Genomic DNA, 125,596 nt, shown 5'->3' on the forward strand with positions numbered 1-125,596 from the left:
CTCCAATAGACACTATAAAACTTAGGACAATAGGATGCAGCCGTGCGACATCCTATTGTCTCATTCTTGCTTTGGACAACCTGGCAGGCTACCGAATATAACCTGCCCACATGGCAGAGTCTGGCAAACTCCCCGTGGCGTACCATTCTCCTAACCCTGAAATAGCCTTGAATGTGGCACTTTAGAATCTCGGGGCTAGGACGAAGGAGATATTACTGGTGCCTGCTCGAGGCGATCGATGAACAACAGGATGATTGTGATTGTGATCATGATCGGTAATGACCTTGGGCTTCGTGCTTACTGGCAAACACTGAACCATCTTTCTCATAGGATTGTTTTGAAAATTAAACATTAGAGTAAAGCACTTAGCTGAGAGGCAGGCAGGTATGACTTTCACATTTTTAATTATTAATTCATAACAATTGCTTTCTCCTGTCCTTTACCTGAGGCCAGTGACCCTCAATATGAACTGCATTTTAGAATCATATGAGTTTATTTGCAGGGGGCAAGGGATGAGACTTCCGGGTGCTACACCTGGTAGTGCTCAGGAGTCACTCCTGGTGGCATTTAGGGCATATATACGGTGCCAGGGATAAAAACTAGGTGGGCCAAATGCAACGCAGGTGCCTGAACCCCTGTATTAACCCTCCAGCCTGCATATGAGAAATTGGGGGTAGAGAGAGGCAAAGAAATGTGGTGCCTCTTTTGCAAACCACAGCACCCAAAAGGAGAGAGAGAACAAAGGGGAATGCCCTGCCACAGAGGCAGGGTGGGATCGGGGCACGGGGGTGGGAGGGATACTGGGATCAGTGGTGGTGGAGAATGGGCCCTGCTGGAGGGATGGGTACTCAATTATTGTATAACTGAAACCCAAGCACAAAAATTTGTAAGTCTACAACTGTGCCTCATGGTGTTTCATTAATAAAAATCTAAAAAAAAAAAAAGAAATGTGGTACCACATCCTAAACCAAATTACCTTATCTCTGGGCTGGGGCTGGGGTGTAGTTTTTGTTTTGTTTTAAAAATTTTAGTCACACCCAGGGCTGGAGCGATAGTACAGCAGGTAGGATGCTAGCCTTGCGTGCAGCCGACCTAGGTTAGATCCCTGATATCCCATAAGTTCCCCTCGAGCCCTGCCAGGAATGATCCCTGAGTGCAGGGCCAGGAGTAAAGCCCTGAGGGCTGGAGCAATAGCACAGCGGATAGGGCGTCTGCCTTGCACGCGGCCAACCTGGGTTCAATCCCCGAGCACCACCAGGAGTAATTGCTGAGTGAAGAGTCAGGAGTAACCCCTGTGCATCGCTGGGTGTGACCAAAAAAAAAAAAAGGAGTAAAACCCTGGGTACCAATGGGAGTGATCTTCAGACAAAAACAAACATTTTAGCCACACCCAGTAGTCCTCAGGGGACCATATGTGGGGCCAAGAACCGAACCATTAGTCATGGCCACAGCCACATGGATGGCAAGTGCCTTAACCACTGTATGATTTCTCCAGCACCATGAGCTGTAGTTGTTTTTTTTTTTTTTTAACTTGCCAGGAGACAGAGTTGGAGACACAGTTTGAAGGGCTGAGCAATATGGTGTGTGTGGGGGAGGCCTGGGTTTGATCAACCAACCACTGCCAGGAGTGACTCGTGAGCATAGAGCTTGTAGTAGCCCCCGGGCACTGAAAGGTGTAGTGCCCAAACCAAAAATAAATATGTAAAAAAAATAAAATAAAATAGGGGCTGGAGTGATAGCACAACGGGTAGGGCGTTTGCCTTGCACACGTCGACCCGAGTTCGATTCCCAGCATCCCATATGGTCCCCCGAGCTCTGCTAGGAGGAATTCCTGAGTGCAGAGCTAGGAGTAACCCCTGAGCATCACCGGGTGTGACCCAAAAAGCAAAAAATAAAATAAAAAGGGCCAGAAATGGTACAGCAAGTAGGGCACTTGCGCTCTCCTTACCCAGGTTTGATCCCCAACATCATACATAGTTCTTCAAGCCAAGCCTACCAGGTGTGATCCTTGACCACTGAGCCAAGAGTAAGTCCTGATCATGACCAGATATGACCCAAAAGGCAAAAACAAACAAACAACAACAACAACAACAACAAAAAACACCAAACATCAAATAAGGGGACTGGGGAGATGGCACAAGTAGCTGAGCACCTGCCTTGCAAAGGCCTTCATTTGACCCCTGATCTCGGAGGGCCCCCTTGAGCTCAGCTGGAGTAACCTGATGACTCTGGAGTACTCAGATTTGAACACAAAATCACCAGATCCAGACGGCACCAGGTTAAGCATCACTCGGACTGCCCTGAGGCCCCTGAGCACACTAGGGGTGGCGCAGGCACAAACCAACCAACCAGGAGAGAGGTCAGGGTGGCGCAGTTGGTCAGGCAAACTTGGGGACTGTATGTGATGCTGGGGATTGAACCTAGGTCAGCCAACTGCAAGGCAAGCATCCTACCTGCTAGACTGTCTCTCCAGCCCCTACGCTTGGAGCTTTGTTTAGATCTGGGGGCCATATCTGGCAGTGCTCAGGGTTTATTCCTGGCTCTGTGTCTTGCCCACTGTGCTATTGCTCAGGCCTCCACACTTGGAGCTTTAAAGCAGGCTTCCTCATTAGTGACTGAGCAAAACCCGCAAGTACTCAGGCATAGAAGGGCATTCTGAGAACAGAAGATAAGCCCAGGAATGGGCACAATGACAAGAGCAGGCTCAGAGATCATGGGCATTGCTTATGGTGATAGCTGTTTTCCTGTTCTTGAGGTATGAATTGTGTCTCCCACAGACTGGAAAAAGAACACAGTGGTTAAAGCACTTGTATGCATGTGACCAACCCTGAGGGTTGAAACCCTCCGCACTTGAGATAATCCTCTAAGTATCACCAAGAGTGATTGTTAAGCACTGGAGCCATCCCTGAGCACAACCAGGTGTATTCTCCCAGAAGGAAACAACTCTACATTAAAGTCCTAACTCAGTATCACAGAATGTGGGTATAGCTGGGGATAGGGTCTTTGTAGAGGGAATTAGGCTAAAACAAGGTGATTAACGTAGCCCCTAATAGGACACAGGTTTGATGGCTGTCCTTATACAGACATCTGAATACAACATATACCTAGGGAAGGTGAAGACACAGGGACATGACCGTCTCCAAGGAGTGGAACTAGGTCCTGCCTCAGAGACCTCAAAGGAACCAACATTGGCCTGCACCAGGCTCTCTGACTTACGCCTCCGAGGCTGTGAGAGAAGCTCCTTTTGTTTACATCTCTACGCTGTGGTACCTTGTTTTGGCAGCTCTGGCAAAGGAATGCTCCTAGGCCACAGCTAGAGTTGATGTTAGGAGGCTTTTGGTGAGTGGGTAGGAAAAGGAGCAGCTCTGCCTCCATTTCATGAAGAAAAGTTCAGAGAGAAGATAGATTTGAAAAAAAAAAATGTTTTATTCTTGTTTTAAGGTTACACCAGCCCATTTTCAGGGCCTGCTCCTGGCTCAGTGTTTGGGGATCACTCCTGATGGGGATCAGGAATTAACTGGGCTGTCCCATGCCAGGTCAGGTGCCTTCACCCCTGCATTATGTCTCTGGCCCACAAAGATGGATTTTTATCAAGTTTTTGAAGTTGAGCTCTTTGACTATATCTGAGAAGATAATTTTAAATATTAGATCATGCTATTTATGTCCAGAAAACATGACTCACTGTGTGGGTTGGCTCACAGCCATCTTCCGAAGGAGTACGCTGGCTCAGACCTTGCTGCCCATGCACAGCTCTCTCTGCGCCCTCCTGCCCTGCAAGATTGGGCCAATCTGACCTTGTAAGAAAAGATATGCTCAACCAATGAGGCGCTCTCTTTAGATTTTAAAAATGAGACACACAGAGCCGGACCATGTAGCTCTAACAATTAGAGTGGAACAGTCATACTGCTAAGTCATATAACACTCTTGGGCTAAGGATACTTTGCAGGGCCAAGTTTAAAGAGGTCTTGTTTTGTTTGTTTGGTTCTGGTTCTGGGCCCACCTCCAGAGGTACTCAGGGCCTACTCCTGACTGTACTCAAGATCACTCCTGGTTGTGCTTGGCGGACCATATCTAGTGTATGTGTGTGTCTGTGGGGGGCGGGGGGGGGCATTGAACTATGTATATGACTGCATGCAAGGCAAGTATCTTAACTAAGGCAAGTCTTAAAAGTGTAGCCAAAAGGGTGCTGAAGAGATAGTCACAGCTGGTAGGGCACTTGCCTTGCACGTTGCCAACTTGGGTTTGGTCCCGGGTTTGGTTCCTGAGTACTTCCAGGAGTAGTAATTCCCGAATGCAGAGCCTGTAGAGCAATACTAGGTGGTAGTGCCCCAAACCCAAATTAAAAAAAAAAAAACCCTACTCAAATGGGTTTCTATACTATAAAATGAGTTTCTATACTATAATCAGAAGAGCCACCATAAGGAAAGCATTAAGAAAAGAGTGAATGAATCAAGACCAAAACCCTGTCCTGAGGGCCTGACAAATGATTTTATTTATCAAACACACAGTATCAGTGTGGAGATGTGTCTCGAAATGGTAAATAACATGTGTTATACTTGCTAAGCCTTGCGTTCCATCCCCTGTCCTACATATCCCCTTTAGCACCACCAGGCCACGGTGGTCTCCTAGTATTTATTGCAGTGGTTTTCCTAGTGGATAAAACAAAGTACTCTGTTAACCTTCACAGAGAGTCAGAAGATCTCCGGGCCAGGCAGACTCTAGGATTGCAGCATCAAGGCTAACATTTTCTGCAAAAATACAGCAAGCCAAGGGAGAAATAGTACAGCAGGTAGGGAACTTGCCTTACATGTGACTGATGCAGATTCGATCCCAGGCATCACAAATGGTCCTTAACCCCTGCCGAGTCACCCCTGAGCTCAGAGCCAGGAGTAAGTCCTGAACACTGCCAGTTGTGGCCCCCAAACAAACAAAAAGACAAAAATAAAACAAGCTAAGCCTTTTGAATGAGCTATCAGTCCTTTGAGATAGGTCCCAGCATCGTTATAGCTTCTTTTTATAAAGCAGTAAAACCAGGTGGGGGTTAAGAATCTGTCTTACAGGGATTTACTCTGGGGGGTGGGAGGGGACCTGAAGATATTGGTGGAGGGAGGGTGACATTGGTGGTGGGATTGCTGTAGAAACATTGTATGCCTTAAACAACTCTATTATGAACAACTCTGTAAATCACTGTGTCTCAATAAACTTTTCTGAAAAGAAAAAAAAGTACAAGAATCTGGCCTGTAAGCAGGGGGTGGTCTTGGGCACTTTGGTGATGGTGGTAAGGAAATGTAACTGTGTACACCAAGACCATAAATGTCAATACCATTGTAAGCACATTACCTTCACGACCATAAATTTTAAAAAAGAATCTGGCCTATAGTCATATAGTTATTGTGATATTTTGCTTACAAAAATTGCCTGCCTTTTATTTATTCTTATACTTTGTGGCATGACTTTGCTCATGTTTTCATCCAAGGAGAAAGCTGGGCTGGTTAGCCATGTGGCAGCAATGACAGGTGTTAGAAGACTTACGAGACACTGAATGAGGGACGGACGAGAGCAATGGTACAATGAGTAGCGCATTTGCCTTGCATGCATCCGACTGAGTTCAGTCCCCAGCATCCCATATGGTGCCCCAAGCTCTGAGCACAACGATGCATTGCCAAATAAAAGGTAAAGGTAAAGGCCCTCCCGTTGATCATCGATTTGCTCGAGCAGGCCCAGTAATGTCTCCATTGGAGACTTTGTTGTTACTGTGTTTGGCATATCGAATACGTCATGGGGAGCTTGCCAGGCTCTGCCGTGCAGGCGAGATACTCTCGGTAGCTTGCCGGGCTCTCCGAGAGGGGCGGAGGAATTGAACTCGGGTCGGCCATGTTGGCCACTTGTAAGGCAAATGCCCTACCGCTGTGCTATCGCTCTAGCCTATTGAAATATAGTAAATATATTTATTCAGCCTGGTCGAGCTGAGGTTGATGCCTCTGCCACTCTCAGAGAGAGCAAAAAAAAAAAAGGCAACCAAAAACAGAGAGAGAGAGGGAAGAAGGAATAGAGGGAGGGAGGGAGGGAGGGAGGGAGGGAGGGAGGGAGGGAGAGGGAAAGAAAATAGAGAGAGGGGAGTAAGAGTGATTTTGATTGTTGCTTCTTGATTTTTTGGAAGCCTATGCATGTGAAAGAGTCCAAACTAGTCTAGAGAATGAGAAGCATACTGTGACCTGGTTATGCTGTGATTAATAGCCAACCAACCAGAGGAGATGTAACTGAAACTGCCCTAGATGAGCAGACCCTAGTCGTCATAGCAGCATAGTATCTTGGGCCCTTGTATTGAACTGCTGGCCCAGTTGGCCAAAAGTCACTAGTGGGGCACCCAACACCACCCCCCTCCTTGCTGCAAATAATAACAATTGCTTAAGAACGGAAGCCACTAGGTTTTGCAACAAAGTGTGTAATAGAATCCAGATAGTGAATGGCAGGGGATCTGGGAAATAAAAGACAATCTGACTTCAACACAAGGAGATCTATTGCTAATGTGAGGCTTTCCTCCTAAACCAGCAGAGGTAGCACCTTTGTTCAGTTTTAGGGTTAGTCATGGTGAGCTGGAAACCAATTTACCAGGCAGGTTACTAGGCACCTGGCTAGGCAGATTAATCTCCCCCTACCTTGAGTGCCTCTTATGCTCACTGCAGACAATGCCAGCTGCCTTACAGAGACACCAAGGCAGTAAAATAAAATCGACTCTCTAAAGGGCCCAGAGTATAGTGAGCTGGAGTTTTCCTGGAAGATTAACAAGTACAATTGAGTCTGAAATTTCTTGGTGATTGACCTAGACTTTTCTTCACTGTGTTGATGTACTTGTAACTAAGTTTTAGGGGGATATGGCTCTTCTCAGAGATATCAGCTTTATTTTTGACCTGCTAGGGATCAAACCTGGGACCTTAGGATTGGAGAGATAGTACAGTGTTTGGGGCATATGCTTTACTGCTGGTGTGACTAATTCAGGTTCAATCCCTGGCATCCCATAGTGAACCCTGAGCAGAGAGCCAGGAGTAAGCACAACCAGGTGTTCCCCCACCTCCCTGCCAGTAAAACAAACAAAAACAAAAAAACAACCCTCAAACAGAAAGACCTTGGGTCTTACAACAGTGTGTTTTCTATCACTGAGTCAAATCCCTAGCCAGAGGTATCTATATATTTTTCTACATCAGCTATTATCAAAGTGAAGTCTGCAAGTCACTTCTATCAGGCTTGTCAGCCTCTCCAAACACTTAATGAATTAGAGTCTTCTGGGCGCAAGATCTGAGACTCTACATCTTAAGTGATTTATTTGGTGGGGGTAAAGGAGACATGGAGCATGTCCTGTGGTACTCAGGAGGTATTCCTGGCTCTCTGCTTAGGAGTGACCCCTGCTGATGCTTGGGGGTGACCACTGGTAATGCTTTGGAGATTAGAGGTGGTGCCAGGGATGGAATCAGGGTCAGAAGGATGCAAAGCAAGTGTCTTAACCCCTGTACTTTTTGGCCCTTGAGAATTCATTATTTTAAGCAGTTCTCCCATCAGTTTCATGCAGATTAAAGCTTGCTCTTGACTCTGGCTATGATCTGAAAAGAGTGAAGCATTCTATTTGTATTTTTGCCTTGCTTTCTGGTTGGTTGTTCCCTCAAGTTATTGTGTATTAAGACTTTTTGGGGGTGGGGGTTGATTTTGTGTGTGTATGTGTATGTGTATGTGTGTGTGTGTGTGTTTGTGTACATATAAGCCAGGGACTTATATATGTGACACGGGCACTGTACAAACCCAAGGACTTACATATGTGACACAGGCACTCTGCTGCTAAGTCACATCTCTGGGCTGAAACTATGATTCAACAAAAGGCATGTAAATATGCTTATCTTCAAATAAATACTGGGAAACCTATTTTTCTTGTTCTGCATCTGTAGTCACACATATATGTTATTTAGAGGGGAAGAGAGGGTTGAGGAAGGCATTTGTCAAGAATATTAACTAGGGGCTGGAGCACTAAATACTACAGCGGGTAGGGCGTTTGCCTTGCACGCTGCTGACCTGGGTTCGATTCCCAGCATCCCATATGGTCCCCGGAGCACTGCCAGGAGTAATTCCTGAGTGCATGAGCCAGGAGTAATTCCTGTCCATCACTGGGTGTAACCCAAAAAGTAAAACAAACAATACAAACAAACAAACTTGATATTACTGTTGCTGTTATTATTATTCTCATACTGCAAGCACTAAAAGCAATAGGAAGTGCCTTGACCCTCCGTTGACTGGAAGTTTGCTCAGTCTGAACAGGCTTTAGCAGGAATGTTTTGGTTCACCTTCTGAAGGAACCATCAGAGAGATTTGTGGGAGTATTTCGCCAGGGCAAAATTCTCTAGTTCACCTCACCAGAGTTAAAAGTTTAACTGTCTTTGATGTCTTTTCAGCTGCTGTGTTACATGATATTATGCTTTTGAGAAGACTTTTCCCCCACCGGGAGTAAGAAAGAGAAAAATAATAGCTGAAAGAAACTACTACAGAAAGTGCTGTTGAAAGCCTTCAGATGACACAGGGCTTCCATCTTAGGATTCACAGTGCTGCCTTTCCTACAAATCTCTTTTCCCACTGTTCCCAGGGTAGGAAAGACTGAAAGACAAAAGTGTTGCAATTTTTCAAACCCACCGGACAACTTCTCATTTCCAATAGCACTCAAGTTTTGTCATCCAGACTGTGTATGACAAACTGTAAAACATATGCATAAAAAAAAAGTCTAGTCTCTTCAAATTGTGCCAATCCATGGGAGGCTGGGTGGGGGGAGGGAGAACTTTCTTCTGGAGCCACACAGCTGTTGAAATCAGTCATATTTACAATTTTTACAAATGAGTTTTATTTTAATAAAAACAAGTTACTATGTGAGCCTGATCCCTTAACAGATTTATGTGGGCTGACACAATCTGCTATGCTAAACATATATTCATATTGCTTAGGTTTGCAGGCAGCTTTTTTGAGTGGTGGTGCTAACAGCCTTGCTTTGTACAGATACCAAATAATTGGCAGCAATTAGGCTAAGGACACAGTTCTCAGAACTGGGCTGTTGAAATTATTTTCCTGGACAGAGCTACCCTCTGGGCATTGCTGTGAACTAGAAGGATTCACGGGTGCTAGCACTGGGCAGAGAAGCAGGCGGGTAGCTTACAGAGAAGGAGGCAAGCCTATAAATTGATATAAGAAGAGGAGGATGGGCAGGAGAAAAGGAAGAAAGGAAAAAAGAGAGAGAGAGGGAATAGAGGACGCAAGAGGGTGAGAGGAAGTGAAATTGATCCTCATTAGCGTAACATTATAGAGGGTGGGTCCCTATATCTCCTTCATTGCTCACCTCTCATCTGGCCAGTCATTGTGCTCATGCTTTTAGCTTGGTTGCAGCTGGATTGTAATCTCCTTGAAGACAGAAATATGGCCTGACTCAGTTTGGCATCTCCCCCAGTGCCTGACATATTTTGCTGTTCAAAAAAACAGAATGATTAAACGCATGAACAAAAGAAATGAATTTCTGTATCTGAAGCGTTTCCTTTCAGACTCAACTGCTAAACCGCGGCTTTCAATGGGCACAGCACCGCCCCCTGGGGGGCATATCGAAATTTTGCGGAGGGAGTTTTGGTGAATTTTTAAATTATTACCCTAGTGTTTATATACTTGGGGGGTGGGGGAGAGAGAGAGGAGACTGTTTTTACTGATACTAGTAAATTTTTTTGAATAAAATTTTCTTTCCCTTTTAAATTTTAGAAACAGTACAATGTTCTCTTAAATTGCTTATGTAGATAATTTGCATTTTCTGTTCGTTTAACTCTAGGAGATAAAGCGCAGCTAAGTTTTTGTTGTGCATGACAGGACTTAGTTCCTTGGTAAGATCATTAAGCTTCGCTTGCTTCTGCATCCACGTATTTTAAGATTCTAAAGCGAAACATGCAAATAAAAGGAAGCTGGGCGGTGGGGGCCATATCGATTTAACAACCTGGCTTTCACTTTAAGCAACTGCATATTTTCGGATGGCCTTGGCTCAGCGGAGTCCTGAAAGCACATTCGGTGCATGATGGGAGGGGGTGGGGAACGAACACAGAGGCCCCAAAGACTTTTCACACGTCCAGATCTGCATATCTGCGTAGCGTGGCTTGGAGGGTGAGTCTCTTCTCTTTCCTTTGGTCTTCCCCCCATCCCCCTAACAACAACAATAGAAAGATTGGTTTGGGGAGATAGGTGGCAGGACCAGAGACCGAGCTCAGGGGTTGAGCGCTTGTGGAGACCGGTGTTCGATCCTCAGCGCCACCGTGTCCCCCGAGCATCACTGGGTGCATGCCGGATCGGGGATGCAGCCTTCCCACCTCGGAGGCCCTGACCCCCGAAAATGACGTTGGGCTTAGAGGGTAGCGGCAGTAGTTAGTGGCATTAGAGACGTCATCCGTTTTTGGGTGCCCCCCACCCCAAGCCTGGGTCCTTAGCGGGTCTTCTCTACCCGGCTGGAGGAGGACCACGGCTTTAAAAGAGGACAGCGTTCCGCAAGAGTGACGGCGGTGAGCAGAGCAGGGTCGGTCTCAGGGGGGCCTCAATGTTGAGCAACGGTTCGCACTGAGGTCCCACTGAACTTTTGGTACCAGTGGTTGGGGCGGCGGGGTGGCGGGGAGCGAGGCTGGCGGCGGTGCAGGGAGTCGGAGGCACGGAGAGGCGGGGCGTCGATTGACAGAACGCCTGTCTCCAGCGCCGAGGAGCGCCGGGCGGTCTCGGGAGGGCCCGGAGTCCACTGACAGTGGGCGGGGCCGCTCCGAAGCGGGAGGGGCCACAAGCGTACTGTCGCTAGGAGACGGGGTTCCAGAGGGCGTGTCTCACCTTCCGGCTTGGCCGGAGGAGGGCGGAGCCACAGCTGACAGTGGGAGGGGCTGCCTTCTGATTGATCTGAAGGGAGACCTGTTGCGAGCGGGCGGAGCTATTGGCAAGGACCCTGGCCAATTAGGGAACTGGGGAAGGCGGGGCTTCTGCCGAGAGTGGGCGGGGCCTCCCGGAGCGGGGCGGGGCTCCTGCTGACAGAGGGCGTGGTCTTCTCGGGGGTGTGGCCTCTGTTGACAGAGGGGCGGGACCGCTCCCCGCCTTCCCTTCTCGCGCGCGTCCTGGTAGTAGCGGCCCCGGCTGAACCCCCGGGAGCGGCAGGGCCGCGGCGTGGAGAGCCGGGCGCGGAGCGGGGTGGGGGCGCTCGGAGGGCGCGCGCGCGCGGGAAGGGAGGGCTCCGCCTCGGCCGGCTCTTCCCCTCCCCGCCCCCCGTCCCTCGGGCGGCTGCTGGGGCGCGCGCTGACCTCGCACCCCCACCCCCTCGGCCGTCCACGCTCCGCGGGGGGCCGACCCCGCCGCCCAAGGCCGGGGTGCGGGTGCGCCGAGCGGTTCCGGGTTTAGGGTTCACAGGTCAGAGTTGACTCCCTGAAAAGTGCAGCCGGTTTGCAATGCAAGATGGCGGCGGCGGCGGGGCGTTGAGAGGCGCGGCGGCCCCTGCAGGTAGCTGCGCGAGGCGGCTCCTCGACGAGCGGGGCACAACCCGCGGCCGAGCGGCCACGACGGGCGGCCCGCGCGCGCTCACGCGGCCCCGCCGCGGCGGCGGCGGCGGCGGCCCCGGGCCACGGACCCCGGGGCGGAGCGCGCTCGCGGGCGCTGCGGGGAGTGGGGCGGACCCAGCGCGGGGCGTCGGAGGCGGAGGGACGCGGCCTGCCCGCCGGCGCGGGGGAGGCGCCGCTCGCACCTCCGAGCCGCTCCGCGCCCCCGGGACGAGCCGCGGGGAACATCCCCCGAGCCTGCCAAGCACCCGAGCGACTCGGGGGCTGCTGGAGCGGGTGCCCCGGGGGAGCGGGCCGAGGCGGGGATGGAGCTGCGGAGCCCCGGCGCTGCGGTGAGGGTCCCGCTCGGGTGGGGGGGCGCAAAGGGAGGCGGCGGGGGGGGGGAGGGCTGTCGGGGAGGGGGGCGGGGACATCCTCCTGCTGGAGCCCCGAGGGAGCCTAAGGGTGGGGGGAGGCAGCGGGCACCCCACTTGCAGGGAAGGACGCCTTCGGGGTCTCGGCGGCCAGACTCGGAGCTGCGTCCCCGAGAAGTAGATTGTGTCGGGATGGAGGCCCGGGGTGAGGGGAGACTTGGGGCGAAGTTAGTTCATGCAAGAGCCTGGAAATGCCCGTTCACTTCGCCAGGAACCGGGGCAGGCGCCCCAAGGAGACCCGGACCTCCCGTGCCAGGCATCGGGGCCGGGATTCGAGGGTGGGGGTACGAGGCGGGAGAGGGGCGGCTTCTGGGTTGCGCCCCCCGCCTTGCACATTTCCATCCAAGTTCTCGGGGGAGGGGTGGGGGGGGGACAGGACTTGGCACTCTTTGTTCCCCGCCGTCTCCCACTTCTCCTCCGCATCTGTGGGGTCACCGGGACGCGCCGGGAAGGGAACGGGAGCGGGTCTCCGTTTGCGCCCCGTAGGCGAGCGCGGCACAGCGCGGTCCGCCAGGGAGACGGCGGGGGCGGCCCGGGCCCGTGGGGTGGGTGGGGGGCGCCGCGCGGTTTCTGCCCCTGCGGGCCGGCGCGGATGGGGGGAGTGCAGAGAGCCTCACCTGGGAGGGGTGCTGGGGAGGGTCCCCACCCCATCCCCCGGGAAGCGATGTAGGGAAAGGCGGCGAGAATGAACTGAGCGTGAGAGGCGTCGAGGCTGGGGCGCCGCCGCGCAACTTGCAGGAACGAACGCGCCCTCTGCGAGACCGAGAGCCGGGAGGTGGGGGGGGGGGTCTCTGTTGGGGAGCGCCCCCTCCCCAGCCGCGTAGTTCCCGCTCCCCGGAAGTGCGGGTGTCCTTTGGGTCCGGGTGTCATCTGTCAAGGGGGCTTCCTAGGGGTGCGCTTCGGGGACCTTGGCGTGGGTCAGTGCTTCCCAGGCATTGTCAGAACGCGCCAACTTGCTCTGTATGGGAGCTGCGTAAAATTGTGTGTGTGTGTGTGTGTGTGTGTGTGTGTGTGTGTGTGTGTGTCTGAAAATTTATCCCGAACACCTCACTTTCATTTCTTGATAAATGCCGCCTGGCAAAGTGAGGATGAAGGGGAAACTGGTTCAGTAACCAAGGGATATTGACCCTCCTATGCCCAGAGATAAATTTCCCACCCCCCTCTTTGATTTCTTAAGTAGCAATTCTGTCTCTTGATTGAAGCAAAAGAAAATGTGAATGCTGCCAAGACAATAATGAGGCAACGGGATTTTTTTCTTTTTTTCAAAGAGCTTTCATGAATATTTTTCCACTAAGGTTTTTTTTTTCCCCCCTCCTTACGCTAACCACTTTAGAGAATAGGAGAAAAAGAATATTCGAATTAAAATGTATCATTTCGGGTCCTGCGACATGGAAATGATAGTATTTCATTTATCAGTTATTTATTTTTTGTAGAACTAACTGTTCAAGGGATTTATTTAATGATTGGGACTAAAACGAGGAAAAAATAAATAAAAGTGAGCATTGGGTAACTGATGACAACCATGATTCGAAAGGCTTTCTTGAGCCATTCCGGTACTTTTGAAGGAACGTGAACCCCTTCAGTGGAAATGTTTTTAAAAACTCATTTCAAGTATAAACTAGTTTGGAGCTGCACATTTGGAATATTATTATACATGTGTGCCGTTCTTTGCTTTTTCCCAAAGTGCACCGTGTAGCTCTAGTTTTATATTCAATTCTGAACAGATTAGGCTGGGCGAACCAGAAAGGCACTGATGCCAGATGGTTTGAAAATATGCTAAGGCTGAAAACATAAATGTGCCGAGCTGATGAGCACTCATTAGTTGGTGCTTTTCCCTTATAGCTGAGCTTATTATTTCACTGCATTTAGAGGCCACCTCATGAATGATGTAGCAGATATCTCACTGAAACAATGCTTGCATTATAAGTTCTCCCCCCCACAAATGTTAATAAAGTGCTACCATTATTTTATTAATGAACCTAATAGCTTAGGCGAAGTGGTTTGTTTTGGTCTATTTTCTCCTATTTGTATTGCATGTAACAGTAAGATGGCAGTAGACACAGTGTACCTATGTTATGAGGTATTATATCTTATACATTTTCTTGTAATGTTAGTTGGACATAAAAAATATGCTATCTTGGACTTGGCTTGCCATAAATTTTGACCTCCTACTTAGTAGAAGTACTCTTAACTGACACGATCATCAATGTAGCTAAATAAGGAAAATAACCTCTTTAGTTACATTGCCACATTTATGAATTTGTGCTCAAAAACCTATTTAAGTACTTGTATTGTTCAAAGTTCAGTGCCTCCTCCAGTATGTGATCCACACCATATTCAGGAAATTCTGGAAGGTGTCTGTGATTTTCTTTTGCATTCTTTATGGCAATAGCCAATAAGCACACTGACTTTTAGATCTCCATTTTCTCTAATTTAAAATCCTATCAAGTAATTCTGTGTAACCTCAGAACTTCACTTACTTTTCTCTGAAGGGGAAAAACTGATACTAGGCTTTGAATATTCTCCAGCGTTATTGGATCTATGTTGCTCTGACATGGACAGACATGGATAAATCAGATCTACATAACTGATTGAGATTACAGACAAGATATTCTCTTGAGATTACATTATGAAGATCTGTATTTTATACAGTTGATTTGGGTATGAAATAACCCAAATTATTAGGGGGTGTAGGGAATGGGGGAGCCCAGGACTGAACCAGATTAAGGTTGCAAGGCAAATGCCTTAATATCTGTACTAAATCTCCGACACAGTTAATATTTCAAAATATGTAAGTTTTCGTGTGATTGCCAGGTTTTGCTCTTAAAGGGTATGTAAGCCTAATAATCATTATTCCATAATGTTTTGATGATGTATAAGGATGGCCTTCCACACCTTTAGACAAATATCACAGTGTACATTGGAAAAGAAATATATATATATATAAGCAGTTAAAGAATGACATTCTAGGAAATCAAAATGGAATAAATACTTTCTCTTCAGGATTTTTATTTTTAATTTTTAGATTAAAATCATATTATCAACGCATATCTTAAAAACTAAAATTTCATTATGATAGCACTTTGTATACTCATGTATCACTTAAAATAAATGATATTGCCATTACATTTGTGTCATTGAATGCCATTAAATTTTACTGCTTTTATTATTTACTGCTTTTTTTAAACTTCTTTGTCTCCCTAAAGTTCTCTCTCTTTCTCTCTCTTCCCCACCCCCCTCCCCCCACCCTTCACTCCCCCCCCCCCCCACACACATCATCCCCAGTACTAGGGATTAAAGCACCTCAACATGCCAGGCAAGTGCTCTATCACTGAACCACGACCCACATCCCTTTTATTTTGCTGTGAGGAATGAGATGGAGGAGCTGATATTTCTGTGGTCATGATTATGCTTTTCTTCAGCACTAATCTGTAATATTTATTCAATGCTAAATCTTCATTATTAAACCTCCCAATATTGTCAAAATGAAATTTGTTGTACCTTTACTGGGCATGAGCTATACTTGGAAGTAGGGGTGCTGAGGGGAAAAAAAACAAGAATCTTTTAATGTCAGAGGTTTGTTAGCTACAGAAAACACCCCTTAAAATGTGTCATGCACTAGTGATCCATCTTGAAACTAAAGAGAAAGAACGTATGTGAGTGTTGGGGTGAATTATGATCTATTAATGTCATCCCTTTATAAAGTCAACCTATTTGACAAGGCTGGAGTGATAGTACAGCAGGTAAGGCATTTGCCTTGCCCATAGCTGACTGGAGTCTGATCTCTGACATCTCATATGGTCCCTCAAGCACCACCAAGAGTAATTACTGACTGAGTCCAGAGCCAAGAGTAAGCCCTGAGCATCATGGGATGTGACCTCCCCCGCAAAAAAAAAAAAAAATTTTTTAAAACTCAACTTAGTCTGGCATTGTTTTACATGTGCAGAGGTATGGAATAGAAAATTAAATATTACCTGAACTTGAAAAGTATTTTATGTTCCAACATTTAGTAAATTTGGGTGCCGCATCTGGAAGTATTTGATGGTCTCTCCCAGCTCTCTGCTCAGGGGCAAGTCTAGGTGCTCAGTGGAACATGTGGTACCGGAAAAACTTGGGCCTCCTGCATACAGAGAGAGAGCTAAAGAGCTCTCTCTTTAGCCCCACATTTAGCAATTTTAAGCAGACCTCTTATTGTCTAACTTACAGTTAATACTTTAGAAGTCTGAAATGTTTAATTATGGACTTAGTAAATATCAGAAAGGCTTACATGTAAAACATGTTAAAGGAAACTTTTATGTGTGGGGGGTCTTTCCCTCCCTCCACCCCATGCAATGCTCAGAGGCCAGTTCTTGAATGATGCTTTGAGGACCATAGGGTACCAAGGATTGAATCTGGGGTTCCTGTGTACAAAGCATGTGCTCCAGTCTTTTTGAGCCATTTTCCATGGCCATGAGTCATTTCTTTTTAATTCTTATAGCAGCCATGTCAAGTAGATACCATTAATCCCAGGTGAAGCTCTGTGTCACAGGCTGAGCCATCTGTCTTAAGACCACACAGCTAGTAAGTGATAGGGCTGTGATTTGAACCCATGTGGTCTGATTCCCAAAACCCTCATTTTTATTTGCGAATCCTCTGCTACTTCCCAAATAGCTCTTATTCAGAATATAATGTATATGGTGAAGATGACTTCTGATCCTAAAATCTTGTTTTTCTGTTTTATCTAAAAATATTTTGGGAAGATTTGCACCACACCTGATGGTGCTCAGGGAACACTCCTGGCAGTGCTGGTGCTGGGGATCAAACCGGGGTCTGCCACATGAAGGCAAGTGCCTTAAACCTGTATTATCTCTCAGACCCTAGTCCTAAATTATCTTCTGTTTTATTTTTTTGATTCTTGGGCCACACCTGGAGGTGCTGAGAACTTACACCTGGTTCTGCTCAGTGATCACTGGCAGTACTTAGGACTGTATGGTGAGAGATATCAATAGCTTGTACAGCAAGTGCCTTACCTGCAGTTCTGTCTCTTTGGTTCTAGTCCTAAAATTTAAAAAGTCACTTTTTTTTCATATAGATGACAGTTTTTTTCTGGGTGGTGATTGGGGGTTGGGGGTTCCCAAGCAATGCTTAGGGAACCCAGGCCCACTCCTGGTGACACGGGCAATGGGACCATACAGTTTATTACTAGGACCTGGAAATGCTCAGGCCCAGTGGTACTGGGGTGAACAGTGATGGAATTTGAACTCGGGGCTCAGTGCATGCAAGGCATGTGTTCCTGACCTCTGGACTATCCCCCAGCCCCATAGGGGGCAGGTTATTTTAATATTTTATTGTCTTTGTTACTGTTTTCTTTATTTGGGGGCTACATCCATGGTCTTAGGGTCTACTTCCTGCTCCATGCACCAGTGTTGCTTCTGGCATTACTTGGAGGACCATGCAGTTCTGGGGATCAAAGCCAAGGCTCCAATGTGCAAAAGGCTTGCCTTAGCCTTTCAAGATATCTCCCCTGCTCTCCTCAGTGGCAGTTTTAATGAATAGGAGTACTTGGAGGCTTTGTCTCAGGAAGCTACAAGAAAAAAGAATTTTCTGCAAGCCACCTTCCCGCACACCAAATCAAAACCTTAATAAGAGACTTTATGGTTCTCAGCCACCTGTGCTGTCCAGATAACGTCAAGACTGTAGTACATATTGCAACACATTTCCTCAAGGGTACATCCTTGGGGGCAGCTTCTGGAATTTGGGAACACATCCCAAGGGGATATATGTGTCTTCAGTTGTCTGCCCAACTTATGTATCTATATTAGGTAGTCTCTGAGTTCTATGAGTGAGTTGTAAGTCCTCAGATACCCCCATTAGTTAAGTAAGATCTTGGACACAGGCTCATTCATTAACTGGGTGTTAAGATTATATCCTCTTTCGAACACTGTCCTGTCACAGGATGAAACACATTCTTTTCATCCACAGGCCCAGCTTAGAAATGGGCATTGCACAGTACCTGCCATGACCCCAGATCCTGTCATTCATGCCACTTTGAGATCTACCTTCAATGTTTGGTACTGGGGGAGAAGCAGTGTATTTTATGACAAGCTGAGGGACAACCTCCTTAAAAGATACTTTGAGAGAGGAGAGTTCTAAAGGAATCAGTCCCAGGATCCCAGAGTGGTACAATAACAGGCAAGTAGGCTGTTTGTCCGCATGTATGGAAGAGCTGGCGTTTTGCTCTCCTAGGTCCCTGTGCCTCTCTACTGATCTCGGCATCTCTTAAGAGACCCCTTTCCAGTAAAAACATCTTGCAATTACTGTGTGATTTAAGAATGGATTCAAGTAGGTTACTAATTTCCTAGACTATTAATAATTCATTTTGGAAAAGAGCTTCCCCTCTTTGGCAGCTGTTTTACATCTTGTAGATGGATGACTGCAGAGTATTAGAACAACCAGAAAATGAAATTCGTGAACTCCAGACTACTGGGAGAACTGGGTGCTTTCCTGAGCCTCCAAGGAAATAGCTTTTTTTGCTGTATTATTATTATTGTTGTTATTATTTGCTTTTCATGAAATGAGTGTAATATTCAGCCCAAGCTTTTTGTTGTTTGGGTTTGTTTTGGGGGCAGTTCGAATTTTAGCTAAACCTCGAAATATTTTACTAGAGGGATGATGTGTTTGTTTCCTGACTTAAGAGGATGTCTGTGTTTATTTCTTGACTTCACAGACTTGAATTTTATAGTAGCAGGAGCCAAGGGATAATATGTTGGGGAAGATCATCTTCCCAAGGAGACATTTGCTGTGGGTTACAAAGTTGCAATATTTCATCATTAAAGAATCACAAACCTTCAAAGCTTCAAACCTTCCAAAGCATTATTTACTATTATTTAATAAAACTATTATAGTTTTATTAAGATTTTCTGATTGGCTTAATATGTGGAGTGACTGCAATGCTTTTTTGACACAAACTTTTTCTTTCTGAGTGATTTTCAAGTTTGCCTGTATAGTTGAATGTTTCACAATGCACTGATTATGAAAAGCCATTTGTTAGGAGCTTTCTAACAAAAACAAAATAATTAAGCACCCTCATCCTATTTATTAGATACCACATGTTTAGGGGTACCACTGGTTTATTTATTAAAGTACCACTGGTTTATTTATTACTCATATTGGGCTGGAGCGATAGCACGCTGGGTAGGGCGTTTGCCTTTCACACAGCCGGCCTGGGTTTGATTCCTCTGTCCCTCTTGGAAAGCCTGGCAAGATACCAAGAGTATCTTGCCCGCAAGGCAGAGCCTGGAAAGCCCCCCATGGGTATTCGATATGCCAAAAACAGTAATAAGAAGTCTCACAATGGAAACGTTACTGGTTCCCGCTCAAGCAAATCAATGAACAGTGGGAATACAGTGCTACAGTGCTCATATTGACCAGTATTAACAATTCAGTCCATTCCAGTTCATACATAGTAAAGTAGGTTATGCTGTATCAGTAGGTTTATGTTGTAGGCTTCTAAACATGTACTTCTTGGGGCCAAAGCGACAGTACTGTGGTAGGGCATTTGCTTTGCACACATCCGACTCAGGTTCAATTCCTAGCACCCTAGGTGGTACCATGAACACTGCCAGAAGTGATCCCTGAGCACTTCTGGGTGTATCCCCAAAACAAAACAAATCAAAAAAGCTCATAGACGTCTTCACAACTCTTAGATAAGTTAACTTTCATAACATTTTATACTAATTTTTCATTCCTAATTTCATTTCAGCATATATATATGTATTCCTATTTGAAATAAATTGTTGGTTGTTTTGTATAATAATAGAATTTTTAAATTATAGCAATTTTTCGATGTGTTTTAATATTGGAGTTGACATTTAGACAATTAAAAAAATTTCTGTGATATAATTAACTTTTTTTCAAGGTGTCATTTCTTAAAAGCCAAGGCATAAGCTTTAATGTTTTCTAAGACCTGATCATACTTAGCATAATAAGGTGATCCTTCTTTTAAAAAATTTTTTGTAGGAGATGGCAGATAGGTACTTTGGACCTTTTGGTGATGATGGCCTGAGCTAAACACCTCCTAATCGAAGGGCCACCCTTCCCTGTCAACGACCATAATGCTGAGGAAGTCGTGGCAAGTATGTGCTTTGTTTTTTTTTCGGTTTGGGGAAACTCAAATATGGGCTGGAACTCAGCAGAGCAGTACATGCTTCACATGTGTGAAACCCTGAATTGAATTCTATGCTCAGCAACACTCCCTGCAGTTCTGATATCAATTGTGCTCACTTTAGCTCCCATGATACTCTGCTTAAGGTGCCGTTGTTGCGGGTTTTATTAAAGTGATTTTATTGTATTCACTGGGGAATGGTCTAGTGCCAGGGTTGGCTGCATGTGAGGCAAGCATCTTGCCTCCTATACTGTCTCTTCAGCCCTATTTGCTTCCGTTTTAAAGGTTTATTTTTAAAATTGGCAGATTGGGGCTGGAGAATTAGTACAGGCGTAAGGCGCTTGCTGTGCATGTGACTGATCCACGTTCAATCTCTGGTACCACGTATGGGTCCCCATGCACTGTCAGGATCCCTGAGCACAGAGCCAGGAGTAAGCCCTGAACACAGCTGGGTGTGGCCATAAAACAAAAGTAAAAACAATGAGTTAAGCAGATATGTAGATATGTGCTTACCACTCTTTTAAAAATTTAAATTTAAACCTTCAAAATATGGACTGCTGGGACTAGAAAGGAAACTGGAAAGGCTGAGCACATGCTTCTCAGGAGGTCTGACTTCCATTGCCAGCACTGCATGGTCCTCAGAGCATTACACAGGACGGATCTCTGAATCATGATCTTGGGAGGAGCCCCTGAACATCCATAAATATGACCCAAACGGGTCATATTCTATAGATGGTCCCCAACATGGATTCAGTTCATGGTTATTTTGACTTCCTGTGTTGGGAAAGTGTCACAAGTTCCGTAGAAAGAGTACTTTGAATTTTGAATTTTGTTCTTCTAGAGCTGAGCAGGGGCTGGGAGCCAGAGTGGCCTGTCGGCCACAATCTCTTGAGTTAATATGTGATCCTCTCCAGAGCACTCCTCACTTCCAGTGTAGTAGTCAGAGATTACGTGAACTGTTCCATCACTTTCTTATGAACTAGATTTGTGTGTAGATGATTTTGCCCAGGCGTAGGCATGTCTGGCTGTTCTGAGCACATATTTTAAGTGTGGTAGGTAAATTAAGGTATTCAGTAGGCTAGGTGCATTTAATACATTTTCATCATGACCTCATTTTCAGTTAGTGAAGGGTTTAAAGAGCCATAACTTTACTGTTAACCAAAGAAGATCTGTACACTGGAATATTTCTGCTTTGTTTCAATTGTTGCTTTAGATGATTCTAGAAAGCAGTCAGGAAGAATTGATAACCGTTAATGTAGTTGGTCACTTGCATGTAAAAGTTAAATGTTCTTACAAGTTGACATTGCCAATACTAAGAACTGTTATTTTTCAGAGTACTTTTTAAATGGTTGTAGGATTTTGCAATAAAATGGAATGCTTATGGAGGCCAGAATGATAATACGCTGGGTATGGTGCTTGCCTCACACATAGCCAACCTTTGATCCCTGGCATCCTATATGGTCCCCCAAGGCCATGAGGAGTGATTGCTGAGCACAGAGCCAGGAGTAAGTCCTGAGAATTGCCATGTGTGGCCAAAATAAAGAAATGGAATGCTTATAGTCTCAGTAAAATAGGTAACAGTTACTTAATTGTATAAATGAGGGAAAAAAAACTGACAGATGAATGGGTTTCAGCCTCTCTTCCAAGTGATACTCTCACTTGGAACCAAGAATAGCATGCTTGTGTTAGACTGTCTGTGAAAATATTTAGCACACCTCCCTGAAGAAAGTTGGGGAAAACTATTTTCAGCAGAAAATTACTTTTGTATGATACTCATAAACTTGATGAGCAAAGGTAGGTGAGTTCATTAGAGTTGTAATTTCCCTCTCACCATTCTACATGCCTCCAGAGGATAGATAACTAGAATGTTGGCGTCCCAAAGAACTTTCAAAGAGATAATTCTCCCCTTGCCCAGAGAAATCTGTTCACGTTGACTTCTTGTTTTAATCTTTAACAGCATGAAGTTGCCTTTCTCTGATGGAAATAAAAAGGTAGAGGATAGAATTTCTAAACCTTTAAGCCTTAATTAGTATTATCGAAAAGATATTCTGAAATTAGATTATCTTCGGCCACAGTGTCTCAGATGCTTTCACTTTTATCCTATTCACTTTTCTCTATATTCACCTTAGAACTTGAATTTTTATTATCTTGAGGACATGATAGATTGTTTCCCCCCCTTAAAATTTCTTATGATTTAAATTACAGAAACTTAAAAATTTCTGTTGTGGGTAAAAATGTGAGTTATTGAATTCCTTATTTAGTTTCTTTGGTGGGTAGGGGTCCCCCCAGGAAATGCTCAGGGAGCTTGAGGCCACTCCTGGCAATTCTCAACCACCTTGACTGGCAGTTTAATGCATTGACCAGCATTAAATGCAACAATGTGCCAGCCTGAAGGTGCTCAGAAGCCTTCAAGAGCTCACCGGGAGATGCTCGGAGAACTACAGTGGTATAGGGGATAAAGCCTGGTCATCCATCCACATGTGAGATGTGCACTGTAACCACTGTACCGCTTCTTTGGCCCTTAATCATTTTTAAAAGAATTTGATCATTGAAACGTTTTGACATTTTATCTTTGGAAAATGCCTCGTGTGGGCTGGACAGAATAGTACAGTGGTAGGGCACTTGCCTTGGCAAACAGCAGACTCAGGTTCAATCCCCGGCATCCCATATGGTCTCCAGGAGTTATTCCTGAGTTCAGAGCCAGGAGTAAATCCTGAGCACTGCTGGTGTGGTCCAAAAAACAAAGACAAAAAAAGAAAGAAAGGAAGAAAAAGGAAAATGCCTCAAGTGGATAAAAGCTAAAAAATTGTTTTAATTAAAAAGTGTCCTCTTGGAAAGACTTTTTAAAAAGCATGGTGGTTAAATCTACAACTGTACCTCATGTCGTTTCACTAAAAAAAAAAAAAAAAAAAAAAAGCATGGTGGACATCTTTTGTTTAAATTTATTCCCGTTATTCTTTGTTCCTACCATTATTTCAGGCATTCTGACTTTGGTGGATTTGTAGCTTTTAGTTTGAATACTAACATGTAATAAGTATTTTCAGCTGGCTAAACAGAACTCTGACTCAGAGTAAGGGAAGTGAAACTAAATAGAATACAGAGTCCTTTGAATTCTCGGTATGAGTATGAATAAACATTTCAAACAATTCGTAATTTGTACACTTTCAACTGTGAAAATTTTGTGTACTCAATAGTAGGTTGAAACCAATATGGTCCTTAAAAATCACACCATGTTCTAAAAAATAAATGATATTATCTTCTAAATGCTTTTACTTAACTCAGAAGTGGTATTAAAAAGTGTGTGTTTTTATGTGCATAAAACTTTACCAAAGTAGCATGGTTTTATGGCTAACTAGGCCAATAGACTTATCTGTTAATCATTTAATTTTGAAGACAAGGATGCCAAAAAGTAGAGGATTGGAAATTTAATAGTTATGACTCTACTTAAAATTAAAATTTTTATGACTTTCCTTAGCGCTAAGCATGGATTATGAAACAGTTCACTAATGTTTTATAGGTTCTTATGTTGAAAGCTAATTTTTAATCTCTTAAAATGAAGTATAATCTTGTTAAAATACATTTTTTTCTCTTGAAACAGAAAAGTAATAATTCAGAATCACATTTACATTTGCTGCCTTTCTGCTGAATTTCACTGCAGGAATAATTTGCTGCATGTTTTCTCCCTTTTTGGGCTTTCTTGCTTTTTGGGTCATACTCGGTGATGCTCAGGTATTATTCCTGGCTCTGCGTTCAGGAGTTATTCCTGGTGTTGCATTCAGGAATTATTCCTGGTGTTGCTTGGGGGAGCCATAGGATGGGAATTGAACCCGGACTGACCGCATGCAAGGCAGAGGCCCTACCCACTGTACTGTCGATCTGGCAGCCCATCACTGCATGTTTTATTTATCCTTATTTACTCTTAGTATAGTCCACAGATGTATATGTGCTCTCTGTATACATAAAGCTAATTTGTTAAAACAGGATTTTAGCTTACTGCAATGTTGTAATGTTTTCCTTAAGGGTGATTTAGTATTCTGACTGAGGATCAGAGAGATGTTTGACTAATTCTTGATCTTGGTTTGACTCTTCAACCAGGAATAGCATATTGTTCCCTGGCCACTCCCAGAGGTAACCCCTGAGTAAAGAGTAGCCCTGAGCACCACCAGTGTGGCCAAACTCCCTCAAGAAAAGGCTGAATGGTGATGATTTTATTTATTTATTTATTTATTTATCTAGTGCTTTTGGGGTCACACCTGCCGTTGCACAGGGGTTACTCCTGGCTCTTCACTCAGGAATTACTCCTGGCCGTGCTTGGGGAACCATATGGGATGCTGGGAATTGAACCTGGGTTGGCTGCGTACAAGGCAAATGCCCTACCCGCTGTACTATTGCTCCAGCCTCGTGATGATGATTTTAATATTCTGATTGAGCGAAATGTTATCAGTAAATATTTTACCATTGAAAGAAATGTACTGTAAAAAATTCCTTAAAGTTCTTTATTGTAAGTATGGGGGCTTGGGGCTGGAGTGATAGTACAGCTGGTAGGGTGTTTGCCTTGCATGCTGCCCACCTGGGTTTGATCCCTGGTATCCCATATGGTCTCCCAAGTTCTGCCAGGAATAATCCCTGAGCACAGAGCCAGGAGTAAGCCCTGAGCACCATGGCTGTGACCCCAAAATAACAAAATGGTGGCTGGAGTAGTACTATTAGCAGGTAAGTACTTACAGGTAAGTGGCTGACTCTGGTTGAATCCTTGGCATTCCTTTTGGTCCCCTGAGCCCTGTAGAGCTAGAAGTAAGTCCTAAGCCCCTGAGCTCCCACAGAGCTAGGAGCCCTAAGCACCACTAATGTTCCCCACCTCCCCCGCAAAAGGACAAATGTATGTTCTACTATATAGTATTCTTTTTGTTGCTGCTTTGTTTTTGGGTGCCACACCTGGTGATGCTCAGGTTTTACTCCTGGCTCAGCCAGCACTAAAGAATCACTCCAGGCCATGCTTGAGGGAACATTTGGGATGCAGGGATTGAATCTAGGTCGTCCACATGCAAGGCAAGTATCTTACCTGCCGTGCTATACAATATTATTTTTGCTTTGTTTTGTTTTTTGGGGCCACACATGGAGATGTTCAAGGGCTAGTTCTGGCTCTGCACTCAGGAATTATTCCTGGCAGTCCTTGGGGGACCATATGGGATGCTGGGGATTGAACCTGGGTTGGCCACATGCAAGGCAAGTGCCCTACCCACTGTACTATTGCTCCATCTCATACTATACCATATTCTTAAAGTATTTCTTTCATCATCTATCATTGGGATTTAATAAGGAAATGCCTGGACCCTGGGATGTAGTGAAGTGTAAATACAGCAGATACAGTCCTGGTTCTAACCTATCGGAACTGACCTCCTTTTTTCCTCTGTGATGAAATAAATTTTTCTTTCACGGAATGCTTCTCTGTAGAGGAACTTTGTTGGCATAATTTTGCTGTGAACCATTAGTTGATTTAGGAGCATCCTAGCTTCTGAGAAGGGCCAGATAACAGTTAGATGCACAGTAATTAGATTGTTCTGTCCTACGCGATTATGGAGGCACAGGGGGGCAGGTCTCCCTTCACAGGCTGGGGGAATGTGCCAGAAAAGCCCGGACTGCACCTCAGTGCTCCACATGGGAAAGATTCCTCTACCCTGACCAAACCGTCAGATAGCACATGTTTTTCCCTTAAAAGCAGAAAATAAACTGTTTTGGCTGGAGAAAATGACCATGGAAAAACTTTAGCCTGTAATTTTATGGCCTTAAAATTATTCTTTGTTGTTTGTTACAATAAACTAGTGTTGCAATAATATTAAAGAATACTTGCGATTGTTACATAATTATTAAACCTCTTATCTTGTGAAAAATCTCCATTTTGACATTGTTTTACTTTATCTGTTTATTGGCTTGGGGGACTCTTGGATCCCACCTGGTGATGCTTCAGGGCCTTGTCTGGCTCCGTGCTCACTGCTGCCCCAGTCCTGCCTACGTTACATGAGTGTGCTGGGGACTGAACTGGGGTCAGCAACAGAAAAATCTCAATGTTTTATACTTTCATCTATACTTTCTCTACAAAGATACATATTTCCTCAGTTATTTTGTAAGTAATATGCAAATTTTGTTCTACTTAAGAATGTAATGGTGAATACATAAATGTTTTCTATACATATTAAGTTTTTTGTTTTGCTTTGGTGCTCAGGGGTCCCTCCCAGTGGGGATTGGGTCTCCATGTGGTATCTGTATTCAGAGAACGGTATGATGCCAGGGTTCAAACCCAGGCCCCTACATGCAGACTCATGTACTCCATCCTTGTGAATTCTTCCTCTGATCCCTTTCTGGATACTTTATGTTCTTTTATAACTTGGCAGTTTAGCAATTAAGTTGGTCAGTTTTAGAAAAAACCATGTTTCCCTTGGGCTGGAGCAGTATTAAAGCAGGTAGGGTGCTTGCTGTATATGTTGCCAACAAAGGTTCAACCCACAGTATCCCATATGGGTTCTTGAGCACCACCAGGAATAACACCACCAGGAGTGCAGAGCCAGAAGTAACCCCTGAGCATCGCTGGATGTTGCCCCCAAACCTAAGCCAGCCAACCAAACAAACACAAACCCCATTTCTCTGTTGAGAATTTAATTGAAAATAGTTTTCAAATATAATCATTTTTGCAGAGCTGGAAGCATTTGGGGCTTTTTTGTTTTTTTTGCTTTTGCTTTTATTGGGAGACTTCACTTTAATTGTGAAGCTGCCTAGCTTTTCAGTTGTGCAACTGAACTCTAACCCTCTTTTACAGGTAAATAGTGCAAGGTTGCCCAGTGGATTTGAGTGCTGGTTTTAGTTTACCTTTAGACAGAGGATGAGTTGCCTGTCAATGAATCGTTGTTCCTGGAGGGCACTTTTCCTGGTCCAGTCCTGTTGCAGTTTATTTTTATTTGTTTTTGTGGGGCTGGGAATCAAACATAGGGCCTTTGGGTTGGGAGAGATAGTGGAGTAGACTGCATGAAGCACAGGCTTTGAATGTGGGCGGCTGTTCAGTTCCCATCGCCACATGCTCTCCCCCCACCCCCCTCAGGCACCACCAAAAGTGATCTTGAGCCTCTCTCTCTCTCTCTCTCTCTCTCTCCCCTCTCTCCCTCTCCCCCTCTCTCCCTCTCCCCCTCTCTCCCTCTCCCCCTCTTCCTCCCCCTCCCTCTCTTGGTGTCACTCACTCTCTTACTCCAAGCTGCACTTGGTATTTCCCCAGAAGTTCTTAGAGCTTCTCAGTATTCTCTCTCACTGTATTTGTCATGTTAGAAAGCCTGTCAGCCTGTTTGACTGCGAGTACCTTACAGACCAGAATCAGCCTTGTCTTGGTAACATTATCTGGTACATGATTGATATTCCAAATAGCTGTCAAGTCAGTTTGATGAACTGAAAAATCTTAGTTTTATAGGTGAGAACTCCGAGGTTGAAATTGAGTAACCTTTCCTTCCTTCCTTCCTTCCTTCCTTCCTTCCTTCCTTCCTTCCTTCCTTCCTTTCCTTCCTTCCTTTCTTTCTCTTTCTTTCTCTCTCTCTCTTTCTTTCTTTCTTTCTTTCTTTCTTTCTTTCTTTCTTTCTTTCTTTCTCTCATTCTCTCTTTCTTGTGTGGGTGGTGTTATGCCACACCTGGTGATACTCAGGTTATTCCTAGGGATCACTCCTGGCTATGCTCAGGGGACCATATGGAATGCCGGGGTTCAAATCCAACTTGGCTAATACAAGACAAATGCCCTACCTGCTGTGCTATCTCTCTGGCCCCCAACTTGAGTAACTTTTGTAATCACCTAACTGGTCGGTGGCAGTGGAGACTTTAAAAAACATATGGTATTAGAGACTCTAAGACCCTCCGCCACAAATGTGTTATTTATTTATTTATTTATTATATGGTAGAATTATGGTACATTATGGTTTAATTGAAATCCTGGCCAAATTCTGAGACTCATTTTGGAAGTTTCCATTTTCCTTTTGGAATATGTCAAATATTGTATTGACTGCTTTTGTTAGCAAAATATAAGCGAGAAGTTTGAGGACTAGATAAAAAAAAAGTATTTCTTAGATTTATATGTCAGGTATCACAGTTAGTCAAGGATGAAGCAATCTGTTATACTTAAGATAATTATAGTGTGTTAGTCTTCTGCATTACTGAAAACTTAAAAATACAATCTTGCAGGCAGTTCTCAGGAGGCCCAGAGAGCCCGCTGGCAGTTCTCGGTGTAGTAAGCCAGAGGGTCAATGCAAGGGTGTGTGGATGTAGTGCTGCTCAAACCCTGAGGTGCTGAGGACCCCTGGACCACACTGGTGGGGCTCAAGGGCCTCCTGGCTCACCTCTACTGCTCTAGGGATCACGTAGTGCAGGGGATCCAACCCAGATCACGTGCACATTGAAACCTCTCTTTTAAGCACTTACTTAAACTACATGACCATGACCAGTGCTTTTGAAGGAAAAGGACAATTTTTTCCCATAGATCATGAAATGGCAGTATAATAGACAGATAAGGTAAAAGGTAAAGGCCTTCCCATTGTTCATCGATTTGCTCGAGCGAGCCCAGTAACGTCTCATTGGAGATTTTTGTTGTTACTATGTTTGACATATCGAATACATCACGGGTGGCTTGCCAGGCTCTGCCGTGCGGGCGAGATACTCTCGGTAGCTTGCCGGGCTCTCTGAGAGGGGCGGAGGAATCGAACTCGGGTCGGCCATGTTGGCTGCGTGCAACGCAAACGCCCTACCGCTGTGCTATCGCTCCAGCCCATAATAGACAGATATTTTGTGCTTTTCATGATTTCAACTCACCAAATTTCAGCTTTTAAAATTTGTTTATGGGGCCAGAGCAGTAGTATAGTGGGTAAGGAGTTTGCCTTATATAAGGCTGAGGCTGAGGGCTCCGTGGTTTGGGGTCCAGACATAGCGCAGGCTTTTTGCTTCCCAGCCATAAAGACACTCCACCTGTATTTTGTTATAGATTGTTTCATGAAATTTGTTGTTGTTGTTATTTTGTTTTGGGGGACCACAACCAGCTCAGGGCTTATTCCCGACTCTATACTCAGGCATCACTCTTAGTAAGGCCTGGGGGATCATCCTTAGTGTCGGGGATTGTACCAAGTGCCCTCCCGGCTGTGCTACTGCTCCAGCCCCCTTATAGAATTGTATTCAAATCAGAGGTTCCCCTGTTGACAATGAAAAATTTGAAAATTGTCACTTTAAGCCATGATAGTTTTATTAAAAAAAGTTTCATTTATATCTATGACTGCTAGCTTTGAGTATGTCATTTCATTTATATCTATGACAGCTAGCTTTTAGCAAATACCAGTTAGTATTTTTGTTTGTTTTGTTTTGGGCTGGAGTGATAGCCCAGTGGGTAGGGCACTTGCTCTCACGTGGATGTTTGCCTTGCATGTAGCTGGCCCAGGTTCGATTCCTCTGCCCCTCTTGGAGGGCCCAGCAAGCTATCGAGAGTATCCTGCACGCACGGCAGAGCCTGGCAAGCTCCCCGTGGCGTATACAATAATGCCAAAAACAGTAACAAGAAGTCTCACAATGGAGACGTTACTGGTGCCCGCTTGAGCAAATCAATGAACAACAGGACGACAGTGCTACAGTGTTCTGTTTTGTTTTGGGTCATACCAGCAGTACTCAAAGGTTACTCCTGACTCTGCACTCAAGAATTACTCCTGGTAGTGCTTCAGATTGAACCTGGGACAGGCACATGCAAGGCAAGTGCCCTACCCACTGTATTATTTATCTGGCCCTAGTGTATCCCCAATTAAATACAATTTCTCTGAGATTTGAGGTGGTTGTCAGTCATAACATCTCTCACTTCCTTTTAGCAGTTCTTACTGAACCTAATTAATGCTCTCCAGCACATTAATATTGGCACTGTAGTTTGTTTCTCACTATCTGGTGGCTTCCTTAATAGTGTTCCACTTTGGAGGGCCAGAGAGATAGTACTGCAGGTAGGAAACTTGCCTGGCATGGGGCCAACCCAGCTTTGACACCTAGCACTCGATATAGTTCCCCAAGCCCACCAGAGTGACCCCTGAGCACAGAGTCAGGAGTAAGCCCTGAGCATTGCTGGGTATGGCACTCACCCCTGTTTTTATCAGGAGGTGCCAGGTTGAAGTGTAATATGAAATTTTGACAACAATAGTCGTTTCTGTTGGTATGGTCTGACTGATGTGGCATCCCACTGAGAGCCACTGGTGGCACGTGCTGGCATCAATGTGGAATCAAGGAACAGAAATGTTCAATCTTAACTTTGCATCTATTGTTTGTATTCATAAATGGTTAGGTAGTGTGTATTTAAATGATCCCAGTGAGGAGGCTTTTATCACCTCTAAAGGCAGGATATTAATTCATGTCTCCTAAAAATGTTTCTTCCTTTACTGAGTCAGTGGGTGTCTCACAGAGAACCTAGTTTTGATTTACAATCCTTGAAGCAAACATTTTCTTTGGGTTTGTTTGTTTGTTTGTTTGCTTGGGGACCACACCCAGCAGTGTTCAGGGCTAACTCCTGGCTCTAAACTCAGGAATCACTCCTGGGGGAACTCAGGAGACCATATGAGGTGTCAGAGATCAAACCCAGGTTACCCTCATTCTATTCTTTTTCATTTCATTTACACTTCAGGAGCAAATCAACAGGTTAGAACACAAATTTTTTTTTAAATATTTGGAGTATAAAAGCATTGAAATATGTTTTCATGAGCAAATTCATTCTTTTTCTTGATAATTTAAGGCCATTCTTATGAATTTCAGCTACTGTTTTCCATGGTGATGCCCCTGGGTTTTGAAGAAGTGCTTTTCTATTCATTCTAGTACAACTTGATAAGTATTTAATGAGTCCCTACTTCCAGGCTTCACATATGTGAAGAGGATGCAGAGTGAATGAGAAATCAGTGAAAATAGTTCAGCTGAAATGTGTTAGATTGAACATATCAAGGTCCTTCATTTTTCCCAGTGTTTGGGGAGCTTTGTTCTGTCTTAGTAAAGTTGTTATCCTAAAAAGAAGGAGGGTTATTCCTATAATAAGAACAGAGGTATGGATAGTTGTGGGCCAGAAGGATAATATTCTTCTGCTATATTGCTGTAGTGCTAGACTAGAAAACAAAGATGAGGCTGGCAGGCCAGGAAGAAGGGAGATGATGATGCATAGGGTAGAAGGTAATCATACAGAGCACAGTGTCCGCAACATAAGGAGAGGAATGTGTAGCATCACTTGAACTGCCTGAGAAGTGACTGTTACTTCCTATTACTGGAACAGCAGTCATATCTGCTCTGCCTCGAGCCTAAAGAAAAGAGAGTCAAGAGGGAAATGGCAGGGAAATGAGACGGAGTTCAGCTTGTGAAGGGCCCTACATGTGCCTGGAGATGCTGGGACTTGATTCTTTCAGGGATGCATTGGGAACTTTAAGTCGAGTGACAGATAAGATTAAGATGGGTTTTATAAAGTCTGGTAATATTCAGAGAGTTGATGATCAGAATCATGTTTTGAAGCACTCATCATTCATATTTCATCTTTGCTACTTTTGCGATACATGGGCATGCTTTGGGGATGCTCAGGCAGATCAATAGGAAAAGGAAGACTTGATAGACTTACTTCTTTTCTTTCTTTTTCATTTTTGAACCACACCTGGTCGTACTCAGGGAGGGTCTTCTCAGGGAGTTACTCCTAGCTTATGGCTTAGGGTCATGCCAGTGCTCAGGGGACCATAACGTGATGGTGATTGAACCTGCGCCTCATGTATACAATAGATGAACTACAGCTGTTTGAACTGTCTTTCCAGTCCTGGATTTTTTATTTACTTGTTTGTATTTGGGCTACACCTTCCTTATGATGCTCAAGGCTTACTCCTGGTTCTGTGTTTAAAAGTCACACCTGGCCGTAATCAGGGGACCAGATGTGGTGCTGAGGATTGAACCTGGGTCAGTCACATGCAAGGCAAGTGCCTTACCTGCTATACTATCTCTCCAGCACCTGGGTCAAATTTCTTGTACAGTTAATGATCTTAGTGTCTAGTACCCCTGATTGCCTTTTCATAGTTTCAAAATTCCTCCCTTGTTTTTATTTTTTCCTCCCTTGTTTTTAGATTATCATTTCATATTGATAAAGTGTGCTTGCCAAGGAATACACTCCTTTTTTTTCTTTTTGGGTCACACCCGGCGATGCACAGGGGTTACTCCTGACTCTGCACTCAGGAGTTACTCCTGGCGGTGCTCAGGGGACCATATGGGATGCTGGAAATTGAACCCGGGTCGGCCGCATGCAAGACAAACACCCTACCCGCTGTGCTATCTTTCCAGCCGCGGAATACACTCCTTTTTATTTCGAATATCTACAATGCTTAAAGATCCAAATGAAAAAGGGGGTGGGGCAAGGGCTAACCAGTGGGAACAGTACATGACTTTCAGTGAGTTGGCATGGAGATATCTTGCTTTTTCATTTTTTTTAAGTTTACAGAACCATGCTTTACAAAGTTATTGATAGTTGAGTCTTATCCGACACCAATTCCACCAACAGTGTGAACTTCCCTCCACCAGTGTGCCCATGCACCTTCCTGCCAACCCCGCCTGAAGCCCCCTCACCATGCCTGCCACCTTGACAGGCACATTACAAAGTTTAGACTTCATGTGTTCAATGTTGTTGAGTCTGTGCTTTGGATATATTAAAAGCCCCTTTTCCTGGTTCTTATCTTTATTATAGATCTTTATGTCTGAGCTCTCCATCAACTCCACATTAGTGAATATAACTGTAATTTAAGAGATCATAATCACACTTTTAAAAATATTTTAAAATTTATTTTAACTTAGGTGATTGGAGTTGTGCTTCAAAAATTTCAACAGTTCATCAGTATTTTATCTGCCAACAATAAGCTCTTTATTTGATTGCATCATGAAAAAGCTGCTAATGAGACTGGTTGAACACAAAGACGAACATGAAGAACCAAAAGCCATCGTTTTCAAGTGAAGAATAATGAACATTAAGCCGCAGAGCTTTTTAATCGCCACTGAGATTTCCCCCATACCATCATAATGGCAAGCAGGCGAAAATCAACAGTACCCTGCATGGTCCTTGCCAGCGAACAGGATCCAGATCTGGAATTAGTATCAGATGTGGATGAGGGCCCTCCTGTGCTCACACCGGTAGAGAACACCAGAGCAGAGAGTATCTCGAGTGACGAAGAAGTTCATGAATCAGTGGATTCTGACAATCAGCAAAATAAAAAAGTTGAAGGTGGCTATGAATGTAAATATTGTACTTTTCAAACTCCAGATCTAAATATGTTTACTTTTCATGTGGATTCAGAACATCCCAATGTCGTGCTAAATTCTTCTTACGTTTGTGTTGAATGCAATTTTCTTACCAAAAGGTATGATGCACTTTCTGAGCATAATCTGAAATACCATCCTGGAGAAGAGAATTTTAAGTTGACAATGGTGAAACGAAACAATCAGACAATCTTTGAACAAACCGTGAATGATCTGACTTTTGACGGCAATTTTGTTAAAGAGGAGAATGCAGAGCAAGCAGAATCTACAGACGTCTCTTCCGGAATATCTATCAGTAAAACTCCCATCATGAAGATGATGAAAAACAAGGCAGAGAACAAACGGATCACTGTCCATCATAACTCTGCTGAGGGTGTTTCCGAAGAGAAAGAGAGTGACGTCAAAGCAGACCGTGAAGAAGCTGCCGAAAACCCAAGCTCTTCAGCCTCTGACTCGAACACGAGTGCTTCTGTTGTCAACAGGATACACCCACATACTGCCAATGCGGTGGTGACACCCGCAGCCGTCCTGCCTGGCCTGGCCCAGGTGATCACGGCTGTCTCGGCACAGCAGAACTCTAACTTGATCCCCAAAGTCTTAATCCCTGTTAATAGCATTCCTGCCTACAATGCTGCACTGGATAACAACCCTCTTTTGCTGAACACCTACAACAAATTCCCTTACCCAACCATGTCAGAAATCACAGTGCTGTCTGCTCAAGCGAAATACACTGAGGAACAGATCAAAATCTGGTTTTCAGCCCAGCGCCTCAAACATGGGGTTAGCTGGACTCCCGAGGAAGTGGAGGAGGCCAGAAGAAAGCAGTTCAATGGAACAGTCCACACGGTACCTCAGACCATCACTGTTATTCCTACTCACATCTCCACTGGGAGCAATGGGTTACCATCCATCCTACAGACATGCCAAATAGTTGGTCAGCCAGGCCTGGTCCTGACGCAAGTCGCTGGGGCCAACACCTTGCCGGTCACAGCACCTATAGCCTTGACAGTGGCGGGGGTTCCGAATCCAACCAGTGTACAGAAAAGTCAGGTGCCCGCTGCCCAGCCTGTGGCCGAGACAAAGCCTGCGACAGCAGCCGTTCCAGCCCCTCAGCTGGTCAAACACGAAACCGCCTTGGCAAACCCGGATTCTTTTGGCATCCGGGCCAAAAAGACAAAGGAGCAACTGGCCGAACTGAAAGTGAGCTACCTTAAGAATCAGTTTCCCCACGACTCCGAAATTATCAGACTCATGAAAATCACGGGCCTGACCAAAGGAGAAATTAAAAAGTGGTTTAGTGACACAAGGTACAACCAGAGAAATTCAAAGAGCAATCAGGGCTCACATCTCAACAGCGATGCCTCCGTCCCGATTGTCATAGACTCCAGCGATGAGACCACTGAGTCTCCCACCACGGTGACTGCCCAGCACAAGCCAACCTGGAATCCTTTGCCTGACTTCACCCCTCCCAGGTTTAAAGAGAAGACCTTAGAGCAGCTTAGCGCCCTGCAGGCCAGCTTTCTCAGCAGCTCCGTCCTCACCGACGAAGAACTCAACAGGCTAAGAGCGCAAACCAAACTCACCCGGAGGGAAATCGATGCATGGTTTACGGAGAAGAAGAAATCCAAAGCTTTAAAAGAGGAGAAAATGGAAATGGATGAAAGTCATGTAGGGAGTTCCAAAGAAGAAGCGGGAGAGACTTCTCCCGGTGATGAATCCAGTGCCCCCAAGCCAGGCAGTGCAGGTAAGATATGTAAAAAAACACCCGAGCAGCTGCACCTGCTTAAAAGCGCCTTTGTCCGAACGCAGTGGCCATCGCCAGAAGAGTATGACAAGCTGGCGGAAGAAAGTGGGCTTGCTCGAACAGACATCGTTAGCTGGTTTGGGGACACCCGATACGCCTGGAAAAATGGGAGCTTAAAATGGTACTACTACTATCAAAGCGCCAGTTCAGGTGGTATGAATGGTCTGTCTTCTCTGAGGAGACGGGGGCGAGGGAGACCTAAAGGAAGGGGTCGGGGGAGACCCCGAGGGCGGCCGAGAGGAAGCAAGAGGTTTAACAACTGGGATCGGGGCCCTTCCCTCATCAAGTTTAAAACTGGAACGGCAATCCTGAAGGATTATTACCTGAAGCACAAATTTCTCAATGAGCAAGACCTGGATGAACTTGTCAACAAATCACACATGGGCTACGAGCAGGTGAGAGAGTGGTTCGCAGAGAGACAGAGAAGATCTGAGCTAGGGCTGGAATTGTTCGAGGAAAATGAGGAGGAAGAGGAAGTTGTCGAGGACCAGGAAGAAGATGAAGAAGAAACGGATGATAGTGACACGTGGGAACCACCAAGGCACGTGAAGCGGAAGCTCTCCAAATCAGATGACTGAAAGGTAGGTGTGACCCTGTGTGCTCACTGCTTGGCCACATACCTGTAGAGCCTTGCCTGCCATCTGTCATCTTCCTCTTGGATCCTTCCCTTCTCAAATCGTTTTTCTTTAACCCAATCAGAGGAGCAGGTGTCATGAGGCTAACCTAAATTTTATGACTCTTCTTTGAAGTTCAGTTCTATTTATTGGATAGGGTTCAGTATTTTTCCTCACTTACTCTCATTTGTTATTGGGCCACACCTGACACTGCTCAAGGCTGCTCCTAGCTCTGTGCTGAGAGGTTGCCCCTCGCAGTTCTCAGGGAACCATGCAGGGACTGAAACCCAGGTTTCCAGTATGCAAGCATGTACTCAGACCATTGGTCGAGCTGTTTTCGGCCCCTCACTTATTTTCCATATGATTTTTTTTCTTTGCCAAGCTCAGCAGTGCTCATGGTTTACTCCTGGCTCTGTGCTCCGGCATCACTCCTGGTGATGCTCTGGGGACCACATGTAGTGCCAGGGATAGAACTCAAGCCTGGTCACTTGCTGTGCTATTTCTCTGGAGATGGCCCAAAATGTTTTTACTTTAAGGGACAGTTACCCATTCTCTATGATGGAATATTGGTTCTAGTGGGGTTTTACAAGTAAACACTAAAGATAACTAAAGTATACTTCTTGTAACCCTCCCTTCATTAAAGGCTTCATTATTTCTTTATTCGTTTGCCATTTAAGGAAAGAATGCAGTGATGAAAACTTTTTAGAAGGGGAAAAAATGTACCGAAAGAAAGACCACAGAGGTGAGGATTGCTCAGTCTTAGGGAAACTAAGAGAAAACGGGTATCTTAGTACAGGGGTTAAGGTGTCTGTATTGCACATAGTGGATTTAGTCCCACAGCCCTGTCAGGAGTAATTCCTGAGTACAGAGCCAAGAGTAAGCCCTGAGCACCACCAGTTCTGCCCATGTGCAAACAAACAAAAAGAAAAAATGGGTATCTTTTCTCTTAATTCTATTACCTTCCATGCAAGCCAACCAATTTTTGACAAGTTTAAGGTAATTTATTTGTTAAAATTAATTTTTCTATTAAAAGTCAAAGGTTTGCTCTAGGACGCAATTATATTTGCTTAGGTGGCATATATATTTACATAACATATGTGTAAATAGATGTTTATTGGGCCACTCCTAGTACAAAGGTACTTCCAGAAGTGCTCAGGGGACCATATGTGGTACAGGTAATCAAACCCAAGTTAGGTACAAGGCAAGCATCCTACAAACTGTACAACCTCTCCAGTCAGACATCTATTAAATTTTGTTTGTAAGTTAAAACTCATATAAAGTGATTCTATTTCATGGGGCCTGAGAGTGTACGGTGAGGAAGGCACTTGCCATGCACCCAGCTGACCTTGGCTCCATCCCTAGCAGCTCGTATGGTTCCCTGAGCCCTCCAGGAGTGATTTCTGAGCACAGAGCCAAAAGTAAGCCCTGAGCACAGCTGGACATGGCCCCAAAAACAAACCCAAAAAAGTGATCCTATTTTAGAAATCAAAAGGTAAGCAACAAATTTGTTATTAATGTCATGGCCTAAAATATCTTCTCATTCTTTGACAGAAAACAGACCGACTACCAGCAGTAACATTCTTTGATTGAAAGTATATCTCTGTAATCATAGAAGTATATGTAAGAGCCTTAAATTGAAAAGATTTGCTATATTCCTTAAGTCTGAAGTCTTTTCATGGATTGAGTAAGATGAAGTAGTTGCAAATCAGATACCAGTTTGGACTTAGGACTTCAGCTCTTCATACTTTTGAAATTCAATAGCATAGTTCTGTTATTTTCTACTTTCTGCTTTAGAGTATTTCAAGATGAAACTATTTTTAAATAAAAACAATACAGCTGCCATGAAATGTTCATGGATGTCTTATAGTAGCCCGAAAGCATCTTGTTATCAGAAATGATCACAGTCTTCTCAAGCAGTAAGGGAAGAAGAGAGATATCGACTTAGACTGTTTTACAAGAGGCCATTTCCTTGTGTCCTGGGCTGTTTGCCCCCCTGGCCCTTCTCTGCTTCCATGGTGTCTTATTTTGTGCAGTATTTTTATGATTCCTCCTTGTCTTCCTCCCCGACTTAATTTGTTTTGTTTCAACAATTATTTATAGAGAGCTTAATATGTACCAGGCATGATTCTTATTGCTTAGCAGTTCTTTTTCAGGGTTTCTTTTCAGTAACTATTTTTTTCAGACAGACAGATGACACTGAAAATGCCCCCATTTCAAGTATAAGTCTCATTCCAGGTTCTAGAATATTCATATGTTGTTTCAAGTCACAAGAAGGTAAACAGTTTCCTTACAGATTTGTCCTGAAGTGCAACCCCTTTTCCCAATGTCAGGAATTCTCAGGACAAGTTTTCTTCTGACCCAGATGCATAAAATATTTTTAACAGGCTTTTTTTATTTTGTATTGCTAAACGCAAGAATGTGTGCTCAGCCAAGATTAAATCAACAAATTTGTTGCTGCAATGAATTGTAGTAACTGTGCAGTGATTTTTCAGGGATTTGCAATCATCTAAAAATACTGTGGACTTTTGGGTCCAGTTTAGTTTGACCTTATTTTAAATTTGTGTGGGTATTCTCATGTTGAGCATTAATATTCTAGTAATTGTAAGTTCACACAAAGTCACAGTTTTTGAAAAATAGTATCTATTTAAATGTTTTTGTATATATATATACACACACATATGCATATATAAGCATATATAGATGCCTTGCTTTATTTTTATTTACATTAAAATATGCTTTTCTTTAAATTTTAGGTTTTTTATTGTATTTTTCTTTTATAGCTACCTAAAACATTGGAAGAGAATCAGTTCTTCAACTCTTGATGTCTGATTTACTGTGAATGGGCCCAATCTTTGATGACACTGAAAACATTTTAGGGGCATATGCATTCTGAAAAAGAATAGGATCCAGTACCCAAAAGAAATGGAATTTAATGTTGTGCCAAAGTTAAACTACTGCAGTTGGCGGAAGTTCTGTAATGTAAATAGAACACTAATGAAAAAACAACTTGTAAAAATTCACATTTTAATACAGTACATTTTTATTCTGATATGATGGAGACATTCTAATTCTTAGATTTTCTGAGGGGTTAAATGACCACTAAAGCTTGTCCTCATATTTTGTCAAGCTTAATACTGTATGTCCAGTAAGATGGGCTTTATTGCCTGTGTTCTTTGATATGTGATTAAGCTTATAACTTTGAGTGACCAAACATTTTACAGAGTTAGAAACAGGAAATAAAGAAGACCTGATTTATTACTGTCATATTTATCAGGTTCTGCACGAAGATTAAAACGTTTTGCCTGGGCTTATACAATTTTAACGTACATGGGAAAGCTAAGTATTGACATACTAGAACAGTAAGATTTTGTGGTATCATTGGACTTTAATTATTGGATATTTTTGCTGAACACATTTGTGGATACTGGTATTGCTACTTGTAATACTTCTGTTAATTTTCTCATTAGTAGCTGAATTTGCTTTTTTTAAAAACTGAAGATAATCAGTACTGAAGAAGGAAAAGTGACATATGAATTTGAATAAGGTGAAACAATGAAATAAACATGAAGCTAATGTGAAAAACAATCTTGTAAGTGAATATGTAGTATTTTCTTACAATCATTTGGAAATCAGAAATGTTTGTACAAGCATCAGATCAGAATTTCTAAGAATTATCTGTCAGTGAAATTCTCCATTACGTAATGGTTTCAATGACAGAGAAAAAATTCTGGACTGACTAAAAACTAAAATGTTAAATTTTTATTTATGAATTATGGGAGTGTTAACTGTTAGCTCTTGCCATGTCAGGAGACTAAAAGGTCTTACTGGTTTACAAACTCTGTAAAGACCGGTGCTGTTCATTCATGTTGAGAAGGACCCTTTCTTTTGTGGCGTATAGGACCATTTTTCAAAATGTGCTTTTCTTCATAGAAGACATGTTCAGTTTAATTAGCTTTGGGTTTTCAGATGTTTTTTCTGAATGACCAGATATAGTGGGCTTGGCCAGTTTATTTTATCTAATTTAATGAATAATAAATATAAAGCTTTTGTTTTTTACCAAAATGTTTGCTGGCTAATGAAGTGTTATGAAAAAGCCTTGACTATGCATGCTGCTTTCATTTTTATAAACTTTTTATTTTTTAACTACAGCTTTATTAGTAATTCCAAAATGCTGCAATCTTGCTGATTTCTTTACTCAGACAGCTGGCTTTGTGGGTGGCTTTTTCATACTACTGTTAACTTTTTTAAAAAGAAGCAATGTAAAGACTGTAACAATTTAATGCACTAAATGGATCTTTCTTTACACTGTTTAAAAACTTCTTAAGACACTCTGTATTATAATGATTAAATTGCTCCCTTTTTTAAAACCATTGCTAATGTGGTCTGAGTTTTGATTGACAATAATTTTTATGTTTTCAAAATTGAAGTATCAGATATTGGAAATGAAGTTTTTGAATACATCTATATTTTGTTTCCCTGGCAATATGTTAACTTTGTATAGCTGTAAATAACTTATTAGTAATTTCCCCCATCTCTTTTATAGGCTTGGCATTTAATTCTGCTCTGATGTTTGCTAGCTTTTAAATATATTTATTTGACAGAGCAAAAGAATTCTCTCGGTTGATTGTGTCTTTGAATACAAAATAAAATTTAGCAATGATTAGTAGTTTTCAGTGATTTTTTTCATCTTTATTAGCTGAGGTTTTAAAAGAATCATGGTGAAATATTCATTAACAAAGTTTGCTGTAATGTCCATTTTTCAGGATTTATATTAGTGTCATTAGTTATAATCACCATGCTGAGCAACGTGGCACTATTATTTCAAAACTTTTTCATCCTCCCACTCAAACTCTGCAACCATTAAGCAATAAGCCCCACTTACTCCCTTCCCCCAGCGGCTGGTAACCTTTAGTCTACTTTTTGTTTCTATGAATTTGCCTATTCTTGAGATTTCAAGTAAGTGAAAATTTTGCAATACTTGTTCTTTTTTATCTGACTTATTTCTCTTAGTACAGTGTTTACAAGGTTTATCCTTGTAGTGTGTATGTGTGTGTATGTATGTATGTGTGTATCCTAATGTGCATTAATATTGTAGTTTTGATTCACATTTTTAAATGAAGATGGTATTGAGCATCTTTTCATATATTTTGGCTCATTCATGTATCTTATTCCCCTTGGGTATTTTTGGTTTTTCTCTCTTTGCTTTTTGGGCCACGCTCAGCAGTGTTCAGGATTACCCGTCTGTGAACTAAGGACTCACTTTTGGCAGGCTCAGGTGACCATATGGGGGACCAGGAATCAAAGATGATTGGCCACAGGTAAAGCAAACACTCAACTAATCACTTCAGCCCTGTCCTGTTTTTTTGGACCACAACCATTGGAGACCATGCCTTCCGTGCTTGGGGTGGTGCCCAGAATCAAAGCCGGGGCTTCCATATACAAAGCATGTATTTCGTTCACCCTTTGATTCCCCAAAAAGTAGATGAAAAAAACTGGATGAGAAGAAAAACACTTAGTTTTACCATTTCTGGAAAAAAAAAGTTGTTGGAAAGTTGAATTATGAATTACATTGAATTTGTTAATTACTGTGAGTATATTGACATTTTAAACTATTAAGTAATCTTATCTGTAATAGAGCATGTTTCTCCATTACTTAGGTTCTATTTAATTTCAGCAATGTTCTGGAGGTTTCAGTGTATATGTCTGTTTCCTCATTGGTTAATTAGTTTATAGGTGTTAAGTGTTTTTAGATGCCATTGTTAATGGAGTTTTTAAATTTTATTTTCAACAAAGTCATCTAGATTTTCTCTTATACTATCTTCTAGGCATTTTATATTTTGAAATTTCCATTTAAATCTCTAATCCATTTGGATTTTTTTGTGTGTGTGAAAGATTTAAGGTCTTAGTCTAGTTTTTTTGTTTTGTTTTGTTTTGCATGTGGCTTCATGCTGAAAAGTATCATTTGTTGAAAAGACCATCTTTGTTCCTTTGTAGTGATTTTGCTCTTTTTTAAAAAAATCAGTTCACTATATTTATGTAGATTTATTTCTAGGATCTCTATTACATTAATTTATCTGGCCAATCTGTGGGCAAATCTGGACTGTTTTAGTTTTGTGATAAATTTTGGAGTTTTAGCAGTACTCTTTAATTTTATGTAGATTGTTCTGGGTCTTTTTCCTCTCCCTGTAAACTTTAGAATCTGTTTTCTATGTGGCTTACAGCTTTTCTGACTTTCATTTCTCCATTACTGTTTTCTCTTATATTCTTAAAATGATAAACCATTTTTATTCAGTTTCACTTTCTTTCATATATGTTCTTTCATTGTTTTCTTTATGGTTACACTGAGATTACACTTAGCTGATAAAATTTATAGCTACAAATTTGGATTGTTAATTTTAAGAGCACATAACAACTCTGCTCCTGTACAGTTCTGATGACTCCCTTTTTTTTGTTTTTTTATTTTTATTTTTTTAATTTTATTTTTTAATGAATCACTGTAAAATAGTTACAGACTTACCAGCTTTTGTGATTACGTTTTAGTCATGCAATCCCATCCCTCCACCAGTGCCCATTCTCCACTACCAATGTTCCCAGTAACCCTCCTGCCAACCCCCGCCCCACCACCCCGGCCCCTCCATCCCCCGCCTCTGAACGGTTTGGGGGCCACACCTGAATGTGCTCAGGAATGACTCCTTGAGGATCTCAGAGGACCTTGTGTGGTAACAGCAATTGAACCCAGCCAGTTGCTTATTAGACAAGAGCCTTACCTGCTATACTATCTCTCAATACCAGATCTTTATATTTTTTGTTTTCGGACCACACCAGGTGATGCTTAGGGGTTACTCCTGGCTCTGCACTCTGGGAATTACTCCTGGTAGTGCTCAGGGGGACCATAAGGGGTTGCTATAGATTGAACCTGTGTTGGTTGTGTGCAAGTCAAATGCCTTACCTGTTGTACTATCATTCTGCCCTGATCTTTATATTTTTATAAAGCTTTTTGTTATTTTCTATCAGGAGCAAAGAAGTTCTTGCTTTATTTCAAGACAAGGGAAGGATTCCCTTTAGCTCTTCTTATATAGCTGATCTCGTGGTACCAAACTCACCCAACTTTTGTTACCCGGGAGTACCTTAATCTGTTCCTCATTTTGAATGATATTTTTCTGAATACAGAATTCTTTGCTGTCATCTTTCTTTTTGGCACCCGGCAGTGTTCAGCTTACTCCTGGCTCTGCTCCAGGATCACTTCTGGAGTGGGTTGGAGGACCATAGGAGGTGTTGGGGATCAAATCCTGCTTGGTCAAGTCCAAGCCCAGCACCTTACTGACTGTTCTCCCATTGCCATGTTTTCCTTTCAACACTTTAAGTAGATGATCCCATTGCCCACTAGCATTGTGGTTTTGGGTGAGAATTGGTTGTTACCATTACAGAGCTGCCTTTTCAGAGCTGAGTCACTTCTCTTGGGTTACTTTCAACATTCTCTTTTTCTTTCACTGAATGATTACAATGGGTCTTGATATCAGTTTCTCCTAAGTTTCTCCTACTTGGAATTGGTTGAGCTGCTTAGATTTTCAGATTATTAATTTCATCAAAATTTGAACTACTTGTATTCATTATTCAAATATTCTTATTGAGAGGGGGGCTACATCCAGCAGTTGAGCAGGGCTTCCTTCTTGTTCTGCACTCAAGGATCACTCCTGTGGGGCTCATGGGGACCCAGAGGGCTCCCAGGGATTGAACCAGGGTCAGCTGCATGAAAGGCAAGCACCCTACCTGCTGTACTTCCAGGAATTTCTATGTTGATCTGCTTAATGGTCTCCCACAAATTTCTTTGGACTGTGTTCACTTTTCTTCATAGGGTTTCTTTCTGCCCTTCAGCCTTGTCTATTTCAGTTGTCCTGTTTTTTAAGTGTCCTACTCGGCTTTCCTTTCTTCTCAGCTCAGCTATTGAATCACCCTTGTATTTTCAAATTTCTCTTTGGCTCTTTTTTATAATCTCTTTATCTTTATTGATATTCTTTATTTCCGTTTAAAAAAAATTTTTTTGCCACACCAGCATGCTCAGGGCTTAGTCTTAGCTCTGTGCTCAGAGATCACTTCTCCAGGGACTCAGGAACCCGTAAAGGGCGCTGATGCTGGAACCCAGGCTTGTGTGCAAGGCAAATACCTTAACAGGGATTAAGACTCGTGCATGTGGCCAATCTGGGTTTGGTCCCCAGCACCTTATATAATGATTCCTGAGCACAGAACCAAGGATAAACCTTGAGCACCACTGGGTGTGGTTCCAAACCGTCCCCCCTCCCCAGGAGTATGGCAGCCTTTTCCTAAGACCGAGGGAATGTGGGGGCCCACATAATTGTGCCCTAGAAAAGGACTTTTTCTGGCTTCCTTCTGCCTCCAAGGTCTGTATTTCTAGATAATCTCAGAGACCTTTGGAAGAAAACCTTCTTCCTACGCTTGATTAAAGTATCTGGCCAGAAAGGATATTGGGTTGGTTTAGGGGAGAAGTTTGAGAGGTCGAGGAAGAGGCTGAGAGAGGCCAAGGGGCCAAGACCAGGAGAGATACATGGGTCAGCAGTTTCTAGCAAGGACCCTGGAAGCACCCCTGGGGCTCTGGAGGGACATGATGTCAGCACGGCTAGACTTTGGATCCTGGAGACCCCAGTCTTAGTGAAGGCTACTCAGCCTGGCCTGGGCCTGCAAACCCTGGACACTACAGAGAGCTGTCTGCGCCAGTCCCTTCATACCTCATTTTACGTCCCCCAACCCACCCCCAGCCCCAGTGGACACGGGAGCCTTCTGCTTTCAGCAATTTCAAATGACAAGGAATGACTCTTGGGCACAATAGAGGCTATTTTTCAGCAACTGGAAAGTGGATGCGCTCTCTCTCTCTCTCTCTCTCTCTCTCTCTCTCTCTCTCTCTCTCTCTCTCTCTCTCTGTTATCTGGGCACTGTAGCTGCCGGGTTTTAGAGGCCAATGTTTGGATGTGTACAGGCAGGGCAGAACTTTCCTTAGAGACCCAAAGACAGGAGAAAAGAGAGCCTCAAGGCTCCAGAATAGGGGGCAATCAGTTTTCTGAGTCTTCCTGAAACAGTGCCATTTACATGGGAGAGGGACTGAGGCCACAGTGGAAGTTGAGAACCCAGACTGATGTCAGATAAAGATGACTTTGAATCTGGCCTTTTCTAACCTGGGATGCTGGCAAGTTCCCTTTCAGATCCTATTTCCTCTCTGAATGTTGAATTCAGAGAGAGGGATTGTAAGAGTAGTTTTTAAAGGGTTTGGGGGTGGGGGTGGGGGTGGGGGGACATTGGGAGAGAGAAAACAGGGCTGGAGTGAGAGCACTGCAGTTAAAAAGCTTGTTTTGCATGTAGCTTACCTGGGCTCAGATGTGTCCAAAAAAACTAAAAACAAAACCCCAGACTGACCTAGGTCACCCACAGAACCCCGTATTACGTAACAGAGACTCAATATGTGTTAGTTCTCCCACTCGCCTACTTGAGGGGAAGATGACTTGGAGCTGAGAGTTTCTTTTTTCTTTTTTTTACTTTTTTTTTTTTGCGGGGGAGGGGGTCACACCCAGCGATGGTCAGTGGTTACTTCTGGCTCTGCACTCAGAAACCACTCCTGGCAGTGCTGGGGGACCATATGGGATGCCGGGGATCAAACCCAGGTCGATCGCCTTACCCGCTATATGATCACACCAGCCCTGGAACTGAAAGTTTCTGATTCCTTCTCTGCCATTTATTTGCACTTCTGTTATTCACTCATTTACCTGTCTGTTCAATGGGCATTTCATTGCCCAGGGTCAACTGGGGACTGAGTTTTCAAGAATGAAGAAGACACTGTCTCGATCTGCCAGCAATTCACAGTGTGACAAATGTTATGATGGATTTATCAAATGAATTTCAGGAAAGAGGACACAGGACTGCCTGGAGGAGGTAGTGTCTACCTTATGGGGAACGAAAAAATGTCCTTCAACTGAAAGTAAGATTGTGGGAGGATTGTTTTGGGACCAAACTCAGTGATGCTCAGGGCTTAGGGATCACTCCTAGCAGTGCTCAAGGGACCGTATGTGCTGCCTCGGTGGAACCTGGCTGGATCACATGCAAGATAAACACCATACCCGCAGTACTATCCCTCCAGTCCCCAAAATCATATGGAAATGTATTTTTATACAAAAAAAATTGGAAACATATTTAAAATCAGTTAAATATGGATACAGTTGCAACTTAGGGTCTATCAGATATTATTACTTCCCAGGAGTTTTATTGCCATTACCTCCGGAGGGGAGCTTCTCTATCTGCCTGGGACAGAAGAATATGGTCTTAGGTAATTTCAAGAATATCAAAGATAGGGGTATGGAGATGAGGTGTGGTTGGTCCATGAGGAAAAATGGCACTGCTGGTGAGGGGAAAAACTATGGATTCCCCTCTTCTTGGCAAGAGGAAATAGAGGCTTCCTCTTTCATGTTGATTGTCAAAGAGGGAGGCATGTGTTTGTTCTACAGGACGAGTGTTGTATTTATGTAAATGTAATTGGGTGTCATCAGGGACAAAATAAAAAGCTTACAAGAAGACCTGGAGATCAGGTGAAAAACTTGGAAAGAAAAATTATTTCCTTTGGACAGGCATGAGTGGATGGATGTCCTACCTGTTGTCTTTAGTGGACCTCTGGATTTATTTTATTATTGTTAATTGGCATGGGTGAGCTGAAGCAATAGCACAGTGGGTAGGGTGTTTGCCTTGCCGACCCAGCCAACACGGGTTCGATTCCTCCACCCCCTCAGAGAGCCTGGCAAGCTACCGAGAGTATCTCGCACGCACGGAAAAGTCTGGCAAGGTACCCGTGATGTATTTGATATGCCAAACACAGTAACAACAAATCTCACATTGGAAATGTTACTGAGCCCACTCGAGCAAATCGATGAACAACAGGAGGACAATACTACAGTACTATTTAAAATCACATGCCTACAGCTTTAGATACTGCAGGATTCTCACTCCCTAACACTAAAATTCCCTTTTCTCTTTTCATTTTCATTTAAATATTATTTGTGATGGCAGAGATAAAACCTAGGGCATTATACATGTAAGAGATATGCTCTAGTGCTGAATTACATCCTCAGCCCCCCTTTTTTTTTATTAAATCACCGTGAGATAGTTGCAAAGCTTTCATGTTTGAGATTCAGCCATACAATGATTGAACACCCATCCCTTCACCAGTGCACATTTTTCCACCACCAATGTCCCCAGTATCCCCACCAACCCCCATCCCAGTCCTCACCCTGCCTCTATGGAGACAATTTCCCCAATACTCTCTTTACTTTTGGGCATTATGGTTTTTTTAAAAAATTTTTATTAGTGAGACATCATGAGGTACAGTTGTAGACTTACAAATTTTTGTGCTTGGGTTTCAATTATACAGTGATCAAATACCCATCCCTCCACCAGTTGGGCATTATGTTATGTGCGAATTTTCACACCACCATTTAAGCCTGCCTGCCAGAGGCGGACGCTAGATAATTTATTATCCATTGCTCATTTTGAGTATCACTTCTGGAATTCAAGATTGAAAATGGTTGGGGTTCCGGAGACATCTCTGTAGGGCACTAATCCATTTTGGGATTCAACTGGGAGTCTCGCCAGGCTGCCAAGTGGGCAGGGATCTACGGAGGGACAGCCCAGCTCCTCTGCCACCATGCAACCTGGAAATTCAGTCCTGGAACCCGCATACCTGGGCCTTGCATATGGAAGTTCTTGGTCACTGGGATTCCATCTGGAGTACGCAGGGAGAGCACACCTGCTCCATCTGGGGTAGCCTGGTGAAATTGGCTCGTATGGGGCCCGGAGAGATCTCCAGTGCTGTGGTGTCTTCCGGGGCTCGCTCCTATATCTCTAGACCAGGGCTGTTGGTGCTCTAAAATGGAGCCTGGAAGCAGATTGTGCTCAGCTCCCATTTTTATTTGAATTTTTTATAATGCCAGGGTTCAGACCTAGGTCTCCTACATGCATGGCATGCATTTTGCCACTATAGTAGCCACAGTCCTATTCTTTCCTTTTAAAATGACAGTACCCGGCTGAAGTGATAGTTCAGGAGTTAAGGCTCTTGTCTTGCATGTGTTGGACCCCAGTTTGAATTGGTTAAGGCACTTGTCTTGTATGCGGTAAACCCTGGTTTGATTTTCTGGCACCACATATGGTCCCCTCAGCACCACCAGAACTGTAATCTCTGAACACAAAGCCAAGAATAAGCCCTGAGCACCACCAGGTGTGGCTCCCTAAAAATAGGGAAAAAAACACAACCCCAAAACCCCAACCCTAAAATGACACAGTAGTTTACAACTTGGGATCGCAGGCCCCAGAACCTCTGCAAAGACAGAAATCTTTGAGCTATTTTCATTATTGTCAAAGACCCATCACTGATCATATTATTAAACGGCTGCTGGCAATAAGTTGGCTTAACTATGGCATGTAAAATGTACCTTGTAAGATGGCTGTCATTTTTTTAAAATGAAGAGTAAGCAGTTATTACCTAATGAGTCCATATGAGTGTACCAAATCCTCTACAACTTTAGAAGAAAATAAAAGGATTCTTGATGGTACAATGACTAGACATCTGACCATAGGAATCCTGTGTTTAAAGTATAATGAACTTTCATCATGAAGCTGGCTTCCTGAGGCTTTCTATTTCAGCAGACATCTCAGTCATTGTGCCAAGAGGAGGCCTGACCCAGGGTTCAGTTGGGGGCCTCAGAAGAGCATAGGATGGAAATTATACAATCAAAAGCCTCCTCAAAAGAAAGAGCTGAACTATTTGCAATGGCCAAAGTCTAGGAACAACCCAAGTAAGTGTCCAAGTGTCCAAGAACAGATAATTGGATAAACTATGATACATATATGCAAGGAATATAACTCGGCTACAAGAAAAAGGTGAAATCATGCAATTTGCCACCATGCGAACGGATCTACGGGTATTATTCTGAGTGATGTCAGAATGACAGGGACAGATAAAGAATGATCTTTCTCATATGTGGGATATGAAGAAACATGGTATGAGAATAACAAATGGTCAAAGACAATAGAGCGTGATAACTGGTCTACATAACTGAGATGAACAAATTCAGGTCTGGGGAATAGGGGACAGTAAATGGACGGGACCCTGAAAAAGTGGGAAAGGGAAGTTAGACACTCTGGTTTAGGATGTGGTGTTAGAATGTTAGAATGCACATGAAATCCTATCCTGAACAGGATTTTGAATGATGACCAAAAATTAAAAAAAAAAAACCACTAAAAGAAACAGCTGAAAATCTCCTGCTGTGCTCTTTGCACATGGCATAGAAATTCTGAATCAACAGGTGTTACTCACTTCCTCTTTGTCAGGCATTTTATGTGAAGTATTTTAATCAGTGCTCGGACCCCACAATTTGAGTCACACAGCTAAATAAATAAGTGAGTCAGGATTGGGGGTCCAGGACACATCGTTGCTTGGGGTCTCGCCACAACTACACAGTACTGCTTTTTTGCCTAGGATGGGATGTTAGGATCAGGGCAAACATTTCCGCCTTCTATAGACCCTACTGCTTCTAGGTGATGGTATTAGGGCTACCTCTTTTACTTCAATTTGTCTATGATATGATTCATATTTGTTCCTAATATCGACTACGACATTGATGATGGGGAATTTTTTTGTTCTTCCTGATTTCTCTGTGAATGAATTCATCATCTACCGATGCCTGAGGGATATTTTGTGGGGTCTTCCACCCAGATCTGAAGACCCCGAGCTGGGAATTTGCCCAGCAGAGAGATGGATTTGAAAACTATGGAGAGTAGATTTGATTGCCCTAGAGTGTCTGTAAGTCGAAGATTGGGTTGAAGAAAGAACCAGTGGGTTATAAGGTGGAAGTGTCAAGAAGAAATAGGAAAATCTCTTTGTTGGTTACCTGCTGTGACCATTGAAAGCAATATTGTGCTGTGCGATATTGGCCAATATTGTAGCAACAGTTTCTACTTCCCAGTCTCAAGGAACGTATAGAAAGTATAGAATTGCAGCATAGGTTAATCTTAGAATTCTGGGATTTGATGTTTTTCTCCAGCTGGGGTTATTGTGCCCTCTAGAGCAAAGCCAAATATCCTCCATTTTACAAAAGTGGAGACTACCACTTGAGTTCTTGTCATTGGTAGTGGTGTCCCTTATCTGGACATCACAGATCACAGATCATCCTGTTATTCGTCGATTGCCTCGAGCAGGCCCCAGTAACGTCTCCTTCATCCTAGCCCTGAGATTATATTCAAGGCTCTTTAGGAGAATGAGACCCATCATTATTACTGGCATTTGGCATATTGGGTACGCCACGGGGAGTTTGCCAGACTCTGTCGTGTGGGCAGGCTACATTCGGTAGCCTGCCAGTTTGTCAAAGTAGGAATGAGATGTCATAATAAGAGCTGGTTTGTATAGTCTCTGAGTCTTGGCCGCTGATGGGATTACATGGCGCCAGGGGGCCAGTTGTTGGGTGTGACCCCCCCTACTGGAATTTGGAGGATCTGGGTGGAGGATGCTCGACTCCAATTCGAGTAGGCTTGGAGATCTCGGGCCCGGAACCCACGTGGCTTTGTCCCTCTGCCGGTACCTTCAGGTGTGCGGAGAGTGGTCTCAGCATGGTGGTGGCTGGTCCTGGAGGTCTTCGGCTGCCAGGGCCCTGGTCAGGGCGGGGAGGAAAGATCAACCCGCTCCCCTCCAAGGGGCCCCGGCGAGGAATAGCCAGGCGCGGGACCAGGAGACTGCACTGTTCTCCCTCCGGGAGCTGGTTTTTTATAGTCTCTGAGACTATCTGGACATAAGAAGAGGAAAACAGAGTCATTTCTCTATTCCCAACTCTAAGCCAATTAATTACTGACCCTGAGCCAATTACTTAGCCTCTGCAAGTCCTAATATCTTCGTTTATGAAATGAGAACCATTGTTCCTGTTATAAACAAATTAATTATAAAGTGGGAAGGGGGGAAAGCGCTTAGCACACCACTTAGTCGTTAGTGTTGGGGAAAAGGTACCGAAAGAGTTTTAAACAGGTGCCCTGTAGTCAAGTACTTTATTTATTTATTTTTTAATGTGAAGGGAGAAAATTTCTCTCTTTGGCTTCTCCAGTTAACGGAGAATTCAAACTCTACTTGGGCTCTGTGACTTGGTGGTGAGTCAGATAAAAATCTCAGTTCCACCCACCACGCCTCCCAACTCACAGCTTGCCAAGTGCCCGCCTGGTGCCCCGCCCCTGCCCCGCAAAAGACTACAAGTCCCAGCGTGCTGCGATTTGGGCCGACTACAAGTCCCAGCATGCCGCGCCCCGCGCGGACTACCCGTCCCAGCATGCCGCGCTCCTTCCGGGTTGGCGCGCCCGTCGGGCGCTCTTGGGCGTCCGCTCGTGTGCGGCCCGGGCCGTGGCGCGCCATGGAGGACGGCGGCTTCGTTCTGGGCGGCGAGTTCGAGGACTCGGTGTTCGAAGAGCGGCCGGAGCGGCCGTGGGGACCGCCCGCGTCCTACCGCGCCAAGCGCTGCGAGCCGCAGGTGAGGGACGGCACCTGGCCCGGCCCGCTGGCGGCCCGCATCTTCCGTGCCTCGGTCGGAATGCCCTCCCGCATGGCTCCGTGCAGTCCACTTAGTTTTTCTTTTTGCCTTTGCCTCCCCCTTTCTCGTCTAGCTGCCATTAAAGCCGTGTCTGTACCCAAAGTTCTTCCAAAGTGGCACGTGGTCACGTGGGATTGGAAACTGAAGCCCGAGACCTCCGCGATGCCAGCAGGTTTTTTTTTTTTTCTTTTTGGGTCACACCCGGGGATGCACAGGGGTTACTTCTGGCTCATGCACTCAGGAATTACTCCTGGCGGTGCTCAGGGGGACCATATGGGATGCTGGGAATCGAACCCAGGTCGGCCGCGTGCAAGGCAAGCGCCGTACACGCTGTGCTATTGCTCCAGCCCCGATGCTAGCAGTTTTTGCTTGTAATAGGGGTTCCCTCAGTGCTCAGTGTTTAGCGGAGTGCGGCTTCTGTTAGTTCACGTGTGTGAGGCCCACCAGTAACTAGGGTTTCTCCAAAAGTGACCACCGGTTCTGGGCTCTTTGACACGGTTTGCTTCGCTTGAGCCTGTTGACAGGTTGGCAGTTATCTGAAAAGTACAATTTGTACGTATCAGCTACTAATTGTGTTTTTGTTTTATTTCCCTTCCATTTTCTCCTCACCACACGCAGTCTTTTCCCTTTCTTCGTTGCTTGATCACAGTTGTAGACTTAACAAAAACGGGCTTGGGGAATCATTCTGAAGAAATGTTTAATCGGGTTTTTTTTTTGGAAGCAGGAGGTTTATTATTATCATCATCATCATCTTTAATTGAATCCCCATGAGACACAGTTTCAAAACTGTTCACGATTAGGTATCAGTCATACAATGTTCCAACACCCATCCCTCCTCCAGTGTACATTTCCCACCACCAATATCCCCAGGTTCCTTCCACCGCCACTTCTCTCTCTCTCTCTCTCTCTCTCTCTCTCTCTCTCTCTCTCTCTCTCTCCTGGAAGGTGGTTTTTAATGAATGAAAAATTACTTAGAAATGAGGGTAGAGAAAGAGGAAGTACATGTTCAAGAACTTGTGTTCATGGGCTTGTAGGTCCAGTCAGTGATATGTGGGAGTTGCTCCCCAGAGTTAGAGGAAGTGGGGAGCATAGCTTCATTCTCTGCCCTTCTCACCGTTTCTAGTGGTTTCTTGAGGAACCAGGGAGTGGTGATGATGCCGATACTCTGACTCTCAAGAAATTCAGAGGGGACCTGGCCTACAGACGGCGGGAGTACCAGGTGGGCTCTGGGGGGAAGCACCAGGTTGGTGGTGTTGGTGGTGGGGGGGGCACCTGGTAGCCTGGAGCACCACCAGGTTGGCTCCAGGGGAGCAATGCGTTGGTTCCAGGAGCACTGGGTAGGCTCTGGGGGAAGCACCATGCAGACTCTGGCTGTGGGCAGTGGCCACTCACAGCCTGTTTGCCTGCTGCACACTGAGGGCTGAGTGCGCCGTTGGTGAAGACCATTTGGTCTCTTGTGACCGTATCTGTCGTCACTGTCCCGTGTGCTGTCGGTACAGTGGATCATCCTTGGTTTTCTGTAGGTCCTGCCTTGCTAGGGTCTTGGAGGCATCTGGGTCCCCAGTTCTTTAATCCCTGTGTCACGGGAGACTGTGTGCACTGGCCCTGCGTGGTGTCCACAAGCAGCACGCCCCAGAGTGACACCAGGCTTGCACACAGCACACCTTCCTTCCCCTCAGGGCTGCGGATACTGTTTCCCATTAGGGAGGAAGACACCCTTCACCAGGTTAGTGGCACAGCCTGGGTGCAAACCCTGGGCTGTTTGGTTCCAGCGTGAACTTCTCGCTCCTTTTCTCGGGGCAAACCCGAGGTCACAGTCTCCAGCCGTGCCTACTCTCTTGTTTTAGGAGAGTAGCCCCAACTGGATGGACGTCTTAGTTCATTGCGGGATCAGTCGTAACAACACGTTGTTAAGTCCCGGGACAGGAGTTTCACTCACACACTGACCAGACCAGACGCGAGGCTGCAAATGCAAGGCCCCTTTATTAGCTAGTTCGAGCTAGGGTCCAAGTCTCATCCAACGCAGTGGAGTCTTGACAAGGACCTGACTCGGAATTCTAAGCAGCTTATATGGGGGTTGGTTACATAACAGCATTTTTTTCTAGGAACTGGCAATGTGTTTCCAATTCAGATCCCTGTTCAGTCCCATGACTCCAGGAACCAACATTATGTTTCCAGTTCTTGGGTCCCTGTCCTGTGACTCCACTCCCGAGGCCCTCTCTGATTGGCTGGGTGTCACTGCCCAGGCCCCCTACTCTGATAGGCTGCTGCCACGGGGGGGGGGGGGGGGGGGTATCTGCCCAGGGGGATATTGTTTTCTGAGAAGTCGGGACTTTCTGATGGAGTTTTGGTCTTAAAGTGGAGCCTGTCAAAGCTCTGCTTCAGCCTCTGATTTGGGGAAACTTAATTCTAGTACTGAATCCTTCTCTGCTGTTTCACACTTCTGTTTCCCTTCTCTTACCCCCCCCCTCCACCACCCCCCCACTTTAACCATGGCCAGAAAGCCCTGCAGGAGTATTCTAGCATCGCAGAGCAGTTGCCACCCACCAATTTCGCCATGAGGAGGGACGTCCAGGAGGGCCAGGCCCGGTGTCTGACTCGGCTGGGACGTCAGGCCGAGGCGCTGGAGATCGCCACGGAGCTGGTGAGCCATTTCGCGTCACTGCCGGGTCCCTGCGTCCTCTGGTATCGTGGGTTGTGGAATTGTTTGTTTTTGAAAAAGCAAAATAACATAAAAAAAGTAAAACAACTGAAAGCCTATTAACCGTAGATTTTGTAGGCTTGGATACGCGGAACAACGTCATAAGTGGTGTAAGAACTTTGTTATGATGACCAATTTAGAACTTTAGACTGATCATTTTTATTTTTGAAACCATACCCAGCAATGCTCAGGGGTTACTCTGGCCTCTGTGTTCAGGAATTACTCCTGGTGGGCTTGGGGGACCCTGTGAGATGCTGGGGATCAAACCGAAGCTTGGCCGTGTGCAAGGAAGCGCTCAACCCACTGTACTCTTATCTCTGCCCCTACACATAATCACTTTCTTTCAAGGGTTTTTTTTTCTCTGTTTATGTTCAGAATTCTTTTTTTTTTTTTTTCATGAAAATCTTACTGCACAGGTTTTACCCGTTAGGAATAAATACTCGTAATAGAAGTATTATGATGCTCTGTTTTCTTTAGATTTTTTAATTTAGATTCTACTTTTCAGATCTTCTACAGTGAACTTACATTATTTCTTTGTCAGGGAGCAGGGGACATCCAGCAATGCTCAGGGCTTACCCTAGCACTGTGCTCAATAAACACTCCTGGTGGTGCTTGGGAGGTCATTTGGGATGCCTGGGATGGAACCCTGGTGGCCGCATGAAAATCAAATGCCTTACCTGCTTTACTACCTTTCCAGCCCGGGCTTGTTGCTTTTGTAAAAAGAAAAAGTGTTACAAAAAAGTGGCGAATATCATACTAAACCAAGTTTGATATTTTATTTTATTTTTATTTTCAAGTGGATTTTCAGGGGCTTGGAATAAATACAGGCAGTTCTTTGCCATTGTGGATGAAGGCATTTATGGTTTACTTCTATGTGCACTCACACAATTTTTTTAATTGGCCAATCCCAGCCTATGCCCAGTTCCAATTTATAGAGGTCAGTGATTTGATGTTGGGTTTTGTGCGGGGCCTGAGGGCAGGGAGGCAGGGACGAGAGACACTCCCCAGTGGTGCTCAGGGCTTAGTCCTAGTTCTGTGCTCAGGGATCTCTCCTGGTGGGCTTGGGAAGTTGCAGCCCTTGACAGCTCATCATTAGGTTTCTAGCACCTTCTGGGCATTGGGGAAAGACGTGGGCAGCATAGGCTAGTGCAGTATTTCCCAGGATGTGCGACACTTAATTTTTCATAGACCCAGGGGTGCCGAGGCTGGGAGCTGTTCCCAGCGACGCTCAGCCTGTGGTGTAAGATAGTACAGGGGTGCAACCTTGCACGACACCTACCTCGGTTTGAACTCTGGCACCAACAGCCCCTGAGCATCACCAGTGGTAGCCTTGAAGACACCCTGCACTCCACCCCACCAAGTCCTGCCAGGTGTGACTCCCGAAACCCCCAGCACTACTACCGGTTGTCCCAGAGGCTCCCAAGCAGGCTGGGGTCACCTGGGTGGTCCCTGGCACGGCAGGGCCCACACACACAGCTTCACATCCACGGGTCGGGTCTCGACACTGGCAGGGCCTCCAGCCTCCTGAGCACCTCTCAGGAAGCCCAAACAAATGACCAGACAAAATCCTGTTTATTTCAGGCCTTCCATGTGCCTGACAGTGGGTTCTAAGCGGAGGGATCAGGGAAGCCATCCCTGGATTGATGGAAATAGGAAAACAGCTTCACAGGCTGCTTAGCTGATATTAGCACTGTAGCACTGTCCTCCCATTGTTCATCCATTTGCTCAAGCGGGCACCAGTAACGTCTCCATTGCGAGACTTGTTACTGTTTTTGGCATATCGAATACACCACAGGGAGCTTGCCAGGCTCTGCCCTGCAGGCGGGATACTCTCGATAGTTTGCCGGGCTCTCCGAGAGGGATGGAAGAATTGAACCAGGGTTCGCTGCGTGCAAGACAAACGCCCTACCCGCTGTGCTATCGCTCCAGCCCTTAGCTGATATAAAACCACTATTTATAATAATAGTTTCACATCCGTATTTTTGTGGACTGGCATCAGATTCCTGGGGACTGGCATTGGTTCCAGGACCCAAAAGAGCATAAAGCGCCATAGACTGGTGGCGGGCGGGAAGGTGATGCTTGTTGTCAGTCCCCTCTGCTTCCCTCTTCCAGAGACGTGAGAACACTTGATTCAGCAGCCATCAGACGGCAGCTGTCCCCGACGTGCTGCCCCGGGGGTCTGGGAAGGAGCGAACATGGCGCAGTGGGTGATGTTAAGCCTCATCCCCTCTGTTCTTGGGGAGCTGCAGTTTGTGTGGCCTTTGGACTCTTCACTCAGTATCCGGGTCTATTTTGAATTCCCCACCAGCTTTTGCTTGCTTCTGCCACCCTCTCGCTCCACCTCACTTTTTTTTTTTTTAACTGCAAAAAAAAAAAAAAAACTGGGTAGTTTGACTCACATTTCTTGCCTGCGTAGTTCCATGCTGTGCCGGAGCTCAATCTGAAGCAGGCTGCGTTTTCTGTAGATGCAAATCGGCTTGTGTTTGCCTTCTGCCCTCCACAGACTTTGGGAAAAGGCTTGTTTCCTGTGTGGCAGATTAGGCAAGAAGAGGCTGCGCTAACTGAAGAGACTTGAAAAGCACTTTCTGATCAGAAGGAAACCAAGCAGCCCCCACGGGCCAGAAATAATTGGCCCCGGTAATAGTTACCAGGAAAGGCATTTGGATTCAATTACGATGCGTCATGAAACAGAACTGTAGGGCTATCCTGTGTAAGATGTCCGAGCCAACAAAAAATTGGAAGTGGAGTACATTTGAATCCTCAAGGAAATTGCCATTTGGATTTTTGAAAGGCTGGAATATTGAAATGGAACCATTAGCCCGGAGTCAAAATGTTGGCTTGGGTCTTTCAGACACTTGGCGGAGGACAGTGAAGATTATAATAAAAATGGAAAATAAGCCGACATTTATGGATTTGGTGCCACATTTGGTCCAACCACTGTAATATGGGTGGCGTTATTGTGACATGAAGACATTTGGGAGTGACTGGTGATTGATTGCTAAGTCATGTGGTTCATTAAGTTGCCAATTTCAGGGGCTGGAGCAGTAGTACAGTGGGTAGGGTGCTTGCCTTGCATGCGGCCACTGGGTTTGATCTCTCGCATCCCATATAGTCCCCGAGCAATAATCTATGAATGTAGAGCAAGGAATATACCCAGAGCATCACCGGGTAGAGCCCCGAAATCTAAAATAATTAGAAAAAGTTTCCAGTTTCAAACTAAGATTCGCTAAAAAAAATGTTGCATTGACTCTGCATAGAACTGCAGGGATCTCCATGTTTATATGGAAAACTTTCTGCAGATTCAAGTTTTGACCTTGCTCTTCCTCCTTAGGAAAGTAAAGCGACCAACACAGACCATTTAACCACTGTGCTCAGCCTCCAGTTTGCTATTTGCTCAAGTTTCCAGAAGGTGGAAAAAGCAATTCTCTGTCTACAGAAACTGATTTCTTTGCATCCTTTTAATTCTTGGAACTGGGGCAAGTTGGCCGAGGCCTACCTGACGCTGAGGCCAGCTCTCTCAGTGTCGGCGTCTCAGAAGCACAGCAAGTTCACCTCAAGTGACCAGGCGACCGAGTCCTCCAGCCCACACTCCACCAGAGCCTGCCTTTCATGCCTGCCTGCAGACGAGTCCGCGCACCCCTTGCTTTCTGTGGAGGCCAGCGGCGGTGGCGGCCAGCTGCCAGTGCCAGCCCTGGAGGGCACACGGGGCAGGCTGGCATCCGAGAGGGTCGCAGTGCCCCTGGAGGCTCGACTGAAAGCAGGTGCCTCCTTTATCCGAACCAGGTAACTGGGCGGGTCAGGTGGTCCCCACGTGGGTGCTAAGCTGATAGGCAGGGTTTTGGGGTTTTTTAGGTTGTTGGGGTTTTTTTTTGGCGGGGGCGGGGGGGCGAAGGAGGGGGATCACACCAGCCGTGCCCAGGGACTGTGCCTGTCTCTGTGCTCAGGAGTGACCCCTGGCGGTGCTCAGGTATTCAGGTACCGTGCCAGCATTTGAACCAGTCATGCGTGACATGAGTTATCCCCTGTGCTATCTCCTCAGTTCCTAGGCAAGGTTTATTTTATTTGGCGTTTGAAAACATTCTAGGCTAGACAGTGGGTCTGTGTTCGGAGATTCTTTCCCCTGTCCCCCTCCAGTCCGTGGTCTAGACAGAATCCTTTGAACTTTTCCTTTTATTTATTTATTATTTTGGCTTTTTGGATCATACCTAGTGATGCTCAAGGGTTATTTCTGGCTCTGCATGCAGTAATTACCCCTGGCAGTGCTCGGGGGACCATATGGGATGCCGGGGATGGAACCCAGGTCGGCCACTTGCAAGGCAAATGCCCTTCTGGTTGTACTATCACTCCGGCCCCAAACTTTTCCTGTTAGTAAGGTCAGCTGAGAACTCTTTACTCAAGTAACGTGTCATTACTGAAAAGGTTAAAATTGGAAAATATTAGAAAGGAAAAAAGAAGATTAAATGTATGAGACATTGGCAGCAGGAAAAGCTTCATTGTTGTTGTTTTTAATTTTAAATTTTGGGGAGTTTGGGGCCACCCAAGGATGCTCATGTATCACTCTGCTCAGGGATCACTCCTGGCGGTGCTTGGGGGATTATGTGGGGTGCGGGATCAAACATGGGTCAGCCGCATGGAAGGCAAGCACCCTGCCCACTGTTCTGTCTGTCACTTCAGCCCCATCTTGTTTAAAAGTGTTTTAAACAAGAATTTTTTCACTCCTGGGGCTGGAGCGATAGAACAGCGGGTAGGGCGTTTGCCTTGCATGCAGCCCACTTGAGTTTGATTCCTTGCAATCATATGGTCCCCTGAGCAACTGCCAGGAGTAATTTCTGAGTGCATGACCTGGGAGTAACCCCTGAGCATCGCAGGGTATGACCCAAAAAGCAAAAAGAATATTTTCACTCCTGTTTCATAGAGATCTGCTAGAGAAAAATTGACTTTTATATTTAAATTATTAATAATATGAATATGAGTGTTTTTCTCTGTTTTTTGGCTGAGATTTTTGTGGGTGAGGTATTAGAGTCACACCCTGCAGTCATCATAGACTATTCCTGGCTCTGTGCTCACGGGCCAGGTCTGGAAGTGCTCAGAGATGTGGTGCCAAGATTAGAATCAGGATCAGCAGTGTGCAAGGCAAGTGTCTTATCCACTGTACAATCTTGTTGGCCCCAGTTGTTTTATTCTTAATTCTACAGAGAATTCGCATGGTTTAAGGGCTCTGATTGCATTGGATCTCTAGAGTTTAAGGAAAAAAGAATTTCCATTTCATAACGTATATGAGCAAATAAGAATGCCCACACTCTTAGGTCTCAATTGGTACCAAAGGGTGTTGGTATTTTAGTTTTGGAGAATGTAGAAAAAGCATTACCCTGAGTCTGACGGAGAAGTCTCTTGCTTAAAACCCATTCGACTTGCAGCTTTACTTGACTGGTGTTTGTTTACTAAGCATTGACTCTGCGCTTTAATTCAGATGGCAGGAGGAGGTACAGGACTGTGTCAGGCACTTGCTGGATGGAACCTGCAGGAATCAACTGTGGGCAAATGAAAAGATATCTTTTGTCTACAAATTGCAGTGGTCCTACAGAAACATGGAGGTCTCTGTCTGACTTAGCACAGCCAGCTAAGCCTGATCGTTCCCCTCCAGACAAGACAAAAAGGGAGGGAGGGAGGGAGAGAGGGAGGGAGGGAGGGGTGGGGAAGGGCGGGGCCAGGCCTTTTCGGGCCTTGCCGTGCTGGGGAGGTACAGGGAGAGTGGGGCTGGCAGCAGGACACTTGGCCGCCATCTCTGCCGAGAGTGGGTGCCGTCAGGGTGCCTCCCAGGCCCTGGCACAGAATACCCCGTGTCCATGAGCCCCTGAGTTTAGTCCTTGGAACTGACTCGGCCCCCACCACAAGCGGTATGGCCCCTATTAAGTAAAAGATTGTGGTGGACCATACGAGCTCGGGCAGCTGAGTTTTCTCCTCCATGGTGTTGGCAAAGCCCTGCCCTGTGGATGGATACCAGCAGAGTTTTCCAGAGTGGGTGGTACCACCCACCTGCCCCCTGGGGCCTGGCTGGAAACGGGAGGGGGGGGGTGTTACCTTAAACAAGGTGGTTTTTCAGAATGCGTTGAGTGGGTTTTATTGCCCTTGAACGGACCACGACAAAACCAGCTCGAGCACTGCCGGGCCCTGGTGGCCAGTCCGCAGGACATGGCTGCCAGAGGGAAGCCTGAGCCTGAAGGATGCTTGTACGGAATGTTCTGGGAGGAGTGGGGTGGATGGAACTGCCCCAGGCTTCCACTTGCTGCTCTCTAGATATGATCTCAGCTCTGGGGGGCCAGAGGGAGAGGGTGACTGTGGAGACCGGGGGTGGGAGGGGGGCAGGGCTTAGTGCTTCGTGGGTCCCCAGGCTCTCAGACCAAGCGCTACTTTCCTGGGTGCCCTCCCGGCTCTGCATCCTGATCCCCAGGGAGCTCAGAGGCCTCCGGGCAAGCAGGGGGAGGTGGAGGGCGGGCAAAGCATCCTGCATTCAATCCCCACTTGCTCCGAGGGGCACTGGTGGGGACCACCGGTGAAGAGGAGGCAAGACTAGGGACCCCTTCTTTGGTTCACTGAGCAGGCGCGTGGCTGCCCACCGGGGCTCTGGGGCTGAAGTGGGTCTCCGGGAATAGGCTTGGGGTAGGCCTGGGTGCCTGCAGTGATGCCAAGAGGGCAGGGTCACTGCAGGCCAGAGCAGACAGGCCTGGCTGAGAGTGTGGGAGGGGACCTGGGGCAGTGCCCACCCCGAGACCCAGGAGGAGCAGGTGAGGTGCAGAGCAGCTGCAGGAGGATGTCAGAGACTCAGGCATCCAGTGGGAACTTTGTGCTAGGACCGGGGCTGAGACAGGGACTGGGAACAGGGTACCCAGGAGAGCTGGGGGGTGGAAGCCTGAAGTCGGGTGTTCTGAGAGAAAGCCGGGCAGGCATCCGTGGCCTCTGAGCAGGTCACTTCTATTTCCTATTTCCACAACGATGGGCTGAGAAGGGGGTGCAGACGGTGGGGCAAGGATGGATGGGAACCTGAAAGAGCAAGTGTCTCACAGACGCCCTGGAGAGAGAGGGAGAGGCCAGAGCTCCAGGGGGCCCCCATTGCTGATGCCACGGGGGGGCCAGCGGGGAAGTGAGGAGAGGTGAGACGGCTGCAGAGTCACATCGTGCTCCGGGAATGCTCACCACGGCTTCCTCTGAGCACCTGGCGCTGCTCGGGGATCATGCCTGGCAGGCTCAGGGGGTGCCGGGGATTGAACCCAAGTTGGCTGCGTGCAAGGCACGTGCCCTGCCCCTGTTCTGGGGCTCCAGTCCCCGTGGAGACTTGCATGCCTTCCTGTGAGGCTTCACTGACTAAGCCTTTCTTTCTGTTGTTTTGTTTGGTGGGTCACACTCAGTGATGCTCAGGGCTTGGCTGTGAGTGAGGCCAGTGCTCTACTCACCGTCCTGTCGCTCCGGCCCCAGACCGGGCCTCTCTTACTCCTTGCATTCATTCACTCCAAGGTTTTCTCCCTGGCTGTGCTCTGGCCACGTGGTCTTCGTGACTTTCACACATCTAACTGATTCTTGCGCTGCGTCTCCTTTCCCCGCGCCCGCCCCACTCCCCCCAGGTACTCCTGCGGACCTGTCCCTCATCAAAGAGGCCTTAGCCTAAGCGAGTAGTTTTGAAAACTTCCTTCACTGCCCGTCAAAGGGGACCCTTCACCCACCTGGTGGTGGATTTTTATAGCGCTCATGGCTAATGCGGTTCTCTTGCTGGGCATGTGGGTCCTCAAGTGATTTGCTTGCAGAATTCCAGAACCAGGGCCAGAGTGATAGATAGCACAGTGGGGAGGACACTAGCATTGCTCATGGCTGACTTGGGTTCGATTTCCGGCATCCCATATGGCCCCATGAGCATTGCCAGGAGTGACCCCTGAGTGCAGAGCCAGGAATGAGCCCTGAGCACTGCTGGGTGTGGTGCTCCCAAACCAGGGAAGGCTGGCCCTGGGCCAGTACCCACCACCGCATGTTGTTGTCTGAGCTCCTGCAGGAATCAGCCCTGCGCACAGCCAGGTGTGCCTCAGAAACCAAAAGAAATGAATAAACATGGGCTGGAGCAATAGCACAGCGGGTAGGGCGTTTGCCTTGCACGCGGCCTACCCGGGTTCGATTCCCAGCATCCCATATGGTCCCCCGAGCACTGCCAGGAGTGATTCCTGAGTGCAGAACCAGGAGTAACCCCTGTGCATCGCCGGGTGTGTGTGACCCAAAAAGGAAAAACAGAAATGAATAAACGACATTTTAAAAGGACTTCCCGTCGGTGTACAGGTGTGAGAAGGTGCAGGAGGAGACCAGGTTATAGTTATTCCAGGGAAGTTGGTGATGTGGCTCCAGTTGGCAGGCTGCCCTGGCAGCTGGAGGTGAGAGACCTGGCCTTGCTCTGGGGAGCACACGTGTTCCCAAGAATCCTGCCAGCCCGCGAGGTCAGGTGCTGACGGCCCAACCGGGATGCAGCGTGGCCTTGGAAACTCTCGCCTGGGTCCAGGCGCCCAGCCGGCGACTGTTCTTCCTCTCAGGTCTGTGCAGACCCGGCTGTGCTCAGCCCCAGGATGGCCCTCCTGGGCATCGATGCTATCCTGGCTGCGGTCTGTGAATCTAGAAGTGACGCTCCAGCAGGGAGAGGGACGGCACCTCCTTAGCCTGCTTCTCTTCAGAGGAAGCCCGAGGGGTTCAAGCGTGCAGGGAGCACTGTCCCGTGATCCTCAGGGCTCGGGACCACCAGCCACACCGTGGTCTCTTCTGTCCTGCAGGCTCTTGCTCCAGCTCACCCAGTCTCAGCAGACATCCTTTGCCTTGGAGAGGAACTTAAGGACTCAGCAGGAAATTGAAGATAAAATGAAAGAATTGGGCCTTGGAGAAGGCCCTTTGCTGTGGATGGAGGAGGTGAGTGGATCCCCGGGTCATGGGAAAAAGGCACCGAGAGGGTTTTTTCCTGGCTCCGAGACTGTCTCTAAAACACGGCCAAGTCTCAGCTGGAGGATTTGTCTCCAGCCTCACCTGCCTTTTGATCGTAATCCCGCCCTGAAGGCTGAAGCAGCTTCTTCCTCCTCCTCGTCCTGCCCCTGCTGGGAGGAGAGGTGAGGTCTCCTTTACTTGCCGGGGCTTGTCACAGCCCAGCAGCTCGCTACCTGGCCTGTTGTTGGGTGCGTGACCCTGAGATGAGGGAATTCGTGTTGACACTCTGGCGCTCTTTGATGTATTGTTCTCCTCAGCTCATCCCTGAGACCAGAGAGGTTGTGACCTGCTGGGCAGTAGGTTTTAAGGGGCGTGATGAGACCAGAGCCTGGGCTTTCCAGTTTGAAATTTTCTTTCTCTTCTCCACCCCTTGACTGCGATGAGACAGTCAAATATCAGGGGGTTTTGTTGTTTGTTTGTTTGAACCTATATTATTTGTAAAGGCTACATTGAAATTCCTTAAGGTGGCCTTTGGAGGGCAGAGATGGGCCAGGGCTGGAGTATGTGTTCTGCCTGTGGGAGCCCCGGATTTGGTTGCTCTCCTGTCTGCTCCCTCTGTACGGGTTTAACCCTTTCTTTGACTTTTTTGTTGTTGTTGTTGTTTTGGGTCACACCCTGCGATGCTCAGGGCTTCCTCCTGGCTCTGCACGCAGGAATCACTCCTGGTGGTGCTTTGGGACCGTATGGGGTTCCAGGAATTGAACCTGGCTTGACAGCATGTGAGGCAAACACCCTCCCCACTAGCACCATCGTGCCGGCCCCTCCTTGGTTCTTTCCTTGCAGCCCGCAGACTCGCACGTGTGCGGTGCCTGCTGCGTCCATGTCCCCCTTCACTGGTGTGGCTGATGCCGGGATGCTGATGGGGTCTGCATTCAAGCCTGGATGGAGCTCCCGAGGTCCACAGCCCTTGCGTGGTGCTCGTACACACCCTCTCACACAGGCCTCGCCGGGTGTGCTGGTGGGGATCACATCTGGGGTCAAGGGGGTCAGGTCCACATCAGGTACATATCGGTGGCACTCGAGACTCACACCTACATGGCATTCCGCCTGGCCCGGGTCCTGGCTCCTGTCAGGGTCCCTTGGCCTCTCCTCAGTCATCCTCCTTTATCTGTCTCTCTTGACTTGTCGACTGGCCCCTCACTCTTGGCCGCCTCTTTCCCTCACTCCTGAGAGGCTGCGCTGCTGGTTTCCTTCTCTGCCGCTCCCTGCCCCTCAGTCTCTTGTCCTCACTAATGACAGCCTCTGAGTTCCTCTCTGCCTCTTGCCCAGGGGAGTCACAGCCAGGCGCACAGTTGCCATGTCACCTCAGGGTTGGTTGCCTTCCTCTGGAGCTCTAGCCCCGTCTCGGGGACACTCGGCAAACAGGAATTCCCGCCCAGCAGTCATTCTGAGGTGATTTATTAATTTTTTTCGCTTTTCGGGTCACACCCAGCGATGCACAGGGGTTACTCTTAGTTCATGCACTCAGGAGCCACTCCTGGCAGTGCTTCGGGCACCATATGGGATGCTGGGAATTGAACCTGGATCAGCCGCATGCAAGGCAAACGCTCTACCCACTGTGCTGTAACTTTAGCCCCCTCTGAGGCGATTCTTGATCATTCTTCTGTCACCTCAAGGACATTCTCCTGTCCAGTGGGAAAGTGCCCAGCAAAACCCTTTCGGTCTCTTGTGCTGTGCGTGGCCGCTCAGACCTGCCCATCAGTGTTTGCAGATGAAGTGAGAACCACTTTTCCTTTTGAGGCTTCCTTTTCCGCTGCTGCTTCCGGTCATTTCCGGTCATCCTTCCACTCAGGCCTGGAACCTTGCTCCCTGTGAGCTTCCTGCCTCTGGGTGCACCTCTCGGCAGGCACCAAGCACCCCCTTCCTTCAGGCAACCACCCGCACTTCTCTCACATCGTCGGCGCCCTACTCTCAGCACCTGTTGTATTCCCGGTGCCCGCAGCTGGCCTCTCCTTGCTTTGTTCTGTCTCAAACGTTGCTGCTGGGTTCAACTCGAAAAGTCCTGTTGACCCAGTCACCTACTTGCTTAAAGGTAACACGCGTCCCCTAATCCCGCGGCCGGTCGAGTGTGGGGCAGGTGCCTTGCCAGCACACCCAGGGCCTTGCAGATACACCCTGCCCATCAGCACCTAATTAGTGCCTACACATAAGCTTTGCTTCCATGTGGCTAATCTGCTCAGGTCAAACGAACTTGTGGATTTTCTGTCGTTGAGGACCCAGCAAGAATTTCTCCTGAACGAATTTCTAGTCTGTTGAAGTTTCTCTCTCCTCTGAGTTCTGATGGTTATGATGCTTCAATAGCTCTCTGAGTGCTTGAAAAAAAAATTATAAGAACATGCCATCTTTTTCACAAAATTTGAGGTTCCTTTGAAGTCCTGCCTTTTGGGGCCAGAAAGATAGTACCATGGGTAAGGCGCTTGCTTGCCTTGCTTGTGGATGACGCGGGTTTTATCCCTGGCACTGTGTATAGTCCCTTGAGCACTGCCAGGAGTGATCCCTGAGCACAGAGCCAGGAGTAAGCTGGGTGTGGCCATGAAGCAAAACCAAGCAAGAAAGAAGCCATACATTCTTACAAGAAGTCTGACGTAGCTTCTACCCCTTCACTGTGCTAATTACATCTACCTGGGATGGGAGTTCTCCAGCTGTACAGCGCACGTGGAATGACCTCGGGAGCCTTTTGTGAAAACAAATATCACTGTATCATTGTCATCCCATTGCTCATCGATTTACTCGGGCAGGCACCAGTAACGTCACCGTTCGTCTCCTTACTCATCTTTCCCAATGATTGGGGGCTCTTTCAGGGTCAGAACTGTGTTACTGTTTTTGGCATATATCAAATACGCCACGGGGAGCTTGCCAGGCTCTGCCATGTGGATGGGATACTCTCGGTAGCTTGCAAGGCTCTCCGAGAGGCATATATATAAATATATATGTAGGATAACATTGGCTTGTCCTTTCTCTCTTGCCACAAGGAGCTTAGGTTTATCTGGTTACACCCATCACAGTGCTCCCGAGTCACTCCCATTCCTCTGTTTATCTGTAAACTCTTCTCTGTGCAATTCTCCCCAGCCAGTCAATCACCTTTTCTCCCTAATCAGATTATGTTAGTTTATAAGATCAGATCAGATCCTTCTAAGGACACTGAACTTGTATTATAAATTATGTCTTTTGCATAGTTTACCTTAAAGCAATGTCCTTTCTGTATGGACATAGGAAGACAGTTAATATTATGCTTTGTAACTTGGGAGTTGATTGACTCTGAATAATATTTATTCCTGGGCATCTGCTTTCTTGAATCAGTTGCCCTTAGTTCCTAGCACCCCAAAAGCAGGGTCCCAGCGAGGGACTGAATGGACCCAGGTCAAGCTGTGAGCTACCCTGGTATCGAAATGGGCCAGGCCAAAGCACCACGATACTCAACTATAAATTGAGGGCATGGTCATAGACAAATTCTATTATGATCGAAAAGTAAGTAATGATGAGACAAGGACCCTGCTGGGACTAGGAAGACTAACCTGAGGACTGATACACACACACACACACACACACACACACACGTCCCTCTATGATTTATTGCCTCCTGTCTGAACCCTATAAAACATGGTGTGGTAATTATGGAAAATGGGTAGGGAGTGTCTTATGATGTGTCCAGGAATATGTTCACTAATACGTGAGGCTCGGCCTGAGCATGTGGAAAGCAGACTGGAGTGTGGTGGTGGTTGGGTAGTGGAGATCACTGCTGGGGCGTGGCTGCTCACCTACGAGATGGTCAGACTTCTTCGTCAAAAACAAATAATGAAGAGACAAACAGGAGTTTGTAGATTTCATGTTAGACTCTTGGTTTTACTCATGGCTCAGTGTTCAGGGATCACTCCTAGTGGTACTCGGGGGACCATGTATGGTGCGAGCAAGTCAAGCCCTTCCCTGGTATACTGGCTCTCCATACTTATCAGTCCAGTCCTCACTAGAGTACTGCTGTGTTTAGTTATTACTGTTACTTAGTTCTCTTCAGTTTTTTGGAAAACAGCTTTTGGTCTTATATATTACCCAGAAGATATCACCTGTAAGATCTTATATATAACCCAGAAGACATTGCTTCAGTGTGACACAAAAAGGAAAAGAAGATGCGAGTCACGTTAAGGCCCCCAGTACCAGATGCTCCTTGATTTGAGAAATTGGTAGAATGCAGAAGCCAGGTCGTATTTTAGGATTTGATAAAACTCCATACTTGAATAAATGTTGTTAATTAGGCTTTCATCTCACTGGCTTTTGCCTCAAATAGTTTATAGTCTTCGCATGTTTAACCCGTCGAAACCATACTCTGGATGTGCTTCCAATCCATTATCCTTGACTATTCTGGAGCAGCATTTTGGCCTCAGGGTCTGCAGGAACCTCAGAGATGATCTAGGCCAAATCCTGTGATTTTCACAATATCCGCATTATGGTGTGAATTATTTGGGGACATTCAGTTTCCTCCACTGTCCTTACCAAAGGCACTGATCTCAGCGGGGACCCTTGCCAGGGATGTCTCTTCGAGTAATGTAGACCCAGGGCCTGATTCCGGCCAGCAGGGAGCAGTATTGCTCCTCCCAAGGGCACACGCTTTGCTGGGAAAAGGTTTCCAGAGAGATCCCATGAGCCCCAGTGGGTCGGGGGCCACCTGCTCGCCTCTTCACTACTTGCTGCCCTCACGTTCCAGAGGCTGTCTGCCCATCAGCCAGCAGCAGTAACAACTGTAACCCTGTCCCTTGGTCACTGTTTTTGAAGAGCAGAGGCCTCTCACCTTGTTCTGTGAGGCCGACACTGAAACTTGACCTGGCACGGCCTCTGGTCCCACCTCTGCACAGGCCTCTTTCTCTTCAAAGGGTAGAGACTGTCCCCTGACTGCCCTAGGCGTCGCCGCCTGTACCGGGAAGGAAGACTTTACACGTGACCTCCACCAGCAGCGTCCCCGAACCCTGCCTTGTGCAAGTCTTCCGACTCTCTGATTGGGACAGTGTTGTTTTTCTCTCATCTCGCTGCAGGTGATGGGAGAAGACATCGTCCCAGAAAAGCTGCGGGATGAAGTTCACGCTGAGGTGAAGTGTGTCGGCCCCGCAGCCCTCGCCGCCCTGGTGATTGCATCTTCGAAAGAATTCGAAGACAAGTGGTTCGGCAAGATCAAAGACCGCTTCTGTTCTTTTGAAAATCCATTCCATACAGAGATATGAATCTTGGCCTTGGAGGCCCTTCAAAATTAAAATCACCTCTTGCCCTGGATTATTTGACCTCGTTTGCTTTCAGACGGGATCTGGTGCTCATCCTGGGATGCAGTGAATTAAAAATGATTATGTTTTATAAAAATGGCTTCTCTCCCAGATATTCCTTTTGTGTTCAGTTTCTTGATTTTTCTTTTTTATCTCCTTGCTGTTCACTTCCAAGTACTGCCTCTGAGGCCTATGTCCCCTTTAGAAGTAAAGAAAGTATGTAAGAGACTCTCAGGGGCTAGAAAGATAGTGCAGTGGACAGACCACTTGCCTTGCGTGGGTCCAACCTGATTCTACCCCTGGCACTCCATGTTATCCCCGAAGTCCTGCCAGGAGTGATCCCTGAGCACAGAGGAGCACGTCCTGAGCACAGCCAGGGGTGACCCCAACTTCTCTCCCCCCAAAAAAAGATGCTTTCAGATTTTATTTTTATTTATTTATTTTTTTGCTTTTTGGGTCATACCCAGCAATGCGCAAGGGGCTACTCCCGGCTCTGCACTCAGGAAGTACTCCTGGCGGTGCTCAGGGGACCATATGGGATGCTGGGAATCAAACCCCGAGTCAGCCGCATGCAAGGCGAACGCCCTTCCCACTGTGCTGTCACTCCAGCCCCGATGCTTTCAAACTTTATAGTTTTGTTTTTCCTTCCAAGATGGTGAGAAAGAGTTTATTCAAGAGGAACTACTACAGTGGACATTTTGAAGGAGAACATGATAGGGTTTGACTTGAGTTTTTTTTTCTTTTTGGGTCACACCCAGTGATACATAGGGGTTACTCCTGGCAGTGCTCGGGACCATATGGGATGCTGGGACTCAAACCCGGGTTGGCTGCGTGAAGGTAAACGCCTTACCCACTGCACTATAGCTCCAGCCCAGCCCCTGTTTTGTTTTTTTTAATCAGGGCCACATTAGTAGTGATGCATTGGGAAGTGGGAGTGGAGAGCCGAAATCACTCCTGGCAGTGGGGTTTAGGGTCAAAGGGTCACGCCTGGTTATGCTCAAGGGCTCTGCTGGGGATCACACTCGGGGCCTTGCCTCTGAGGCAGCACTTTTATTAATCCTTGGGTGGGGAGTTTTTGTATGTGGGGGCCCAGTTTGATTCTGACATCACATGTTCCCCTAGCCCAGTATGGGCCCCAGTACCACTGGGCATGGCCCCAAAATAAGCAATAACTGTAGTATAACCAGCAGTGTAGAAATGCACCTTGTTTGGGTAAACTCACCAGCATTGACAGAATGCTGAAGGATCAAGGGCATGCCCTGGTCCTGGAGGGCTCTGACTTGCGCTGTGTAAGCCTACACGCTAGCCCACCCACTCCCACTGGCCAGGAATGAGGCTGTTGGGTCAAAGAACTTACTCAGGAGCGTCTGCTGCATTATTTGCGTTAGTTGCTTTCACCTCAGTCCAACGGAATTGTGCATGAGAGGCGAGTGACCACAAGCAGCCAGTTGGTAACAGGAGCCTAGGGTTTGGGCAATGCAAGGTCTTTGTAATGGGCAGTGAGCGCACTGGACCTGTGCACTGGAGGGAGATGCCATCTCATAAGGGCATTTAAAGGATGCACAGCAAGAGTCCTTGGGAAGACCTGGAACATAGGGCAGTTGGCGCCCTATTCACAGGAGGTGCAGACACCTGTGGAGCCCAGTCCTCAGGTGGTCCCCGTTCTTCCAGCCACACCTGACAGTGCTCGGGGCTTCTTGGCTGTGCTCACGGCTCCCTCCTGGCTCTGTGTGCTCAGGGATCTCTCTTGGCAGGGTTCCTATCAAACTTGGATAAACCATATGCAAGGCAAGTGCCTTACCTGCTGTACTATTTCTTCAGGTCCTTCTGGATTCTTTTTGCTTGTTTGTTTTGGGTTTTGGTTTACACCCAGTGGTGCTCAGGCCTCACTCCTGGCTCTGTGCACAGGGCTCACCATTTGGGGTGCTAGGGGTCAAATTTGGATGGGCCACATGCAAGGCATGCCTTACCTGCTGTACTATTTCTCAGGTCCTTCAGGGTTTTTTGTTTGTTGGTTTGGTTTTGGGTTCACACCTGGTGGTGTTCAGGGCTTACTCCCGGCTCTGCACTCAGGAATTACTCCTGGGGGTACTCGGGGGACCATATGCAGTGGCCAGGGATTGAATCTGGCTTGGCCTTGTCCAAGCCAAGTGTCCTACCCTCTGTACTCTCTCTTTAGCCCCTGTTGGTTTTATCTTTGATTTTTGGTCACACCACATGATGCCGGGCTTACTCCTGGCCTTTAGCCAGCTGCGGTCACTTTTTCACAAACCAGCAGGAAATTTCTGTGGGGTGGTGCCATATCATCAGCTGGAGGTTGAAAACCACTGATGGAGAATAATTTTAAGAAGCACATTCCCTTATCTGGGATGGACACATTCCCCAGTAATGGAATGTAATAAAATGGAAACATCAAATTTTACATCCTGTCGTTTTTATCCCAGCAGAGGGCAGAGATCTGGCCCTGGGCCAGGAAGGTGAAGTCAGCGTTGCCCTCGCCGGCTCCTCCCGCCCTGTGGCAAACCCTGCCCCACGTCCCACCAGCTCTGCCTCTATGCTGCCTGGTGCTTAGTCCTTGATCTCAGCCACAGAAGTCACGTCTCTCCGACCGCGGGGTGCATGGTGCAGTTGCGGATGGCCCTGCAGGTGGCGCTGTTGCTGCTGGCGCTGAGTCAACGCGGCCGGGCGCTTCTCCCTCCCCCCTTCTTGGCCCTCCGCCTCCAGCCCAAAGCCAGGGGATGAGGATGCAAACGCGCACCTGAGCTCCTCTGTGGTCCTGCCAGCAGTGGGCCATCCGAGCCATTCGCTGCCCGGAGCTGGAGAGAGCGGGGGGGGGGGGGGGGGGGGGGGGGGGGGGAGGGGGGGGGGGGAAGCTGTTTCCAACCCCGCACCTTTCAGGGAGCCCGTTTCTCAGGCTGAGACAAGGCTCTTTGCAGGACAAAGGGAAGTCTGTCCTGATCTCTGCCCCACTCGCTCTCCCAGCTTCATGGTCTGCTCCCACAGAAAATTTTGAAAAGAAACAGTGCAACTCGGACACGGCATTTGCAAGGGGTGTGGAAAGGCAGAAAAACACAGCACAGGACTTAAGAGATACAGCACGCCTTGCATGCAGCTGACCTGGGTTCCATTCCTGGCACCCCGTCTGGTGCCCCACGCCCTGCCACTAGTGATCCCTGAGCACACCCAGCTGTGGCCTCAACCCCCGCAAAAGAAAAAAAAAGACAACATGTGGTGTCTTGGTAAATATAATTGGCCAAGGTCTTACTTTATGCAGAAGACAACCCGCAAGACCTTAACAGGGTCCCCTGGAATTGTCCCCTTTTCTGCAGCCCCTCTGCTCTGGGATCCATCCTCACCCCCTTTCCGCATGACGCAGGCTTCGCATCGTCTGACTTCCCAGTACCACCTGCCTGACGGTCTCCGTGATTCGTCTCCCCCTGCACCGCCCTCACCCACCCCACCTCCCTGTCCAGCCAGGTGTGAGGCATGTATGTGTGGGAACAGCCTTCCCACACTGCTGCCTGGGTGGGAAGATGTGCAGGAGGGTGCAGGTGGGAGGGGGTGCCCCGGAAATTGGGTGCACCGCTGCGTTTCATCACGTCCGACTCATCTCTCTCCTTCCCAGCACGGACGGCAAAGAGTGAGTGTGATGGGTTGAACAGTGACTCGACTCAGAAGTCCCCAGGGAGGCGCCCCCACCCCAGGGCCCATGAGTGAATCACTCCGGAGGAGGCGGGCACATGCCAGCCACAGGGTGGGGAGCCTGGGTGGGTGGGGTGCCACCCAAAGGCGATCCTTGCCCCGTGCTCTGGGAAGGCCCATCTTCGGATTGTTCCCCCAAGAGGGAGTTGTCCTGGTATTTGAGCTGGTATGTCATTAACACCCTTTAAATTTTTTTAAACTTTTTTTTTGGGGGGGGTCCCCTCCCAAGCAGTGCCTTGGGGTCTCCGGCTACACCCGGTGATACAGACTAACCGAGCTGTGTTTCAGTGCTAGGGTCCGAGGTGGTGGTGCTTAGTCCCTGGGGTGCCAGGGACCCTCGGGCACGCTCTATGGTGCCCTGGAGGCTCGGCGGTGGCAGGAATGGAAGCAGGGTTTCCTGCTGTGGCCCCTGGCCTCGGAGCCCCTCCCTGGCCCTCTGCACCTTCCACCCCTGCCATCTTTACACTGGTGCAATGGGGCTCCATAAAAGTGAAGACGGTTCTCAGAGCTTTGCCAAAATCTTAGTGACCCTGTGAGGCCCCTTTCCCTCCCCTCTCTTCTTCTTTGGTTTGTTTTGGGTCCCCACCCGGTGGTGCTCAGGGCTTACTCCTGGCTCACTTTCAGTTGTGCTCTGGAGACTATATGGAGTGCCGGGGACGGATCCCAAACTGTCCGCGTGCAAGGCAAGTGTCGCCCTGCCATGCTATCTCCCGGGTCCTCCCCCTCTGTTCTGTCCTCAGGCTGCCTCAGGTCCTTGAACTCTACAGTTCTGCCCACCCAAACCCTTTGTCCTCCCCAGCTCTCCTGGGAATATCTGCCCACATGGCCCAGCCCTCTTTCCTCTTCCTCTGGCTCAAAAGGCACTTTCGGGGGTGAAGCTCATCACTCCAGCTCTGCTCTGCCCTGTTGACTGTTATCATCGTGCCTGGGACCGAAGATTGGGAGCGAATCGAGCAAGGGCGTCCACTGCCCAGGGTCGGCCCTGTGTGGGCAAGGCTTGACCTCATGATTTCTTTTTTCCTTCCTTCCTTCCTTTCTTTTCCTCCTTTCCTTCCTTCCTTCCTTCCTTCCTTCCTTCCTTTCTTTTCCTCCCTCCCTCCCTTCCTCCCTCCCTCCCTCCCTCCCTCCCTCCCTCCCTTCCTTCCTTCCTTCCTTCCTTCCTTTTCCTCCTTTCCTTCCTTCCTTCCTTCCTTCCTTCCTTCCTTCCTTCCTTCCTTTTCCTCCCTTCCTTCCTTCCTTCCTTCCTTCCTTCCTTCCTTTCTTTTCCTCCCTCCCTCCCTCCCCTTCCTTCCTTCCTTCCTTTTCCTCCCTCCCTCCCTCCCTCCCTTCCTTCCTTCCTTCCTTCCTTCCTTCCTTTCTTTTCCTCCCTCCCTCCCTCCCCTTCCTTCCTTCCTTCCTTCCTTCCTTTTCCTCCCTCCCTCCCTCCCTTCCTTCCTTCCTTCCTTCCTTCCTTTCTTTTCCTCCCTCCCTCCCTCCCTCCCTCCCTCCCTTCCTTCCTTCCTTTTCCTCCTTTCCTTCCTTCCTTCCTTCCTTCCTTCCTTCCTTCCTTCCTTTCTTTCTTTTCCTCCCTCCCTCCCTTCCTTCCTTCCTTCCTTCCTTCCTTCCTTTCTTTTCCTCCTTTCCTTCCTTCCTTCCTTCCTTCCTTCCTTTTCCTCCTTTCCTTCCTTCCTTCCTTCCTTCCTTCCTTTCTTTTCCTCCCTCCCTCCCTCCCTTCCTTCCTTCCTTCCTTCCTTTCTTCCTTCCTTCCTTTTCCTCCCTTCCTTCCTTCCTTCCTTCCTTCCTTCCTTCCTTCCTTCCTTCCTTTCTTTTCCTCCCTCCCTCCCTCCCTCCCTCCCTCCCTCCCTTCCTTCCTTCCTTCCTTCCTTCCTTCCTTCCTTCCTTCCTTCCTTTTCCTCCTTTCCCTTCTTCCTTCCTTTCTTTTGGTTTTTGTCCCACACCCAGGTGTGCTCAGGGCTATTTCCTGGCTCTCTGCTCAGGGTTCTCCCCTGGTGGTGCTCAAGGAATCATATGGGATGCCGGGGATCAAACCTGTGTGCAAGGCAAGTGCCCTCCCAGCTGTCCTACTGCTCTGACCCCATGTCACTGTTTTTTAAAGGACTGTTGGAAATGTGACTCAGTGTAAAGTACATGCTGGGTAGACAAGCGACCAGGGTTCGGTCCCTAGTACAGAAGGGAAAAAATAGTCTAGGAGAAAGCAGGGCAGCAAGCACTGGTCTACTTGGGGTTCACCCTTCCTCACCCTGCCCTCCCCCGCAGCACAGAGGGGCTGTGTCACCTCAAGTGTGTGTCTGATCAGCCTCTGAGCGAACAGCCACCTTCCCCTTCTTTGACTTGATCTTTCCAGGGGAAGGGGTGGGTAGGGAAGAAGGGGCCACACCTGAGGTCGCTCAGTGGCTATCCCTGGCTCGGGGCTCTGGAGTGACCCCTGATGGTGCTTGGGGGACCATGTGTCGTACTGTGGGGTTGAGCAGGGGGATGGTCATGTGCAGGGAAGAGCCTCCCCCTTCTTATCCACCTAGGAGGCGGGGGGCTAACTGATCCCACAGAGGAAGGAGCTTTATCTAAACTGGGCCAGACTCTCCCCTTGAGACTCAGGAAGGGGAGATTCTGCTCCAATGTTGGAAGCTAACGGGGTCCAGCCCAGTGGCTGGGTCAGGAGACCCAGGGTTGGGGGGGGGGCGGTCCTGTTCTGCCAACTGCAGTGGGAACTGGCTCCCTGCTACAGAATAGTAAACTATGGAACGATTGTGTCCGTGGCCGTATGAGAGCAGCCCCAGGAGACTGATACAGAAGGTCGCCTCGTCAGAGGCCAGAGAGCCGGCCTGCCCGCAAAGCACGTGCCTTCCTCTCCCTTCCCCTTCCGAGGCCCTAATTACTCACAGCAGCAGGGCTGGGGCCTCAGCACTAGTTCCCCAGGCCCAGGAGTACCCACAAAGTCTTCCCCAAGGTGGAGGGATTTCTGAACTTCTAGAAATATCCAATACGTCCCCAGACCTTCCACAGCAGCATTCCTGGGCCCCGGGAAACAGAAGCACCTGGGTCACTCAGTGCCTCAGTTTACCCCTATGTAGAACTTGGGCTGTCTCTGCTCCTTCTGACACTGGAGATTCAGGGAACATTCATATTAAAATGATTACTAATGGGGCCGAAGAGATAGTATTAGCAGGTAGGGCACTTGCCTTGCATGAGGTCAACCTTAATTCTATCCTCAGCACCCCAGACGGTCCCCTAAACTCCCACCAGGAGGGACCCCTGAATGCAGAGCCTAACCTCTGAACATAGCCAGGCATGCCCCCCAAATCAAAATAACAATAATAAATGGGATTCCGGTTGCTCTTTGGAAGAAAGTGTCTCTATTTTCACAATTGCATCCTCGACCTCTCTATAACCCTCTTCCCCATTTCCTGCTTGGAACTGTCTGGAATGTGGTGCCCAGGTCAGCCTTGAGCTGGAGACCTAGAAGGAACGGTCTCCAGAACGTCCAGACACAGGCAGCGACTCTGTCCAAGTTCCTTCCTTCCGTTTGGGGGAAGCAGCATGTTCGCAGAGGCTGGTCGCTGGGTGGGGCTGGCAGTGCCCAGCGTGTCCCAGGAGGACGGGTCCCTTCAGAAGTACGGGGAAGCCTGGAGAAAGGGCCTCCAGGTGTGGGCCGCCCTGGGCACCAGGCCCAGCTGCTCCAGTTGCAGCCGCGTGGGCCTGTAGGCGTCGAAGTTGTTATAAGGGGCAGCTGGGCCTTTGTAGGCCCGCGGGGAAACCTGGACGAGTGGGGTCCCGGACCCCAGAGGGCTGTGCAGGGCCTGGGGCCGGGGGGTGGGAGGCGGGTTGGGACTGAGTGGGCTGCTGGGTCCCGACGACACCGACAGGCTGTGGTTCTGGGGGTGGTCGCCCGACGAGGGGCTGCTGAAGGGGTTGGAGGATGTGTGGTCACTGATGGAGCTGCTGGTGCCACTGAGGCCGCCGGCCGGGGCGCTGGGTCCCACCCGGGGTGGGATGGTGGCCACTGGTGCAGGAAACTTGGGGCCCATGAGGGGCTTGGAGGAGGCGTAGAGGTGGCGGAACTCCTCGTCGAACAGCTCCACCGCCTGGCCCGTGAACTTGGACAGGATGTTCCGGTGCACATGTCCGCAGAGCCAGGTGAAGCTGCCGGAGAGAGAGGGACGGGTGTGGGCCGGGAAGGGTGGACACAAGCCCCCAGTACGCTGGGCCTGTTCATCCTGGTGGGAGCCCGGGAGCGAGGCAATCGCACCCCCTTGGGGCTACACCCAGCGGTGCTCAGGGATCCCTCCTGGCTCTGTGCTTAGGGGTCCCTGCTGGCAGGGCTCCAGGAACCCTATGGGGTGCCGGGGACGGAGCCCGGGTTAACCGCTTGCAAGGCAAACTCCCCGCTATACTTTCGCTCCAGCCTCATGGTCCCCCCCACCTCCCTGTCACTGAGGACACAATTGAAGCTCAGGGCTGGAGGAAAGTGAGGGGCAGAGGGCACCAAGTTCCCCTGAGCACAGCCAGGAGCGAGTCCCCAGCACAGAACCGGGTGAAGCTCGTGCCGTGGCTCAAACCCCAAACCTAAAGCCGGGGCCAGAGCCGGAGCGATAGCACAGGAGACCCAGGCTCAATCCCAAACACTGCCTGGTCCCTGAGCATGGGAAGGGCCACTCCTGAACACTGTGAGGACCCCAAATAAAAACACACCCCTTTGGAGCTGGAGCAATAGCACAGTGGGTAGGGCATTTGTCTTTCACGTGGCCAACCTGGGTTCAATCCCTGGCATCCATATGGTCCCCCAAGCACTAACAGGAGTAATTCCTGAGTGCAGAGCCAGGGGTAATCCCTGAGCATCAGCATTGCTGGGTGTGATCCAAATAGCGATGATAATAATAATAATAATAAAAACACGGGGCTGGAGTGATAGCACAGTGGGTAGGGCATTTGCCTTGCATGCGGCTGACCCAGGTTCGATTCCCAGCATCCCATATGGTCCCCTGAGCACTACCAGGGGTAACTCCTGAGTGCAGAGCCAGGAGGAATCCCTGTCCATTGCTGGGTGTTACCCAAAAAGCAAAACAAGCAAACAAAAAACACCCCTTCTTTTCCCCCACCCCAGTTCAGAGCACAGCTGGTGTCCAGACTGGATTCTGCCCTTCCCGGGCTCCACTGGGCCCCCCAGGAGAGCCCCACAGAGGCCGCAGGGGCTGCCCGCCCACCCAGGGAGTGCCACCCACTCCACTCATTTGAATCACCTGCCCATGGGGACCTCAGGGTTTCCCCTGTGAAATGTGGGGACACTGGCCTCCACCCTGAGTGGGGTGGCAGCCCGAGCCTCACACTCGGGGCACGCGCCCTCCTGCCCAGCCGCACCCCGTCCACAGTGAGCAGGGAGGGGTCTGTGGAGTGGCTGCAAAGAAGTGGGTGTCCCCCACGAAGGTGGAAGCGACTCTATTTTCCTAAAAAGCGACAGGGCTCAGCCCATGGGTCTAGACGGGCGGGCGGGGAGGGAGAATCACTCACTTCTCGGAGATGAACCAGATGGGCACGTCCTAGGGAGCTGGGATGGGGGCGCCTTGTGGGCCTATCCCAGAGACCCCTGGTCCTCGCTCCATGCCCAGGTTAGAGTGGCAAACAGTATGCCTTGAGCATTTTATATTGCTGTGGTTTTCTGAATTTTTTGTGTGTGTGGCTTTTGGGGTCACACCCAGCGATGCTCAGAGGTTACTCCTAGCTCTGCACTCAGGAATTACTCCTGGTGATGCTTGGGGGACCATACGAAATGCTGGGAATCGAACCTGGGTAGCCTTGTGCGAGGCAAACGCCCTACCTGCTGTACTATAGCTCCAGCCCCAGTTTTCTGAATTTAACCAAATACCTGTCTGGGGTAAAACATGGTTGATCCGCACCCCCCCAAAAAAAGAGCACTTAGTGGGGCTGGAAAGATATCACAGCAGGTAGGGCACTTGCCTGGCATGCAGCTGACCAGGGTTCGATCCCCAACATCCCATATGGTCCCCCAAGCAATGGCAGGAGTGATTCTTGAGTGCAGAGCCAGGAGTAACCCCTGAGCATTGTCAGGTTTGACTCCAAAACAAACAAATAAAAATGCTCAGTGATGCAGTCACAAGGAAAGACAAAATCACACAGTTCATGGCAACTTGGATGGATGCGGAGGGGATCAAGCTGAAAGAAACGAGCCAGAGGCAGAAGACAAGTGACCTCACTCAGAGGGAGAGAAACAAATCAAGGGTACAATCTCACCAGATGCTAAATCCCACCAGACACAGGGTACAGACTCCAGAGTGCCAGGTTGGGGGAACAGTGAGGTTGACAGGGAACACAGGACGAGGGTCTGGGCACATGGATGGTGGCTCAGGGAGGTCACAGGGCGCACCCAAACTGTAAGTGCCAGTCAGCAAACAGGAGGGTGGAGGAAGGTCCCGAGTGTCAGGTGCTGCTCAGAAACACTGTGAGTCCCACCCCCCGACCCCCTGCCTGCAGGAATGCCCCTCATAGAGGCCCTGGGCATGGGAGGGGGCTTCTGGGGGCCCCGAGACTGGCTTGGATTTGAGATGCAAACGTGCCCTGGCTTGGCCTCACCCAGCCCGACTCCTCCAGGCGACACCGAGGACACAGACTGCGGGACCCCTGCTTGCCCTCACAGCTGGTGGGTTGCCGCCGCCCTGCCCTCCCCACTCGACGCCAACAGCCGCAGAGTCTGTCTCAGCCGTTGACGCGAGGGCGAGGGTGGGGGTGGCAGGCGCAGGCAGGGTGGAGACAGAACCTCACTGTTGCTCCGGGACTGCCCACCGGGCACAGCAGCACCCACGTCTCGGTACCCAGCCAGGCTCGCTGAAGCACTCCGTGGCACCCTTTCTGATCAGCCCAGGGGGACGCCAAAACCCGGCTCTCTGGACCCACAATGTCTTTGAGCACCGCCGGGGGAAGAAATCTACTCTCAGGGGCTGCAGATTTCCTGTCTCGAATAAGTGTTTGGCACACAGGAGGCCCGGGTTTGATCTCCAGTATCGCATGTGGTACCCCGATCGGGAGCAAGCACAGAGCACAGAGCCGAAGTAACCCCAAAACAAACACACACACTCACACACATGCATACACACAAAAATACACACTCACATATACACTCACAGACATTCACACACTTACACACACATACTCACACATAGACACATTCACACACACTTACACACATGCATACACACACTCACATACACACACATTCACACACTCACATATATACTCATGTACATTCACACACCCACACACATAACATATACACACTCACATGTATACTCATATACATTCACACACATTCACACACCCTCATACACATGCTCACACACACATATTCACACACACACATGCTCATACACACTCGTATACATTCACACACACATATACACTCACATACATTCACACAGTCACACACATACACACATACACACAATTCACACACACATGCATATACACACTTTCACACATATTCACATACACACACATGCACACTCACATACTCACATACACATGCACACACAATAGACACACTCACATACACACTCACATGCACACATGTTTTAATTTATTTGGGGCTCTTAAATTCATAGAATTAAACTCATTGTAATCTTTCACCCAAGACACACTCTCCTGTTTGGTTGATTTGTGGCCCACGTACATCCATTTTGCTAGTTATTTTTTTTTCTGGGTTTGGGGGACCACACCTGACAGTACTCAGGGGTCCTTCCTGGCTCCGCACTCAGGAATCAGTCCTGCTGGTGCTCTGGGTCCCATATGGGATTCTGGGGGATCAAACAAGCTCTCTAGCCTTCAAGGGAGCCTGTGGGTAGGCAAGTGCCCTACCTGTGGTGCTATACAACAAGCAAATGCAAATACAAAACTGCACCCAGCACCAGGAAGAAAAGGCATCTCGGCAATACTGCCTGCGTCTGCTGATCCCTCCTAGGCTGGAGAAAATCTTTAAGGTCTTATTCTCCTTTTCTTTTTTTGGGGGGGGGGTGTCTCCCAAGCAGTGTTCAGAAGACCCCATGGCACTCACGGCAGTATGTGGCCCTGTGCTACACAGGCCAGCAGTGCTGGGCCAGCGGGGCCCCCTGAGGGTGCTCAGGGAATCAAACCTGGGGCCTCCGCACCCAGGAGGTGCTGTGGAGCTTGGGGGACCTAGGGGGCCACTGAGGGAACCCAGACTCCTGCCTGCAAAGTGTGGTTCACCTGGAGGAAATATTTACCCTGCATCCTGAATCACATTCCCATACTTTTCCTTTCCTATCGAAGTTGCAGATATTTCAGAGAGTAAAAGTTTATATTTTCAACAGATGTATCATCTTTGGGGTCTCACCACGCCTCACTTATCATCCTCTTGCTTGGACTAACCCAAAGTCTCTCTCATTGGCTGTGCTTCAGTGCTACCCACTGGCTGATCTTCCCCTCCTCAAGCTGGGGGATGTTTCCAGGGGCCTCAGGTACAAACCGAGTTGCTTGAGACTGTTTGTTTTAAGGTGGGGTTTTTTTTTTTATGTTGGGTCCATACTTGATGGTGCTCAGGGCTTACTCCTAGCTCTGCGCTCAGGGGTACCCCTAGTGGATGCCAAGCACTGAACCTGAGTCTCAGGTGTCAGGCAAGCACGCTGCCCACTGTACCATCTCTCCAGCCCCTGCTATGATTGTCCTTAAATGAAGCTCCCATTGGGCTGTGCTCAGAGGCCTGGGTACCCGAGCAGGGGTGGCTGACAGGCTGGCGAGGGCCGAGCCAGTGTCCTTCACGTGCATGGAGCTACTTGCACCCGGAGACAGTTCGGGCAGTTTCTCTCGCAAACACACCACAGTGGAGTGGATGGGCTATATGGGAGGTGACTACTCAGCTTTCAGAGAAAACGCCATACTCTTTCCAAAATCCCTGTCCTTAGCAACATGTGGAGGGGCCGAAGAGATGGTGCAGTGGTTAAGGCTCTTGCTTTGCATGCAGCCAATCACAGTTTGATCCCTGGCACCACAGATACAATTACTCCGGAGTCCTGCGAGGAATGATCCATGAGCACAGAGCCAGGAGAGCTCCTGAAACTGCTGGGTGGGGACCCCCCCCCCAAACAAAAAGCAGCATGGAGAAGACTCTGTAAGTCCCTCCTTTGCAGGTGCCGGACTGTCGACTTGGTGAATATTTTTTCTGGTTGAAGGGAGATAAGCCGATTCCTTCTAGCCTAGACTAAACAAAGGAGGGTTCGCCTTCCGCCCTGCGTCCTACGCCCCTCCTCATGGTAAGCCACCTGCCCCTCTCTCCCACCCACGCTTCTGTTGTCCTGGTTTTTTCGCCCCTGATTCTGAGTCCTGTGTGGCTTCCTCACATCCGTATTGGCAGGATGTCACAGACACCTGCTCCTGGCTAGGAATCTAAATTTTGACTTTCTTTAGGAAGTGTTCCAGGCTGGAGAAAGAGTGCAGGGGTTAAGACACTTGCCTTGGGGTCTAGAGCGATAGAATAGCGGGTAGGGTATTTGCCTTGCATGCGGCCGACCCAGGTTCGATTCCCAGCATCCCATATGGTCCCCCGAGCACCGCCAGGAGTAATTCCTGAGTGTATAAGCCAGGAGTAACCCCTGTGCATCACTGGGTATGACACAAAAAGCCAAATTAAAAAAAGGACACTTGCCTTGCCCACTACTGACCCTGGTTCCATCCCCAGCATTGCACAGGGTCCCGTGAGCACCAGCAGAGTTCACTCCTGATCACAGAGCCAGGAATAGCCCTACAGCAACACTGGGTGTGGCCTCCTCCCCCCCTCAACCCCCGCTGCCAAAAGAAGTCTTCAGAGAACCAGGATTCTTTTTTTCCTTTTTTTTTTTTTATGGCCAAGACCTAACATAGGTTTGTTCATTCTATGTTCATTCATTCATCCTAATGTGTGAATTTATGGGTCTTAGTTATGTTTGTAAAGGTAAAGGCCCTCCCGTTGATCGTCGATTTGCTCGAGCGGGCCCAGTAACGTCTCCATTGGAGACTTTGTTGTTACTGTGTCTGGCATATCGAATACTCTCGGTAGCTTGCCGGGCTCTCCGAGAGGGGCGGAGGAATCGAACTCGGGTCGGCCATGTTGGCCACTTGTAAGGCGAACGCCCTACCGCTGTGCTATGTTTGGGAACTGTATTAACTTCATGTCAATAGCATAGAGAGGCCAGAGAGACAGTACAGTACGTAGGGCATTTGCCATGCATGCAGTCTACCCGGGTTTGATCCCCCACATCCTATATGGTCCCCCCAGCCCTATCAGGAGTGATTCCTGAGCACAGAGTCAGGAGTAAGCCCTGAGCAGTGCTAGGTGTGCCTGCCCCCTTTCCGTTCCCCCAACCCCCTAAAATGAATATAATAGAAAAGAGAACAGACCAAGGGCAGGTCCTGGTTTATCATTTGGTGCTTAAAATCTTGGCTAAAAAGGTCACAGAAGGCAGGAGTGATCGCACAGCAGATGAGGCACTTGCCTTGCATGTAGTCAACCCAGGTTCGATCCCCAGCGCTCCATATGGTTTCCCAACCACCATTAGAGTGATCTCTGAGCACAGAGCCAGAAATAAGCGTGATCACTGACAGGTGTGGCCCCAAAACCAAAACAATAAATGAACAAATAAAGCGGCCACAGAGAATCTGGGTGTTGCAGGCCAAGGGATTAGCAGAGTCAAGACAGCACAAAGGCACTTGCTCACAGAGCAAATAACACTTGTAAGTGCAAGGCCCAGGGGCATGGAGGAGCCAGAAGGACCAGGAGGAGTCCAGCCCTCCTCAGCCCAGAGCACGGGGGAGGGAAAATCCTGCTGAGTCACAGGCCTGGGTAAGAAGCCAGCAGGTCATTTCTCCCAAGGAGTGATGACAGGCAGAGAGATTTACAGGAGGGAAGTGTTCTCTGGGAGGTGTTTCAAACCCTTTCTGTTCCTAATAGAAAGCGGGGGAGGCAGGGAAGGGCAGGGGAAACAGGGGGCAGGCCATGCTGCTTTCCTATTGTTCCTCCCACCCACTCCCATCCCCCACCCCTCTCATTCTCCACACCCTAGCTCCAAAGGTCCCAACAGAAGCAGGGTTCCCTCCAGGCTGCCCCCAGAGCTCTACTTAGCTCTGGCTGGCCTTAGCACACCCACCTCTCCTGACTGGGGTCATCTCCTTGTGAGTGGTTTTTGGACCCCGGTGAACAGTGCTCAGGGCTTACTCCTGGCTCTGCACCCTGGAATCACTCCTGGCTTGTTCAGGGGACCATGTGGGATGCTGGGATTCGAATGCAGGTTGGCCACGTGCAAGGCAAGTGTTCTATCCACTGTACTATCTATCCAGACCCTTTTGGGGGGTTGTTTGTATTTTGTTTTGGGGCCACATCCAGGGCAATGCTCAGGGATTACTGTTGGTATGGGGAACCATATGGGATTCCAGGGATTGAACCCGGGTCAGCCATGTGCAAAGTAAGCACTTTATCTGCTTTACTATTGCTCCAGGCCAATTCTTTATTTTTTCCTTTTGGTTTGTTTAGTTGTTTGTTTTTTTATTTCGGCCACATCTGGAGATGCTCAAGGTTTACTCGTGGCTTGGGGTACAACGACAGGGATGGAATGCCAGGGACTGAACCTGGGTTAACCGGGTTAACTGCATGCATGGCAAGTACTGTACTCTCTCCAGCTCTCAAATCCTCACAACAAGAATGTAGTCGTGGGGCTGGAGAGATAGTACAGTGGGTCAGGCAAGCATGGATGGGCTCCATCCCATGTGGTCTCTTAGCACCACCAGGAGTAATCCCTGAGCACAGAGCCAGGCATAACCTCTGAGCATCACTGGTTGTGGTCCCCAAACAAACCCCCAAAAGAATGCTGTCGCATGCTGCCTTGAGTCCCCCCCCCCGCCCCGCCTCCAAAGCAGTTGCAGAAAGAGAGGGGCCACTTTCTTTGGGAGCCAGGTGAGCTCCGAGCTGGCTGTCCTGAGAGAATGGGGTGGAGACTGGGGAAGGCAGATCCTCGCTCCCAACAGGACTCCTGGGACTGGGCCACTGACCAGGAAGGACCTAACCTTTCCGACCTAAGTGGTGAGGGAGGGCTCAGGATGAAAGCAGTTTGACCAAAAAGGATCAGAGGCCAAGGTCAAAGGTGAGGGTGAGCTCCCTCTCTGGCATTCATTGAGATTCACTGAGTGGCCTGGTCCCTCCCCAGACTGGAAAATGACTTCAGCCACTTGGAGAAGGCAGCTGTACCCCACTTGACATTTCTCTAAGATCTGAGGCTGGACACAGGCACCAGCATCAGATGCTGGTGCCTGTGTCCAGCCTCAGAAGCGGTGGATCAGTATCCTCAGGGGCACAAAGGGACTCCCAACTCGGGGCTCAGGGGTGGAACCCGGGCTCCTGCCTGTTGGTTATCTCCCTGGCACTCTTTCTGGGCGAATGAGCATTTCTACCCCCTGCCTGACCTGGGTCCAGCCCTCCACAGCTGCAGAATGAATGAATATCAGAGGGGCAAGGGTCTGCCCAGGGCACTGAGCCATGAAAGATGGAGCTGGCAACAGAACTTCAGCTCTGGCACTCCGAGGCCAGGCTGCCGCCAGTTCTGATGGCTGGAACTGTCTTAGACTCTGTGGAACTGCGAGACCCTACTAGTGGAGAAGTTGGTGGTGACACTGATCCCTCAACAAGCCCTGTGCACCCTCAGGTATAGGGTCAGTTAATCTTCGATAAAGGAGCCAAAAATATGAAGTGGAGCAAGAAAAACCTCTTCAACAAGTGGTGAAGCTGGGAAAACTGGTCAGCCATATGCAAAAAAAAAAAAAAATGAACTCAAACTTGTTTCTAATGCCATGCACAAAAAGTCAAATCTGAATGTATTAAACACTTGATATCAGACCTGAATCCCTAAGGTACATAAGGAGAAAATATGGGCAGGTTTCTCTATGACGTTGAATCTGGAGACATCTTTAAGGACGAAATGCCACTGACCAAGCAAGTAGAAGCAAAATTAAACAAAGGGAACTTCATTAAACTAAGAAACTTCTGCACCTCATAGGAAATGGTGACCAAGATACAAAGACAGCCCACGGAATGGCAGAAATCATTTACTCAACACTGGGCTGGAGCGATAGCACAGCAGGTAGGGTGTTTGCCTTGCATGCGGCCGATCTGGGTTCAATTCCTCTGTCCCTCTCAGAGTGTCCAGCAAGCTACCCAGAGTATCCTGCCTGCGTGGCTGGGCAAGCTCCCAGTGGTGTATTCGATATGCCAAAAACAGTAACAACAAGTCTCACAGTTTTTTTTTTTTTTTGCTTTTTGGGGTCACACCTGGCGATGCTCAGGGGTTACTTCTGGCTCATGTACTCAGGAATTACTCAGGGAACCCTATGGGATGCTGGGAATCGAACCTGGGTTGGCCTCATGCAAGGCAAACGTCCTACCTGCTGTGCTATTGCTCCAGCCCGAGTTGCATGATTTTATAGCCATGCCTGAGAGGGCTATGGAGGGAAGATGAGGAGTCTGTCCTAGGGGAGATGTGAGGGACGACTCAGGTAACTGGAGGTGCCTCTCTAGTCTGAAGACCTCCCGGAAGGACCTGGATTTGCCCTGGGGTGACGGCCTCCAGCCTTGCCTTCATTCTGTGCTGTAACCTAGCTTGGAGCAGGAGAAGCTTCTGTGGACTGTGGGCCTGTGAGGCCGGGGTACCACACTCTGCCCCAAGACCCCAAGAAGTCTGGGAGCTGGTGCAATCCAGCGCTCACCTGTAGGACCCTGAAAGGACGTATCTCCAGTCAGAGATGATGAACTTCTCCTGGATTTGGCCGGCAAACTTTCGGCCTGACTTGGCACAATACACTTCTCCTTCCACGCTCCGGATGCAAATATTCTGTGGGAAGGAAGGGGATACCAGGTCAGCAGGATTCATAGATTCTCAGTCCAGGGATAGGTCTGGAAGGAAGCATGCCCATCAAGATGTAAAGGGGTCGTTAGAAAAGATGAAGTCATGAAATGTGCATATAAGTGGATCAACATGGAGAGTGTCATGATAAGTGAAATGAGTGAGAAAGAGAAGGACAGACAGAGAAAGATTGCACTCATTTGTGGAATATAAAGTAACATAATGGAAAACTAACACCCAAGGATAGTAGAGATAAGGGCCAGGAGGATCGCTCCATGGCTTGGAAGCCAGCCTCACATGCTGGGGGGAAAGGCAGCTGAGATTGAGAAGGGGCCACCAAGTAAAGGATGCTTGGAGGGCTCGCTAAGGATGGGAGATGTGTGCTGAAAGTAGACTATGGACCGAACATGATGGCCACTTCATACCCGTACTGTAAACCATAACACCCCAAAAGAGAGAGAGAGAGTAAGAGGGAATGTGCCTGCCACAGTGGCAGGGGAGGGATGGGGTGAGAGTGGCGGGAGGGACACTGGGAACATTAGTGGTAGAAAATGGGCACTGGTGGAGGGATGGATACTCGATCATTGTGTGACTGAAATGTAATCACTAAAGTTTGTAAATCTGTAACTGTATCTCACGGTGATTCTTTAAAAATTTTTTTTAAATAAAACTGAAAATAAAATAGCCTATAGAAAAAAAAAAGATGTAAAGGGTTCGCTTCTGGTGGATGGGGTTAGGAGCTATTCACATTACTTGTTTTTCTCCATAGGACTTCTAATATGACTTTATTCATTTTTTTATTTGAGCCACTTAAAATAATGGAGTTAGTATATGGGGGAGGGGAGTTAGGGGAAAAATCAAAGCAAAAAAAAAAAATTAAAAAGGAAGGACAAGGGCCGTTGGTCTAGGCCCCTGGCTGAGACACCTGGTAAACAGCCTGCCCGGTCAGCGGCCAGATGTCAGAGGTCAGAAGGGTTGAGGGGCGCTCTGTGGAAACCTCACTGAGCCCTATATTTTCCTGTCTCAGAGGTGTGTGTCCCCAACCCCAATCATGACCCTATTTGTCCCTTTTCTCCCAAGCAGCCCTCAGGCCTGTGTCTCTGGACAAAGAAGAGGGAAAGGAGAACGTGAAGCCTTGGGCCCTGGGAGGAGGTGGGGTGCCGCTGGGATCCTGAGACGAAGCCCTCTGCCCTCTGGGCTGGGCAGGCTCTGAGAAGGGGACCCCGAGAGCCTTTGGCAGCTCCTCACGACCTCCCTGCGAGCACTCTGAGATGGCAGGAGGAGGGATGGCCCTCAGTGGGCAGAGAACCCAGGCCTGGCTAACTCTCGGGACCTTTTGGGTGCTGGGGTTGGGACCCACATGCCAGGCCTGTGCCCCGTCATGAGCTATCCCTTCGCCTGCGGGACAGGTCCGAGGGGCTCAGTAATGGCGGGGCCTGAGGCCTGTGGTACCCTGAGGCCGTGTGGAGGAGCAGGGAGGGAGGGGGTCCGACAGGGTCACCCAGAGGCTGACAGGCTTGCAGGGGGCGGGAGTCACGCAGGCAGGTCTGAGACTTCTCTCCACCAGTGTTCCCAGATTCCCTGCCCAGCCTGGTGCGGTCCACCAGGCAGCTGGACCGCAGGCCTGCACACGAGTGCCGTGACCATTTTACCAGGTGACCTAAGGGACCCCTCCGCTCTTTCCTTCCTGTCAGGAGAAGGAAGCCAGGGCATCTGGTGGAGGAGGATTCGCTTCCTCGTGCCTAATGCTGTGGGGTTGCTCGTCTGCGGGGTCTTAGCTGGGAGAGGACACGGGCCACCCACAAGCCCTTGTACCATTCCCAGTTTTCCAGGTGAAGCTGAAGGGTGTCTGAGCAGATGCCAGGCTGCGGCTTCTGCCTCAGGACCTGTGGCATCCTCCAGCTCGTCTCTCCTCCAGCCACATCTGCCCAGGAGGACGCCCTGTGGCTGTGGTGTCCCTGGGGGCCAGGGAGGGCCGTGAGAGCGGGGAGCTGACCTACATTCTGCACAGCAGACGGGCCATGGGATGGGGCCGTTAGGGCCCACAGTTGCAGCAAGCCTGCACTCGCCCGGCCTTTCCACCTCTCTGGGAGACGCCTACCTTGAAGTGACTGTCGGAGAGCTGCACTTTGTCACACATCTCCTGGAAGAGGGTCACGCCTCCCTGGTCCAGGAGCATGCAGACAAACACGCCACGCTTGTTGGCCGCCTCTAGGATATCGCAGAGGATTTCCACGTCCGTGAACACGTCCATGAGTATGGCCAGGACCTGAGCAGGGGCAGGGAAGACAGAGGAGTCAGAGTCCAGGGTGCCTAGGATCTCAGGTGGCGAGAGAGTGTGTGTGTGTGTGTGTGTGTGTGTGTGCATGCTGTGTGTGTGTGTGTGTGTGTGTGAGAGAGAGAGAGGGGTGTGTGAGTGTGTGGATATGTGTATGCATGTGTGTGTGCATGTGAGGTATGTGTAAGTGTATGTATGTGTGTATGCATATGTATGTACGTGTGCGCATGTGTTCATGTGTGTGCATGTGTATGTGTATCAGTGTGTGGGTGAGTGTGTATGTATGTGAGTGTGAGTGTGTATGTGTGTGCGTGCATGTGTGTGCTTGTGTATGAATGTGTGTATATGTGTATGAGTGTGTATGTGTGTATGTGTATGTGTGAGGTGTGTGTGTGTATGTGTGTGTGCCCATGCATGTATGTGCATGTGTGAGTGTGTGGGTGTGTGTGCATGTGTGAGTGTGTGTGACCGTGCATGTGTCTGAGTGTGTGTGCACATTTGTGTGTATGTGCATGTGTGCGCACGCATTTGTGTGTATATGTGTGTGAATGTGTATGTGTGTGAGTGTGTGTGTGAGTGTATGTGTAAGTATGTGTGAGTGTGTGTATGTGTGTGAATGTATATGTGTGTGCATGCATGTGTGTGTATGTGTGTGTAAGGGTTTATGTGTTTGTATGTGTGTGAGTGTGTGCGTGGTGGCAGTGGGGGTGTCTAACAGGGCAGGGGTTAAAGGAGAGCCTTGTGTCCCCTGCAGGCCCCAGACACTGGCAGGATGATCACAGGGTGTGCGTGAGTATAAGCACACGCCTGGGACTGGGCCCAGCGACCTCTCTGCAGGGCTCCTGGCTGCATGGTGATAAGCTCCCGCCACTGGTTGCCACCGCCTGGGTCCTGCACACAGCGGGGTCTGGGCTGGACCACCAGCAGCAGTGCTGGAACATCTAACTCCAGCCGTCCCTGAGGCCGCTCCTGGACTTGCCCAGGGCGGGGACTGGCACAAGCTCCTCTTCTTCGAGGGGCCTGCCTTGCTTGGGGCACCCGATCAATATTTAATTTTCCCTTTTTTCCCTACGTTTTAAAATTAAAGAACTGTTATTTACAAAGTTATTGATAGTTGAGTTTTAGTCACATACAGTTTAACATTTCAACACCAACCCCACCACCAGTGTCGACTTCCCTCCGCCAGTGTTCCCAGATTCCCTGCCTAACCCAACCCAAGCCCATCCACACCTGTCAACGTGACAGGCACATACAGAGTTTAATGGCTGCAGCTCAGATCTCATGTTTTCAGTGTTGCTGAGTCTGTGTTTTGGATACCTGGCTGTACCCCTCAGCCATATCACCAGTATAGCTGAAACCCTGGTGCCTGCTCACCCATGACTTCCCGTTCTCTTCTTACATTTCTCTCCTTCTCTGTCCTTCTCCTCTCTAAACACTGAGGTCAGGGGTAATCTAGGCATCCCCGTTTTACTACACTTCTTCATCTAATATTCTATATACCAAAGATAAGTGAGATCATCCCGTGTTTGTCTTTCTTCTGGCTTACTCAACATGATATCTTCCAGTTCCAACCACATTGCAGCAAATTGCATCATTTCATCACTCCTTCCACCTATACACCACATCTTTATAATCCACTGGCGGAGGGAAGTCGACACTGGTGGTGGGGTTGGTGTTGAAATGTTAAAATGTATGTGACTAAAACTCAACTATCAATAACTTTGTAAATAACAGTTCATAATCCATAATCCACCTCTAGTTTCGTATCTAGGTTAATCTTATATCAACTGAATGCATAGAGTGCGACAATGAATAGTGGTGGGGCACCCAATCAATAGTTAACTCTGGTACCTTGTGGTACTCAGTGGATGATTAGACAGTTTCAGAAGAACTAGATAGGACATGGGAGAAATGCAGAGTAAAAACTGCTGGGTAGTAGGTGCTCCACGGGACTGGAGTTTCAGTCCAGTTCCCTGAACACCACCAGGTCAACCCCCAGCGCTGAGCCCAGACTGGGTATGTCCTAGCCCCAAATCAAAGAATGGTAAGTGCTCTACAAGTGCGGGATTTTGTTAGTTTTGGGGCCACACAGGATGTTGCTCAGGAGTTACACCTGGCTCTGCACTCAGGGATCACTCCTGGCTGGGCTCAGGGGACTGGATAGGGTGCTAGGGATGGAACTCTGGTCAACTGTGTGCAAGATAAGTGCTCTACCTGCTGTGCTGCCTCTCCTGTGCCAAGACCAGTGTGTATTAATGATGAACTGAGCAGGGAAGGAAACAGCACTGAATGGTGGGGTGCGGGCGTGATAATCGGTGAGTGAAAGCAGCATCCAGACAGTCACACATGGAGGTGGGGGACAGTGCAGGGATCACCGAGTTTGCCTTGCACATGGCGAACCCCTGGAACTGAAAATGATCCCTTGAGTCCTGCCGACATTGATGCCTGAGCACAGAGGCAGGAGTTAGCCCTGAGCACGGCTGGGTGTGGCCCCAAAATGGGAAAACACACACACACACACACACACACATACACATACACACAAACCCCTCATGAGCAAAGATGGCGAAACACAAGCCCAAAACACTGCCATGTGGAGGGGGAATAGAGACTTTTTATCCTTCATTGTGTGTGTGTGTGTGTGTGTGTGTGTGTGTGTGTGTGTGATTGTTTTTGAGGGCCTCCAAAGCAGTGTTCTGGAGGATATGATGCAGCTCAGACTCTGCAGTGCTGGGAATACCCAGGCCACAGCAGCGATGCTGAGGGCCTCCAGGGCCGTTCCCAGAGGTGCTTAGGGGTCTGGGTGGTGTCCAGGATGGACCATGGGTTGGGTGCGTGCTAGGTCTGTGTCTAACCACTGTCTTATCTCCTTCCTCTCCCCTTTCTTTTTTCTCGCAACTTACAGGTCCGATGCTGAGATGCAATTACCATGTGAAATTCCTTGCTGTGCAAGCCAAACAGAACCACCGTTCATTCAAAAAGCCCTGGGGAAGCTGCATGGAACGTTTCAGGGAAAACCTGTGCTCCTCTTCATTCTCAGATTCTGTCTGCCAGAGAAGACAGGGCAGACAACCTTAGCTTAACTGTGTAGACACCTAATCCTGTGATAACAGGACCCTCCTCCCCCTCCCCCTTCTATCTCGCTCTCCCTCCTTCCCCTCCCCCTCCCTCGCCTATCTCGCTCTCCCTCCTCTCTTTCCCCCTTTCCCCCTCTTTGTCAAGAAGAAAAGTGGATCCTGCTGGCTTCCATCCACAGGTTGAACAGGAAGCAAAGCTGAGAGTGTAGCATTCCTGTTTTTATAAAGGAAAACTGGCCACTCCATTGCCATACAGAATGGGCTAACACCGCAGTGCAGGGAGGCACGTGCTTCCGCGCTGTGCTCTTGCTCCTCTCTGTATTCTCTTGTATAGTAATCCCTTTCCAAAAAGAGAAGGAAGCTGTTCTCTATCAAGCCAGAAGCCATAACTATTCCATCGAGCTCTTCTAATGAGGAAGGAAAATAATGGGGGGCCCAGGGATCAAGGGCCGGGTCATGTGGGTGAGTGATCCAGCTGTTTATCCAAACCACAGAGTCAACAACGCTGAAAACATGAGCCCCAAACTCCAACAACCACACCTTATAATATGGCAGGCTGGGGGGTCAAAAGGGAACTTGGAGACACTGGTGGAGGGAAGGACGTTGACACTGATTGTGAGAAATGAGAGAGAAGAAGGAGGAGGAGGAGGAGGAGGAGGGCAAGGATGAGGACGAGGTTGAGGATGAGGACAGAGGAGGAGGGTCCAGTTATCATAGGATTAGGTGTCTACGCAGTTAAGCTGAGGGTGTAGATAGCATCAGGCCCTGTGTCTGATGAAAGATAAGCACCTCCTTATCCAGAGGAGTCACGCAGGCACCAGCCTCTTACACGAGACTCCCCAGGACCCAGTCACTCCTCCCGCCTCCTTTGCACAAGGCCTCCATCCCTTATCCAGGACTGCAAAGCAAGGAGTGGGTTTGAAAATGACCGTCACTGCCACAGAGGCGGGGGGGGGGGGGGTGGCGGTGAGGAAGAGGGAGTTGGCAGGAGGGATACTGGGAACATTGGTGGTGGAGAATGGGCACTGGTGGAGGGATGGGTATTCGAACATTGTACGACTGAAATATAATCACGAAAGTTTGTAAAGCTGTAACTGTATCTCACAGTGATTCATTAAAAAAAAAATTAAAAACGAAAAAAAGAAATCGCAAATAAAGTCTGAACCCCCCCCCCCCCCCCAAATAAAAGACCTGTCACATCCTGATCCCAGGAAGCTTAGGAAATGGGTTTGATTATTGTTGGAGTTGCCTCCCAAACAGGGCTCGTACCTCACCTCTTCTACCTGTGGGTAGTGGGCTGAACCTCCCACGACGCTAGACTGCCCAGCAGAAGCCCTGATGGAGCTTCCTTGGAGCACAACTCCCGGCAGCCATCCCGAAGGCCTTGGTGAGAATGCTCTGGACGAGCAGAAGGCTCTTCTGGAAAGGGGTGCCAGAGACAAACCGAACAACTCCCTCTGTGCCCATCTCCATATCCCTCAACTTCTGACCTCAGTGACTTTTTACTGACCAGCCTGAACTGTCCCCAGCTAGACAGGGCCTTCTTGGAAGATGGTGCCAAGATCATTTTAAAGTTTCTTCTCTGTAGTAACCAAAGGTAACACCTAAAACCCAGTGAACTCTAAACAGTGTGTCTCTAGCGATCAGAATCCCTGTAAAACAGTTTTTGTATGCTTATCCTTCATTCTTCAGTTCTTAAAAAAAAAATCCCTAAGAGTGGGTGGGTGAGCTGGAGTGATAGTGCAGAGGACAGGGCACTTGCCTGGCATGCAGCTGACCTGAATTTGACCCCCAGCACCATATATGGTCCCTGGAGCCCCATCAGGAGGGACCCCTGAGTGCAGAGCCAGGAGTAAGCCCCGAACACTGAATGTGCCCCCCAAACAAACAAACAAAAAAACAAATAACCCCGCCCAAAGAAACCTTAAACAGGCCAGGATGTGACTGAACAACAGAGGAATGCATACATGCTTACAAGTGCGCATGCGTTCGCGCATACACACACACACACACACACAGACACACACACACACACACACACACACGTTGTCTTAAGCAAAGGTGCAGCTTGGTGCTTCTGTTCCTACCTTCCTCTTTCCTCTTCCATTTGCAGCAGCATGTTGGGCCACAGCTACTGTGCTCAGGAGTAACCCCTGGGTTCAGGGCACAGGATGCGCTCATTACTCCCTTGCAATCTCTCTGCACTGCTCTCTTTTTTTTGAAAATTTTATTATTTTTTTTCTTATGGAATCACCATGAGATATAGTTACAAAGTTTTCATGATTGGGTCTCAGTCATACAACGATCGAACACCCATCCCTCCACCAGTACACATTTCCCACCACCAATATCCTTAGTATCCCTCCCACCACCAGCAAATAATTTTCTTCTTTTTGGGGTTTTTTTTTTTTTTTGCTTTTTGGGTCACACCTGGCGATGCTCAGGGGTTACTCCTGGCTCTGCACTCAGTAATTACTCCTGGCAGTGCTCAGGGGACTATATGGGATGCTGGGAATCAAACCCGGGTCAGCCATGTGCAAAGCAAATGCCCTACCAGCTGTGCTATCGCTCCAGCCCCTAATAATTTCCTTCTTTACTCTCTACCTTTGGGCATTATGGTTTGCAATACAGACACTGAAAGACTATCATGTTTGGTCCTTTATCTACTTTCAGCACCCATCCCAAGATATTCCTCCAATCATCACTGACTTAATGATCTATCCCAGCTATCTTCTCCCCCATCTCACGAGACAGGCTTCCAACCACAGAGCAATCTTCCTGGCCCTTGTCTCTACCGTCCTTGGGAGTTACTCTCATATTATGTTACACTGCTCCTTAAGGCAGCTTTCCCCTTCCTTTCGTGTTATGTGTGTTGGGGCTGCACCCAGCAGTGTGCAGGAACCACTCCTGGCACATTGCTCGGGGTCTGCTCCCCATGAGGACAGGAGGGACAACATGGTGTGGAGACAGAACTTGTGGTCCCAAGGATGCCAAAAGTGTGCTGAGCCCACTGAGCTATTTCCCTGGTCCCACAAAACCTTTTATTGGGAGGGGGGTTGGGGGGTTGTTTTGTTTTAGTGGTGGGTCACACCCAGTGATGCTCAGGGGTTACTCCTGGCTCTGTGCTAAGAATCACTCCTCTCCTGGTGGGGTTCAGGGGACCATATGGGATGCCAGGGATCAAACCCGGATCAACAAAACCCATTACACTGTAGCACAAATAAGGGCTTTGATGAAAAATCCACTTTCACTGACTGCATTTTCCACCACTGTGTGTGAGCAGGGCGGTGGGGTTTGCAGTGTGCCAGCATCTCCGACGCCCACATCAAACCTCATCTGCTGCAGGCATTGACCGTCATGAGGGGTCATGTGAAGGGTCATAGGGTGGGAGCACCTGAGGACAATCTCTCTTCTTTTTTCTTTTCTTTAATTTTTTCCCCCACTTTTTGGGCCACACCCAGTGATGCACAGGGATTACTCCTGGCTCTGTACTCAGGAATTACTCCTAGCAGTGCTCGGGGGAACCATATGGGATGCTGGGAATCGAAGCTGGGTCGGTTGCTTGCAAGATAAATGCCCTCCCCGCTGTGCTATTGCTCCAGCCCAATAGCATCTCACTTCACACTAACTCATGACTGGGCGGGAAGAGACCTCCCACATCTACTGGCATGATCTGGGGGATCTTCTCGGGGGGGGGGGGGGTTAGGGGGAAGTAAGGGGAGTCCTGGGCGGCCTTGGGACAGACCTTGAATCACATTTGTAGTTCTCTGTGTTTTCTGAGAGTTGACCCCACCCCCAGCCTGACCCCACCTCCCTTGCAGGAGCACAGAGTCTGGAGTCCACAGCATCAATGCAAGCCCAAGTCAATTTTATCTACCCAAGTCAGCTGGGTGCCAGGCTTGGGCAGTGAGGGATGCTTAGGGGCTAAGGGTATGCAGACCAGCCTTGGGCACATTACTGATGCCTTCCTGCAGCACCCCCCAACCATCGGTCCGCCTCCTGTCCACCAGAGCTTCCCTGCAGCCCGGCCCACCTACAGACAGAGCCTTGCTTCTCTGAGCCCTGGGTTCCCAGTCCAAGGCACCTGCTTCTGCCCCCATGAGCCACATTCCCATCTCCTCCCCTCACCCCTTCCAACTCTTTTTTTTCTTTTAAAGTAAAGCAAGCCAGTGGCTTTACTTAATACCTGCATTGCAGACCACAACACTCTAAAGGGGAGAGAGAGAGAAATAAAGAGAGAGAGAAAGTAAAAGGGAATCTACCGGGGCTGGAGCAATAGCACAGCGGGTAGGGCCTTTGCCTTGCACGCAGCCGACCTGAGTTCGATTCCCAGCATCCCATAGGGTCCCCTGAGCACCGCCAGGAGTAATTCCTGAGTGCAGAGCCAGGAATAACCCCTGTGCATTGCCGGGTGTGACCCAAAAAGCCAAAAAAAAAGGGGGGAAATCTACCTGCCACAGAGGTGGGGGTGAGGGGTGGTATTTGGAGTGGTGGGAGGGATACTGGGATCATTGGTGGTGGAGAACCAGCACTGGTGGAGGGAAGTTGTATGACTGAAAAGTAAGCATGAAAGTTTGTAAGTCTGTAACTGTACCGCACGGTGATTCATTAAAAATATAAAATAAATAAGTAAATAAAGTATCCCCAGAATTCACCAAAAAAATTTGGAGAAATTTACCAGTTTAATTTATTTCCTTTCATTTATTTATTTATTTATTTATTTTGCTTTTTTGGGTCACACCCAGTGATGCACAGGGGTTACTCCTGGCTCTGTACTCAGGAATTACCACTGGCGGTGCTCAGGGGACTATATGGGATGCTGGGAATTGAACCTAGATCGGCCACGTGCAAGGCAAATGCCCTACCCGCTGTGCTCCAGTCCCCTACCAGTTTAATTTTACTGATGGAAAACTAACCTGCTTTCCAGTTCTCATTGCTATTAAATTCGTAAATAAACTAGAAAAGTAGCAATGAATTAGATCTAAAAAAATATAAAAAATAAAGTAAAGCAAGCGAGTTGTTATCTAAGGAAATTTACTGAGAAAGATGTGGGGGGAGAGAAAGAGAGGAAGGAATATGTGTTTAAGAGAGAACCTCAGCTGGAGAGGGCCAGTCCCCTGCATATCCCTTGATCTTGTCATTTGACGATCCCTCTTCCCGTCGCAGGATGCCTGGCTGACTCTTACTCAGCCATGAGTCTCAGCTTAGGGGCCACCTCTTCCGTGAAGCCTGCCTTAGTCACTCCCCTTCCACTTCCAGCACAGACGGTGGCTCAAGCCTGGTCTGCGGCTGACCAAGCTTCTCCTTTATGACTCCCCCTAGGCCAGGCAGCCCTCAGGGAGCTGCCATGCAGAGGGGCCCTTGGCTCAGCCCTCCTGGCCTTGTGGGTGGTTTCAGGTGCTGTGGGCAGAAGTTCTACCCGGGAACTGTCCTGGAGTCAGGGATTCTGCAGAAGGCCAGGCCCAGTCAGCTGTCGCCTGGTGTCCCGAGTCCTGGGGGTGGCGCTGTTGCCCCCAGTACTGCAGGGCATGGGCAGCACCATCACATTGTTCAGCCCGAGCATTGGACCAGCTGGCCAGGCTGCCCGTTAGCACTGGGAGTGACCTCCAAGACCTCCTGAGAATCACTTGCCTCCCCCAAGAGTGGAAGACAAGGAATCTTTGGGGCTTTTGTTTGTTAACGTTTGAGCTACCCAGTGGTGCTCAGGACTCTGCACTCAGGAATTACTCCTGGTGGTCCTCAGGGGACCATCTGGGATGCTGGGGATCAATGTGGGGTCAGCCACATGCAAGGCAAGAGCCCTACTCGCTTTACTATCCACCAGGCAACTCTGAGGAATCTTGGAATCACTGTCTCATTTCTTTCTTTTCTTCGGGGGTGGAGGGAACAGGAAGTGGTGGCTGCGGGGGGAGGGATGGTGGTGGTGTTGAATCACATCCAGCAGTGCTCTGGGGCTGTGGAACTGGGTTGGCTGTGAAGACGAGCACATTAAAGGCTGGGCTATCTCTCCAGCCCAGGAAATCTGCCATCTTTGAAAGATAAAAGACTTGGGGCCAGAACGATAGTACAGCAGGTAGGGCTGTTTTCCTTGCATACAGCTGACCTGGATTTGATTCCCGACATCCCACATGATCCCCTGAGCACTTCCAGGAGTAATTCCTGAGTGCAGAGCCAGGAGTAATGCCTGAGCATTGTAAGCCCTGAGTATCACTGGGTGCCATCCAAAAAGAAACAAACAAACAAAAAGACAAAAAAGACTCTCAGTTCTAAAATGATTCGTTGTGGGGGCAATAGCACAGTGGAGAGGGTATTTGCCTTGCATGCAGCCAACCTGGGTTCGATCTACGGCACCCCATATGGTCCTGTGAGCACTGCCAAGAGTCATTCCTGAGTTCAGAGCCAGGAGTAACTGGTGAGCATTGCCAGGTGTGACCCAAAAAGCCAAAATAAATAAATAAATAAAATGATTAGTTTTGTTACATTTGGATGAACTAGAAAGGAACAGGCTGATGTCCAAGCTTCTTTTTCCTGACCAGGAATCCTGGACCATCAGGCGGTCAGCACATGGGTGGCACCAGGATTTAGCTCAGGCCCTCACACCTGCCCTCTGGGCTCTCTGAGCCCCTGAGGCATCTTCCTGGCCTTTTCTTGTTGGGGTCTCTAACCACAGAGTTGTCAGGGCATCTCTGAGAGTGCAGGTGGCACGGGGTGGGACGGGGGGTGGGGCAGGGGGGTGTCGAAACTCACAGCCTTGCATGAGGCGATTAATCCATCTTCCCGGCTGGACTTTCAGGGATCCCTTATAGGAGGGTTGTCCCGAGTGCCTATGCACATCTGACAGCCCTGGGATTTGAACTCAGGACCTTGCACTCTCTGGTCATACTCATTAAGCCACGGAGACATTTACCAGACCCTTTGGAGCTCTCATGGGTTTTGGTTTTGGATCTTTGCTTGCTTTCTGATCCACACCCAGAGTTTTGGGGGCTACCCTGCTTGGTGCTGGGGGAATCATGCGATGGGGGTATCTATCCCAGATCACCTGCAGACAAAACCTGTGCTCCAGCCTTTGGCCCTGCTCCTGGATTTTGTGTCTGTTTATGTTTGGAAGGTTGGCACACCTCCTTAGGTACTCAGGGGTTACTCCCAGCTCAGTACTTGGAAGTTACTCCTGGTGGTGCTGGGACCAGCCCTCTACTCCGGCCTGTCAAGCATTTATTCCAGCCCTCTGCGAAGCTCATATTGTGACCCTACCCTCTCCCAAGTCCAATGCTGTGTGTAATGCTCCAGAAAAAAAAAAAAAAGAAAAAAAGCCGCCAGGGGTGGAGAGGCTGTAGGTGGACTGGGAGGGAAACACGGAGCGCTGGAAAATGAAGTGGATAAGGTAACAATGGGTGGGGCGTTGGCTCCTCCTGCAGCCCAAGGCTTCTGAGCATGTTTCAGTGACAGTGCCTCATTAGGGGTTGACAGATGAGTGGGGCAGAAGGCCAGGGTACCACACTGCCAGGGGCTCCTGGGCCCCTCTGCGGGACTCAGGACTCTTCAGTTCCCAGGGTCTGTCCTTAGGGTCACTAGCCAGAAGCCTGGTGCTTTCCCAAGGGGTGGGGACCAGGGATGGTGGGAAGTTCTCCATCACTGAGACATAGAGTGTGTGTGTGGGGGGGGGGGGGGGCGGTGCTCTCGGAAAATCAGCCAGGTTGAAGCTCATGAAACTGAATCCATCCCAGCTTTCCTTTCTCTCAGCCCTGAAGCCCGCAGATGCCCTTTGTTTTATCAGTCAGGCATGTGAGGAATTTAAGCCCTCAGAAGATTGCCCCCAACAGGAAGAATTTCCAGCTGCTCAAAACAGAGTAGGAGGCTTGGTCCTGTTGGTATTCTGCCGGGGCCATCTCTTGGGGCTGGGGAGTCCCACTTTGCAGAACTCCCCACCCTTCCTTCCTGCCCCACACCCCACGGGCTTCACCTATTTTGTGGCAGGAGTGCTCCTGGGATGGAGAAGCGTTATAGAGATGAAGTAGGTGACGAAAACTTGAACTGGCACTACGGCCTTAAGTCAGAATACACATAGGAGAGTTTAACAACTGTCGGCGTTATGAATGTCTTACAGGGAATGAAAATGCATTGTTGATATAGCCCGTGCACAAAATGCAAGTCAACCACCAGAGATAGTACACCGGGCTGAGCGCTTGCCTTGCAAACACTAGGGTTTGCTCCGCTGCACCTCATCTGGTCCTCTGAGTGATCCCTTAGGGCAGAGCTAGGACTAAGCCCTGAGCACTGCCAGGTGTGGCCCACTCCTGCCAAATTAAATCAAACCCTCCCTAAAAAAAGCTCTGCGTAAGCAGAACTCATACAACAATTCTAACACACACACACACACACACACACACACACACACACACACACAGGCACAGTCTCATCTGGTTCCCACAGAGACTGGGGGTGTGTGGTGGGGAAGGACCTCCACGGACACAGGCCTTCTATGGAAGGCCACTGTGACCTCCTTTCTACTTCTCTCCCACTGGGGCTCCCCGTGGTCATCAGCAGGAGAAGCAAACGCCTTAGCGGGGCTCCTGACCTCCCCAGCCTCCCAGGAGGAGTGACCCCACATTTTCCAGACTCCCTGGTGACCCCTGTCCCTGCTCAACCGGACTCAGCCCCAGAGCTTCCTGGCACCCGGAACCCGCATCTTCAGGAAGCCTTCCCTGAAACCCCCCAGGCTTGGCATCTCCCAAAATAAGGGCCCCACTCTTGTCTCCTGGCCCCTCGGCTTAGACTGGTCTGCCCACCAGTAACCACACTGCCCACCGGCAAGCAGAGGACAGGGGATTTGCAAGGTGGTTAACTCCCTCTAGGGCAGCGACTCTGGGGTTGGAGGTGGAGGAGGCTGGGGGCGTTGGCACAGGGGACCTACACGCGGAGACCGGGATGGCACGGGGCGCGCGGGGTCCTGCCCAGACCCCGCCGGGCGCCTACCTGGCTGGTGCGGGTGATGCAGCGGCGGACCAGGTCCCTGATGTTGTTGTGCTTGTCCGTCTGGAAGTACACGGTGGCGCTGGACTTCTCCCGCAGATAGGGCTTGTCGGCTGCCGCCCAGGAGTGCAGCAGGGGTGGCTCGCTGCCCTCCGAGGCTGCGGGGAAGTAGGTCCCCGACTGGCCCGAGCAGGACTCGGCATCCCTGCCAAGCCCGGCCTCGGGCCCCGCCAGCGGCTCGGGCACCCACGCGGGCTCCTTGGCCTGCGTCTGCACGTACTGGGTCTCGGCTGATGATAGGAAGTCCACCTCGCCCTCCTGCACCAGCGCCTGCCAGTAGGCCTCGGGCCCGCCGTCCAGCAGCGCATCAGTGGCCAGCCGCGCGCTCTCGTTGTCGCTGAAGTCGGCCCTGGCCGGCCGGCACCAGCGGCTCTTCACGTCTTCCAGACGCTTCCGGATCTTACCCAGGTGCCGGGCCCGGCTCATGCTGACCGCGACTCCGAGCTGGGGGTGGGGGGTGTGGGGGGTGAGGACGGCCACCTGGGGGTGCCTCTTCCCGCTGCTGTCCGGAGTCAGGGGTCCAGCCGCCTGGCCGCCAAGGAGGAGGAGGAGGAGGAAGAGGAAGAGGAGGAAGAGGAGGAAGGCTCCCCAGGTCTCCCTGCCACCCTTTCCACCCTCTCCACGGAACTGAGCTCGCGGCCGCTGTCCCCAGCACCGTCATCTGCAGCCAGGGCTTGGCTTATCGCTGGGCGACACCCGCCCTGCCTGCAGGCCCAGAGCTGGCGCAATCCTGCCTTGGCACGCGGGACCGGGAGACTTCCTCTCCTCCCAGCGGCAGCGGGAGGCCAAGGCCGGCTTCCCCGCCTTGCACAATCTCCCAGGACCCGCAGGCCTTGGCTTCTAAACTGGGGGAGTGGGGCTGGGGAGGGGGGCTCTGACCCCAGGAACCCCGTCCCCTCCTGCGCCTTCCTCCAAGCCCAGCACCAGAGAGGGTTCAAAGGCAAGCAACTCCCTGCAGGGATGAGCTCCTACCGGGCTTGGGGGGAGCAGGGCTGGGTGCCCGCCAGGCAGTGGCGCTCACCAGCCTCCTCCTGGAACACCCCATGGCCCCACCCTGCTGTCTCCTTGAGAGGTTCTGTTCTTCCTCTCTCTTCTTCTCTATCCCCCTCTCCTCCCTCTTTCCCCCCCTCTCCCCCCCCCCACCCTCCTCTGCTCTGTCAGTCATAGTCATGTTTGTGCAGGGTCCCCTGAGAGAGGCCCACCCTGTGGGGAATGTGGAGCACCCAGCCAGCGGGCCGGGTCTGTGTTAGCCACAGGTGTGCTGGGACCCCGGAACCTGTAGAAGCCTGGGCGTTTCCCAGCTCAGTGCTGGTTGGGTCTGTGTCCTGCTCATCTCAGACTGGGCTCTGCTGGACAGTCAGAGGACAGAACAGAGTACAAAGAGCTGACCGGGGAGGGTGATCCCCAAAAGCAGCGATGGGGGATGAGACAGGAAGGGAAGGGAGCTCCCCTGGGTGGAAACATAACCCGCTGGAGTGGATGAATGTGGATGGGCCCACCGGGTCCTGAGGGACTTGGGAGGACCTCAGGAGACAGTGAGGGCTCCCCTTCATCCCAGCTCGCCTATCCACCAAGGGAGGAAGCTGCTCAACTCCTCAGCCCACCGTCACGGATCATTGTTTGGTCTTCAGTGGCCTCTGGGTCACGTTCACTTGGGGCACTGCCAGCCAGTCCCAGGTGCTCACCCAACACCACAGCCCTAAGGGAAACAAGTGGTGTAGCCTGGCCCTGCTGTCAGATGTGCAGGCAACAGGGGCCTGTGGTAGGTGGGAGCAATGTGTGTTATTGGGGTCCCAGTAAGTCCCAGGGGCTCAAGAGACAGCACTGCAGCCAGGCACTTGCTGTGCACTCAGCCGACCTTCCTTTGATCCCTGGCAGTACACGATTCCCACAAGTGGCCAGGTGGCAGAACCTCCACCCTGTTCAAGCACCCCAGGGTGTCCGGGGGAATCCCCAGCACTACAGAGCCTGTTTGGCTGAGAAATGCCAGAAGGGCCTCGAAGTCTCCTGAGTGGTGCTTGGGTAGACTCCACCGCCCAACCACCACCAACAAGAGACCATGCCAACATCGTCCTAGGGAACCATGCCAGAGAGCCAGGGGGAGCGGGGGCATGGCACAGCTAGAATAGAGGGAGAGCTGTCAGTCTCTCCTTGCTCTGCGCGTCTGTACCGGACGAAAGCTGAGAGACCCAAGAAGCTCAGTCTGGAGGCAGAGCGGTGCTTAAGTGCTCTATGCGGGGGCCGAGGAGAGAGTACAATGGTTAAGGCTCTTGCCTTGCTGGCAGCTGGCATGGGTTTGATCCCTGGCATCCAGTGATCCTTGAGCATAGAACGACAAGAAAGTCCTGAGCACTGCTGAGTGTGGCCCCCATGTTACCCCCCTTCCCCAATTCAATGCAAAAAAAAAAGAAAAGGAATTTTAAAGATTGTTTTATGGCTTATTCTCTAACCTAGAGTTTGGCCACACATCAACCAGCATTGGCTTTTACCCAGTGGAGAAGACCAAAGACACTGTTCTCTGTCTGCCTCTGTCTCTCAGTCTATCTGTCTCTGTCTCTCTGTCTGTCTCTGTCTCTCTGTCTCTCTGTCTCAGCCAGTCTCTCTCTCTCTCTCTCTGATTTTGGGCCACACCCATCTGTGCTCAGGGTTCACTCCTATCGGGCCTCGGGGGATCATATGGAATGCTGGAAATCGAACCCGAGTCACTACTTGTAAGGGAAGTACCTTACCTGCTTTACTGTCGCTCCAGCTCCGTCTGTGTTCTCTCTTGAGTACACAACTTTTGCTCTTTCTCACCCCTCACTTTCCTCTAAGTAAATTTCTTTAAACTATCTTCCTTCACTTTGGAAGAGCACTGAGGAGCCTAATTCGTGACCTTGAGCAGCCCTCCCTTGGTTTCGCTTTGTTCCCTCCACTTGACAAAGGCGAGCGTCACCACCTCTCCCTCCCGAGCGCCCCCTGGCCCCGTGCCCTCCTCTGCCTTCTGCCAAAGGACTCTTACTTAAGTAGATTGACTTAACCTCTTTCCCACGCTCTCCTTTGAGCTTCCTTCCTCTCCTGTCTCCTCTGTGGTCTCTGCAGTTTGTACTCAGATTCTTTTATTGTTTGGTTTGGGTTTGGGGCCACACCCGGTGGTGCTCAGGGCTGACTCTTGGCTCTGCACTCAGGGAATCACTCTTGGTGGTGCTCAGGGGAACCATATGGGGTGCTGGGGATCAGACTTGGCTCAGCCATGGGTGAGGCAAGTGCCTACCGGCTGTACGGTGTCTTCATGCTCCAATTCTTGTCACCTCTGTCCAGTCCTCAGTCAGGAGGTACAGACCTGATGTGAAGGAAGGGGAGAGGGGAGGCTGTGATAATTCATGGGTTTCTTTTTGGTTTATTTCAGGGCTCACGGTTGTCAGTAGGTCTCAGGTACCTGCTACATTATGCTACAGATGCCAAGTCCTAAGTCGCATGTTTTGAACCCAGGCGGTCACCTGGGATTGCACATCTGGCCCCGGGAGTGTGGTCAGTTGTGCACCACACCTTCATACATTGGGAAATCTCTATCGAACCATGCTGAGCTCCAGGCACTGTGGGTCATGGAGAACTCGCTTACCTTCTTCTTTCCTGTGACTGAAGTGCAGTTTCTCCTGTCCATGAGGGAAGGAGGGCAAGAGGAGAAACTGGGTTCCTGTACAGCATATGGGGTGCTGGGGATTTGAGCTGGGGTCGGTGGGGAACAAGGCAAGTGCCTTAACTCCTGTTCTACCTCTCTGCCCCCCTACTTTTTTTCTTTTTCTTACACTTTTATTGGGATACCATGGTTCTCGATACTGTGATGGTTTCATAAATACAACATCCAACACCATACCCATGCCCACTGCCCAGAGAGTCCTGAAGAGCCCCTGCCCCTCCCCAGATCCGCTCAGCTCTGTAGCCTCTCAGCTTCTCTCGCCTTCGTCCAGCTGTTGCTCCCTTGCAGTGTCTCTTTCTGTCCCCGATGGGAGTGATGGCTCTGTGTCTGCCCCTCTCTAGACTCCCCTCTGCTCTCTGTGTTGCTGCCTATTGTGTCAGTGCCTTCAGTCGCCAGAGAGGCCTGTGGGTAAGCACTGTGCTCATTCCTGCTCCCTCACGCATGACTTTGAAGCACAGAGTTCCCCAGTCAATTTTTCAGGTCACCTGGCCTGGAAGTGGCAGCTCCCAGAGCCATGCATGAGTGATCTGGCCCCAGAGTCATCCTGGTAACCCCCGAGCTGCTCTTCTCATAGGTGAGGAGTGAGGATGAGGCCTGTGATGCAAGTGGGAGCCCCTGTCCAGGTGCTGCTCTACTTGGGGCACAGCCCGAGACACAGACAGAGCACACGGCCATCAGGGTTCCCATGGGCTAACCTGGATGGTCTCAACATCAGAATAAGGGTCGAAAAAGGGTTTCAGGTAATTTTTGGGGGGTGTGGGTGGTTGGGGCCATTCCTAGTGGTGCTGTGGGCTGTTCGCTGTGATGTGTTCTTGGTGCTCGGTGGGGGCAGGACCCATGAAGTGCCGGGTATGAAGCCTGGAACTCCCCATGCTCAGATGGGCTCCAGCCCTCTAAGCCATCTCCCTGCAAGGGTAGAGTTCATAAATTAAAACAGGAAGCATGAATCCATAGTGATAAAAAAAATCTCTGCCTTCCCTTTTTCTTTTTCCTTCTTTTGCCCTCCTCTTTCTCCTCCTCCTCTTTCATCTTCTTTCTCCTCCTCCTCCTCTTCCCCCCACATCTGGTTGTGCTCAGGGCTTACTCCTGGTTCTGTGCTCAGGGATCAACCCTGGTGGGGCTCAGTGGACCATATGGGATGCTAAGAATTGAACCTGGGGGTTGGCTTTATGCAAGGCAAGTACAACTGCCTGCTGTAAGTTCACTTTGTCCCCTTTCTTCTTTGTTTGTTTGTTTGTTTGTTTCTTTCTTTCTTTCTTTCTTTCTTTCCTTCCTTCCTTCTTTTTCTCTCTTTCTTTTGTTCTCTTTCTATCTTTTCCTTCTTTCTTCCTTCTTTCCTCCTCCCTCCCTCCCCCTCCCTCCCTCCCTCCCTCCCTCCCTCCCTTCCTTCCTTCCTTCCTTCCTTCCTTCCTTCCTTCCTTCCTCCCTCCCTCCCTCCTTCCCTTTTCCCCTTTCTTCTTTCCTTCCTTTTTACCTCCCTTTTTTCTTTCCTTCCTTTTTACCTTCCTTTCTTCCTTTCTTCCCGTGAAAATGTCAGGGAAAACCAGAATAAAGACCTTCTGTGAAGAAACTGGCCTGCCATATCAAAACTGTCTTAAAAGCAACAAGGGGAGAGGGGCGTAGTAATATCCATTGTGTAGGGCATTTGCCTTGCTTCCAAAGACCCGGCTTTGATTCACGGAATCGCATATGGTCCCCTGAGCACCACTAGGAGTAATCCTGAGTGCAGAGCCAGAAGTAACCCCTGAGTATTGCCAGATGTGACCCAGAAAGAAAAAAAAAAAGAAAGTTAAAAAAAAAAAAGGGACAAGGGACCAGATAGTGCAGTGAGTAGAGTGCTTGCTTTGCACACAGCCAACCTGGGTTCAGTGCCAGGCATCCCATATGATTTTCTGAGCCTTGCCATGAGTGATCCTTGAGTGTAGAACAGGAGTAATCCCTGAGTATAGCTGGCTGTGGTTCAACCCCACCTCCCAGCCCCAAATAATAGGTAAAGGTAAAGGTAAAGGCCCTCCCGTTGATCGTCAATTTGCTCAAGCGGGCCCAGTAACATCTCCATTGGAGACTTTGTTGTTACTGTGTCTGGCATATCGAATACTCTCGGTAGCTTGCCGGGCTCTCTGAGAGGGGTGGAGGAATAGAACTCGGGTCGGCCATGTTGGCCGCTTGTAAGGCAAACGCCCTACCCGCTGTGCTATGAAACACATGCAGGGTTTCAGCATTTATGGGTAGTGAATTTCCAGATTTTGATGGGTGAATTGCAGTTTGCAGGAAAAAGTTTTTGCTGGCAGAGCGGTGGTTCATTAGCTGACCCTCAAGTGTAAAACAAAGGAAGTTCTTTGAGTTTGCAATGCTTCAGTAAGCTTCAGACTTTTGGGCAGGATGACAGTAATGATTGTTAGGAATTGAACCCAGGGCTTCATATATACAGAGCATGTGCTCTCCTTGGCTCTTTTTTTCAGGTGTTTTTTTTTTGTTTGTTTTGGAGGGCGGTGGGTGTTGTTTAAAACATACCCAGTAGTGCTCAGGGCTCACTACCTAAGGTTCTTGGGAACACATACAGTGCCAGAGATTAAATCCAGAGCTCCTGAATGGATTTTTTGTAAACTCTCTCCCTGATCCTTTTCAATGTTTCTTTTAAAATCTGACTTGAGGAGAAAAGAAACAAGTCCATGGGAACCATGAAACATTGTACAAGTCACTGGGGCAGGAAGGAGAGGGGATGGTATCTGGGAACCAGGAGGGGTGGAGCATATGCAGTGCAGACAAGGAGCTGAAGAAACTGGAGGGGAAGTCAATCCTCGGAGAATATGCTCAAAAGAATTCTGCAAGTTCTACAAGAATCCAGGCTGTTCCTGGGCTGGTTCTGCCCCCAGAGCCCTTGTTTCAATCTTCAGCCAAATTCTTTTTTTTTTTTTAATGTAGGAGTATTGCTATTTATCCAGCCATTGATTAGGCTGATAGAATTGGGCATAAACTCCACTTTGCTTTAATTTTTTTCCCTTTTATAAATTTATTTATTGAATCACCATGAGAGTAGTTACAAAGCTTTTGGGTTTAAGTCTCAGTCACATAATGATGAAACACCCGTTCCTTCGCCAGTGCCCATTTTCCACCACTAAAAACCCCAGTATACCCCTTATCCCACACCCTCCCCCTAACTGTGGGGCAGATGATTTCCACATTATTCTCTCTCTACTTTGATTACATTCAGTATTTCGACACCAGACTCATTAATATTATTTGAGATTTTACCCCAACACTCAGATCTGCCGAAAAGGCAACCGTAGACAATTTGTTTTCTGTTGCTGGTTATGAATAACATATGATGTGGTACGGCCACAGTAGTGGCTGCACGATTTTGGAATTCTGAAATTTTGACAATTAAATCTGGAGGGATTTCTGCCCAAACCTGCTGGGTTCCGAGATTTGTTCCTGATTCTCTGGGATCATGGCCATTAAGCAGCTTGACCAGGAGCCAGAGAGGCTATTCGTGGGCGGCGACCCGGTGTCTCATTGGGAGGGGAAGGAAAGGGCCAGTTATACCCCCATCCTCTGAGGCCCCGTGTGTCTTGTCACTGTGGGCCCAAACTTGACTGTACAATGGACTCTGGAGGATGATGGCCACTGAGCCGCCAAGAGGGAGCAGGCAGAGGGACAGAACCCTTTCCCCCCTGGGATGGCCCAGGGCCAGTAACCTACTGTGGGGACCGGACACATTTCTGCCAAAAGCCGCTGGGTTCCAAGATTTGTTTCTAAGTCTCTTGGATCATGGCTGTTAAGCAGCTTGATCAGGAGCCAGGGAGGCTCTTCATGGGCGGTGACTTGGGGTCTCGTTGGGTCAGGGAGGAAAGTGCCGGCTCCACCCCCATCCTGTGAGGCCCTGAGTGTCTTGTCACTGCGGGCCCAAACCTGACTGTCCAATGGCCTCTTGCTGCCAGATTCTTTAGTTGCATGTGGAAGTGAGAATCTCCTTCTTCAGCCTAGGAGCAATTTGGGGTGGGAGCAGCAGGAATAATATAGTTAAGTCTTGCCTGCCCCCATGCCTATTTCATATCTGGGCTGGTGGGTAGTAGACATTTGATCAATGCTTGTCAGACTAAGAGCTCCTGAGAATTAGCCTGGGTGGAAGGACCCAAGTAGAATTCCATCTCTTGACTGGGGGGGTTGGGGGGGGGCAGCAGGGGCTGAGAGGTAGGGTCATTGGTCCCAGAACCCGTCTGACCCTAAGCTACCACCATCTCTTGACTGATTCCTTTCAAAGCCTGCAGCAGCATGAAAATTGTACAGGCTCATTACCCAGTGACCTGAGATGTATGATTAGGTAGAGAATGAGTTGGCATAATTAATTAGACGAGTGAATAGCTCCCTGTCAACACCAATCCATTCAGCATGGGGAAGGCAGGCTAGGGGTTCCTACAGCTGTACAGGAGTGGTGGGGTGTTTGCACTTATGGGGCTGGGGCTTGCACACATGCGCCCATGTCCTATGAAGGTGCTCATACACACTCTAGGGGTAGTGTATGAGCTCATAGGGAATGGGTGCAGCCCTCCCGCTGCAGGGCTCTTTCTCGGCCTCCGTGTGATTGCTGGGGTCCCAGGCAGTGTCCTGTGCCCCTGGGGTGCCCCTTGATTGTAAGTGGCATGTATAGGCAACCCCAGGTCAGATTCACAGTCTTGTGCTCGCAAGGCAGAAAATTTCTGGGGCCAAGTGGTTGTTGTTTATTTGATTTTTTTAAAAGAATTTATTTTGGGGCTGGAGCAATAACACAGCAGGTAGGGCGTTTGCCTTGCACGCATCCGACTGGGGTTCGATTCCCAGCATCCCATATGGTCCCCCAAGCACCGCCAGGAGTAATTCCTGAGTGCAGAGCCAGGAGTAACCCCTGAGCATTGCTGGGTGTGACCCAAAAAGAAAAAAAAAGAATTTATTTCATTTTCATTCTGGTTTCAAAGCAGGTGGCATCCAGTGTGTTTCAGAGGCTGCTCCTGGTTCTGTGCTCAATGGTCACTCCTTAAGAGATAGCATGCAAGGCCAGTGCCTTACTTCCTGCAGAATCTCTTCAGTTCCCATGATTTTAATTAAGTTATGCCATCTATATTTTTCCTCTGACCCAAGACTTTGTTGCTTTTTAAAAAAAATGCTACAGGGGCCAGAGAGATAACGCAGCAAGGTAGGACCTTGCGTTCAGACAGCCTGGATTTGATACTTGGCATCCCATTTGGTCCCCTGAGCACTGCCAGGAGTAATTCCTGAGTGCGGAGCCAGGAGTAAACCCTGAGCATTGCCAGGTGTGACCCAAAAAGACTATATATATATATATATATATATATATGCTACAAAGTGGCGTTGCTTCCTCAAGCTTCCTGCTTTCTGGTTTCCAGGGCATGCTGAACATTTCAAGACATGCATATGAACCCTGGGGATTCTCATCTGAGGGTCACTACATTTGAATTTGCAGAGTTTTTTTTAAATGAAGAAACAACTTTGAGGCCTCCATAATATAGCCAGTAGGATCCTTGCCTTGCCCACAGACAACCTGGGTTCATTCCCGGCACCTCATATGGTCCCCCTGCCCAGTGCTGCCAGGAGTGATCCCTGAGTGTAGAGCCAGAAGTAATCCCTGAACACTGCCAGGGATGGCCCCAAAACAAAACAAAAATTAGTTAAGGAACAACTTAGAGGCAGTAAAATTTGCCCTTGTGAGTGTCTAGTTTGATAAGTTCCTAGAAGTGCATGCATGGAGCTGGAGAGATAGAACAGTGGGTAGGACATTTGCCTTATAGGTGGCTGACCCAGAATCAGTCCCCGACACCTCATATGGTTCCCTGAGCTTCGCTAGGAGTGACCCCTGGGCGTAGGAGTAAGCCCTGACCACCGATGGGTGTGGCCCCAACCTCTCCTCAACCCCAACAAAAGAACCACCACATATAATCAGGTAGCGCCTTGAAGATCAAGCTGTAGAACCCTGTGTTCTCCACTGCATGGCTCTCCCTTCCCCTCTGCAGTCAGCTGGTGCCTCCAGGGCCCTTGAAGCCAGTGACCTCTCTTTGAGAGGCACTCCTTGTAGAATGTCATCCAAATGGAGTCATGTGGTGAGTCCTCTGGAGCCTGGCTTCCATCACTTTGCAAAATGCACAGTGCGATGTGTGCGTCAGAGGCTAGCTCCCATTCACTGCTGAGTGCTGTCTTACTGTGGGCCAGTGGGGTTCCACAGTGGGTTTGTCTCTGTTCACCAGGAAGCACAGGACAAGGCTATGATAAAGGAATGATGTTTACTTGGGGATTAGGATTGCAAATTGTGTCCTGCAGAAATGATTTAAGGGCTTAAGGGTTTTGTTTTGTTTGGGGGCCACACCTGGGTGTGCTCAGGACTTCCTCCTGGCTCTGTGTTCTGGGGTGACTTCTGCAATGATCAGAGGATCATATAGGGCAGCAGCAAGCATCAAACTCAGGTCAGTTGCATGCAAGGAAAGTGTTCTACATGCTGAATTATGCATCTGGATTTAAGGGAGTTTCCAAAAAGAAAAAAAGATAAAGGAGGAGAGGGTAGAACAGACCAAGAACATTTTTTTCCCTCTCTCTCCTCTTTTGGGCCATTCCTGATAATGTTCAGGGATTACTCTGGCTCTGACCTTAGGAATTACTCCTGTCAGGGCTCAGGGGACCATATGGGATGCTGAGGATGGGTCTCTCAGGTTAGCAGCGTGCAACGTTAGTGGCTCACCCACTGCCCTACCTACTTACTATCTCTCTGGCCCTTACACTTCTTGAAATGCATGCCTCCTGCCAGCTCTAACCTTGGTTTTGTGATGAGCAAGTGGGTGAGTAAAGAATCTGACTTCCTTTTCCTTCTCTGTCATCATTTTTTGCTTGAAGCTGTTGGTTCATCGGGCTGTTGGTTCATTGGTTCATGCTGCAAGTTCGTTGGGCAAGTGTGCAGCCACTGACTTCCTTGCCCCTCCGTGCACCTTGGAGCACCTCGGACCCAAGAGCACACTCGGGATCCAAAAGACAGCAAGTCTTTCAGTTTGCTACAGGCCGCCCCAGCTTGTGAGTCTCATGGATTCGGAACTGGCAGCCTGCTGGAATTCAGTGCTCATAAGGCATTGTGAGGCTTTTAGGCTACCGGGGTAGAAAGGAACCAGTATGTACCACCCACATCTCTTCTGCTCACATGAGATTTATTTACAAAACCCAAGACTCAAGTTAGAGTGATAGATAGTACGTTAGGCAGGGTGTTTGCGTTGTAAGTCGCCAAACCAGGTTCAATCCCTGGCATCACATATGGTCCCCTGAGCAATGCCAGGAATAACTCCTGAGTGTAGAGCTAGGAGTAACCTTTGAGCATCACTGCATGTGACCCAAAAAAAAAAGCCAAAAAAACAAAAAAACAAGACCCAATGTCTCTCAGTGAGGGAGTCATGTGCCTCTTGTTCACTGCCGCTCTTAGTAAGTACATGTCAAGTGAAGTATTTGGGTCATTGTCTGGCAACCCCTACCCTGCAGGGGACAGCAAGGGAGCCATTCCACATGAGATGGCAGATTTGGCCTTTTGTGGGCCATCTGAGTTGTATTTCTTCTGTGTCTTTTCCTTTTCCTCTTCTCTTCTTCCTCCTCTATCTCCTCCTCCTCCTTCCCCTTCTCCTCTCCTTCTCTTTCTTCTCTTCTCCTCTTCCATCTTGTGTGTGGAGGGGAAAAATGTTCTAGAATACTCTGGTTTGCCTCTCCTTCGTCTCTCGTGATTTAAAGATGATAAGGACGAGGGGTCAGAGAGATTATACAGTGGGTTAGGCAATTGCCTTGCAAGTGGCAAACCTGCCTACTCCTGGCACCCTCAGGGGTCACTCCTAAGCACAGAGCCAGGAATAGCGCCTGAACACTGTCAGCTGTGCCCCTAAGCCCCAGAGATCATAAAAAAAAAAAAATTTCCTTGGGGCCGGGGAGATAGTACAGGCGTAAGACACTTGATTGCATGTGTTTTACCTGGGTTTGATCCCTGGCATCCCACAGGGTCCCCCAAGCACTGCCAGAAACAATTCTTGAGTGCAGAGAGCCAGGAATAACCCTGCGCACTGCTGACTGTGCATCCTCCCCCCACCGCCCCTCCCCCCCGCAAAAAAGAGAGTAAATCCGCTTATTGTGGACAAGTCCCTGCTTCTTCTCAATAAGCAAAGACCTGTTCTAGGGTGTACGTAAGTGGAGACAGACTTCAAGAAAAGAAGCCACCCCGACTCAGGATGGCAAATGCTAACTCATTCCTCCATTCCACAAACCCTGAGTGCCCCTTCCAAGTGTCATAGAGCAGTGCTGGGGCCACCCCTGCAAGCACCCCAGTAAATGCCACTTGGCAATCAGACTCTCCCCCCTCTGCCATTTGACTGTCACTTCCATTGGTGGAAACCTCGAAGCCTTGAAGTATGAGCCAGGTGACGCAACTCTCCGTAAGGTGCTTGTGCAATTTCAGGCACAAACGCTCTGTTTGAAAGCCAGGTGCGGGAGTAGATTTTCATGATATGCTGTGAAAAGATTAATGCACAAGCAGCCCAGCCCCTGTGGGCCTGGCCACGGGGCTCAGTACCTCTCATGTGAGGAACGAACATGCCCAGTGTCCCAACACATCCCTGGAAGCTGCACACTGGGACTTAGTGGGGTCTCTGGACTGGGTGGGGGGCAGGGGGCAGGGGTGAGCCCCTCTGTCCTGTTCAAGGTCAGATTCAGAAGGAGCAGGCCTGGCCCCTCCTTTTCACCTGTGTGGGGGAAGGGGGCCCCACAGCTGGGTGCTGTACCCCTTTCCTTTCCTCCTTCCTCTGACTAGGTCCCCTGCCCCCACCCCCACTGTGAGACCTGGCATCCATGGCTGGTGTCTTCTGGTCACTGAGATGCGCCGCCCAGCTTTGAAGCTGGCACTGGTTCTGTGATCCAAAGGAAACCAGCAGCGGTGGTTTTGGGTCTCCACGACAGGACACTCCGTTCATCATTCAAGGCTCATGGCGGTCCTGGGTGGCCCGTGTGCGGTTCACATCCCCCCAGATCCCAAGTGATTGCCGTGCAGAACCCAATGGGGAAAGCAATACACTGACTTCAGTGAGGTGGTGGCTGAGATTGGAGGAGGCTGAAGAGCAGTTAAGGGGGGCAGAGGCCTGAGTAGGGTGTGTGTGTGTGTGTGTGTGTGTGTGTGTGTGTGTGTGTGTGTGTGAAGTAGGGGTGAGGAAGGCTGACCATGGCCAGAATTTTTTTTTTTTTTAAGCTAGGGGGGGAATGGTTTGGGCCATACCAGGTAGTGTTTAGGTACTACCTCTGGTTCTGGTTCTGTGCTCAGGGGTCACTCCTGGTGGTACTCTGGGAGCATATCTGATACCAAGGACTGAACTGGTATCAGCTGCATGCAAGGCAAACCCTTGACCTTTGCACTTAGTCTTCAGTCCGGGGCCCAGGAAATCTTCCTGAGGTCCCTGGCAGTGAAGCCTGGGGCAGCCCCAGCTACCGAATGGGCAGTAAGAAATGATATGGGGAGGCGGAAGTAGGTATCCCTGGGGTATAGGTGGGCAGGGGGTTGAGTAGGAAGTGTTTGTGTGTGTTGAATAAGAAGTGTTTGTGTGTGTGTGTGTGTGTGTGTGTGTGTGTGTGTGTGTGTGTGTGTGTAACCTGGAGGGGTGAGTGTGGCCTTTATCTCAAGGTTGGTGTGATAGTGATGCTGTCAGACCCAGAAAAGGCCCCAAGTGAGTTTGCATCAGCTCTGTCTGGCCAGGCTGGAGGGGGAGGACAGAGCTCCTCAGGGCTCAGCTGCAGGGCTGAATCCTCCCTTCTTGGTGCTCCATTAGCAGGGCCAGAGCAAGGGCTCCCTCTGACTCAGCAGCACGGGCCACTCAGAAACACAGCAGAAGCCCCATGGCCTGCTGTCGCCTCCTTGGGGACATGCCAGAACTGTGGCTGCGGCCGCAGGGCACGTCCACTAAGGTCTTCTCCCCATCTCCCTCCTCCGTGAGGCCTCCCTCCTCAGCTTCCCTGGACTTGCCCGGCCGGCTGCGCCCTTGCTTCTGGCTTGTCAGAGCCAGAATAATGAGATGAGACGTGTGGGCTGGCTGCCAAGTCCTACCACGCTCGCAAGTCCTGGTTGGGCAGGGGCCAGGCCTGGGAAACCTGTGCTACTTCCCAGAGAATTATTCCCACCCAAACGGGGGCCTGTTTCCCAGGGCGCCTTCCCGCCCAGCCACCTTTCCATTTACTGAGCCCCTGGACTTCATTTTGTGTTTTTGAAAACTGTTTGTTCCTCTTCTTCATTTGTGTCCATCTTGGAGCCACAGCCAGCCGTGCTCAGGGTCTCCTCTTGGCTCTATGTTCAGGGATCACTCCTGGCAGTGCTCAGGGGACCATTCCAGGTGCCCGGGACTGAACCCGGGTCAGCCGAGTGCGAGGCAGACGCCTTCACCCCTCACTATGTCTCCAGCCCCCGCTTCTCTTCTGGGAGCAGTTGGCACGGAGCTGAGTCAGGTCACAGAGCATAGATTCTAGAACTCTCTGACTCCCTGCAGCTGGACTGAAAGCTGTCTGAGGAAACGCTGTGTGCCGTGGCCAGGTCAGTGGCTGCTGCCCACAGCAGAGACAGTGACCTTTGGTGGGTTCAGACATGCGAGGAGGTCAGGGGTCAAAACAAAAGTTCAAACTCTTAACAGCTGTGAATTCCCATGCAGGTGAAATCTCAGAGCTTCCGACCTTTACCCACAGGTACTTGGAAACGTGTGTGTGTGTGTGTGTGTGTGTGTGTGTGTGTGTGTGTGTGTGTCCAGGACCAAGACCTCGTTCTGTGGTTCTGGCTGTCCCTACCCATCTGTTTTTCCAACTTCCTTTGTCAAATACGTGCATGAAAAGCTCACTGCAGCATTTGTTTCTAATGGGAAAGAAATAGTTGTTCTAGAATGAAAAGACTGAGCTGGGATGGTTGTTTCCAGAACTAAGTTCCTCTGACTAAGTCGGCTTCAGCCTGGGCTTCTTAAACTGTGGGTTGTGTCCCCATATGGGGTGGCATGACTGAGTGGGGATGGTGGAGAATTTGGCAACAGCAAAAGGTTCATTCAAAACGAATCGTATCAGACATCCGAGGTTTCTGACAGAAAAAAAAAAGGTCATTGTGAATGGAAATAGTTTAAGAAGTTCTGGCTTAAGCAACAGAAATGTGCTTATAGTTCTTAGGGCTGGAAAGTAGAAGTCAGGCAGTGTTGGTTTTTTTTTTTTTTTTTCAGGGTGCGGGGGCATACCAGCAATGCTCAGGGCTCTGTACTCCTGGCAGGGTCCCGGGGAACCATTTGGGACACTAGGGAATGAATCCAGGTTGGCTTGGAGATGGTTGTTCTTCCTCCCAAATCGTGACCGATTGGATTCTTTTCAGCTATTTATTCCCTCCCTGACCCTGATCTGGTACCCGTGATAGCTGTGAGCTGAGTATATTTGCTTGCCTGGGGACATTGAACTTGGCTAGATAACTTTGTTTGTTTGTTTGTATTTGGGCCACACCTGGAGTGCTCAGGGCTTACTCCTGGCCCTACACAGGGATCATATGGGATGCGGGGCTCGAACTTGGGTCAGCCACAATGTTTGACCTGTTCCAGCCCCTTGGGAAGGTAACTTGATTTGGACTGAGGACCAAACTAGAGAATCTCAACTACAGAGTTAAGCCCAATTCCAGCTGAGAGCAACCAAATAATCCAAAATACAAGGAAAATACATGTTTACTTTTAAAATGTTAGAATGAAAGTACCTGCCATAGAGGGTGAAGTCAGGAGTGACATTGGAAACACTGGTGGTGGGAAATGTACTCTGGTGAAGGGATGGGTGTTGGAACATTGTATGTTCGAAACCCAATAACCAATGACTTTGTAGCTGTATGTCTCATTGTGATTCAATAAAGAATGAAAGAAAGAAGATGTTAGGATGAGTGAAGCAAGTAAGCTACAAAGAGTAACTATTATATGATTTCCTGTCTATGTTGTATCTGGAATAGACACATTCTTAAGAAGAAAGTGAATTTGAAGCCTCCTAGGGCTGGAGAGCATGGGGATAATTTTTTTCCCCCTACTTATTGTCTCTAGAGGTTTTGCTTGGAGGGGGTGAAAGTCGTTGAAAATAGTTAATAATTGTTGCACAACATTGTAATTGTACTTATTACTTTGTACTTAAAATTGTGTACTTAAAATGGTAATTTGTTATTATATCACAATTACACACACAATGCAATGTACCCCAAGCCGATGGTTTTTCACTCTATACTGAGTGGATTATAGGGAACTGGAGTACAGCAGGTAAGGCACTTGCCTTGCATGTGGCTGACCTGGGTTCAATTCTCTCCACCACATATGCCCCCAGGGTAAGCCCTGAGCATTGCTGGGTGTGGCCTTCCCTAAACCACTAGTGATACATGAATTATATATAAATATAGATAATTATAAACATTTATGCTAATGGAGACGTTACTGGGCCCTCTCGAGCAAATCGATGAACAATGGGAGGACAGTGCTTCATGCTAAAAATGGGAATGGAGAGATAGTATAATGGGTAGGGTATTTGTTTTTACACACATTTGACCCAGGTTCTATCCCCAGTGGAACCAGTAGGCCTCCTATGGGCCCTCCAGTCCCACCAGGAGTGATCCCTGAGCACAGAGCAAGGAGTAAGCCCTGAGCACTGCCGGGTATGGGCCCCAAACTAAAAGAATATAAGCTAAACATTAAACAAAATTAAAATGCATGCTTCTTATTTAAAATCTTGAGATTGAGGTTATTTAGTAAGCAACTCTTGTGCGATAATTGACTGATTCCGTGTGTAGACCTATATGTCTTTTATAATGAGCACAGTATTTAATACAAAATATGCAAAACTAGAATGTGCTGGATTCCCCCGGACAGAACCCTCTTTCTTATTTTCCTGCCTGCTGGTGACATCTGGACATTGCTCATCCTAATTTGGAGTGACACTTAGCTTCTCTCTGACCTTGGCAGTTCCCCAGACCCAGGTCCTGGCTGTTCCTGTAGAAAGGGTTGTCTGTTGGCTTCCGCCCTAGCTCTCTGCAGTCCTCTCCCAGGACACGCTTTCATCACCTTGGGTCTGGATTATTTCATCGTTTCCCAGGCATGTCCCTGACCCGTTCATCCAGCCCTAGGGAGAGGAATAATTTGATATGTTTCCATTAAGTTACCCAGCTCGGCCAGCTCAGAGCTGCCTTCTCAACATGCCCACATTAAAGACACATTCAGGAGCACCCACTTTCATTCCGTATAATGGGCTTACAGCAGCGCACTGCCCGTTGGACCGGATCTAAGCCCCAGGAAATGTCACCTGGACAAGTGCCAGGATGGTGAAGATGTGCTAAATGAATCACTGGAGAAAGGGGACAGGTCACAGCTCCTTTGCCATCTCCCCTTCCCACCTGTTCTTCCTCCACTGTCATGAATGTATTTCTGGGTGTGAAACCTACACAACCACAAAGCAAGGAAAGATTCAATGAGAAACATTGGTTTAAGAATTGAAGAAGAGGTGCATATGCCGCCCAAGCCCATGTGCTGCTTGTGCCCAGGTGGCCAAGCACATGTGGTGTCCGAGCACACGTGTTGCCCGTATCTTCCCTCTTGAGATGTGTACTTTTTTTTTTTAAATTTTATTGAATCACCGTGAGATAGTTATAAGCTTTCATGTTTGGGTTACAATCACACAATCATCAAACACCCATCCATCCACCAGTGCACATTCCCCACAACCAATTTCCCCAGTATACCACCCCCCCTTCCTACCCTCCCCCTGCCTCCATGGCAGACATGATTCCCCATCATCTCTCTCTACTTTGGGCATTATGGTTTGCAATACAGACCCTGAGAGGTTATCATGTTTGGTCCTTTATCTACTTTCTGCACACATCTCCTGTCCCTCAAGGTGATTCCTCCAGCCATCTTTTCCTTAGTGATCCCTTCTCTATTCCAGCTGCCTTCTCCCCTTTGCTCATGAGGCAGGCTTCCAGCTATGGAGCAATCTATCTGTCCCGTGTATCTACTGTCCTTAGGTGTCAGCCTCATGTTATGTTGTTTTATACTTCACAAATGAGTGAAGCCCTTCTATGTCTGTCCCTCTCTTTCTGACTCATTTCACTTAGCATGATATTCTCCAGGTTTATCCATTTATAAGCAAAGTTCATGACTTCATCTCTCCTGACAGCTGCATAGTATTCCATTGTATACTTTCATGCTTTTGTATCTAATGCTATGATATGTGTGTAGGGGCTCTCTCTCTCTCTCTCTCTCTCTCTCTCTCTCTCTCTTTCTCTCGGAGAAGCCCACGTTCTCTATTGAGTGTGTTTCTCTCTCTTCCTCTCTCTCCCTCTCCCTTCCTCCCTCACTCTCTCCCCTCCCTCACTCCCTCCCCCCCATAAACTCTCCAAATAAAATCTATTTACTTAAAAAAAAAGAGTTGAGGAGGAGGGGCGGGAACGATAGTAAAGCAGGAAGGCATTTGCCTTGCATGCAGCCAACCCGGGTTCAATCCTCAGCATCCCATATGGTCCCCCAAGCACTGCCAGGAGTAATTCCTGCGTGCAGAGCCAGGAGTAAGCCCTGAGCATCGCTGTGTGTGACCCCACCCAAAATACAGAATTAAGGAAGAGGAGATGAAATGATAGTACAGTGGGTAGGGTGTTTGCCTTGCATGTAGCTGACATAGGTTCTATCCCAGGCACACCAGATGGTCCTCTGAGCACCTGCAGGCAGGAGTAAGCCCTGAGCACAGCTGGGTGTGGCCCACACAAATAAAAAGTAAAAGAGTTGAAGAAGTAGGGGCAGGAGAGATAGTACAGGATGTAAGGCATTTGCTTTTCACGGGGCAGAGAAAGATTAGTGAATGACTTGTGGCTATTCTAATCTAATGCTGAAAAGAGACCGACTCAGCAGATAGGACAGATGAAGAAAGATTTTAACAAAATTTTAACAAATTTTTAACTATTATGATGTAACTTGAAATATGTTGCAGGAATTGAGCTTAGTGCTATAATTAAGAGACTTTCTATCTTGTTTCCATTTTCTTTATGTGAATAAAGTTTCCCAACACTGAAGTCAGAAAATAATTAAACTATGTAAGGAAGATGCTGGAGAGAGTATCGTGGGCTTGCCTCCATGTGGCTAACTTAGTTCCATCCACCCGCATCACAGATGGTCCTCAGGCACCACCAGGGTGAGCCCTCAGCACAGGGTGAAGAGTAAATCCTGAATACCATCTGGTGTGGCCATTCGACAAACAAAATTAATGTAAATAAGAAAAATAGATCACAGATATAACGGGAAAAATAGAAATAGAATTATTTCAATATCCCATCTCATTCCAGCCAAGAGCAACAGCCAGCCATAAATAATTGAAGTAGGATTAACAAATCTTCACCCCATGGATATTCATTTCTGATCACTTTTACCTCTCTCTCTCTCTCTCTCTCTCTCTCTCTCTTCTTTTTGGGTCACACCTGGTGATGCTCAGGGGTTATTCCTGGCTCTGCACTTAGGAATTACTCCTGGCGGTGCTCAGGGGACCATCTAGGATGCCAGGGATTGAGTCCAGGTTGGCTGTATTGTGGCAGACAAACGCCCGCCCCACTGGACTATTGCTCCGTCCCTTTCTCTTCATAATTATTCTTCAATTCTACAAATATGTTAATTTAAAATTAATTGTGTGATGGTAAAAGATGTTACTTTAGATAAAAATTTTGGACCATGGGGCTGGAGCAACAGTACAGCCCACAGGGCATTTGCCTTGCCTGTGGCTGACCTGGGTTTGATCCCCAGCATCCCACATGGCCCTTGAGCACTGCCAGGAGTAACCACTGAACATCAATGGCCAGGTGCGACCCCCGCCCCCAAAGGAGCTTATGTGTGTATACTTTAATCACGGTTAGCACGGAATCCACGGGATATTTCAATTTCATTGATGTATGTTAAATTGAAATTTGTTTTGGAAAATCAACAAACTGTAATTGAAATTTCAGCTCTGTCTAAAACGAGAACACTTAGATATTTGCGAGGAGGGTCCTAGATGTCTTTTCAGAACTATTTTAGGGGGCACGCGGGGAAGCACTTTTGGAAGTAGCTGCTGGGTGCGGGCAAGGGCTGGCAGTCTTGCAGCACCTCCCTCAAGCATCATCCGGGAATCTTGCTTCTGGCATGACAAATCGCACGCAGCTCTCTCAGACGAAGACTTGATGCATCTGTCTATGAAAGACAGCGGTCGTAGCGACCCCTGCTGGTCATTGAGGAGTAAACAAGCCGCGCGGGAAAGCGTTGAGCCTGGAGGGAGGAGCACCTTCAGGTTCAGAAGACATGACCTTCAGGTTCAGAAGACATGACCTTCAGGTTCAGAAGACATGACCTTCTGAACCGGCTGGAGCCGGTTGGAGAAGGTCAGGAAGAGACAGATGCCAGCAAAGCAAAGGAGGCCTGATCTTGGAAGGCACGCCATGCCAGCTGAACAGGTGGCAAGGGCTCGGTGCCAGGGCACCTATTGCAAGCACAGTCTGAGTGAGGCCTCTTCGCTCCTGGCCAGTCCCTGGCCATCCATCTCTCTCTGCAAACCAGGCCTGGGACTGGGATCCAGTCAAGGAGGTTCAGCCAGAGTTTCCCGCCAGAGTATTCAGAGGGATCAAGTGGAGAGTGGGCACCTGCCCACATTTCCCTAGAGAGGGTCTCCTCAAGGCAGGAGTGTGTGTGTGTGTGTGTGTGTGTGTGTTAAACTTTAATGCAAGGCTCAGGAAGGTATTTCAGAGCTGGTGACACCCGTCTCTGTCTGGCTTACTTAAACAGACCCGGGTGTTGCTGAGGGCCAGCCTGGCACCCCGCAGGCTGTCTCTGCAGTGTGTCTGGGAGCCGGCCCAAGTGCCCCGCGGTCCTGTCCTATTTGACTGCCACGTGCTCGCTCTGCCCTCACCCCTCCACCCCCCGACCCGCACTCCCCGCCCAGGTCCAGGGCCTGGGGTGCAGGACGGCTTTAGACCCTAACGCATCTTCACCAGCCTCTGCTGGCCAGAGTTAGCTAAAACCCGCAGAGGACCGCCGCCACCTGTAGGTCGAGCGCCCCCTGGCGGCCGCCGGCTCCGCACTGACTGGAAGTGGGTGTGGCTGGAGCTGGGATGGGGGGATGCTCCCACCCTAGCTTCCCCCCACCCTATTCTGCTTCTCCCTCTCTTCACTCTCGCCCCTCTTCCTCCTTTCCTCCTCTTCCTCTCCTACTCCTCCTTTCTTCCCTCGCCCCATCCTCCACTTCTCTCCTCTTCTTTCTCATTCCTGCAGTTTGTCTGAAATTGATTTAAATGAAAAAAATTTGGTCATAGGGGCCCGAGCAATTGTGCATCAGGCAAGGCTCTTGCTTTGCACAAGGCTGACCCGAGTTCTGTTCCCAGCACCTCCAGGAGGGAGCCCTGAGCACAGCCAGGTGTGGTCCCAAACAAAGAAAATAAATACTCAACCACTTGTTTTTACTATGGGGCACCACACCCGGTTGTGCTCACTGCTTACTCCTGACTCTGTGCTCAAGGAATCACTCCTGGTGGGGCTCAGGAAACCGAATGCGGGTTGATTGCGTGCAAGACAAGTGTCTTACAGGCTGTAAAACCTTCCAACCCCACTTGTCCGCGGTGCATACATACACACACACACACACACACACACACACATATATATCACAGGACCAACATTGCAGTAAGCATTGAACAATAGATAAAATGTGTCTGTCTCTCAAGGAGACGAGGTGGGAGGGAAGCTGGAGCTTTGGTGAAGGGTCTGTCCACATAGTGTCAGCAACTTCATAAATTACGGTGACTTTAAAAAAAATCTCAGCCCAGGCCCAAATATAGTTTCACTACCCATGTATTCACCACAGTTTTGGGGTATCCCTTCAGAGACAAGAGTGTGCAAATTCTGGAATAAAACCCTCCCAGTCTGCCCTCGATTTCTTTACCTTGGGAAGTTCCCAAGCAGTGCTCAGGAGGCTGGGGGCTTGGCAGGTATTCTCAGTCAACCGAGGCCTCTGCCATGCTCAGGGGGACCGTGTGGAGTGGGAGATCCGGGCATGTGTGTGCCCTCAGCGACATGATCTCGCAGGCTGGTGCTGCCTTCCAGCTCCCCCTCGCTCTTTTTATTTTTATTTTTTTTATTCACCTTGAGGTACAGTAACAAAGCTTTCATGTTTGAGCTTTCATCATACAGTCAACAAACACCCATCCCTTCACCAGTGCGTGTTTTCCACCACCAAAATTCCCAGTATCCCCCCCTTCCCCCATTCCACAACTCCCCCTGCCTGTGTGGCAGATAATTTGCACAATACTCTCTTTCTCTAATTTGATTACCTTTGATATTTCGAGACCAGTCCGCTGCTCATATCTGCTGAAAATGCAATGCTAGACGATGTGTTTTGTATCGCTTGTTATGGATACAACACAATGTCTCACAGCCACAAGAGCAGCTGTGCGCTCTAGGAATTCTAACATTTTGATAATTAGGGTCTGAAGTGGGCTGGAGCGATAGCACAACGGGTAGGGTGTTTGCCTTGCATGCGGCCCACGCGACCGACCCAAGTTTGATTCCTCCGCCCCTCTCGGAGAGCCCGGCAAGCTACCGAGAGTATCTTGCCCGTACGGCAAAGCCTGGCAAACTAACTGTGACGTATTCGATATGCCAAACACAGTAACAAGTCTCACAATGTTACTGGGCCCGTTCGAGCAAATCGATGAACAACGGGAGGACAGTGACAGTGACAGGGTCTGAAGTGGCAGAGCCTGGCAAGCTACCCGTGACGTATTCGATATGCCAAAAACAGTAACAAGATGTTTCACAATAGAGACATTACTGGTGCCCACTCGAGCAAATCAATGAACAATGGGAGGACAGTGCTACAGGGTCTGAAGAGATCGCTGCAGCAAATTGCTCAGGTTCGAGGTCCATTTGTATGTCTCTGGATCATGGCCGTGTGGGAGCTTAAGTAGACAGTGACTGGATGTGGCATCATCTTGGGAGTCCCATGGGGGCGGAGGGAAGGAGAAGGGCCCATTCCTCCCCTGTCCCATGAGGTCTGGGGTCTGCTGCCACTGCCACTTGTACCTGGAGCTTGTTGCTGACTTCTAGAAAATGGTGGCCACCGGTGCTTCTAGAGGGTAGGCGGAGGGATGGCGCCTGCCCCCATCTGAAGTTGCCCATCAAAAACGACCTATTGCAAAGTGCAGAGCCATCTCTGCAGCAAGTTGCTCAGGTCTAAGGTTTGTTTGTGTGTCTCTGGGTCATGGCCGTGTTTCCCACCCGGTTCTGGCTGGCTATGGCTCCTGAGGCCAGATGTCTGTTTGTGGCCATTTGGGCTGTTTCCGCTGTTCATTGGGATCTTATTGTGTTTTCCTTATTTTCACTCACATATCATTGATGTGTGTCGTTAGAAAACACTGCGATATTGCAGCCAGCCTGAAGCTGAGCCTGAAAAAACCACCCATGCTCAGCCACTTGTGTGATCAGAGTTGTGGGGGCTTGTGATTGTGCTGGAAAGGGGGTTCCATCCATGAGGTGATCCTCTGTCTGGAGAGCTGGGTGAAACTGCCGTGACACCCCAGATTTGCAGCCTATAGGGATTAGGGACCCTGCAAGGGTTTCCATGAAGGGGAATGATGGGATTCTGTCTCCTGCCCCCCTCCTGGGGTGGGGGTGGGGGGTGGTCCCTGGGGTCCCAAACCTTATACTGGAATACAGCCCTTCAATCAGGGTCCCTGGTGTAAGAGCTTTCTTGAGGCTTGGGAGGGTTTGGGGGTCCCACTGGGGACTGCAGGATTGGGTGTTGGGCATGAGGACTGGGGTCCAGGCAAGCTGTCACCATGTGCAGTTCGTATAGGAGGACGCCCTCTTTCTGGCCACTCACCCCTCCTCTGGCCACTAGCTCCCTGTCCTGTCTTCACTTCTAGGCTTCCCTGGCTCCTCACTTAAAAGTCTCTCTTCAAATTTAGAAATCCCCCTACTCCCAAGAACACTGGTACCTGCTCCTAAAATATCCCCCCTTGAGGCTGGAGTGATTCTACAGCGGGTAGTGTGCTTGCCTTGTTTGTGTGGCTGACCCGAGTACAATCTCCATCATCCCATATAGCCCCGCAAGCACCAACAGGAGTGATTCCTGAGTATGGAGTCGAGTCAGGAGTAAAGAGTAGGCCTTGAGCATTGTTGAGTGTGGCCCCCAAACACACCCACACACACACCCACCCACACACACACCCACCCACACACACACACCCCAAATAAAACAAAAACAAAACCCCAAAATTTATTTTTGAGTCACTATAAATTAGTTACAAAGTTACTCATGATTAAACTTCAGACCTACAATGTTCCAACATCAATGTTCCCTTCATTCATTTCATCTCCCTCCTACGATGTCCTGTTTTCTTCCCCTCCCCCCATTTTCTCTTTTTCTCACGCCCCCCCCCCACCCCCCATCCCCTTCAGGCACCGTGGTTTACAACACTGTTGCTGATAAGGAATCATGCATGATGCTTCCCCTCCTTTCAGCAGCTAGTCTTGGTCCAGAGTGACGCTTTCTGCCATCATCATCCTAGTGATGCCTTCCCTGACCTATCCCGCGCCGCCTCATCCCCAGTGGCAAGCTCCCCTCACAAGGACCAGTTCTGCTCTTTGTTTCTACTGCTTTGGGGAATTAGTTATTCCCCTACTATGTTTCTTTATATTCCGCAAATGAGTGAAATAGTTCTGTGTCTGTTGTTCGCCCTCTGACTCACTTACTCAGCACGATACTCTCCAGATCCATCCCTGTGCCAGCAATCTTCACAACGTCATCTTTCCTTACGACTGCGTAGTATTCCATTGTGTATATACAGTTTGTTTATCCAGACATAAGTTCGTGGGCATTTGGATTGTTATCAGATTTGGCCACTGTGAACAGTACTGCGAAGAGCATAGGAAGGAGTGCAGATGACTTTTCTGCATTGTACTTTTCTAAAAGTATTCTTGCAGGAGAGGAATCGCCTGCTCAGTTCCTAGGGGTATTCTCGCGCGCTCTCTCTCTCCCCCTCCCCCCACCCCGCACCCTCATATTATCTTCGAAATGATTTTGGAAGATATGAGAAAGGAATGATTTATTTATATATGGAAATAGAAAAGTTTATAGGAAAGAAGAGGAGAAAGAAACTCCCGTGCAGGGGAGGAGATTAGTACAGAACCAAATTCAAGGAATGTAATTAAGTGAGCTGCAAAAAAGGGCTGGGGGATGGTGGGGATGGGGAGAGAGGGGTTAGGCTCAGAAGACCTCCCAGTTGGTTTTTCCGGGTGCGAAACGGGGTAGGGTGGAGGGGGGCGGGCGGGAACTGTGCACGTGAGCGCGTGCACTTGTGTTTAAGATTATTCCGCACCTGCACCCCCGACTCCAGGCCGCGCAGGTGAGGCGCGACCCTGGGCACCCAGCGCGCAGCACCCCGCACGGGTCCGGGCACGCGGCAGATGCCCAGAG

General features: G+C 48.7%; 3 protein-coding genes and 1 non-coding gene across 5 annotated transcripts; 3 read left to right on the top strand and 1 right to left on the bottom strand.

Moving 5' to 3' along the window:
• Positions 1 to 11,157: 11,157 nt before the first annotated feature.
• On the top strand, positions 11,158 to 40,236 carry ZHX1 (zinc fingers and homeoboxes 1). Of its 2 annotated transcripts, none has more exons than XM_056130890.1 (3): positions 11,158 to 11,529; positions 32,988 to 35,831; positions 38,618 to 40,236. In XM_056130890.1, exon 2 carries the CDS (start codon positions 33,210 to 33,212, stop codon positions 35,826 to 35,828), a length of 2,619 nt encoding a protein of 872 aa, XP_055986865.1. In that variant the 5' UTR covers positions 11,158 to 11,529; positions 32,988 to 33,209; the 3' UTR covers positions 35,829 to 35,831; positions 38,618 to 40,236. The 2 variants fall into 2 exon arrangements, with proteins under 2 accessions (XP_055986865.1, XP_055986946.1); XM_056130971.1 differs by lacking the exon at positions 11,158 to 11,529 and adding an exon at positions 11,900 to 11,917.
• An 11,061-nt stretch (positions 40,237 to 51,297) lies between these two features.
• CUNH8orf76 (chromosome unknown C8orf76 homolog) lies at positions 51,298 to 68,513 on the top strand. The gene is made up of 6 exons (XM_056111111.1): positions 51,298 to 51,421; positions 52,605 to 52,700; positions 53,982 to 54,125; positions 57,514 to 57,965; positions 62,984 to 63,116; positions 68,213 to 68,513. Exons 1-6 carry the CDS (start codon positions 51,305 to 51,307, stop codon positions 68,396 to 68,398), a joined length of 1,128 nt encoding a protein of 375 aa, XP_055967086.1. The 5' UTR covers positions 51,298 to 51,304; the 3' UTR covers positions 68,399 to 68,513.
• On the top strand, positions 59,693 to 59,831 carry LOC130023252 (small Cajal body-specific RNA 3). Its single transcript, XR_008792431.1, has one exon. It is a non-coding gene; the product is annotated as a small Cajal body-specific RNA 3 (non-coding RNA).
• Positions 68,514 to 75,493: 6,980 nt separating the features above from the next.
• Positions 75,494 to 100,833, bottom strand: FAM83A (family with sequence similarity 83 member A). Its single transcript, XM_056112654.1, has 4 exons — positions 100,351 to 100,833; positions 88,124 to 88,291; positions 85,886 to 86,010; positions 75,494 to 76,276 (listed from the first exon to the last, which is right to left on the bottom strand). The coding sequence occupies exons 1-4, from the start codon at positions 100,831 to 100,833 to the stop codon at positions 75,742 to 75,744; spliced, it is 1,311 nt and encodes a 436-aa protein (XP_055968629.1). The 3' UTR covers positions 75,494 to 75,741.
• Positions 100,834 to 125,596: the final 24,763 nt, after the last annotated feature.

This window comes from Sorex fumeus, unplaced genomic scaffold, assembly GCF_029834395.1.
Source record: "Sorex fumeus unplaced genomic scaffold, SorFum_2.1 ptg000002l, whole genome shotgun sequence".
Lineage (NCBI taxonomy): Eukaryota > Metazoa > Chordata > Mammalia > Eulipotyphla > Soricidae > Sorex > Sorex fumeus.

Excerpts from the sequence above, each read along its gene's own strand:
- ZHX1 (XM_056130890.1), top strand. The coding sequence starts at position 33,210 with ATGGCAAGCAGGCGAAAATCAACAGTACCCTGCATGGTCCTTGCCAGC.
- CUNH8orf76 (XM_056111111.1), top strand. The coding sequence starts at position 51,305 with ATGGAGGACGGCGGCTTCGTTCTGGGCGGCGAGTTCGAGGACTCGGTG. Across the intron at positions 51,422-52,604 it reads CCAAGCGCTGCGAGCCGCAG|TGGTTTCTTGAGGAACCAGG; the intron begins GTGAGGGACGGC and ends CACCGTTTCTAG. Across the intron at positions 63,117-68,212 it reads CTTTGCTGTGGATGGAGGAG|GTGATGGGAGAAGACATCGT; the intron begins GTGAGTGGATCC and ends ATCTCGCTGCAG.
- FAM83A (XM_056112654.1), bottom strand. The coding sequence starts at position 100,833 with ATGAGCCGGGCCCGGCACCTGGGTAAGATCCGGAAGCGTCTGGAAGAC. Across the intron at positions 88,292-100,350 it reads GCATCACCCGCACCAGCCAG|GTCCTGGCCATACTCATGGA; the intron begins GTAGGCGCCCGG and ends GCCCCTGCTCAG. Across the intron at positions 86,011-88,123 it reads TCTCCGACAGTCACTTCAAG|AATATTTGCATCCGGAGCGT; the intron begins GTAGGCGTCTCC and ends TCCTTCCCACAG.